At 41.0% G+C, this 144,179-nt stretch overlaps 1 protein-coding gene across 1 annotated transcript; it reads right to left on the reverse strand.

Moving 5' to 3' along the window:
* Positions 1-17,444: 17,444 nt before the first annotated feature.
* On the reverse strand, positions 17,445-118,395 carry WLS (Wnt ligand secretion mediator). The gene is made up of 12 exons (XM_039217397.1): positions 118,050-118,395; positions 76,679-76,951; positions 50,709-50,833; positions 45,861-46,022; positions 44,138-44,274; positions 41,121-41,289; positions 39,446-39,543; positions 39,026-39,089; positions 36,921-37,064; positions 35,618-35,701; positions 28,624-28,777; positions 17,445-18,339 (listed from the first exon to the last, which is right to left on the reverse strand). Exons 1-12 carry the CDS (start codon positions 118,153-118,155, stop codon positions 18,230-18,232), a joined length of 1,626 nt encoding a protein of 541 aa, XP_039073328.1. The 5' UTR covers positions 118,156-118,395; the 3' UTR covers positions 17,445-18,229.
* Positions 118,396-144,179: the final 25,784 nt, after the last annotated feature.

Below are 144,179 nucleotides of genomic sequence, written 5' to 3' on the forward strand. Positions count from 1 at the left end.
AAAAGCAAATGCAAATTCTTTGTAGAGGAAATCTTCCTCTCCTTGACTTCCTAGGATTTTCACTGATTAAGATGAAAAATATAAATATCAACTTTCAGGAAAATACAACCAAACACATGATAAACCAAACCACCATGAGAGAGAAGAGGAAGAAGAAACAAAGAACACCATATTTAGATCTGGAAAGACTTTAGGTAGTATAATAATCATATGTAAGTGCAAAATAACTATGTATTAAATCCTTAAAGAAATAGAATATGAAGTCCTAGACATAAGCATGCAATGCTATAAAAAATGAAATGGGAGATTTTAAAGAGAATTAAGTTTTATAAAGGAAAATTATTATCATTCAAAAAAACCTAGTGGGTGGGTTAAACAGAAGAAGAAAGACTTAGTGAAATGGAAGATAGAGTTGAAGAAATTAGACCAGATTCATCCAAGGGAGAAATAGATGATAAATAAGAAAGAATAAGTAATGATCATAGGTTGCAGATAAAGATAGCAGATTGAACACATACAATTCTAATTCCCCAAACCCATTAAAACTATTATAAAGGGGGGTGCCTGGGTGGCTCAGTTGGTTGAGTGCTGACTTTGGCTTGGGTCATGATCTCACAGTTGGTGGGTTCGAGCCCTGCGTCAGGCTCTGTGCTGACAGCCAGCTCAGGGCCTGGAGCCTGCCCTCTCTCTTCTGTGTCTCCCTCTCTCTCTCTCTGACCCTCCACTGCTCACACTGTCTCTCTTTCTCTCTCTCTCACAAATAAATAAAAAACATTAACAATTTTTTAAAAAACTATAATAAAGGGATTTTTCAAAATGATATAAACCCACAAGACTGAGCAGAATATGACAAAAGATAATGGAACTTTTAGAAAACTTTTAGAAAATGGAATGAACAAGTGATAGTAAACTTATTAGAACTAAGAAAGCCAAATCCTAAACGGGTAGTGAGGAAGTCTTGAATCAACCTAATTTTCTGGTAAAACAAACAAAAGGAAAGTAGAAGCAAGGATAGAATAGAGAAATTAGTATAATAGGAAACAAAAATACCATAAATAAAAACTACCAAAGCAAAAGTTCTTTGAGAAGATTATAAAAATGAGTTAATCTCTGGTAATATTGGGAAGAAAAGAGAGAAGGTATGAATATATATGAACTAAGAGGTATGTCTACAGATAAGCAAAAGTTTTTAAAAGGTGGTAATAGAATACTCTAATGTATTTATACCTATACTTTCAAAGAGATAAAATCAAATTCATGGGGGAAAATATTGTTTATAAAAGTAACTAAAGAAGAAATAGAAAATATGAATAGCCTTATCATTAGGAAATAAATTGAAGCAGTCGCCCAAAATCTCTCTGCAAAGAGAAGGTTCAGATGGCTTTACCAGCATATGATTGTATCATTAAATGGAAAAGCAAATATCCAAGAACAGCCAAGTTAATTTGAAGACAAGCAGGATGAAAGAACTTGCATGACTTTCCAGACTGCATGACTTCCTCAATAGCTAAAATAATTAAAACAGGATAGTCACTACAGGCAAATTGGTCTAAGGAATGGACCACAGAAATAGAATTATGTATATATGATAAGTTGCTAGATGAAGAAAGTGCTGTTGTAGATCATGAGTGGACTATTAAATAAATGGTGCAGAGGTCATTAGTTATCCAAATGGTTAACCTGATATCCAATGGTTACTCTGATATCCAAAAAGTAGACTAAAATCTTAAATATGGAAAGTGAAGCTTAAAACTCTTAGAACAAAATTTGAATATCTTTATAATAAACCTTGGGATTTATGAAAAGACACACAAAGTACCACACCCCTCAAAAATTAATAAATCAACTTCATTGATCCCACCACAGACACCAGAAATAACGTGAAAATATCAAATATCTTGGTGGAAAGTATTTGTAACAGATATAACATATATAACTGACAAGGAGTTAATATCCAGAATGTATTTCTTAAAGAAATTTTTTTTTAATGTTTCTTCATTTTCAGGAGACAGAGAGAGACAGAGCATTAGTGGGGGAGGGGCAGAGATAGAGGGAGATACAGAATCTGAAGCAGGCTCCAGGCTCTGAGCTGTCAGCACAGAGCCCGACATGGGGCTTGAACTCATGAACCATGAGATCATGACCTGAGCTGAAGTCGGACACCCAACCGACTAAGCCACCTAGGCGCCCCTGGAATGTATTTCTTAAAATTCTACAAATCAATTAGGACAGCTCAACAAAAATGGAAACAGAATACAAATAGGCATTTTACAGAAGAAACAACACAAATAGCAAATACACATATAAAAATGCTTAATCTCAGTAACTGGGAAAATGAAAACTATGACCAATGAGATGCTATTTTTACATATGAGATTACACAGTATTGGTAAAAGTTAATACAATAGCAAGTGTTTATGAGGATGTTGGTTAATGGGAACCTTTATACACAGCTAGTAGCAATGAAACTTGTACAATCACTTTTCAAAGTGATATCATATCATAAAGTTGAAAACCTGCATTTTCTATGACCCATCACTCCATTCCTAAACGTGTACCTAGAGGAACTCTTGCACACGTGTGCCTGGAGACACGTTCAAAAGTGTAAAATGCATAGAGTACAGCCATGTGACCACTCAAACACATCTCACATGGTTTTGAATTGTAGAAAAAAGTAGCTCATTTAGCATATTATCTTTCTCTAATGTTTAAAACAAGCAAGATGAAACATTCAAAGTATATATAAAAATAAAGCAAAAGAACAGTAAACAACCAAATTCAGAAAAGTGATGACCTGGAACAGGCCAGGGGGGTAGAGCACCGGTACCTAGACAGATACAAAACCAATGGTAATATGCTAATTCTCAAGTTGTTGGTGGGCTTTTATTATTTCATTTAATTGCTTACATAAACATTACATACAGATTTTGTATTATTAAGTATTACATACTAAAAAATGTGAAGATACTAGAGGAATACTGAAAGTTCTAATAAGAACATTTGCTGGCTATAATTTATTATTAGCTATTAATGTAAGAAGCGCAGGAATCTGCAAGGGGCCCCTTCTGAGTTCTGTTTCTAGAGTTCACGGTGCGTGAGTTTGAAGCCCATGACTGGCTGTGAGCCACTAGCCTCCCAGGGTCATGTGCTGGGTCCAGATAGAGATCTGGGGAGGAGGCATGCGGTCATAAGCTCCAGGGCTGGACAGTCATGCTGCCTGCCCATGGGGTCCTCTACCTCGCCTCCTCGAGGAGTGAGAATGAGTCTACCCTTCTCACTGTAAGCACAGCCACCAGGCAAGAAGAGGGGAAGGTTCCCCTAGTACTTATCAGCAGGGTGAACTAAGGGGTGAATTACTACCCAGCCTGAGAAGGTTGTATGGGAGACGTGGGTCCCGCCCGGGGGAAAGAGAGGGCACAGCAGGATCACATGTGACCTTGGTCGTCAGGGCCAGCCTGCAGCCCCACTCATCTGTGCTGATGGGTGCCCGCTTTTCAAAACAGATGGCTACGGACCAAAGTCAGGGACCTAACTGCTCTCTTTACCTTTTCTCTGTTTAGCTGTTGGGAGCATTTTGGAACCATGGGTGAACTTGGATCACTTGGCTCCACTATGATCCTTGGTCTCAATTCAGAAAACTATATAGAGACTGAGTAAAGCAGAGGTGGGGGGGGGGGGGGGGGGAGAGACAATCGTGGTGACAGGGAAGCTGGTGAACAGTGGTGCAGAGCAGGCGCCCTGCATGCTAACCCTGCTTTGCATCTTCTTGTCTGTGAGAGGCTGGACACCTTACCGTGCCCCAGGTTTCTCTTCTGTCAAGAGTGGGGATCAATTGTTCTCATTTGGAGGCGATTCAACCCTCGGGAGAGGCCCTTTGAAACACGTAGGGGAAATTTTTGGTTGTCAGAGTGACTGGGGAACCAAAATGCCAGTGGTACCCTTAATGGGAAGCACTAGGTCTTACAGACCTTCAAGCCATCTGCATTTCTCTGTGTCATCTGCATCTGTGATATTCACTGCTGCCAGTTAGGAAACTGTGGGACACTTTGTCAAGTGTGCACATCTCTGCCCAACCCTTTGGGACAGTTGGTTGCTGGTCCTAACTTCAGGACCCTGAGAGCTACAGATGCTTTGTTCTCACTTATTTCCTGCTTGGGAGCTAAATAATTCTTGAAGATTTGGCTGAATTCAGTCAAAGAGGACAATTACAGATACTGCAGACCACGCTGGCTTGTAGGGTCCGCCAGCAGGAAAAGAAAACTGGTTTGCTCCAGTTCAAACTGCATTCTCAGAGCACCTGTGCAAAGCTGAGCAGCGCCCTCCTTGGGACAACACTGGGAATGCACATGACTGGTTACTCTGAGAAAATGTCTTGCCATAAAGAGAAAACACCGTGTGGTTATGACTAGAGCCGATCAGACCACCGTCAGTCCATGCAGGGGCCTTGGTAAACACAAAGGAGCGAGAACTGGGTTTCAGTGCTCACTTGCTCTCTTGGCCAGGTGCTCTTACGCAGCGCATGAGCTATACAACTGTATTTAGTGGCCAGACCCTCTCATTCTCTCTCAATCTGGTGACCCACCTTGGCTTAACTCAGAAACCTGTCTCTCTGTGGTTGCCTTGTGTCTGCCTGAACCTAAGAGCACACACCTCCCAGACTCTAGTTCTAAAGCAATGCATCCAGGTGTCCAGCCCCTATGACCTGACATTCCAGGTTCCAATTTGCTTTTCTACCCACCACACCCATGACTTTTTTCTAAGCAGGGTAATTTAGTCCTTACCTCCCAAATAATTATGCTTATGAAATTTCACCTTCATACACTCTCACACTCATTCTTGTGTTCCCCTGTTATCCAACTATTTGAAAACTTGGCTCATTTTTACTTTTCCAGGAAGCCTTCTGGGCTTACAGCAAAGGAGTCACTGAAAAGCACTCACTCTATCTCCGGTTGGTCACTGGCTGTATAGCTCATACATTGGTAGCCTTGCTCCCCAAGAAGATTATAAGCTCCTGGAAGGTAAGAACTGATTTGAAAGAGATTTGACCCCCGTGTACACTTAAGAATATCAGTGAGAGGGGCACCTGGTAGCTCAGTCGGTTAAGCATCCGACTTGGGCTCAGGTCATGGTCTCGTGGTTCATGAGTTTGGGCCCCACATCAGACCCTCTGCTATCAGCTCAGAGCCCACTTCAGATCCTCTGTGCCCCTCTTTCTGTCTGCCCCTCCCCCCATCAAAAATAAATAAACATTAACAAAAAAGAATCTCAATGAGCTGTCACCATGGCAACAAAGAGCTTATCTTCCTGTTCTCTCTTATCAAAACAAACAGACAAATTGTTGAAGAGCAAGAAAATTGGCTCCCTGTCTGGACTGACAATGAGGGCATCAGGATAAGGATGAGGCCAAGTCTGAGAACCTAGTAAGTTGCCCATGAACTTGGCTTGTGATGCTTTGGTGCCATCTTAAAGAAAGTGCTTCCTTCTGGAGCTACCGCCCCGGCCTGTGATGCAGCCTGAATGCCAGCCCAGAAAGTACGCTCTCCAGGAGACTTGGAGACCACAAGGGCTGAGGCTCCCCTAACAAGAAAAACAGCCTTGTCTTCACAGTTAGAGGCCTCACCTAGTAGTTGGCTGAGTCAGATTTAAAGTTTAAGAAAGATGTGCTCTGGGTGGTTTTCATAATCTTTGGTGAGTTTGCAGCAGTCTGGGACCTTAAGGGCTCAATTTTATCACAGCTCAGCAGAGCAAATGTTTCAGAAAATGCTAGGAAAAGGGCACCTTTGCCGATTTCCCTGGCAATGCAATCATTGCACAGGTGTTTACTGACCATCTCTGTGATCCAGGCACAGTTCTAGGCTCTGGACACACTGCTGGAGACAAAATGGACAGAACTCCCTGCCCTCCCAAGCATCCACTCCAGCTCAGTGCCCAATCCACTATTCACATGATACAAGCACGGCAGCAGACATCTGGACTGTGACAGGGGTGTCACAGGAGCCCTGGGGAAGGGAACGAAGCAGACACCCCTCAGAAATTCTTCTCAAACGTCACTGTTCAAAGCGTGGTCTGCAGGCCAGCAGCATCAGCACCACCTGGGAGCACGATAGATGTGCAGAATCTCAGGCTCCTCGCAGGCCTTCTGAAGCAGAAACTGCCTTTCAGAAACTGTACTTCAATAAGTTCCCTGGTGAACCTCGTGCAGGGGAAGGTTTGGAAAGACTGCTATAGAATGCCAAGTCCCCCAACCTGCCCCACAAACATGAGAGAGCTGGACGGCCAAATAAGTTTGAGAAGGAGCATACCCTGGCTCTCCCTTGCAGACTCAGAAAGCTGGCATGTGAAGGATAGCGATGTCCTCAGGAAAGAAACTTGCTTAAAACACCACTGCTCCTCAAATTTATTTGGCAGCCCAACAATGACTCAACAAATGTAAACATTCAATGAACTAGTGTCTTATGAAATGCACCTGGGGAAAAACTGCATTGCCCCCTGGCATTCATAGGTTAAGTTTACTTGGTTTAAACAGTTGCAGGTAGAATGGGTCTATAGCATGATAACTGGCAGCTTTGCCAAGGCCCAAACTTGAATCAGGCCCACTGCCCCACTGAGACTCTGGGCAAAAAGGTCGCAGTTCTTGGGGGCAGGCTAGGGGGATGAATGGGACCCAGAGTCTGCTCCTTCATGTGTCTGGGTTGGTCTCTGCCATGACCGAGTGAATCTACGGCAATAGTTACGGGGTAATAATGACACTGAATCACCGTGAATACTGGCCACCCCATGAGAGATAAGCCTTCACTCTGATTTAAATTGCTGGCTAACTTATAGTGAGGCTATACAGAGGAAATACTGCATTCTAGAAGGAACATGCCATTTGGAGAAACTCAGGAGCCAATATAGCACTTCTTATTTGTCACTGAGGGAATTTGAGAAGGTCCAGAGACATATGTAGTCTACAGGTGTCAAGAATCCGTGATGATGATGATAGCTAACATTTACTGATAGTTCCTTACATCCCAAGCACTATCCTAACTCATGTTTTCCTCATAGCAACCCTATGAGAGCAGCACTGTATTCATTTTACATATGAGGAAACATCTAAGATCTTAGATTCTAAGATCTAAGTACCAAATGACTGGTGGAGACCAAACCGGCCAGATGATGAAGTAATTCCTGGTACCCCCATCTCCTCATCCAGCTCCCCAAGAGCTGAGAGCCTTGACCAGATGCCCAGCCCAAGGTGAGCATGGTTCAAATTTGTGCCCCAGCAGAACTTCCAGTCACCATACTATGGAATAGTGTAAACCAAAAAAGTTGAATCTCCTTTGAGAAAAAGTCTCTCATGTTCCAATTTAAGGGTGCCATTTCAGTGGGCAACTGTAACGTAGAGTGGCCTCAGCGGTGGGCCCAAGGCTGGGAAGAGATGCCGGGTTTGCTTGAGATTCTGCATTTCTATCATGCTGCTGGGCTATCCTGGAACAGGACATGGTGCTGGCTTGCAGGTAGGACTGACCTTGCACTTGTAAGGCCTGGGCTGTAGTCCCAGCTCTGGCCCCCAGTGCTACATGGCCTCTGGCAAGCCTCCTCCCCTGGGACACAGTCTCTTCTTTTCAATGCTTGGAAAAATGGTACTCCCCACCTCTACCCCTACATAAGTCCACTGAGAGACTCACCTACTATAGGGGACGGTCCTTGGCACTTGATGTTTCAACTCACTGCTTCTCAAGAGGTCCTTTCTGGGGCTCTCTTGGGCTTGTGCTGCTCCAGGCGGGAAGATCTGCATCACGTGAGAACAGACCTATCCACTCCTCTTTCAAGGACACACGGATCTGTTGCTTCCAAATCACACCAACGGGTCAGACAAAACCCAGGGATACGTTCTCTCTGCTTCTTGGGATGATACTTAAAGATTCCTGGGACCTAGAGGTGAGTCACTCAGTTTATATCACTTCCCTCATTTTGGGACATAGTATGAAGTATGGTAATGAAGTCATCCAGGCACAGCTTTGAGTGTTGGCTGTGTAACCCCAGGCAAATGACATAAACTCTCTGAACTTCGTGTAGTCACCTGTAAGTTTTGTGAATAACAGTACCAATGTCATGGGGCTGCTGTGAGATGCTGGCACATAATCTGTGCTTCTTAAAAAGTAGCTATCATTATTGCTGTTAATTGGACACTGGTTAAAGGAGAGGATTCTGGAGTATACCATAACAGAATACTCTTATAAATTGTCTTTTAAAAACATCAACAAAGGGGCGCCTGGGTGGCTTAGTCGGTTAAGCGTCTGACTTTCGCTTGGGTCATGATCTCGCGGTTCGTGGGTTCGAGCCCCGCATCGGGCTCTGTGCTGACTGCCAGCTCAGAGCCTGAAGCCTGTTTCAGAGTCTGTGAATCCCTCTCTCTCTGACCCTTCCCTGCTCATGCTGTCTCTCTCTCTCCTAGAAATAAATAAAACATTAAAAAAAATTTTAGAAAAAAAAAACATCAACAAAAATTTAATGTAATTAAAAAATATGTTCTTCTCTCCCTATAAAATTAATATATTGTATGAGGTTGAGCACACATGATTTAGAAAATAAGCAAATAAAAATCAAGGGCTTCTAAAAATTCTAGGGCTCCAGGAGCACCTGAGTGGTTCAGTCAGTTAAGCATCTGGCTCTTGATTTTGGCTCGGGCCATGATTTCATGGTTCATGAGTTCAAGCACCGCATCAGGCTCCATGCTCATAGCGTGGAGCCTGCTTGGGATTCTCATTCTCTCCCTTTCTCTCTCTCTCTCTCTCTCTCTCTCTTTCTTCCCCTTCCCTGCTCATGCTTTCTCCCTCTCAAAGTAAATGAATGAACTTTAAAAAAAAATTTAAAAGACAAAAAATTCTAGGACTCCTTCACTCTTACGGTGTTCTGCCCCATCCACCACTCCCTCCTGGCGGCAGCTGCTGGTGGTTTAGGGCAGCCCTCCCTGGAGACTGGTGGGCCTCCACCCCCCAGGTACAGGCAGCTCTCTCCGAGCAGACCTGAAGCCTTCTTGCTGTCTCTTTGCCCCAGAGATCTAGTCCAGGCAGGGAAGAACTTTTGGTTTTATCACTAACTTCCAAATTGCCTCCTGCACTTTATGCTTCACTGCAAAAGCAGGAATCACAGAGACCTCAGGACAAGCTCCTGGAGCAGCTGGTCAGAAATTCAGCACCCCTGTAGCTTCCTTGACCTCCCCTCCCGAGGGCTAGCCAGCGTCTGGGAGGGAGGAGAATGGGGAAAACACCTGATAGAGCCCTGCTGGGAGCAGGCACTTGCTATGCATTGATCTTCCTACAAGTGCCTGAGGTAAGGGACTGGCTTGAGTCTGTACAGAGGCAGAGACTGATGAGTGGCTGAGCCAGAGGAGCAGAGCAGGTGTTCACCATGTAATTATGCCTTTGTCTATACGATATTTGGGGCAGGAAGAAAAGCGTATGTACTAGGACATAACAGTAAAAGGGATGTATGGAGTGGTTAAGAACAGGTCCTGGAGCCAGAATGATTTAAATGAGGCTCGATTACTTCAGAGCTCTGTGACTTCGGGTGAATCAGTCAACTTCTCTCTCTGCAGCAATTTCCTCATTGGTAAAATGGGAAATAGTCATACCTAAATCATAGGACTGATTTGAGGGTTAAAATGAGTTGATAAATATCAAGCAATTAAAATACCTGGCACCAAGGGTGGCTGGGTGGCTCAGATGGTTAAGCGTCTGACTTCAGCTCAGGTCATGATCTCACAGTTCGTGGGTTTAAGCCCCCCATTGGGCTCTGTGCTGACAGCTCAGAGCCTGGAGCCTGTTTCAGATTCTGTGTCTCCATCTCTCTCTCTGACCGTCCCCTGCTCACACTCTCTCTCTCTCTCTCTCTGAAATAAAACATTAAAATATTTTTAAAAAAATACCTGGCACCTACATAGCGAGGACTCTAAACGTTAGATGTTACATCTGTTGTTGTTATTGAATTAAATACTATGAAAGTCGGAATCTTTGTCTATTTTGACTACTGGTCTAATTTTTTTTGTTTACTTATTTATTTTGAGAGAGATAGAAAGTATGCGTGTATGTGCCAGTGAACAGGGGAAGGGCAGAGAGAGATGGAGAGAGGATCCCAAGTAGGCTCCACATGGTCAGCACAGAGCCCAATCAGGACTGGAACTCAAAACCACGAGATCCTGACCTGAGCTGAAATCAAGAGTCAGACGCTTAACCGACTGAGCCACCCAGGTGTCCCGTGGTCTGTTTTAGAACAGTGTCTAGTATTTAATAGGAGCTCCGTAAACATTTGTTGGGTAAATGAATATTATCACAATCAGATAAATCATTTTTTTGTAATGCAGACATTATTTATTTTGGCCAGCAGAGGTCAGCAAATAGCTATGACTGACACTGATTCTGGGCAAAGGTGGTTTTCAATGTTCACTTTGAAGGTTAATAGGACTGTCCTTCCTGAGCTGGCTGGCAGGTTAATAGGTTGTCATTGCACCTATATGACCTGTATGGTCCCTACCCCTCCGACTCGCTCTGTGTCAGTTGAAATGACTGGCAGAAATTTCAACTCACAACAAATTTTGGTGTGATTTTTTTCTCACGGACCCCCCTTATTTTCAATTTCCTCCCCCCACCTTCTGTCTCTTCTTTCCCTTCTTTGTCCTCTAAGGCTCTGTTTCTCATACACACACTCTTCCTGCATCATGTAGTAAACTCTACACACTCCCAAATTTTATCAGTACAACTGCAGCCTTGTGCTCCAAACCATGAAATCTAGAGTCCATAACCTTATGCAGTAATTCTTCCCAACTAACGATGCTAAATGTGACATAATAAAAAGGAACGTCTGATTTGATCAAGCTTGACCCAGAGAGGTACTGTAACTTGGCCAAGGACACCCAATGAGTAGTTGCAGAGTGAGAGCACTAGCCAGGCAGAGCCTCCTGTTCTGCCCACCGCACCAGGTCACCACTTAACTTTTTTTACCCACAGAGGAGACTCAAGTGGTCCCTGAGTGCTGATCTAATCAATGTAGCCGTCAGCCTCTGGCCCCAGATACTGTTGCCCTGGACACCGGCACAGAGGAGCAGACTGCTTTCCAGCACAGCTCACTCAGAGGTCCAGGGACGGTGGGCAGGAGGCCATCACTGCCTACTCACCACTCAGCTACTCACTCAGACCCTGCCCACGGCTCCCACATTTCCGCTGTTGCTCAGGGCGAGTCCATCTTCCCCAGATGGTGTGTTTCTTCGGTCCTGACAGGGCCCACACTGCCAAAATCAAAGGTGCTTTTCTTGGGAGCCTCTGGGCAGCTCCTTGGAGAGAAGAAGACAGAATGCATGCCCCACCGGCAGCTTCCAACGCGGCCGGCAGCTGGAATGGTTCCCTGCATCAGCCTCACCGCAGCTCTAGAGTCTCAGCTCAGGGGTGGCCCAAAGCCATGGCCTCCCCAGTTAATGCTTAAGATCCTGTCTTTCCCAATATTATTTTAAAAAATTATGCAAGGATAGCTATTTGGAGAAAATATTTAATTGCTTTTCCTATGGAAAAACAAATTCTATATGAATTGATGAGTGGAAGAAAGAAAGAAAACTAAAAAGGAAAATTTTATACCTAGAAAAAAACAGGGGTAACTCACTCTATTACCTTGAGCAGCTAGTGCCACATTTCCATTGGGTCAGCACGTGAGGAAGGTCAGCCAAACGTCTGGTGGGAAGATCTCGTGTGGTGGCCACTTCTGTCTGTAGCTCAATCTCTCAGTGTCTCTGAACTGGAGACGGTCTGCTTAACTGGGAGTAAAGACCATCCCCACCTGGTAGATCCCCACCTGGTAGAAAGTTGCTGGAGACAGGAGCACCTGAGGGAGCTCAGAAGAACAGTGAGAGGTGTCTGTGGGGCTACATAGCCAATACTGATTGGGATTTATTTACGTTAGCACCTCCCAAATGGAGGTGCCCAGTGGATCTGGGTCAGACACCCTATATTACTACAGGACATCGTTGCATACAGCCTCCTTTATGATTCTTAGAATGATGGCTGGTAAGGACTTCAGAGATTACCTCGTTCAAGGGGTATGGGAGGTGCTCAGCTGCCCTGAGAATTCCAGATCGAAGTTGTATGCAGAGCCAGGACCAGAATTCACTAAAAAGCAATCATTAATCCTGGAGCAATTACAAATTTCCCAGATTCCAAGGTCTGCTTTTTGTCCTGAGGATTTGCCCAGTGGTAGCTGTCATTCTCCTTTTGGCCAGAAGAGGGCAGACACTTGCCATTGATGGAGGTAGAGAGCAGGCTGATACTTTTTTTAGGCTGGAATAACATCTCCCTAATAAGGTCATTCTGCTCTAATGAGAGTTGCAACTCAAAAGAAAATTCCTGATGCTTCTGCTACAAATATGCTACTCAAAAGACAGTGAGGTTCAGGGACTGAAAATCTCTTCTCAGTTCCAACTTAATCACTTTACCTCTCTGAGCCTCATTCTTTATTATCTACTATGTGACTATGAAGAGGTGATATTAGGAAGAAAATATGTAAATTATAAATTTCCTTATTACAAAACACACACGAATAAAGGGAGTTTAACAGCAATGGGATATGTGTGTATGTGTGTGTCTAAAGTAGAGCAAGAGCTGGACAAAGGAGAGCAGTCCAAGCTGTTGTGAGGGTTTTCCGGTCTTGGATGAATATATTTGTAAATTCTGTGGCACCTGAAACCAACCCGTGTTGCACTTGGAAAGGACTTTACTACTTGCACTTACATTTCAAACGGTGCTTACTTGAAAACTTAAAGATGTGCTTTACCTATTGAATCTTTATATGAAAAGTGAAATATCACAGGGATACATGTAAAGTCCTACAATTAAGTTGAAAAATGTTGCTGAATACAAAAAAAGGTATTGGTGATACTCGTTTTTAAAATTCTAAGTATTTGAGTGGTTGCATGGTCACAAGAAGCAAAAAAAGATGTAGATATTTTTAAAAACCCTAGTGCAATTTTCTTAGGATGTCGGACCCCAGCAGAAGTATTATTGTCACACTAATCTGTGCCAGCTGGAGCAATTCTGCAGTCTGAGTATCACATTTTGGAGTGGTGAGGAATTAGAATGCAGTTAACAGGCAAGTGGTCATAAGGGAAGGGCCTCGAAACCATGTCTGCAGGAGGAGCTTTGGAACTGAGACACGAACCTGGAGAAGAGCAGCCCAGTGTGGGAGAGGACCTGTGGGAAGGAATTCAGTAAGAATAGGAGGGTCAAAAAAGCCACAAAGGAAAGGCTGGTCTCAACACTTAAGGGCCTTCTCAACAAGGGAAGCTAAGTGCATTGCTACAGACAGGCAGCTCTGTACACTGGACAGTTCAAGGAGTGCCTAGAAGACCCTTCTGATGTCCAAAGAAAAGGCACTGCTGACATGGTCTTAGAAACCAAGTTATCTCTATACAGCCAAATCAGTCATGTATCAAAGTATGACGGGTGAGAGCAAGCTTGCAGAAATCAGAATGGTTCTTGTAGCCCAAGCAGGACAAAAGGACCTTGAAATACAGGGGACAGTGGTATGGTCCCATGAAAGTCAGGTTGCAGCAGCAAGTTCGGCCAAATCAGGAGCACTAACATATCCTGAAAGGAACAAAGTTGGCTTGAATCAAGAAAAGACAGGGCTCCTAAAGAATTCATGTTTCCACAGCAAACTGAGATTAGGATTAGCCAAGGTATGTTCACTCACTCACCAACCCTCCCCGATTGAATTCCCACATAATGCTAGGCACTTTGGAGGGAGCTGTGTGTATTTTCTTGGACGCTCAGGGATGATCCCTCAGGTTTCTTGTGGTTGACATGTTATCCCTTTCTTCTGTTTCCTCTTTTAGCCGTTATGGTTACTGGACAGAAAGTATGTATATGCTACATTGTAAAAGATTGAATGGGAATTGTAGTTTATTGAGATTCCCCAATATGACCAGTCAGCCTCTCAGAGCTTGATCAATTTGAAAGAGTTGATCAAACATCATTTCTAGAACTGCCAAGGTGTGAATGAGACCCAAGGCCAATATTCCCTCTGAATTTCCTTCAACCTTTTCAAATGTACCTGCAAGGGGTGTGACTTCAGGGGCTCCACCAGCTCTGGGAAATGCAGTGAGGGACTTGGACATCAGAACTGTTGCAGTGATTTATCTCCATTCCGAGAAAGGTTAAAAGTACCTGGAGGTCATGTAGGGAACCACTTATTTCATTAGTATGCACATTTTCTTCCCAGAAGGGGAAAATGTAGGAACACCTGGTAAAAACTCAGTGGGACTGAACCCATAAAGCTGATTGTTTTCTCTTTTAAACAGCAACTGTATTTTATTTGCTTGCTGAATATGTTGGTGAATTTTCTTATTTTTTAAAAGCAGATAATTGGGGAAGCTTATACTTCTTTTCTAGAATACACTTCAAAGCCACCTGCAAAATTCAGGACAACTTGTAAAACTGGTATCCATGACCAAGAAATAATTTTTTTCTCTAGGTTGCTGGTCCTTAATAAAGGCTTCTCACCACTTGAAGACTTTCTTGAATTTCCCACTGATGGAAAATAGTTGTGTTCAATCTGCATTAAAAAAATTTTTTTAATGTTTATTTTTGAGAGAAAGAGAGACAGGATGCAAGCAGGGGAGGGGCAGAGAAAGAGGTATACACAGAATCTGAAGCAGGCTCCTTCCAGGTTCTGAGCCTGACTGACATGGGGCTCGACACCTCGAACCGTGAGATCATGACCTGAGCCAAAATTGGACGCTTACGGACTGAGCTACCCAGGCGCCCCCAAACTGCATTCTCGAAACTGAGATCTTTAGCAGAACTCCATTTCTCATTTCATGTTTGCAGAGGAAACAGAACACCCAGAGGGACAGGCTGCAGCCTCTCTCCTTTGGACTTCCAAGTTTCTCCTCCAACACCCATCCGCTATTTCTCTCAGGATGAAAAGTAAACTTTCACTCTTTTGAGACTAACCCATGAACTTGTGTCCTTGATCCCAAATCTCTGCACTTCCTTGGGGCTTATGTTACCTCATCATCATCTTGACTTCATGGCTGGCTCTCACTCCTCAGGTTTACAAATTCAGTCCAGTTCTCTCCTCAGACTAAAAAAAGCAAGCCCTCCCTTTACTCTGGTTCCTCTTGGAGCAACAATCCTCCCTCTCTCCTTCCCCCAAATGACCACCCATTAATTCTGCTCCACCTCTAACCTCTGTCCTAACCACTCGAGAAGGTCACAGACATCCAAACCACCAAATCCAACAGGTGTCATTCCCTAAACGCTGTCACATGTCAGGATTTCTAACTTCTTCCCCCACGAATCTGGCTTTTTCTTTGGCTTCTTTGACAAGTTGCGTTTTTCTGGGTAATCTACTTCATTTTCTGTCTTTCCCATTTTAACGAGGCTGTGCCTGGTTCACCACTCTTGCCAGTTACTTTCCCTGATGCGTTGATGCCATGCTCCAGCTGTACTTTATTCTCAATGATGATGACCGCCAAGCCTCCTACCCCAAGTGGTCTGCTTTTTCTTTCATTCCCGATGGTTAGGTTGTCAATTCTTCTAGAAGATGGCTTTTAAAACATCCCAGGCAAATCCAAGCTCATCATCCTGCACATCGTGGCAGATCTTTTCTGAGTGTTTGTCCAGCTCAAAACGGATTCTCTGGAAACTGACCCCAATTCACAGGGTGAGCCACTAGCAGCCTGACTTGACTTCCTGAACACAGTTAATTGGGAAACAGATAGGCACCTGACTGGGGCTGACCACTCACGTACTCCCTCCCAGTTTTTCAGTGAGACTGAAATTTGGACTAGTTGTGAAGGTACAGCTCTAGGGGGAAGGTCCATGAATTCCTGATGCTCAGGCCTCTTAGAGTTGTCCCAGTTACTAATCTTTCTGGTGAATTCCACTCTTTCATGGATCCGTGAGATACTTTAGGAAAGTGCTAGTAAAATCCTTCTTTTAGCCAAGGTTGCTAGAGTTGTCTTCTACTACTTATAGACCTTTACATAATAGACACACAGACACATCGCTAGGAATCTCTAATTTTGTCAAGGGCCCTACCATTCCCTTCCACAACAAGAGCTTGAGATTTGACTCTGCTCTTGATTCTCATAAGGCTCACATTTAGAACACTCAAACCATGTCAATTTTATCTCCAAGTAACTCCATGTCCTCTACTATCACCCTGGTTCTGGCCCTTGTGATTCTCTTTGCTGGGCTCATCTCGGTTCTCAATGCTCTGGTGGTCATTCCGATCTTATCACTTTTCTGCCTAAAACACAGCGCTTACCATAGCACTAGAAACCCTTCCCATTGTGGCTCAAGGTGCATGGGGCTCATCTGCTATTTCCCCTCCTTCCATGGGCCAGCCAAGCCTGAGGACCAGCCTGATCCAAACATTCTCTGTTCTTTCTTCACATCCTCTATGATTTTGGTACTGTTGTTCCCGCTGCCCTTTGGCCTTGGTATAATCTTATTCCTTCCAGGCCTATTTCAGTCCTCTCCTATGTCCTTAGAAGAAACTCTCCCTCCATCCTTTGGGAGAGGAGACCACTAGTCATGTTTTAGGTTTATCTTCCCTTGCAGACCATTAGGCACAGGTTATGCTGAATTTCTGGCACCACAGTGGACGGTGAATGCATTGGATCATACACCATCACATGTTGACTAGGACAGGAAAAGGCCTGGGAGAAGAGCCAAAGCATTTCTTTCCACTGTGGCTTAACATGACTTTAGCCAAAATCAGGGAGAAGGAATGATGGGAGCTGCTGAGTGGGTACACTGCATGGACTGTGCCCCAGACCTGCAGGCGTGTGTGTCTGAAAAATACAAAATTGCTTGTAGATTTCAGGAAGAACACATTTCTATGGCTTCGAGTTTAAGAGACATTTCCATATACTTTAACTCATTTAATTGGCACTGCAAGTCCATGAAGCAGTTAAAGTTTATGAGTGGCAGCTTGTAGGTGAGGGGACAGCGAGGTCAGGTGGCTACAACAGGTCATATTGTTAATGAGAGACCTTTGACAGGAAACTGAGCCTTCTAACGTCAGACCCAGTATCCTTTCTCTCTGCTGTACCATGTTGTCTCTTCAAAGGCAGGGTTAAAATACAATGAAACAGGCTACTGGGGAAGTGGGAATAAGGTGGTGGGGGCAGCTGTGTGCTTGTACATCCTATAACTTCCCTTCCCCACCCCTGTGGCCACTCATTGTGGCTGGGGCGGGGGTGGTGGTTAACCACCCAGCACAGAAAATATTACCCTGTTTCCAGAAATAGATACCATCCCCAAGCACTCTGATTTGGTGGCAAAATATTTTAATTTTTCATAAGGCTGTTTCCCCACCCTCTCCCTACCCCACAGACTCAGCAAGGAAAAGAATCTGGGGGCGCGTGTGCTGGAAGGGCAGGACGGCGACGTGTGCATATACATATGTGCGTACACGTACAGGTTTATTGAAATGATCGGATCTACACTGTTGGAGGCTGTTGGAAGCATCTTATCAAAAGAAAACACATTTTAAGCAAGGGGTTAAAAAAGCTTTTCAGACCCAAAGGCCATTTAATACAGTAAATCCTACTTGGGTAGTTTAGCAAACATTTTTTTTTTAAACCCACATCCAACAGACTGGTTAGTATTGGATATACAGATTTGGTTTCAAAGCTGAAATGCCCCTGGCGTAACAGACCTTCTCATGAGATTCAGTTATTTTATATTATGCCATAAAAAATAGGGACACATATCTATCGACAACTTAAATATTAACTCAATAGGCTACTTGGTGATATAAATAGAAAAACAAAACACAAGTGGTCACAGACTAGGATTGAGAAGACTATGACGTCAGCCTATCCTGGGCTGCAAAAAATGTTAAAATCTATCCTAGAATCTAAAACAGGAAAAAGAGTCAAATAATTCCACTCCATATAGACCCCATCTGGCCCAAACCATCCCCCAAGGAGAACACCCCCAACACATGAGGTTTACTAACCACCTGCTACAGATGTTACTATGTCACTAATTAACAATGATCACAGAAAATGTGTCATATCAGAGGTTTTGTTATTATACACAACGCATTAGTGGCCGCAGGAGGAATCTTACTCCGAGAGCTACAGTCAGAAGGCAAACTGACAAATGTCCATGCCGCAGGTCCAAGAAACCCCAGCTACGAGCCTCGAGCATTCGAGCATTCCTTTGCACCCGGGTGCCGCAGCCTCTTACTCCTGGGCCTCCTTGCGGGTCAACTTGTAGATCTCGGTGGGTCCGTCCACGTGAGTGATGGTGGTGGTGAGCTGGAGTTCCTCCCCACTGTGGACACCCAAATCACCTGAAACAGGGTTTTGATGTTAGATTTGTTCAGGGAAGAAGAAAGCTGGGATTTGCCTCAGTACCAACTGCCCCAATCCCAGGCCCCTTTCACCTACTGAGCTTACAGAGACACCCAGGGCACACATGCGCAGGGCTAACTCCCAACCTTTTTACTCAGACTCTGCAGTACTTTCATAGCATTTCTGTCTCCCAGAGAAGAGGTATTAATGACAGATGAGTCAGCACAATGCTTGTATCATTTGTAGTAATTATTAACATTTAATGAGAGCTTACTTTGTACCTGACGCTATTCACAATGTTTTATATGTAATCATATTTAATTCTCACAAGAGCCACCCCAGGTGAGCACGCTGATCATGCATGGTAGCTTTACAGACGAGGAAACAGGGAGGGAAGTAAGGTAACTGCCCCAGGTAGAGGCGCAGACACATGACAGAGCCGGGAACTAGGCCAGGGAAGGAAAGTCTGACTCCAAGCCCTGTGCTGTGGCTAAGCCAGCACCACACGCCTCCCCAGCGATGGGGAGGGACGCACGTCCCCACTTGATGTGAGTAATTTCCAAAGCAGCTACGCCACATGAAGGGGAACAAGACCTGCCTATATTTACCAACAGATTGGGCAGGGGATTGCATGTAACACATTTAGAAACATTTTAAGAGTTTTCTTCTCCAGGAAAAAAAGTACAAGAAATGCGTTCTGAGTTTTGGGCTGCCCCCAGGATTCTGTACACAGCACCAGTGTTCTGGGGCCATCGTCAGTGACAGAGGTGTGTGCCTCTGCTAAAATGAATAATGTAGTCTTTTCTCCACTAGCAAGAAATAAATAAGCTTCTGTAAATTAAAGCGTTTTCCTACCTGCCATGACACAAAGTAAATGAATGCATAACTGGCAAAGGGAAAATGGAAAACATCAGGGCCCAACTGTTCTCAGACTTGTCTGTGTGGGGTGCACACGGATTTCTGTATTTGCAGAAAGGGGTGCTGGTTATGTTTGTGAGTTTTAAATTTATACCATGTACACATAATTTCATATTTTCTGGAACTAACATGTTTCCTAATTCAAAGTGCGGAATTTAGTAAGTGAGTGCTGTTTTCAATTGGGATTGAAACTTAGAAGCAGGCTTTGGCCCTATGCTTTCAACTGATCTCTTATCACTAGTCTAAGAATTGTAGGGCATCAAAGAATCTCACGGGCTCGGAACCCCAAGAGTCGCCCCACATACTGGTCCCACAGGCTGCTTGGCTGGTGCCCTTCACACGTGCCACGGCTATTATTGCAGACCCACTTCTCAGCAGCTGCGGGGCTAAGTCAGTCTCATTATGAAATGCTGGTCTGCAACTCTCTACCTAAGAGACTCCCTACTTTCAGCAGCAGTCCTATCTAAGCTGGCACAGAGGACAGCTAATGGTTATTGGGGGTTACTGAGGCAAGGGTCCAATCCACAGGACTAGGGGAAGAACAAGTAATAAAGGGGGTATCGGCCTGGCCTCCAGCAGGTCCAGCTTCATCGTCCTTTGGGCGAGGGCACAGACCAGCTGGGTCAAAGGCTGCAGACGCTTTACACAAGACCCCCTGGGGTCATGCTGAACCGTGCCTTGTACAACAAGTAAATTTTCCCAGGTCACTAGCTTGCATTCTCACTGCTGCAACTTAGCCCACTCCTCAGTCTAGCACAATGCTGAGGCCTCAAATTTCTTGTTCAAAACTAATTCTTGATTTGCATATCTGGGTGAGCCATCAAAACTTCAAAGCCACTGTCAGGATCTGCATGTGGGTGTGAGTCATCAAAATTTCAAAGAGAGTCCCGCCCACCCCAGTAAATCCATTAGCATCTCCAAGTGTTTACCTAAAGACTCTCTTTCACTGAAGACTTAAAAATAGACACTAGAATGTAATTCTACCCAGGTTTTGAACCCCAAAGGGTAATTCTTTAAGCTTAAAATGTGATTCTAATTAGCATGTTCTAAAAAATGTATATGATTCTACAGATCACTTGAGCCGAAATTACTTTGGCTTCTTTATTTTAATGAGTACCCATATTACAGTATTTATCATGTACCTGACACTATTCTAAACACTTTACAAATACTAATGTATTTAATTCTCATACCAGTCCTTTGACAGAAATACTACTGTCATCATTCTCATTCTACTGATGAAAAAACTGAGGCACAGAGAGGTTAAGTAACTTGCCCAAGGGCCAGGTTAGTTAATCATGTGGGATTCAAACCGGAGCAGTAAGGCTCTGGAATCCAGGCTCTCAACCTGTAGGCTATGTTGATTCTTCTGTAAATATTCTAGTGTCCAGCAGCTAATGAATCTGCCAGCAAAGCAGGAGTCCACATGCAATGCATTATGGTCATAAATATGTACATGCACTAATCTGGATGAATCGTTCAGCATATTAATTTTGCTTTTGCATTTGATGAACAAGAATTTATAGCACACAGTATCAGTGCACGGATAGTAGAGAGCGCTATTATTTATGAGTATTTATCCTATGCACGATTAGGGGCTCAGCATGACCTGTATTTTTTTCTAAGACAGGAAGACACTGAGGCTCAAACAGGCAATTCGAGAAATTATTCTCTCATGTGGCCCAGTTTGCTCCTGGTAGAGCTGGGATGGGGACCCAGCCATGGGTGTCTGGCTAGCAAACTCTATGATCCACGTGTGCTTTTATTGTACCCTTAGGGGGGAATGTGGGCACTAACATTGCAGGAGTGGGGATCCCTCCATCCCCTCCAAATTCCATCAACTCCTACTTCTGCCAAGGTCTTGCTCCATCTGTTACTCTCTTTCTTGGCTCCTGCTACTCAGTGCACAAACATGTGCAGAGTCTCTTCCCATCTAAGACCAAAAAAAAAAACAAAAACAAAAACAAAAAAACACCCTTTCTGAAAATGTAGAAGGTTTCTTACTTAGTGGGAAGGAGCAGAATAAAAGGGAACAAAATATATTGAGGAAGGTAAAGCAAAGAATTCTTCAGTTTGCCGTAGTCTCTTTCCCTGGTTTTGGTGTCAGCTCCTCTCAGCTAATTAACAAGGAGATGGAGGCTTGTTTCTGTCTAACAGTTGCAAAATGAGACCAATCTCTGGGATCGGATTTAATCCCCAAGGACTATCAATGGATCCATATTTATGATATCGCACCCAAAGGTGTGTAGCTGCCTGCTGCTGGATTCTAACTGGCTGGAATGCATCACAGGGCCACAGAACGCTATAGAAACTGCACTATAACCAGACGACAATAACCACAGCTCCCTAAGACTGGCAGCAACTTAATGCCCATCCCATGTGTATCTGTGGCTACTTTAGTATAAAAGGAAGAAAAAACTGCTATGATAATTCCAAGATTGTTTCACAGAATCTGGGGGACCATCAGTCTCAGAATATGAATGGGGCTACCTAATTCTGGCCTCACTACCACAACTAAGGCAAAAGAACACCCCATTACCCAGATCTAGAAGCCAGAAAGCTCCCATATCATGGGTTTATATTTCTTTATGTCGTACTCAACATATACTGGAGCCAGGATTCCAAACAACCTATGTCTACCTCCAAACCTTATGTTCTTTCTGTAACACTCTTGACTTCATTCTTTCTTGTGGAATTGTCTCTAGTTCCATACCTACCAACTTCCTATTCTTCAAAGCTAAGCTCAAACAATACTCTCTATAATAAAGTCCAGCCTGGTTCATAGCAGAAGGAGAAAAACAAGGAGAGGATAGTATTTGTAAAGCTAAATTATGTCCATGCAAAGGACTATTGTTTACTCTATGGTTATGTCCTTCCTACATTTTGGGTGTTAATAATAAAGTGGATGGTAGGTTTTTTTAAATCTTAAAACAAAAACAAAAACGTTTCAAAGAATGTAAATAACCAGTGCAGTATCTGATATGTAGTAGGTGCTCATTAAAATACCCAAAAAGACTCTCCTGGTATAGGCCAGTCCAGATGCTCCCTATGCCACTCTGTATGGCTGGGCTAGCCCAGCACCGCAGCACTCATGTTCCCCACTGGGGCTTAAGGGCAAACCCTGAACCGGAAAATAGGTGTGCCTTGGCATGGCTTGGCTTTAGTGACCCCTTCCAGGGGACAGGGCACGTTGGCCTTGATGGGCCAGGGTTCAAGAACCCTGGGACTCAGCCATCTCTCAATCGCTTTCAACCAGTGAGGTGGTTTATAGCAGTTTAGGATGACCCATTCCCCACCCACCTCCAAAGTACCTCCAGAAACTGCGTTCTGGGCAACTTCAAGAGGGGGGACACGATAAAACCTAGAAGTTATAAGTAAAATCTTAATGTTATGGGCTGAATTATAACCCCTGAAAATTTATGTGTTGAAGTCTGAATTCCCAGTACCTCAGAATGTGACTATATTGGGGCCTGGGGTCTTTAAAGAGGTAAATAAGTTAAAATGACCTTTTAAGAGGTCACTGGGGTGGGCTCTAATCCAATATGAACTACGTCCTTCTAAGAAAAGGAGATGAGGACACATATACACAAAGAGCAAAGACGACTATGTTAAGGCACAGAGAGAAGATGGCCATCTCCAAGACAAGGAAAGAAACTGCAGAAGAAGTCAATCCTGGGGACACCTTGCTCTTGGACTATCTAGCCTTCAGAACTGTAAAAAAATAAATAAATCTCTATTCTTTAAGCCTCCCAATCTGTAGTATTTGTAACAGCAGCCTTGCCAAACTGATACATTTAGGAAGCAGAAAGTTACTCCCAAAAAGGTGACTGAGGTATCTCCTATCATAGTGGGGTGATGGTCATTCTATGACCCGGAAAAAATGGTCTACTTTGCCTGGGAAAGGAGAGATCAGGTCAGTGGGAGGACAGCAGCCTTGGAAGAGGCAGGAGACAGAAAGTGCCCAACTACATATAACAGAGCAAGAGTTGCTAGGCTGGTGATGGTTTGTCACCTGCTTTCCATCTTCATTAGGAAATGGGAAAAGTATATTGAGAGCCGCTTCCGAGTCTGAGACCAGCCCTGGTGGGAAGACCAGCCACTTCCATCACTGCTCACAGACATTGAGAAGCCAGGCTAGCCATGGGTGGGTCATCTAATGTGCAACCAAGGGGAAGGCCTCAGTAAAAGGCAGCCACTGTCAAAGCCTCATGACTCAAACCAAACATTTACTGAGGCAACAAAAGCCAAAGCCACCTTTTCTGTGAAACAAGCAGCGGGAGACCTTAGAAGCCTCTGGCAGTAAAACTGACGCAGTGTGGTAGCGAGCTACCATGACATGGGACCCGGGGCTGCTGCCGTGGCTCCCAGCAGAATGAGTGTGTCACACAGAAGACATTTAGTGTGAATAGAAATAGAAAGGAACCAGCTGGCAATTAGAGTGTCTCCTGTTCCCTTCGTCATAGTCATCCAGTCAGGAATTCCGTTTCTCAGTTTTTTCTAAAACCTTCTGACAAGAATTCTATAGACAAAAGAACACAAAAATGAAAGCTATTATTAAGAATCACCTGACTTTATAAGCAGCTCCAACTTTTTTTCCCCCACATGAACTGGTGGCTGAGGGGATTTGGGCAGTGTGTCGTGTGTGCAGGACACCGATGTTGAACCCCTGAGAGATGCTGCCTTCGTTCTAGCCTAAGGTTAACTTCAGCCTGCTAAGATCCGTTCCCGCCTGGGAAGACATCCAGAATGATTCACAAGTTGCTTATGGAAACAGGTAAAAAGAACAACTTTAATGAAAAGGGAGCAGGAGCAGGACAGAAAATGTGAATGGTCCTTAAAAGAAAGAGTTCTAAAATATTTTTGCTAAATTAAAAAATATTATACACGTTTGTATATGTGTGTATACATATATGTACACATCCACATACAATGTTTATATAGAAACATATATACATAGACACAGAGTCACATATATAGGTACATATATAAAATTGGCCCATGTAAACATGTTGGCACGAGCAGCTATGGTAAATCAACCAACAAGACTGAACCCATAGCTCCACATCCTCACAGCACCCATCGGTGCTAAAAACATGAGGGCATTCTGGCCTGGAACCGCTCCGCCACACCCCGCGTTTCAGGAGGCAGTCAAGGAAGCCTGGTCTCTCAGATGAGGCTATTAGCTCCCTGAGAGCAGGGACTGTGTCTTAGTCACTCCTTTGGGCTTCATGTCACTCCATCTTATCAAACCAGCACAGTGTTAAGTACTAAAGCACTGAGTGGTTCATCTCTAAGGGTCGCTATCTGATGCACACAATAAAAGAGAAAAAATATATATATAAGGGAAAAAATGCTCTTTGGAAACTGACCTTTTCTAGATCCAGCCATCTGCTTTGTTTCTCCCAGTCCATTCCTTGACCAAAAGGGAGAAGCAAAGTCTATGCTCTCTGCTTTCATGTCCTCCCTACCCACTCCCTCCTGACACTTCTTGGCATCTCTCTCCACATCCAAACAAAACAACCCCTCTCAATGTTCTTTCTGTTTCCTTATCCCCTTTAGCTGCATCAGAAACTGCCTGACAAGTTTCTGGAAAGGAGCTTTTTCCAGAGGTCCATCCAGGATCCGTCTCACGAAGGCAAAAAGCACCGTAAACCTGGGATTCATTCTCCATAGCAAAAGATCTGAATTCTTGGCTCCAGACCTTAAATGCAAGGTGGTGGGGGTGTGGGGGAGCCCAAGCCAACTTAAAAATAAAAACTTTCCACGAGAAAGGAAGAGGAGCATGGGAAGGCTGGGGGAGGAGAAGGGATGTCATCCAGAGACCCAGAGAATTTTAAAATCCAGGAGTTCATTTTCTAGGTTTCTAAGTAATATTCCAAACTAGCTCTTTCCAAGGAGCTTCAAAATTTTGGCAAACGCTCCACAGTTCCTAGGAGACATTACGTGGTCTGGTGGCAGAAGACGAGATGAAAATGAAAGTGGGTAGAGAAGGAAAATGATCAGAGAACCCAACATGGAAGAGTCCCTTCCAAATGCACAAAGTCATGGTGCCACATGGGAAGGGAAGGGTACAACAAACTGTCAGGTGCTCATGGGCTGCTGTGAAGTCACAGCTGATCATGTCACCATCACAGAACTGCTCAATTGTGTGACATATGTTTATGATCAGAACAGGGTCCCAGAAGAGTCAGCCCACGTAACTGCTTGAAGAATGTCTTTCAACATGGGCCTATCGGCATTTTAGGCAGGGTAATTCTCTAGTACAAGGGACTGTTTTGCTCATCACAGGACACTTAGCATCCCTAGAATCTGGCCACTAAATGCTAGTGGTACATCCGAGCCATAGTGACAATCCAGAAAAAAAAATCTAAACAAAACCATGAATACTTCTGAAAACCAGTTGGCAAGGGTTTTGGGGGATCTGACCACCTGCTGAGAACTAGCTTTTGAGCTTTCTCTGAAATTACAGGTCAAGCTGCCTTCAAACAAAAAAAAAACTCTGATGGGGAACAGATCAAGTGCTATTCTCAACTGCAAGGTTTCAAACCTCAGGGGGTGGCTGTTGTGCAGAGTAAGAAGTCCTAACAGGAGCTGCCTGACATCTGGCTTGCACATCAAGCATCTGGTCCAATAACATGGTGGGCAGTCACCCCACCACTGCAGGCTGGGCCACCACTCCGGCCTCTCATGTGCCTCAAAGTGCTGCAATGGGAAAATTCTCACCAGCGTTTGGAAACCCCTAACCTATGACAGAATCACCCTCTGGGCTGCCATTTTAGGACAGAAGGTACTCTTCTGCCCATTCTCTGTGAACGGGAAGAAAAAACCACAGAATTTTATGATTCCAAAAGACTTAAAGAGATCACTTACAGTTGGAAGAAGCGGTTACACAGAGAGGTTAAGCAGCCTGCCACTGGTCACATAGCAAAAACAACCAGAATAGTTTACATAAAGTGGCCTAGCACACGATCAGTATTCAAAAACTACCACCCATTAGTTGTATCATTCCAACTTCTCAGGAAGTCTAGCGACTGTATATGTGGTATTTCCTTGGAAGATAGGAACTTCACCTTGTGGGTTCCTGCTTAATACTCTCAAGTCACAGACATGTACATGTGATTTCTGTCAAAGTCCAACAGGATGACCAGGAAATGAAATTAAGATTCTTATTCACAAGCCCAGAATCCCTTCCTGCTGATGTTATGAAGGTCTACTGTTTGAGAGGCTATGTGCCCCCACTTCCCACACTGAGTGTGACCAGCCGAGGAGTAGGGAGGCGTCAGGCCTGAAGGATGCTCTTGCACAGAAGTGGCAGGTATAGTACTGGAGGCAGATGGTGGTTGAGACTAGTCACTATCCCAACCCTCAACACAGATGCCCTTCACTTCCCACATCATCTGTCATGTCATCACCCCCTCCTTTTACCCCAACTCTCAAGATCATTGGCCCATCTGTGAAATATGAAAGCTAATCTAGAACTCTTATTTTTAAAGCATTAATTTAATCAGTACTTTCAAAGCATACCTTAAGAACCTGTCCTTGGCTCTTAAGGAGTTAACAAGCCAGCAGGAAAGGGAAGGCACAGGCAAACTCATCTACTACATTTATGCAGTGTCCTGTGAAATGTGTAATCATGTTCCCTCAGCCTGTTCCTCAGAACACTTGTTCCAAACAAATATAGTGCCTGGAAAAAAAGGGTCCAGGGCCAAATGGTTTAATAATTTGGAGGGGCATCTGGGTGGCTTAGTCTGTTAAGCACCCAACTCTTGATCTGGGCTCAGGTCATGATCTCGTGGTTTGTGAATTCAAGCTCCACACTGGGCTCTGACAGCGCAGAACCTGCTTGAGATTCTCTCTCTCCCTCTCTCTCTGCCCCTCACCCACTGGTTCTCTCATTTTCTCTCTATCAAAATAAACTTTATAAAAAATAATCTGGGGAAACACTATTATTACTGTACAGTAAAAATTACTGTACTAAAGGCATTAAGATGTGTTGAAGTAAAAACCTCATTAATGCTGATTAAAACCCCAATGATTCTCAAATTGCTTGACTACTACAACCTATCAATATCCTATGGCAACAATATTCTGTTGAACACAGTTTGCTCATCTGCAACTGGGGTGATAAGGAACAGGTTTCAAGAAAAAGGAACATTTAGAATGAGCCCAAAAGATGGGTAGGGTTTTATTAGGCCCAAATGGACATAGGATATGAATCCATTCATTCAGCACACACATGATACGCACTTCCTATGAGCAAGGTCCACCTGTGGTGCCACAGCAGACACGCAGACCTTCAAGCCCTGATCTCTGCTCCAAGACAGTGAAGGGCACTGACTCTGATTTGAGAAAGAACACCTTATGTTTGAGGAGTAGCAAGTAAATGGCTCGGGTAAAGCAGGTGTGAAAAAGAGAAGGAAGAATAAGGGTGGAGCCAAACAGCATAGGCCGAAGTATTCAAAGGAAAAGAAGCCATCAGATCTGTTGCTTAGTAGGTTACCTATTCCAAGTTAAGAGCACAGCCTAGGCAGGGACAGTCATTTCCCTATGGCTGGGAGAGAAACCCCAGGCAAGCCCTTCCTTTCTCTGGGCCTCAGTTTCATCACCTACAAAATAATCAGACGGGCTAAGTTCCCTAAGGTTCCTTGTAGCACCAACTGCTCTTAGGAAGAAGGCCTTGGGGACAGGACAGGTAAATAGCTATTGGTCTGGATGCAGGGCAAAAAACAGCCTTGTAGAATGAAGAGGAGAAAAAAATAAAGCCAGTTCAATCTTCAACTCTCAGCACCTAGTTCCATTCTACCTGATACCTTAAGATCCTTCCTCTCAAACCAAAAGAATAAATATAGCATAATCTCCAATAGTCAATTTTGCTCAAAAAATTGAGGAAAGCAAATTTAAGTTTTATACTAAAACTGGCACATATTTCAGGGTAGAATGCAATATTCTCGATGTTTAAAGATTAAAAAAGTAGAAGACAGGGCACCTGCGCGGCTCAGTCGTTTGAGCATCCTGTTTCAGCTCAGGTCATGATCTCGCGGTTCATGAGTTCATACCCATCACATCGGGCTCACTGCTGTCAGCACAGAACCTGCTTCAGATCCTCAGTCCCTATCTCTCTGCCCCTCCCTGCTTGTGCTCTCTCAAAAATAAATAAAACATTAAAAACAAAAAAAAAGATGACTTAAAGAAATATCCACTTATGCTGGCTTTTTGTCTTTTGGCTCCCCAGCCCCTAGGGTTGTGCTCAGTGACGTCTGGAGGGAAAGTCTGACTAGGGAACCCCAGTGCCTTTGCGACATGAGCCTTGAAGAGACTAAAGTCTATACCCTGAATACAACTGTTCTAACGAGACTGAAACTCACCATTGGACTGGTCTTCCCCGTAGTTCTTATGAGATGGTGCATATAGGAACATCAGAGCAAAGACATACAGGTTCCACATCCCATAGATGCCTGTGAAAAAGGCACTGTTCACTTGGACTGTGACACCGCCCCACTTCCAGTGGCCTTCAGTCACCTATGAAAAAAGGACAGTGACATTCAATTAGAACCAAGAAGAAACAGAACACCAACCAACACAAAACACAAAAAGACATTTGTCTTCTACATAGAGGAAAAGTAAAGGGCCATGTAAAACTCCGTTTTTAATCTAAATCATACCAGTATGAATTTAGGTTCACTGTGGGCCTACTGTGTATCAGGTACAAAGTCAGTGGTTCTCACATTGGCTGTACATCAGAATTACCCAGAGAGTATCTCTTCCTTAAACAGCAGTACATAGTTATCCTTAATTTAAAGAAACTGTGTTTGGGGCGCCTGGGTGGCTCAGTTGGTTAAGTGCCCGACTTCGGTCAGGTCATGATCTCGTGGTTCGTAGGTTCAAGCTCTGCGTCGGGCTCTGTGCTGACAGCGAGTTCAGAGCCTGGAGCCTGTTTCGGATTCTGTATCTCCCTCTCTCTCTGACCCTCCCCTGCTCATGCTGTCTCTCTCTCTTTCTCTCTCTCTCAGAAATAAATAAAACATTAAAAAAAAAAAAAAAGAAACTGTGTTTGAGTATCACACTTATCCCTAACTATAACTCCTTCTCTGCTGTCTGTCTTCCCAGCTAGAAATAACTCCCTATAGGCAGAGACCATTTCTGACTTGATTACTACCATACCCTTGGTGCCTGATGCATCCCAGTGGCTCAATGAAGACAAGCTGATCAAAGAAGCAAATGAGTAAGAGTGAGTAGCTTTCCATTGTGGGGCAGTGTGGGGAAGCAGAGAGACACAGCCTTGGAGTCAGAGATGGGATTCTATGCAGACTTCACCACTCACACTTCTGTTTAATATAAGAGAAGTAAAATTAAGATTCAACTGCAATTTCTTTAAGTGCAGTATAAAAACTTGCTGGGTTACTAAGGAGAATTAAGTAAACATTCCTAGAAATTTCTTGGCACACATGGGGTGCCTGGGTGGCTCAGTCGGTTGAGAGTCCGACTTTGGCTCAGGTCTGATCTCACTGTTCGTGGGTTTGAGTCCCATGTCAGGCTCTGTGCTGACAGCTCAGAGCCTGGAGCCTGCTTTGGATTCTGTGTCTCTTTCTATCTGTCCCTCCCCCACTCATGTTCTGTGTGTCTCTCTCTCAAAAATAAACAAAGATTAAAAAAAAAACTAAAAAAGAGAAATTTCTTGACATACAGTAAGCACTTAATAAATCTTAGGTCTTACACTGCCATTCTATGTAAGTGTCACTCATGAAGGTAATTATGAAGATTTCAGACGCTTTACAATTCTACAAGAATGTTTTGAGGCTGCTTTTGTCTATGTTAATGACTTGATCATTGTCTGGAGGGCTGTCTGATGACACATGGATTACACTAAAAACTGTCAACAGAACTGCTGACCCAAGTGACTAAAAATTGTGCCAGCTCTGAGATCAATGAAATGACTCTGACCACTTCTGCTTGCTATAGGACATCTTAAATGGGAGTAAAAGAATACTGGATAAACGTTCCTGTGAGAACTTAACGAGGCTGGGTTATGCAAACCATCTCTAGGAGCCCCTTCTTCTAGAAGCTAGAGTGTAAGATGGTAAGTTATACCTAAATGTTAATGACTTAAACAAGCAGGCAGATTTCACTTCCTGTTCATGAGGCAATAGGTCTGTATTCATTTGACACCGACTTTATAGCCCATGACCCCAGGGGCCCCAGGCATAATAAAGCTGTAAGTATAGGTGTTTCCTTTTGAAAGACCTGGCAGGTCAGTTAATTGGGTTAACTAATTGTAGACTTACCAGTTTTAGTTTGGCCTTGGTGATATATAATTTTTCATTTTTGTGATGCATAAACCACCATCACAAACTCTTGTTTATTTTAAAAAATAATTCACTTGATATGATGTGCTCAGAAATATTTTTGGGCAAAGAATTTCATAACCATTATTGATTTTAGACCAATGTAAGAACATTCAAGCTACTTAGGACTGACTTCTTAGCAATGTCTCCAAATGTCACTCTCCTTAACGAAGAATATCCTAACTTTATAAAAATGACTGTACTTAGGGCATACTAAAGATGACTTTAGTGCATATAATGAAAGAGGAGAGGAAGTCTTAAGATAGTTCCTGGAAATATATGCACCTGCTGTCATAACATAGGGAACCCTTCTGTATGTGATGAAGGGGGGAGGCTGGGCTGGGCACTATGGGTAAGAGGGAGTAAGGCAGCTCTGATTTTCTTGTACCCTGTTAAGGCGGTGGGCCCCTCAATAAAGGAAGGGCCTGCAAGAGACCCTACTTCCTATGACATAAGCTGGGAATACTGAATACTGAATTTTGCTGAAATTAACTCTTGTCAGGACTGGCATGACTGATCTCAAGGAAACAGCCACTTGTATTCCTGGTACACAGTGGTATTCTATAGACAGATGTTTGTTGAATGAATATAGGCAAAAAAGTACTGGCATGTACAGGAATGTTGGTACAAATCCATGGGAGTAGAAAGGGAGGACAGAGACAGTCACTCTAGGGAAATATCTGATTGCAAAATAAAGATAAAATATTGCATTCCATAGTAAATAATAAGAATTTTACTTAAAAGTAAGACATCAATAATGTCTTAATAAGTGTTATTTCACTGAAATATTGCTCTCTAACACAGATATTAGCAAAGCTAAGACTTTTTAAGATAATAACAAAGATAATGATAGTTGATATTTATTCAGTGCTAATATGTCAGACACTATAGTAAGAATCCTACATGGAAGATATCAATCTTAATGATAGTAAGCAGGTAATATTTCCACTCAACATATGGCAAACTGTGCCATAGGGAGGTACATTATCTCGCCCAAGATCGCTCAGCCTAAAAGTCATGGCTCTGACTCCAGAAGAAGGTATTCTTAACAGTAGGAATATTATTGTAAACAGGGGTAAGTGTGTTAAGTTAGCATATAGAGCCACTATTGTGGAAGACCAAATTTCCCTTGAAAATTCACTTAATTTATTATAATGCACATTATTATACACAGGTTTGTATACTCAAATCCATATAGTAATATATATGCACTATATGTCATAGACATAATAACGTGTATGTCCTAGACAGAGTAATCCATAGTAAACTGGATATATATGCAAAGTACAACTTTACAGTCGAACCACTGAAATTAGAATGCTCATACCATGGGGGCACACAGGCACTTGCGCGGCCTGAGGAGCCATAGCAGATCCGTGCCTACTATCTCATCTTTGCCATGAGACACATGCACCTTGTTTAGCATGGAGCTGCAGAATTACCCATACCCATAATCTGTCATCTCTAAATGTATTCTTTCCTGCTGAGGGCAAAGAGTTGAATTTGCATAAATGAGCTGTATACACAGTGTCACTCGACTGTGTGTGCATGCTCTTCTCCTCTCTCAGTTATATCCGCTTGAGACCTCCTGAGATCTGAAAACATTCCCACCAACAAGAACCACAGTAAGCGGCCTTAACAGATCAGGCCCTGTCAATCCAAAATCTTATTAACGCCAAGGCAGAGAGGTGACGCTGACCCTATTCTAACTTCCGGAGGAAAAAATCAGATAGCCCCCATTGAAAAAGAAGAAAGAAAAAAGAAAAAAAAAAAAGGAAAATCATCTTCCCTCTGCATAAGTCTTATTTCTTAAAGTCCCTGTTTTTCCTGATTTAACATTTGAACAATTTACTTTTGTGTGAAACCACCCAATTATACCCCTGGAGCCAAGTGAAGGTCAAATCCCTTTACACCCAGTAGTCTTGACAACCAACATTCCACTTAACAACAAGATTTCCAAATCCCAGACACAGGCTCTCTTACTGGAAACATTTCCTCTGTAAGTAACAGAATGAAGTGATCACACACACACAAAAGAGCTGGGGACAGGCTCTCTGGGAGTTTGCTGCATGTGGCTTGACCTGAATGTCAGGCACCTGGGGGTCCCCTTAGTGAAGGTTGGTAACCTTCTCCCCTGCATTGCACTTCTGTTCCCTACTGTCCACCACCTCTAAACGGAGCGCCTCTTTCTTTTCCAGAGGGAAAAGGCTAAAATACCAAACTGTGATGTACCATCTCTCGGTTGCTATGACTGAGGCCATTAAAATGGCAGGCATTAAAAGACTGCCCCTCAGGACCCAGCTACAAAGCCTCAAGGTCACTGCATTCCACAGCTTCCTGTTAGCCCTTCATTCCTGGCCTCAGAGCTTCAATATCCTGGCGAGATCCCCTCGCATTATATTTCATGGGGCTTAAATGCAAGCTCTCTCAGCAAGCCCGAGAGTATAATGGGAGTTTTAATACATTCCTTTTACCTAAGGCTGGGATCTATTTCAAAAAGTTACCCAATAGGTTTTCTTTCAGGTGAGCTCATTGCTGAGACATTCCAAAATGACATTAAAAAATAAATCCTCTGATGACTATATTAGTACAGTACCTGGGACATTGAGAGTTATGCCTGAAAACGTCTTAGATATCTATAAATAAACCTTAAAAAAATAACCCAGCAGGAGGAATGTGAGGAGCTAATGGAATCCAAAAGAACTCGCTGCTACCCCCTTGGAGTTGAAATCCACTCCGGGCTGACTGTCGCGGCAGATATAAAAAGCCAGCCACAGGCTGGAGCTGTGTTAGAAAATACTGGGGCAATGGAATATTAATCTTTTTCTCCAAAGAAAAGCCACAAACTCTGCTCCTTAGAAGAACTGGCCTACCTTGCTTTAAAAAGGTGCACTGCCTAACATATACAAGGCTAAATTTGGGCAACATGTAGCTGCCTCAAAGATCGGCCCGGCCCGTTGTCCCTTCTTGAATACACGTGGAAGGGACCCTCTGCAGAGCCAGGAGAGTTAAGTGGTATGGGGACTGTGGGAGTGTGGCTTCAGCTTTCTGAGGTGGCAGACACATGTGTTAGGACCCAGTGCCCTTTCCTTCTGCCTCCCTGAGAGCATATCTTGGGACTGCCTTTTACTCTTCAGTCCAGCTTAACTTGAGGTTCTGTTTCTCCAAGCCTGCCCTGCTCTCTCGGACTCCCCTAACCAGCTGTATTAAGTGTCATGGCACGTTACCGAGGCATTGGAGGACTGGACGCTTTGGTCACATGAGGGAACAGGCCAAAGAAGTCAGGCCTCAGACACCCTTGTTTGAGTCTCAGCTGGTGGAATAAAAAACTCATTCAGAATTTGGAGTGCGAGTGAAGTTTCCAAGGCTTTATAAACAAACAGTCTGATATAAACACAGTATTGGTGTAGGTCACAGCAGATGTGGTAAGCAGAGCTTACGAAGACAGATATGCATATTTGTTTTATTATTTTTCCACATTCATGTCAGCCTTCAACAGCAACACTAACACCGCCTGGTGGGCAGAGTCCACATAGCCCCAGGGGCTCCTAACTTGGGTCAGAGGCACCCTTGGATGTCCTTCCATAAAGTTCAAGGGGTCCATGAACTGGAATGAGGATAATTATATCTTTATTTTCACTCGTCTCTAACTGAAAGTTACAGTTTCTTTCATTTATGAATGTAGAAAACAAGTTCCTGTTACTATTAGCACCGCTGGTAATTCTGCCACCCACAGAAATAATATTTTCATATCAATCACAATTATAGATATAGATCTGTAATACCTGTAACATATATATCTGCAAATACCTATATATCTGATGCCCTTTGAAATCCAAAGTATTTTATTTGATTCACTTAAAAACATTCCAAGAAGAGGCCCACAGCCTCCACCAAGTTGCCCAAGGGTGTCTATGGCACAATAAAAGCACAGGAGCCCCTCTGAGGAAATTAGCTAGCAGAAAGAGACAAGTCTGGACCTAAGGCTCTATCTGTACTACTTACATTCTCAGTTTGGGCCAAATACAGGGATGACAGAATAGTTGGCAAAAAAAAAAAAAAAGTCAAAATGACTGGGTTCGGGTCCCTCACATACTAAATGTCCTTTGGCACAACATTTACCCTTTTTCTTACTCACAAGAGTACAGCTATTCCTGCCCACCATGTGCCAGGCACTCTGCAAATCACTTTGCAAACATTACTTCCCGTGATCCTTATAGCCACCTTTTGCAGCAGTACTGTTATGACATCCATTCTATGTATAAGAAACTTCAACCTTAGAACTGTGAAATAACCCATCCACAGTGCCACCTGGCTGGAAAACAGCACAAATGGGAAATGTCTTGAAGGCCGTTTGATTTCATATCCTAGCAACTGGGATAGCAAACCTTACCCTACTTCCCCGCCGGATTTTCATGAAGCTCCAGCAAATAACAGAAAAGTAACATGTCAGATTTAAACAGTATTTTCCACTTTCCGAATCCAGTTACCAGTATTTTAAAATTATTACCATTATTGAGGTCAAGAGAGCCAAAGTTTGAGTTTTAGAAATAACCAGCAGAAAGGTTAAGATTCTATCAAGGAGACCTGTGAATTATATTTCATGTTTAAGTGGCAATATAATTACTGCAAAGAATGGCTGATGGACTGTAAAAGGATCTATGTTAATACTAGATAAGGATCAAATCAAACTGATACTTGCTTCTCGGTGTTCTGCTATAGGGCTTGAAAGGTGCCTTCTCTTAAGTAAATGAAGTAAGTGTCCTTCAAACTGGCTGCAGGCTTTTAATTTATTCAGCAACTTCTTCCCGTGAGGCTGTACCGAAAGAGAAAATTCCATCCACCTATGGCCAGGTGGTATGTCCCTGATTGGAGCAGCCTTAAAAACATGGTTTGAAGAGCTGCCCAGCATTAGAGCCTCCCTGCTCCTTCCTCAGCAGCTCTCTAGAATTTTCTATGCAGAATAGAGTCACCTCTCCAGGCATATTCTCACCCTGACCATTCAGGATCCACTTACCTGACTAACGATGAAGAAAATGACAGTCATAGCAGCACAGGCCAAGGTGATCAGCATGAGGAACTTGAACCTGAAAATCAGCCCCTATTAGGAAGGAGAAAAAGAGTAGCTTAACACTCTCCCAGCTGGTACCAATCCTTTTCTCAATATATAAATCTATAAAAAAACTAATTTTAAAGAAATCTATAAAACCAAATCCCTAAAAGTGACTAGTAAAATAATTTCACATAGTAACATTTCTGCTGCAGAGGTGAATGTGGATGAAAATTTTACTGGGCCAAATATTTCTTATGTTCTTATCTCTCACGAAACAGTGATACCAGAGCCTGGGAAATTATATTCACAGCACGTTGTGAGGCTGCTAATTTCCCTGCTAAGCTGGTTATGCTTCTCTGCAAGGGTTCAAAGTCACCAAATCCAAGTTTTCTGTGGTTGTAATAAAATTCTGCTCCAGTGAACAAAAAGAAATGTGCATATTAATCAACATGAAGTGGATTGGGTTGAATTTTCTCATGTGTCACTCCAGCTCTAGAGACAGGCAAAGCTTCAGAAAGGGCCCAGGCTTTCCTGAGAGCAGGATTTAAGGGAACCTGTGTTTCAGGGAGAGACACCTCTTATTCAATTGCAGATCCACTGCATATATAAACCCTGGGGTTCTGCACTTTCTGTTTCTTTTCATGGAGGAATTAGTTCCATGTGTCTCCAAGGACAGCCACTTAGGCATGCGTCCAAGGGATCCTTGAAAAATTAAGAATGTGTTGCTTGCATTAGAGATTAGAGGATGTTGAGTGTTTTCCCTTGAATGAGACACATAATACATAAACCAAGATTACGGAATTCTATCTGATCAGCTGCTGGATATTTTAGGGGAAATGTAGCCTCTTGGGAATCTAACAGTCAGATCACCTGGGTTGAAGCCCAGGCTCAAGGCTGATTCTCAGCAAGGGAACCTTACCTAAAGCCTCACCCCAGCCAAAGCCTGACTCTACCCTAGTCAAATCTCCCATCTAGTATCACCCGCATTCCGTCCCAAAGCTGAAAAACCTGCTGAACAAGTTCACCCCTACTGAGGACAGAGAGGCACATATTCCACAGAAAACCCCAAGACCCACGCAGGCCAGCAGCATGTTTGTAGAGTCCGACGTAGCCTCTTATTTCACCCAGAGATCCTACATTACATGAGAACGTCTCAAAGCGTATTTGAAACAAAGGCTTCTAATCTCCAGGCATAGATGTATGGTGTGTGTTTACACATTAAGCAGGAGAGTTACCCGACCCTGTGTGAGTCAAGGGATTTGCTCACCTCATAGTGCAGCCGCCGGACTTTGCTCATGGCTGGCAGGCTGGACTGCTTCCCACTGATGTTCCGAAACACCTGAAACACCATGAAGCACAGAAACAGGAAGTAGAGGCAGAGGCAGATACCAGCCACAATGATGAAGGCCATCTGATGGTTTCCAGTAAAGGAAATGGCAGGCTAGCTGGGGACACAAGCACTTCGCAACTCTGTCGGCAAAAACACTGTCTCCAAATAGCTAGGCAATTTTCAGGGGGATAAAATATCAACACCTGGCATTCTAATAGTAGTGATCGAGATTTTTCTGACACTTAAGTACAACAGAATGGAATGAACCAAATTGCTTTCTAAGGCAAGGAAAAAGAACAACAGAGCCTTGCTTGTTAGAAATGCAGACTCCAGGGCCCGCCTTAGACCTACTAAGTAAGAATCTTCCTCTTAAGAAGATGCCCAGGAGGTATGTATGTACAATAAATTTGAAACGCACGGATACGGCTGCAAATTACTGATCAGATAGAACGCTACATTAAAATCACTCAGAGTTAAAATGCAGCCCAGATTTCACCGAAGATATACGACATTGGATTCTCCAAGAGCAGGGAAATCAAGTATGATCAAGTTTGAGAACTACTGGGCTAGTCAGTCCTTGGATTTATAAGGAGACGGAGACACCCTGGAATCAGGAGGTGATGAAGTGGGGGATGGGAGCAGCCACGGCAGCTGGAAGGGATGCTGGGCATGGGACAGAAGTCCTTGAAGTAAAACCAGGGAGGAAGTTCCGTTTGCAGTCTGTGTTATCACAGAGAAATCTTGTCAAATGGGACAGGGAGCAGAACAGACGGCCAAGTCGGGAGATGAGGGTAGGGGCAGTATATACTTTGAAACTATCAGGGCAACTCTGAGACCTATCTTTAAAGCTCAACTTGAGAACCACCAAGGCTTGGGGTACACTGAGCTGGCTTGGGAGGCAGGTGACCTGAATGCAAGTCCTTTCTGCTCCAACTCTACCTCCAAGTTGCATATTTTAAAACATTTTAATAAGTGTGAACTCAGCATGTATATTTCATTAAATAATACATTTAATGGAGTTTCTCTTTCTTCCCTAAAGCCAACAGAACCCTAGAATGAAGAAAATACAGTTTTTTTGCTACGGGACCTGACATTTTATTTACCTTCCTGGACCTCCATCATATCTGTACAGCAAAAGGCTTGAAGTAGACTTAATATTATGAGTATTTCCTGTGTTGTGCAGCTCACTTTTTGGGAAGCAATGATGGGAGTCGTGGGGAGCTCAACTCTCTCATCTTTAAGGTAATGATACGACTGATACGGTTTGCTCACAAAGTTCTTGTGCTATTCAGAAGCCCAGATAAACATCATGGCCAAACAAACCATTATTTACCAGCACATGACAAGATATTATCCATCAGGAAATAATACAACTCTAACCTTTCTCCCCACTACAGAGGAGACTCTTTTTCTCCCATAGCACTTGACATATTATTCAGGAAGATAAAATATTTAAATCCAGCATCCTAAAGGGGATAAGCTAAGACCATCGCTTCTGCTTCACGAAGATGACTCAGACAGAGTTTATGCCAACCAACCAGAAGCGTCGGCAACTCCTCTGGAACTAATCACCTTAGCCTTATCTCCATGTGGTCTCAGAAACGAATCGCAGCAGCACGGCAGGCCGGCACACCAAGTGTGGTCACTGTGAGAAGTCGCACACACAGATGACTTTGGAAACGGGCTCTCCCACAGGGCCCCAGATATGAACCTCCGTGGCTGCAGGGAAAAGCTAGGCATGCTGGAGTCTGCAGTAAACAAGCACATAGATCATTTAGACAGGCTGCGGTGAGACTAGCAACTCTGATCCGTCTGCACCGTGAGGACGCACTGCAACTTCCTCATTTTGCCTCCTCTCACCGGGCTTAAAAGCAAGCATTCATTCTTCTTATTTGCCTTAATTGTGCCGTTATCAGTGGTCTGAGGATCAAAGCTCTGACTGAGCACACACGGAGAGCATTAGCAGGACTCAAGAAAATCATGGTGGGGGACCAGGTGCGTATGGCAAGAAATGAAACACTGAACCCATCAAGGAAGGATACAGCCAACTCTGTTCCAACATCTGTAGTCCAGATACTGTAGAAGGGATTCGTGAGTTGTACCCCTCTACAAAGAAAAACAATATGGAAAGACACAATTAATACAGAGGCAGAGGGGAACTTTCGTTTTTACACATTCTTAGCTTCTCAGCCAGAGGGGTGGGGGCTGTCTTTAGACGAAGAAAAGTTCACAGACTTAAAGAGAAACAGAGTCTGATGGACAGGGCCCTCACGAATATCTTCCATCTATAAAGGGCTTTGTCTTTGATTTAATCCCAATCCTTATCTGAGGATGTGACCATGTCCAATGCTTTAACCCCATAGGCTCCTGGCCACCCTTCTTCTCTTTGAATACCTCTAAAGAAGCTGGAGTGGACATGGGGATACACATTTTAGCCCAGCCTCCCCCAGGCATGTACTCACCTCTCACACATGTCAAATATGAAGAGGCAGAAAGAGCCAACAGCAATTGGTCCAACTTGTTTCCAATACCCTGCTATGTGATTCCGCTCATGCTGATCCTAAGGAAAAGCAAATTGAGAAATGAGATAGGGGAAAGCAAAGCACTTCTACAGGTAAGTCAGTCATTCAAACACCTGTTGTGGATCAAGCATCATGCTAGACTCCAGACAGAGGAGAATGAGTAAGAGCAAAGTCTTTGTTCCAAAGCAGCTCATTGTTATCAGCCCATCCATAGGGGCCCTCAAAGCAATTGGAACAGGATGCTATGGGAACCCAGAGAAAGGTCTCGTACCCTCAGCAGTGAAAGATCTGTGGTGTGCAAAACAACTCATGCAGAGTTAAATTCCAATGTGACATAACACTTGGGTTGGATCAGGCAGGTGGTCCCCAGAGGACAAAATAAAGACTCTAAGGCATTAAAATATGTCAAGAGATATATCAACATCTCTCACTGTTAGGAGAACTGACATATATTCTCCCTATCTTCATTAAAATCAAGAGTGGTTCCTCTTGAGAGATACACAAAGATGCCAAGAGACAGAGAGTGAAGGAACGTAAAAGGAGAAAACAGGAAAGACAAATCATAGCAGCCAGGTTGGAGCCCAGGTGGGACACTGCACACAGCTCACTCTGGGCAGCCCACTGTGGCGGGCTGTGCTGCTCTACCTGAGTCTCCTGTACTGCTGTCCCTGCTGTGAGGGCTCATTCTCAGTACATCACTGCTGGAGGAGCCCTCACGCCTACCCCAGCGTAAGCTAACACCTCTCTCTCCTCTCACTGCTCTCCTAGAAGGGCAGCAAGCCTTCAGAAGCAATGATCAAACCACCATGGAATTTAAAAACAGTCTACTACTACGAAGCTGACGGTGCCTGACAGGAGGACCCAGCTCCAGCTGGCACATCACCTTAGCCACACCGCGATGACTACTCCATTCTTATTTTTATCCATGGTACCCTCAGTCCCTCCTGAAATATGATTTGATGTCTGTGCAAACCAAAATCAGGGAGGTGACAGGGGTTACTAGGCCACCTGGATAAGTTGCCAGTGGCAAAGAGCCAAGCCCACATTCACTGGGGGTTACCTTGGTCCTGGGGACAAGCAGAGCTAAAGCCCAAGAAGAAGAAGTAGTAAGAATTGTTGACATTTATGTGTTTACTTTCTGTAAAAAAATACATCATCTCATTTAAACCTCACAAAAACTCTATGCATTAGGCCTTTAAAATCCATCTTATAGGGGCGCCTGGGTGGCTCAGTCGGTTGAGCGGCCGACTTTGGCTCGGGTCATGATCTCATGGTTTGTGGGTTCGAGCCCCGCGTCGGGCTCTGTGCTGACAGCTAGCTCGGTGCCTGGAGCCTGGTTCAGATTCTGTGTCCCCCTCTCTCTCTGACCCTCCCCTGCTCATGATGTCTCTCTTTCTCTCTCAGAAATAAATAAAACATTAAAAAAAAAATCCATCTTATAGACAAGAAACCTGAAATCCTGAGCAATTAAATGACTTGCCTAAGGCCAAACAGCTAGTTAGCAAGTGCTGGAGTAGGAATTTAAACCAACGGTCTGACTCTGGAGTTTGCCCTGCAACCACTATAGTTTATTTGGCCTCATACACCATCCCTTCCTTCATCAGGAGGCTCCTACCATCATGTGCTCGCCACAGAAGATGATCCAGAAGGAGAGAAGCATCGCATAGAAAATGCCCTGTCGGATGTCACCAAACAGCAGCATCCACGTCCAGTCGAATCCAATGGAAAACCACTCCACTGGTATGTTGATAAATGTCATGGAAATCCCAAGGGCAAAGATGACTCTGATCACGACAGAATATCAAGAAAACCACTTTATTCATCTGGGAGGCAGATTTTCAAGAAAACAACCCAGTTTTGGGAAATGAGATGTTACATATTGGGACTGAAGCCACATGATCCATGTCTCAGCTCTCATGAATTTGTACACAGAGAGGCAAAATGCCTTATTTTGTTGGCACCACTGCAGAACGAAGGAGTGTTACATTAACTTTCCTATAAGATTGAACCTAACCTCCTTAATGCCCTGAACTTCATTCTGGAACCATACCAGATTAAGAGCTTCCTACAATGTTTTTCCCCTCCTTTGCCTTCTTAAGCAGACCTCATTGAACATAATTATCCTCGTTTACCTATTCAGGTAATCATTAAGAACACTCACTATCATTGTTATTATGATATCCTCAGCAACTATGACCAAGCATGGTTGTTTCAATAATAAATCACTCCAAACAACATGAAACGCAATTTCTTTTACCTGCTTGTTTAGTTTTTATTTTGCTCTTTCCCTATTGCACTATTAATTGCCACTGCTCTATCAAGTTCATTCATTTTGCCACTGATTTATTCATACTTTCACTCATACCTATTAATTAAGCACGGATCACATACCAGGCATTTTGTTATGGCTACAGATACCTAAGAGAGTAGCCCTCTTCTACTCAAGGAGATACATATAGTGGCTGAGCCAAATAAAGTGTGACAGGTGATATGACAGGAGTGTGCACAGGCTGCCACAGGGACTTCTAACTTTGACAGAGACAGAAACTGAGAGGGGCTGCGAGTCAAGACTGGGGAGGTGAAAGAACATTTCAAGCAAAGGGAAAAGCCTGGATGAAGGCACAGAAGCCTGGAACAGCCTGAAGCATTTGGAGATCTGCATGTAGCACATACCAAGAAATGACACCAAGTTAAGTAAAAGAAAAGACCGAGCTCAAGAAGAAACTTGTCTACCCCATCAGAGAACTTGAAATTTGTCTTGAAAGGACTGAGGATCCAATAAGAAGGTTAAACAGTGGAGGAATATCATTCATTCATCCAACACATTCAAATTTATTGAGTTCCTACTATGTGTCAGTCACTATTCTAGATATTGGGAATACAGTAAACAAAGAAGGCAAGGATCCTGCTCTAATGATGCTTGTGTTCAGCACGGATGAGAGGATGGGTCTGGGAGGAAAGATAACAAATAAATAGAAAATATAATAAAGAAAAACAAAGCAAGGTAGAAAATAAAGAGAGAAGGAGTACTACATTATATAAGGTGGGGAGGAAAAAGTCTCTAAGATAAGAGACATTATGGTAGGGGCTGAAGGAAATGAGGAATTGAGCCACACAGATATCAACAAAAGAGCATTTCAGATGAAGAGGACAGCAAGTGCAAAGGCCCTGGGGTGGGAGCATACCAGGCATGTCTGAGCATCACCAAGGGGGATGGTGAGTGTTAGAGAGGATCAGAGATGAAATCAGGGGATCCAGGTGCTTTACAGACCAGGGTAAAGGAAATGAAAAGCCAACAGAGAGCTTTGAGCTGAGGAGTGACAAGATCTGATTTACACTTGAAAGGGAACGTTGACTGCTGTGTGAATAGACTATAGGAAGGACAGGAGTGGAAGCAAGAAGAGCAGTTGAAAGAAAGGCTATTTCCAAACAACCAGGCGAGAAATGGGAAATGAGAGTGAGTTATTATGGTGGTAGCAATGGACGCAGTGAGATTTCTGGCTGGGTTGGAGGAGGGTGTGCAAAAAGACAGAAGTAAAAGAGAACTTCTACTTCTCTAACCTGAGCAGCTGAAAGAATGGAGCTACCATTTCCTTTGGTGGGGATGCCTAGGAGAGGGGCAAGTTTGAAGTAGGAGAAAATAAAATGTTCTTCTTTGCAGGTGTTACATTTTTGTGCAAGTGAAAATGTTAAATAACAGCTAGAATAGTTGGGTTGAGGGCTGGGAGAGGCTGAGGTTGAGGATATAAATTAAGAGTCATCAGAGTGTAGGTGATTTTTAAGGCAAAACTAGGCGACATCACTACCGGAATAAGCATAGCTAATAAAGAGAAGAGGCCTAATGACTGAGCACTGGCTCCAAAGTTTAAGAGGTTGAAAAGATGGTTAGAAACAGCACTGGAGACAGTGATGATCAGTAAAGGAGGAGAATAACCATGAGAAGGGCGAAGGAGGCTCTGTGAAGAAAAAGGAAGTGACCAGTTATGTCGAATGCTGGTGAGGAGTCAAGTGAGAACTGAGAAGTGAGCATTGGATTTGGAATGTGAAGGTCATTGGTGATCCTGTCAAGAGCAATTTTAATGAGGCGTGAAATGGGCTCAAGAAAGAACAGGTGAGAAAGATATATAGAAAAGATTTTTGAGGAGTTTTGATGCAAAGAGGAGTAGAAAGATGGCATCAGGGGGAAGTAGGAAAAGTAAGAGTTTTGTCTAAGAATGTGAAATGATAGAATGTGTTTGTATGTTAATGGGAATAATCCAGCAGAAAGGAAAAGTCAGTAATGTGGGACAGAAAGGGGGTATATCTATGAGCATATCGTCTTTATGGAGGTGAGAGAGTTGGGTTTAGGAGAAAGGCAGTTTGTTCACTATGACAGAGAGAAGTATCTGACTCAGACCATGGGAATGAAGAGCAAAGACAGAATAGAGAGCCAGAAACGTGAGGGAGGTTTATTTCTTAGGATTTCATAATAATATGCATGTGAAAGCAAAAGAGTCCAGGATGATTCCTGGTCTAATCACCAGCCCAAGTACCACATTGACCACTTGAACTAGACCCCAGCAAAACTGGGACCACGGCAGGCAGATCTGGGATGCCAGTGTTCCTTAAGAGTGCTCTGAAATCAGCTCTTACTTTTCTAGAAGCACTGGGGGTCGGGACATCATAGTGATCCTCCTCCAATACCACACCATAATGATGAAGATGCTGGGCGTAAGGAAGGTCTTCATGGCAAACCACACCTTGGTGAAGCCTCCATTTTGATGGATTCCCTAGACAAAGACCAATCATAATTTTGAAGGTGAATATATCTTAGTGTTATTTTCTACCAGCAAATGCATTTTGGGGAGAAGTGAAGAGATCTTTTCTGAACTTTTAAGATCAAGAGCTTTAACATTCACAGCATATACTCTCTTCACACTCCCCATGGCCCCTCCTCAGGCACTGTAAGAAATCTAAATAAAGAGGTTCCTGGGTGGCTCAGTCGATTAAGTGTCCATCTTCAGCTCAGGTCATGATCTCATAGTTGATGGGTTTGAGCTGGCTCAGTCGGTTAAGTGTCCGTCTTCAGCTCAGGTCATGATTTCATAGTTGATGGGTTTGAGCCCCACGTCATGCTCTGTGCTGACAGCTAGCTCAGAGCCTGGAGCCTGTTTAGGGTTCTGTGTTCCCTCTTTCTGGCCCTCTGTCCCCTGCTCATACTGTCTATCAGAAATAAATAAAACATTAAAAAAAATTTTTTTATTGTTAAAAAAAGAAATCTAAATAAAAGGCAAAAAAAATGGACCCACTCTATACAAAGGGAATCACTAAGGGCATGATTAAAGATTTTTCTGTGAGATTTTTATTGAAAAATTGGAGCTGTTTTAAGATAGCTCCCAAAATTTTGGGATGATAAAACATGTTAAGGTAAATCTGTTCAGTGGAATGCTAAGCAGTATTGCAAACTATGTTTATATTATATTCACAATATACTATTAAATGAAAAAAAACAAGGAACAAAAAAGTCCGTTGAGGATGATCTTTTTTTTGGAAAGAATGTATGTATGTATATATCTATCTGTATAGAAGAAGTCTGTAGGGAGATATATGAAAACCTAAACAGTAATTATTTCTCTAGATATTACAGGTAATTTTAAAGTTCTTTATTGTGTTTGCTTTTGCTTCCTAATTTTCTACTATGTACTTCTTATGTGACTTTTTTAGATAAAAAAGTCTCTTGCCCATGTTTTTTTTTTTTTTTTTTTTGCCTGTTAAACAAATAAAATGGAAAGAACCTAAAACACCACTGCTCCCTTTAATATTTGTGCTTGAAATAAACTTAAAAAAAAGAAAGAAAGAAAAGGAAGTGGGGGGTGCCTGGGTGGCTCAGTCAGTTAAGTGCCTGACTCTTAGTTTCAGCTGAGGTCATGATCTCATAGTTTCTAAGTTCAAGCTTCACATCTCGAACAGGCACAGAGCCTGCCTGAGATTTTCTTTCTCCATCTCTGCCCCTCCAATCCTTGCTCACTTGCTCTTTCTCTCTCAAAATAAATAAACTTAAAAAAATTTGTGCTTGCAAGGTGAGACATGTAAAAAAATTACTTTTATCTTGGTATTATTACACAATCATGACCATCATAATAAAATCTTAAATGGGTACAATAACTGCATTACTTTCCATTTCTATAATCTCTCATGTAAATTTAAGATCTCAGCCATCATAGGTATGTTATTTCTATTTCTCAGGTGAAGCAATGAACACATGGAGATGCCAAGAGTGAGATGGAGTTCCCTTCCAATCCACATGTTCACAAACCACTGCCCTTAGCTGGTGTTCTAATGTCACAGGCTGCCTGGACCCTGTAGCTTCACTTACCACCAACTGAATATCCTTTATTTCCCCAATTCCAACGTTGATTTTCTTCTTCTCATTCACAGGGAGCCGAATGTTCAGAAGATAGTACTTATGAGCTACAGACCCAATTTCCATGAAAGGAAGGACATCACATTCATAGTAACGACCCTCATATTCCGGGGTCTGGAAGAAGGGCAGAGAGTTTGAGACAGAATTGCTATTTCCAATAGACTATGTCTGAATTGTCTTACCTTTGCCTCATTATCACCAATGCTAAAATGCTAATGCTTAAACGAATACCTTAGAGTCACAGACAACAGGACACATTGCACGCATGGTATCCAATGGCTGCTCCCTACCCCCACCCCCCAAAAACCCAACCACATTTGAAGTGGAACCAGAAATCTCATCTCTTAACACCTTCTCAGTTCTTCAATCCTTATTAAGCTTCACATCAGAATAACCCAGTTTACCAGGCCTACAAGGGCTTTTCACTTGCAGCACATGTTGGGAGACCACTGCTTCTCCATGACTGTTGGCTGAACGGAACAGACAACTTTTGAAATGTTCAGGAGGAAGACCTTGCTGATGTTCATCACACTCATAGATGACAAGAGTAATTACTTTTATGGTTTTAGTCTCAAGAAGCTACAAGGTGAAAATATCTTCTTTTTATTGATTTGATAGAACACTTAGAATTTGGGGAAGATAGAGGGATAAAAGGTAATAATGGGCTTAGTTTGTCAGAGATGCTCACTTGCAATTTTCTGCCTCTGAAGCTTCCTAACTGCCTAATAGGTTAGATGGCAGAAGGGAGCAGAATTTTTAATTAAACTAAATTTAGCCCAATTTCTAGAAAAGCCTCTTGGACTTCCTGCCAATGATTGAGGAGTTACTGTTCAGTGTATGGTGGTGAGAGATTAAAGAGGAGGGGTACAGGTTGCTTTTGAAAACTAAATTCTGCTCTACCTCTCCAGGACTCCTGGCTATGTGTCCCTGCTGAGGGTTCAGGGTAAGGGAGTAAATATGGGCATGTAGAGGCATTGGCTAGCAGCCAGGGACTTTTTCCTAATAAAAGACGAGTGTCTGCCATTGATGTAGGGTTTATATGCCAGCTTCAGTATTTGTTTGGTGTACACCTCTTAACCAAGTGATAGGGAAGACCTAATTTGTGTTCCTAAGCTTATATTCTCAGGACCAACATAATTTTTTTTATATCTTCAGAGTAAAAAGTCCAGTGGAGAAATCAGAAGGAAGATAACAAGTAATCTGCAACCCAACTTGTGTATGAAGAGTCTCTCATCATCCTTTTGTGATCTTGGAGAGTTCTTTATTGGACAGTTAGAGCTTAGAGTGCAATGAACAGAATTTTGTATAGAGAGACAAAGACAAAGGAAGAGGTACAGCAGGCTAATATCTGGCTTTTACCCTTCCATTCTTCCCTCCTCACTCATATCAGATATTACTAATCAATCATGATAGGTTTTCATCCACTAAGACTTGAGGGGCTCTTTCACAATTATTAGTTGACTAGACTTGGATTATAAGATGTAAAAAATTCTTCTGTAGAAAGCTTTCTGCTTCTTTTCCAAACTTCAGCTGCAGGCTGGATGATTCTTCCTATGTAGATTCCTTCTCTCCCCTCTGCTCCTTTCCTTTACACTTATAAATTAGGGCAAGTTTTGGGGCTCTACAGGAACTACCCTGCTAGAATTTGGCCTCAGATTAAGCCACACTGAAGAAGTTGGTTACCCTCTATGGTAACTGCAAGAAAAAGATTTTCTGATACATTTTCCTTCAGAGTCTTGTTTCATTTCTAGAAATTGAGGCTTTGAGAAGGAAGGGAACAAAACTAATTAGTCTAATACCACTGACTTGATTGTATATCTCACCCAAGGCCCCAAGTAGTAGCAGTACTGGGTTGAGGGACATGGGTCTTCCAAGTCCAGCCTCTAACTCTGATGGAGAAGAGAACCCTCAAGTACAGCAGGGAGAAGAGTGATGTTGCCTCAGACATGCCTAATGGCAGGCACAGTGCTGTGATAAGGAAAGCACTGAATGCCGTGCCAGGAGACTTAGATTCTAGTCCTGATCTAGTCCCCTACTGGATACCTTGGGAAGGTCATCTGCCTTGTTCAGCCTCACTTTCCTCCTAAGTAAAACAAGATCTCCAGAGTTCCTTTCAATTCCCCATTCATGGTTTTCTCAGTCTCCTCCACTTCCTTGTCCTTATAGAGAGGGTAACACTACCACTCCATGAGACACATTTACCTAAGTTCAACAAATTAGACACATCAGATTCTGGGATCCTGGCCTGGCCTACCTGTCTTGAAGACAAATTCACCGTATCCTGTTGGGGACTCATCTTTATGCACCGAGGTTCTGCCTCTGCCAGTATTTAGGGCATTTAGGAAGAAAGACACTCCCCCAATCCTTTCCCCCATCCCCCTCAGTCCTCCCCCAACTCCAGCATGAGACTGGCTAATTAGGACAAATTACAGCAGGTGGCAACTTGACTTTTTTTTTTTCGACTTCACAATCCACCAGGGACTCAAAAGCTTTAAAGCAATTTCTCATTTAATCTTCAGACTCAAGACTAAATTTCACTGCAATCAAAAAGCAGAGATTTGATGATTCATTTCCTTCACACTTTTCAAGGTTTAATATCTTTCTTGAAAGGGATCAACACATCCTAAAGATAATTAAGCAGCCATCATTAAGAAGCAGTTGCAGGGCTTCTTAATGACCTCCCCCCTCACTCTACTTCTCAGCGCCCTCCATGTGTGTAAGTGAGGCAAAAAATGACTTTTCCCTTTTCTGAGGATGAAATTCCATATCCAAAGCTTCATATACTTTAGCTTAGACATCCAACCAGTCTCACCTCTGAAAGATGCAATCAACTTGCAGTGACAGAAAGGTTTTAATTAATTTCCCCCACTGCATATAGAGATCTGAAAATGTCAGTCCTCTCTCCTGCTACCCAGTTTCTCTCTACCATTCATTTTCACCTACAGATTACCCCCAAGTACCTACCCTAAACAATTCCAGATGATTTTTTAGGGGACGGTGCTATATTTGGCAGACAGCAGAAGGTCTAGGGCAGTGACCTTTAAACTTCATCGAATTGAAGGAGTTGAATCCTGTTAAAACACAGACTCCTTGGTCCTATACCCTGAGATTTTGACTCAGTAGATTCCCAGTCAGGAATGGGAATCTACATTTCCTAGAGGCTCTGAGGTCATACTGGTGTTGTTGGTTCTCAGATCACACTTTCTGTAGGTCTAGGGAAACTGGGGAAGGGAGAGTTCATAAATACCAGGTGCCCTAACAGGTGCTTATATATAGGGTGTATGGCTTGTCCACAAGAGTCCTGGTGGCCTGCCTGGTTAATAACCCCCTTCATTCCCAAACATATCCGAGAGTGGATATTAAATAATAAGGTCACCCTGCTTGCGTTCATTATCTCATTTAATCCTTATAAAGAACCCCAAAGCAAATATTATCCCATTTTGCAGATGAGAAAATTAAACTTGGATAGATTAAGTATACTTGTCTAAGGCCATACAATCAGGAAGTGATACAGCCTGGAATTGAAGCCAAGTATGTTTTGCTCCAAATCTACACTTTCACCTAATGTTAATATTGTGAACCTGCCCTTCTCTATCTTACTTCTCTTCAGTGCAGGGAGCTGGGGGGGGGGGGGGGGCATGAGACCCAGAAGCTTCAACCTACCACTCCTACCATTCCACAGGGCAACCCAGCCTGGCAGTGATAGTCAAAAGTGAGGTCAGGAAAGGCCAATGCTAGGACAGAAGAAGCACTAAATTGATCGATGCAGCAGGTACTACAAAGCTGCCCAAATCTTTTAAAAGCAACTGATCTGAAGATGACAAATGACATAATCAAGAATGTGTTTCAGTGCAGTTGTGTCTCTCATGTACTTCACACAGAGAAAATGAGACCATTTCTATACCAGAAGGGACATCAGAGGTCACCTAGCTGATGGTGGTCTATGTCAAGACACTTGACGAATGTAACCATGAGTAACAGTAGCCATGGCTCCATTTCATCTTCACAGAAACTTTCCAAACTAGGGAGTCAGTAGAGGTAAGGGAGTCAGAATCTCGAGAAGGCATGTGTTAAGGACAGCACTTGGCACTGACACGGGCCCCTGGCTAACTGAGACCTGGTCCTTAAGCATAAAATTATATTATACTTTGAGGGTCACTGAGTCAATCTTTGCATTTTCATTTATGAGGAATCATAAAATTAAAGGCCTTTGCACAAAAGAAAAAGACTCCCTATTTTCAATGCAAGAGAGTAACCTCCCTCCTGTGGGTAGTTGAAAGAGTCCTCCTGGATGAACCAGAGAAGGAAGAGCCTCAAAAATGGGTTAGAAGACCCAGGTCTCAAGTGAAATTAGATTTCCTCCCTCAGGGCCTCTTTTTGTATGTGGGATTCACTGGGATTTTGAGTCTCTGTACCTGCACATTAACTCTGGCAACAAAGAGAAGACACAGAGAAGCAGGCGCAAGCATTGATCCAATTTGAACAAATTCTCACACCTCAAAATAACTTAGCAACGTTCTTCAGACATTCTCAGTGCTTAAAAACCAAGAGTTTATTTGTATGGAGGGACTTCAGAGAAACAACCACCTCACTTCACACATTCTTTCTTCTGTTCTTTCTTCCTGGGCAGGGACATGCAATCTCCGCATTGCCCTTTTCTCTACTAAGACAAAGGATGACCACTAACCTTTGTGGGTCATGCATATGAAGGAACATATCTGTGAACTGTAAAGTAAATCTTCCCACATACCTGGAATCCAAATAAAAACCCCTATCAACCTAGACACCAAGGCATCCTACCTTGGGGGATGTGAAGGTACATTTGAGTTTCCGGGGCACTCTCTCATGGGCCATTTCAGTCCATTCAGCAAACATATCGTCGCGGTAAGCCAGGGAAACATCCATGGAAACTTCTGCATTTTCTCCTGCAAGAGAAAGGATCCACAATTCAGAAATGGCATCTAGGAAGGTATTTTGGAAACAGTCAAAAATTCTCATAGGCTCTGCCATGGAAACCAAGACAAAAGAAGTATATTAGTTACTCTCAAACTCCGGATCCAAGTCTCCAAATCAGAAACTTAAAAGTCATAACGTGAATGTCAAAGTCAGATGCTTGGTCCCTTCCATAACCTCTTTGCCAAAGAGTCAAAGAGCTTCCACGTAAAGTCCTTCAGAGGTGGGGGTCTCATGCTCTCTGAAGCTGCTCAAATGGTCAGATTGTGACTCATGATCAGCACTTATCTTCCTGAGACTTGCCACACAGGTCCTAGGTCTGCCCGGAGGAGTTACATGGAACGTGAGGTCCTTCTTCCACAGAAGTGCCTTAGGTGCCTGAAACTCATACTTCATCTGCTGGTGTTTTCTCTCCTAGCTGATAAAAATAACCACCGCTCAGAGACATGATTTAAGTACCCTTCGTGCTGCCTTTGTAACACACTCTAGTCTCAAGGCATTCTTCTTAAAATTACTCCCAAAGAAGTTCTCAAAAATGGGATCTTTTATTTCTCAAAAACCCAAAAAACCCCTTCTGCAAATTAAGGGGGAAGTTAATGTAAAAGATGAAGGATTTTTCCAAAAGTAAAGACTTATATACAAAGATAAGAATGTAATAAGCACATAATTGTGCAAATGAATATTCACAAGTACTTCCATATCAGTAAGAACCATAAATGGGTTTAACTCACCACAGAACTCATTAAGGAGATGAGATGAATAAAAATTGCATCTATCCATTTTGTCTTACACTGTGCTGAGCAAGTTCAAGAACAGAAGAGTCTTAATGGGGGGAAAAACATAGATCACATTTCCAAAATGATTGGAGAGCCAGCTCTCATTGGCGTTATGAGATGGGGTTCAATTCTAGGCTCTAAAAACAGGTGATAACTACTGTTTGGAAAATTAGGGGCTTTCTATCCTCTGACCTAGTATGACCTGAAGCCAATTTGACAACGTGAACCCCAAGTTCTCTGAAATCCAGAGAAAGAGAGAATGCAAGAGAGATTTGAGGCCATCTGGATATACATGAAACCCTCAGTGAACACCAGTGCCCTGTTACTTTATTAGTACTATTTAAATCTTCAAACGTGGTGAATTGGCCACTTCTATTTTCTTCCTTTCCCTCCTGAAACACCACAGAACAAACAGTAAAGGAATTCAAAGGATATTAAGTCACAGGGGAAAAGCATGGTAATGACATGAACAGATCAGGGACTGCAACAACTGTTTAAAAAATGAAAAACTGGGGTGCTTGGATGGCTCAGTTGGTTAAGCGTGTGACTTCGGCTCAGGTCATGATCTCACAGTCTGTGGGTTTGAGCCCTGTGTCGGGCTCTGTGCTGACAGCTCAGAGCCTGGAGCTTGCTTCAGAGTCTGTGTCTCCCTCTCTCTCTGCTCCTTCCCTGCTCGCTCTCTGTCTCTGTCTCTCAAAATAAAAGAGAGACATAAAAAAAATTTTTTTTTTAATGAAAAATTGAAGAAGGGCTTCCTGACAGCCACAGAGAGGAGCACAGCCTAAACTGCTACAGAAGGGCTATTATGGAAAAGTGAGCCATCATGTCCAGTAGACCCCCAAGGAATCAAAATTCAAAAACATCAGTATTGCAGACGACAGAGGTGAGGCATGGTGCTGACAACAGGGTAACTGGTTCAAAGTCTGTACACAAAATCATTGGATCTCCAGGTCTTCTTTATCTTCCAGTCTCTTCACAGTTTGAGGGGAGACTCTGGACTTGGAGACACCATGCAGTGCAGAGACTCGGAGCTGAAAACAGGGAAGTACAAGTCTATACACAAGAAACTGTAGGGCGCCCAGTTTGACAGAAGCAATGTGTATAGAGTTTGTATGTCCTCTTGGTTGGGGCTCAAGTTGGCCACTGCTGCTCCTTGCTTAATGGCCTCAGTGGTCAACAGAATCAACTGGCCAGAGCTCTCATATTAGACACCAAGCTATATGGTGTCTATATGGTGTCCTTTTCATTTCTTTTTTTCCCCTAAAGTTTATTTACTTTGAAAAAGAGCACAAGTGAGTGGAGGAGGGGCATAGAGAGGAGAGAGACAGAATGCCCAGAGCCTGATGTGGGGCTCAAACCCATGAACTGTGAGACCATGACCTGAGCTGAAACCAAGAGTCGGACGCTTAGCCAACTAGGCCACCCAGGCGCCCCTACATCCTTTTCATTTCTAAAACTGGCATTAGGAATTGGGACTTTCAGCTATGTTGAAAGAAAACTTCCAGAAACCACAAGACTCAAGAGTATAAATCTGAAAAGCTGTAAAAGAAGTTATCAGTCCACATATTGGGCTTCTAGGAGCCCCAGGGTTCAGAATGGCACTGGCCTTAGTTACTGGAAGGAAGGGCCCTTATTTTGGGATCCACATTTCAAAGGGCCTTGCTGTCTGGCACTTTTCTAACTGTTACTTTCTCACAGAAAGAGAAACCCTCAAGTGAAAGGGGCATGCCCACCCAGAGCCTAAAATCCTTACCCCTATTTTTAGAATATGCCCTAAGAACTCAGGACCCCAGAATACCCTACCCTGATAGCTCTGAGCCTATTTCCATGGCCTTAGTGGGGGGGGGGGGTCTTCCCTAGATCTGGTCCCCCAAAGGGAACTATACAACTACTTGTCCACCCCTGGGCTCAGGAGTGGTCAAAGGCTTCTCTTTGTAGGATACAGTCAGAGATTGAGCATGGAGGTTGGGGTGTCCACACACATAGAATTCAAAGCTCCTTTTTTGTAGGAGATGGAGCCAGGGGTGGAAAGAAAAGGTGTTTAGGGGTCCGCAACTCCTTGGTCAGTCTCATTTTGGCACAGAATTCCAAGAAGTTCAAGAATCCTAAATTCAAATCTGGCTTTCCAGTTCATTATGAAGGCAAATTTGTTACAATCAGATAATAGAACTTAACTTGGCTTAACAATTTCTTGGCCTGATTTATCACTTTTAAGTATTTAGATACATGACAGCTACACTTTCTTAGGCACTCTTGCCTTGAGCCCAAATGTTAGGGGTGAGCCTCATCAGAACAGGTGCCTCAGAGAGAGAGAAGGCCAGGCAGACTCGTCTCCTGGCCCTCTCCCAGCTTTTAGAGTTATTCCCATCTGTTGGGAATCCCTAAAGGAAAAACTGTTTTTAAAATATGCTGTTAAAGCAAACAAATTTTAAACACTGCTTTCATGTCTGATTACTCTGTATTTAGCCCCTATGACTTCCGTGCTTTCATTTAAATGACCTCATTTAAGGTTCCCAACAAACCCTATGAAGTGGGCACAGATATATCCTTTTGATTAGTGAGTTAGTTGAGGTCCTCAGGTATTAAGTAATTAATTTGCCTGAGGTCATACTGATGTTGGTAACAGAAGGGAGACAACCCTTTTCAAACTGCCTTAAAACACAATCATCTTTTTTAAATTGCTTAGAAAAGACTGACTACCTGGTGTTAAAAGCAGCCCATCAAACTAGTCACAAAAGATGAATATGTAGGTCTTCAATAAAAATGCAGGCTCTATGCAGACACCCTCTCCTTGATGCCTGGCATCCATCCTGTGCATAAGAGGTTAGAAACTTCCTAAGAATACATGGCTAGTAAATGGCAGAGTTGTGACGTAATAACCCTGGGTCTGGATCACCCAGAAACCCCACTACCCTCAACTACTTTTGTTGGTAGAAAACAGTAGATTTCAAAAGAAACCTAACAGGGGGCACCTGGCTGGCTTAGTTGGTAGTAGGTGCAACTCTTGATCTCAGGGTCTGGAATTCAAGCCCCAAGTTGAGCATAGAGCTTGCTTTAAAAACAAGCAAAATGAAACTTGACAGTTGAATCCAGCACACTGTGTAACAAGGGCCACTCAACTCTAACCAAACACCCTTTGCAGCTTCCTACAGGAGAGAAACATGTAGGCTCCTCAGAGGCCATGAGCATGGCTTCCAGTGTGTCTGGAATTCTCTTATCTGAGCTACACAGCGTCATTTCAGAAACCTGACTGGGGAAGTGTGATGTGACATGAGGATGTGATGTGATGTGACATGACATGATGGAGCTGGAGACCTGGGGCCAGCTGGGTTCATGTCATGGTCTTCCCCTAACCACATGGGAGATCAAGGACAGGCTAGGACTGGACAGGGCACTACTCCCTGTCTATTGGAAGTGGCCACTTGTAGCTCCAGACCGCAGCCATTATGAGGCAGTACAGGTCAGTCTCACCAGACCTGCGCTTTTCAAGACAAAGCAGAAATGCAGATTGTTATGAAACATCTCTCCATTTTTAAATGCCTGTAATTAATTCACCAAAAACAAAAACTAAGCTACAACAAAATGAGACAAACTCTCTATGCAATTCAGCTAATAAAATACCAGGCGACCCAGGTGATACTATAGAGGGGACACTTTTCGTACTGCCTCCACACCACCATTCTTTTCTTTCTGTTCCACAATCAAGTGGAGTTCTTTCTAAAGCTTTCTGTTACTGTTCATGAACTATATCACATGTTCTGCCTCATCCTCACCATCACTTACTTCCTGTGTTGTCTGGGATGGGTGTCATCTTTCCTGAGGTAGACAAGTCAAGACTCTGAAAGCCCCACCTCTAGAAACATCAGAAACAAGCTTCTAGAGCTCCATGAACTGCAGCCCTCTACCTTTTTGCTATCTTCGTAGTGTACTTAAAAAACAGAAACTTGGGCGCCTGGGTGGCTTAGTTGGTTAAGTGTCCAACTTCAGCTCAGGTCAAGATCTCGTGGTTCATGAGTTTGAGACCTGCGTCAGGCTCTGTGCTGAAGCTCAGAGCCTGAAGCCTGATTTGGATTCTGTATCTCCCTCTCTCTCTGCCTTTCCCTGCTCACACTCTGTCTCTGTGTCTCTCAAGAATAAATAAAACATTAAAAATAATTTTTTGACAAAAAAAAAAAAAAGAAACCACAGGGAGAGTGGTAGGTTCAAGTGACCCTCTGACCTTCCCTCACTGGACTTTGTGATATCACCCTCTAGCATACATGCTCAGGCTTCTAACTCTGATGGGATAGGACTTGTCTCCTAGGATTTTGTGACCATTAAGTTACTTACTACATGGGAAAAAAATGCTTAGAGCACTGCAGAAAGCATGAAGGATTAACTACAGTTTTTTATCATTTTATGAGGGAAATCTTATACCTACCTTTAATTCAAAATAATTCCCAGGTTTCAGGAACACTGAACTTCCCGCTATGAATCCCTATCCAAACCTGGAACACAGAACTCAGAAACAGGAAAGCATTGGGCAGAGGAACCCAGCAAAGCTGTGAAGTCAGCCACCTGAATCATTTTCTCTTCTGCCTCCAATGGACTCGGAAATAAAGTTCAGCTTTAATGACTACGTTGCATGTAATAAAACACTGGTTTCGTGACTCCTGGGATATTGTGTGGGCAATACTGCCCTCCCTCCCCCACCAACACCCCCAGAGATAATGAAGTGAAGAATCCAATTTGAACTCCCTGGGAGAATGGCAAGAAGGCCAAGGCTACCTCTGGCACCTGGAGAACACTCCCTATGAAACAAGGACACTGGTTATACCTGTTCTATGGGGAAAAGTGGTATCAATATATGGCATTTGTAGATTTGAAACCTATGGTTTTCCACACCTATACCAAACCAGCAGCTTTGCTATTCTGTGGGCTCTCCAAGCTTCACATTTCTCCAATAGCTTTGGAGACACATTTCAGTTGAGTGGAAAATTCATTTGGAATACTGGGAAAGGAGGTGTGGAAAGGCACTGTGGTTCTTCACATTTACTATTTTCATCCTGTTATGGGGGTAGTGCTCTGACATCAGGAAATCTGCACTCCACGGTTCTGTAGGTGCAGACTCTGACTGCAGAGTATTATTACAGGTAGAAATATCTATGTATTTCCATATTGGGAAGCACCAACCAATCAGAGCCTTAGGAATCATGTAACCTCTTCAGTTGAACTGCACTGCCTTGCAGAAGAAAATCATTTGCCAATCATTTTTCCAAAAACAAGTAGAAAGCCGGGGAGGGGAGCAAGCCCTTTTCATAAAGCAAGAAATGATTGGGCAGACAAACAGGAAGAATCTGAGCACCCCAAAATATCTAGGGCAGCTGCTTAATGTTAAGAATGGATCCCAGTGGGGTGAAGCAATGAAAGATGAAGCTTCACTGAGGAAGCTTCAGGATGCTTCTCATTTAGACTTCTTGAAATGGGGCATTTTCTAGCCAAGACGGTAGAGTCTGCAGGCCAAAGAGGTCTGTTTTGGAATTCTATCTTTACGTCTTTCTGAATGAATGACGTTGAATGAGTCTTAGTTTCCACATGCAAAACAGAAACCATGGGACCTACTTCCCTAGGCTGTTGACAGGACCATTTGGTACACAAGTACTTAAAAATACTAGTTTCCCTTTCATCCTCATTTGGGATGGTTGGGTTGACCAGTTACCTGGAAATAAAGGGGAGAGACGGGAGGGAAAGTTACATTAAGAGAAAATAAAGAATTATTTTTGGTTGTCAAAAGCTTTTGGGTTCCCTGAGAAACCTTGGTTTTCCTGGGCCTTTGCCCTGGGAAAACATTAAAGAAATTTCAAAATGCTCACATGCATTCCCACATTCCATACGGGAGCCGCCAGTCACCAAGGATTGTTTGGGTAACCTCAGAAGGAGGCCGCACAGACCAGCCTCCTCCCAGCCTCCAGCAGACATATAATCTGGGGTTATTTATGCCAGCGTTCCTTCCCCAATCAAAAACTCTCTGACCTGGCTTGTATTTTCTTGACGCTTTCAATTAAGGAAATAACAAAACCAACCCTGTCCTACATCCATGGTTAAGCCAGGCAAAAATGGACTCAGCTAATTATAAATTTGGCCCTGGCTGTTTTCTTAAGATGCCCTACAGGCCTGGGTGTGCACAGTTATAAAAATGAATGAGTGCAATTATTTCGCAAACCAGCCTAACAGTTTAGTTCACATTACCACATTACCTCTGTCATTTTTCTCCATCATGTCAAGCATTTGCATTCTGGAGAAATATTTTCCACGTGTAAGAAGACATTTTGCTAAGCATCGTCAAAATGATCCCTCGCTATAATGTGAAGCACCATCTCTTAGTTGAAGGAAGTGGTCTGAAATATGCAGTGGCGGAAACATTCTTTACATTGGTCCTTTTGCAAAGTGACAACTGAGAAAACATCCACTTATTGTTCCCTATTATACTGCTAAAAAGGCTGTACAACTGGAAAAGGAGCTGGGGATATAACTGTTTCATAAACAAGTGGATCTTAAGTACCAAAGATACTTCAATGGATAGTAAAACTACATCCATTGGCATTCACCAGGTTGTAGAGTGGCTGTCTCCTTTTGTCACTCATCCTCACTTGCCTGAGAGGTGTCGCCAGCCTCTCTCAAGTTCAGATTTCCCTCCTGAGTTTGAAATCTGCAGGCTCACTTCCCACTGGAGGTCTCTACTTCCATGGTTTAGAAAGCCAAACCACCAAAGCTGGTACACCCTCTGTTCATCAAGTCTTGCAGATATATTCCCCTCTCTCTCCTCACAGTCACTCCTCTTGCTCAAGGCCACCATACTCTCAGGCCTAAGTAACTCAACCTTATGCCCCATTTCTGTCTGTTCTCCACATTGAAGCCAGGGAAATGACTTCTGAAATACATTCAATGCCTCGACATGGTCCTCCTTAAAATGTTTAAAATTTGAACTTCTTAGGGCGCCTGGATGGCTCAGTCAGGGAAGTGTCTGACCTCAGTCAAGGTCATGATCTCGTGGTTCGTGAGTTTGAGCCCCACATCAGGCTCTGTGCTGAGAGGGCAGAGCCCGCCTTGGATCTTCTGTCTCCCTTTCTCTGTCCCTAACCCGCTTGTGCGTGCTCTCTCTCAAATAAACATTAACAAATAAAATAAAATATGAAACTCCTTATATGGCATAAAAGGCTAATTTCTGGCCTCTGGTTGGCATCCTAGGATCATTTGTTAGGAGTTCTCTATCCCTGCCATCCAGGTGGCAGGTGACCTTGAGTGTAGCCAGGTACTCCGCCTACAGCCTTGGAATATGAGTGAGAGCTCAGGCTGCGGAGACAGCCTGGAATTGTAGCCCACCTAGACCACTTGGTGCCTATGCCATGATGGGCAAGTCACCCAACTTTTCTATCTACATATGAGGACAACAGTAATGCCCATCTCCTATGGTTATGAGGATTAAATGAGATAATGAGCATGAATTGCTCAGTACAGCCCTGGCATAGAGTAAACAAGTAGGAAGTAAATGCTGGCTGCTATTCAAGGTCAACTACACTGGCTGTACTCAAGGTGTCTGCCAGCACTCCAAATTTTAAAAAGGTATCCCCTCTGAGAGGATGAATTACAAAGAAGGTTCCTTTTATTCTGGGCTGAGGACAGCACTCTGCATCCCCACTCATAGCAGACTCCTGTTCATCTTCTAAAATTCGATAGATTTAATCCTACCTTCCCTCACTCACTAAACCTTATGAAATAGCCCTTGCACTCTGCACATCCAGCACTGTAACACTAACCCTACTACAGTGCTACATGACTATTTCTCTCCCTACCCACCTCCCACTAAGATGGAGAGGTTCCCGAAAGCCAGAGACTGCCTCGGTCTCCTTCACAACTATTATCATCCATGTCCTTACAGAACAGATATTCATCAAGTATCTGCCAAATTAACATCATCCTTCTTTCTCCAAATACTTCTACAACCCCAAATTTCTTCTGTTATTCCATCACTTCTATACCCCACACATGTGGTTTATAGTTTGCTCTGTTTTGGTGGCATTCATTCTTTCCCCATTGCTTGCTGCCCTTTTCCTACTCCCACACATATGCATACATGTACACATACACACACACACACACACACACACCCCTCAGAAAGATGTTCCTCAAATTTGGCCCAATGGTCCCACTGAGGAACAATATACCTGTTCCCCAGGGCGAAAGGAGAGCTTTTAAGGGAAATGATCCTGAGGGGGGTACTGTCTCCTTTCCTCATCTCTGTCTAAATTATAATACAGGGTTGCACTAACATTCTGCTTGAGAGGGCTAGTGGGGGCAAAGAAGAAAACAACAGGTAACCTCATGGGCTAGAAACCAAAGAATTCTCTGAGTTTAAGGATTAAACAAAACCATAAAAGGGTTGCCTTTGAGGTCTATATTCCAAGCCTATAGGGATAAGAGGATAGATGGGATTACTTGCAAGAAATTCCAGAGAAGAAAAACTGTATAATATTCACTGAGGTATAACATGTCATGTCTTTTGTCTTTTGTAAACTACTCAAGCCTCCTATGCCAAGTTGGAAAGGAAGTTCATGAGGAACTGAGAACCGATAATATCTGGTGCTGCCTAGAGGGAATCAATATACCTCTGAAATCCTTAATGATAGGTGGACCATTCCATCCAATTCATTTTTTCTTCCACCAAATATTTTTAAGTAGCTACTAGTTTCCATGCACATTAGTGGGGGGATTAAAAAAAAGACATACAAAGTAAAGTTTGCTCTTACTTGTTCACAGCAGAGTAGGGAAGGCAGGCATAAACACCAATAAGTATATTCACATGTGGTTAGTACTACATTAGAGTATAATTATACAGTCAGTACAAAGATGTCAAGAGTGTTGGCTCGGGGGTCAAAGAATATAGCACAGAATACACAATCTTCTGGATCACCTCATACATAAGAGGTGATGTTTAAGTGTAACTTAAAGAATGAGTAAGAGTTCATTAGGTAATGAACAGAAAGAATTACAGGCAGAGGGAGCTACATGAATACAAAGCCATGGAAACATAAACAATATCGTGGAGTCAGAGAAATTGACAAATCAACTAATTCAATATGGCAGAGAGTGGGAGAAGGAGTGGAAAGAATGGGCAAGGCCGGCGAGCAGGGCAGGTCTGATGACAAAGGGATGAAGCTTGTTCTGAATGATGTAGCATTTTGTTTAGAAAGATAAGCAAAGAGGCCCGGCAGCTGTGTGAGAGGGTAGGGAAATTAGCATAGAGAGATCTAGAGAAAATTCCACTAGAATTTTCTTTCCACAAAAAGATCCACTGCATTGACACAGTTCTCAGCATACCTAAGATTAAGATTACCTAATCTTGTAGAAGCTATCACCAGAAGGACCTTCCCTGTTTTCCAAGTAATCTGAATTCAACAATGAACCGATCTTTGCCTAACAAAGCTTGAGAAATCAGAACCATTCAAGCTGGCAAGTGTTAAAACACTGGAAAGCAAACATGGCATAGCTCTTTCCCATTTGACCATAATCAACATAAATGCGGAGAGAAAACAAACTTGACAGCCAACGGAGCAAAACACACAGTGGGCTTCTTTGCTTTCTCCCCAGGACACTGTCAACGCACACAGCATTCAGAATAGCTGACTTGATGGTTACAGAAATCTACCTGCCTCTTCCTCTCACCCCCACCCCTTCTCTCTGAAAGCAATTAGAGAAGAGAGCTTCATTCACACTGAATCTAAAAATAGATGATGGCAGAGTTCACAGACTGACAGCTGCATTCTCCTACAGTAACCAGGAAAGGAAAGGGATGGCTAATTTAACTTAACAACTTCCAAAACAAACAGGGCAGAAGTAGTCCAGGATAAAGAGAAAACACAAAGGTCAGCTCTTCAAAGAGCTGGAAGAGGAATGGGGTCACTTGGTGGCAGTTTATTAGTCCTCCCCAAATCCTGATGAAATCAGCTAAGTATTTTGCCCAGATCTGCCCAGAGTCCTTCAGACAAGAGCTCTGGCAGAGGAAGCTGATAAAGGAATCCAAGCAAGATCAGGCAGAAGGGCCAGGATTTGCCCTCTTAACTTCTCCATGCATCACCTGGACACCCACAAGCTCAGTAAGTCGCTACATTTTCTGGATAAGATAAATGAGCACATTCCCCACCCCCACCACCACATCTAAATCACACTGCCTAGCCTGGGGCAGCCAAAAAAAAAGTTATCCAAGAAATAAACAAGGATCATTAAGAGGGAGAAACCAGGTGTCTAAAAGGAGTGACTATTTCTTTTCCTCTTCTGGGTCCTAAAATGTTTTAGTTTCTCCCCTCATTCTGGGCTCCCCAGGGAGGGGATTATGGTTGAGCTTCAAAGAAACAAGGGAATGCCTGTGGGCGGGAAGCAGATTCTCTGCAGCGCAGGCTCTCAGGGGCGCTGCCAGCCAGCTAAATGTCGCAGCACTGTACCCCAGCATTCCCATGCCACACTGCCTCCATCGCCCTGGTGACTAAGCTGTTTCAACAGCTGTGTTATTGCTGGATTCAGGCCAGTGTTCTTCACACAGAGGATTTGTGTGGGGAATTCAGGATTTGGGGCTCTATTTGCAGATGAGGTCCTACCCTTGATCAATCGGCAAGGGCCTTCCTCAGACCCGAGTTCCAAACAGCAATGAGACGATACTGGGCTACCACCCAGCCTTCCAGGAGATGGACTGAGTCCTAACAGCACAAGGAGGTGGGAGAAAGCAATATGTCTGTGAGAGGGAGAGAGAAAGAAGGAAGCAAAATCAAAAAGCACCCTTGGGTGAGCCCCGGAAGACCTCCAGGGCCCCTCCCTCAATATAAGGCACCTGTACTATCTCTTACCCTCCTGCCATCTCCTTCAGTCTCTCCTTCGAAATAACTTCCCTTGCCTTTCAGGTGTCGTTGTCACCCCCTTCGCCTCTACAAGCTTGCCCCTGAACACAAAGCCTGGCCTCCCAGGAGCCCCTGGCCTCCCTGCCTCTAGTCACATCACTTAAATTCCTATCACCTCTGAGGCAAGCAGGACCTGCTGACTTGTTCCTTCACTACCTCAGTCTCCAGGCTCTTTGCTCAGCACAGCAGGCACTCCTTTACTAACTGCTGAACAAAAAGTCCTTTGCGCTGAGGGGTGACCCTTATTTCCTGTGTGTGGGGGGGGGGCAATTTTCATTTCTAGTCCATTCCAGGATGCACCTAAAAGCCCTATTAACCTACTCTTTCTCCTAAGTTCTCCCCAAGAACAATTGGGCTATGTTTTCTGATATTGAAGAGATTGTAGAAATGGGAATTTTTGGATAAAGAAGGTATTGTATTTTTAAAAGAAATAAAACAATGATTTTCAAAAGCTACAATTTTTGAGTGCCTACTACATGCAGACATATTCAGATGTGTAAACATTTTCAGACACACACATGCCAGCCTGATACAGATGATCATCTGCCGTCTCAACACTAGGAAATCAAGGCCTACGATCACACTGCTAGCGTAGGAGAGAGGCACACTATGAACTCAGGTGTGCCTGACTCCATAGCTCAAGTTGTTTGCCATTATGTCACAGATCAGTTGAGTTCGGGGACCTCTTTTGGTCTAGGTAAAGCCACTTACTAGCTGTGCAATTTGAGTATTTTATGCATTGTATTCTTTCATTAATTACTGAAGTTGGATCAAACTAAGGTCCATCTAGTTCTAACATTTCGTGAATGTAGAAATCTAACACACCACCAGCTGCTGAACTGCATTCTGCACTTGCAGCACGGTGGCAAAAAACAAAGAACAATAAAACAATCCCTGCCCTCAGGCCACTTGTAATGGTGTTACAGTGACAAGGGATAAAAACTGATGAATGTAAGAGTTAAACAGTAGCAAATTCAAAAATACCAGCGTATATGGCAGCACTTGAGAAAAACACCATCATAGCTATTAAAGGACAATAGTACATTTCAACAATGTTTTTCTCCCCCACTCCCCCCAAAATATCTTTTTGCTGCCAGCAGGACAAGCCAGCTACCAGAAGGGATTCCGTCTGTTTCACGGGAAAGCTTTGTTTCTGACAAGTTTCGTAAAGGAAAAAGTAGGCTAGAACAAGCTTTTTATTTCCAACCCACCTTTTCTTCGTTCCCATGAATGAGGAGGGGATACAAATGAAGGCAGGCAGCCAGGGAGAGAAATAATATGGCTGGTGGTTCCTGACCTCTTGGATTCCTGCCGTCAGAGAAGCCCGAGAGGCAACATTTAATTGTGGAAAAACCAGCCTTGCTCTTCTCTTATCTTTTTCCTCTCTGACTTAAACCCACAATTACTGGCAACCCCTAGATTCCGAGTCACTCAGCTGGTGGTGCCAGCGATGGCTGTGTCTGTAGCTGAAAAGCAAAAGGGGAGTCAGATTTTACCTGCCTCCGAAGGCAGCCTCAAGCGAGCAGCCCTAACCCAGCTTTACGACTTCTCCCATTAAAAAGTTCACAGATGCCCTCCCGTCGGGAATACCACCGTGCGAGAAGTCCAAACGGAAAAAAAAAAAGAAAAAGAAATGCGATTTCCAGCTGCTGCATAATACAAAGAACAAGCTACGAATCTCAAATCCTGAATTCCACATTTTATTTCAGCACTAGATAACGTGATTTTCAATTCCTTAAGGCTCAAACTCCAAATTTCTTTGCCTGGCTATCAATGCAACTCACCAACTGCCCCTTCCGTCTTTTAAGAGCTTATCTTTTCTCTCCAATATGAAATTCTTCTGCAGCCTAACAAATGGGCTCTCTGTCCTTCACATACATGTTCTTTCACAGAATTTCAAGGTGGGAAAATAGAGATCTTGGTCCTGGCTTCCTCACCTGCAAACGAGGCAACCCTGGAAAAGTCACTTCACTTCCGTAGTTTCAGTCTGCAGAGCTCTGAGAGGTCGTGTCCCAGATACTTCTACTCTCATCTTAAATTATTATCCTATTCCAAAACATTTTAATTTATATGTTAACACACGTTTACAGTCAAATGTAATTAAACCATGCCTTGTGGTCATATTCTCCTAAGGATGCTGAAAATTCCCCACACCTTCTATTTTAGGGTGTTCTCCCAATTGCTTAAGTGCTGATCAACATGTAATTTGAAACTCATGGGGTCCACTGATATCATGAAGTTAGAGCTCTTACCTAGAGATTCATGGAAAACCTCTGGGGTTTCGGTTGAAACATGAATACAAAATGTCTGAATGGGACTTATGCACATTTTTCTCCGAAGGTCAAGGTCATTGATCCAAAGTTAAGATTCACTGTTCTGAAGTAATGAAAGGCCTATGGCCAGCAACCACCCAGGTCCTTGTGTTGCATATTCAGCCTTGCTGTCCTCCTTTCCGGACTTCTACGTTCTCTCCAGAACTCACACTCCTTTCTGCTCGAGTCCAAGAACAATAATAACTCACCTTTATTGAGCATTTACCATGTACTTAGTATGTAAAAGCTACGTACGTATTATTCTCCTTTCATCCTTAAAACAATCTTACAAGGGTGGCACTGCAATTACATACCTCTGTTTTATAGATGAAGAAAATGGAGTACAAGGAAGTTCATTAACTTATCAAAGGTATCACAAAATTTATAAGCGTCAGGTCAAGAATTTAGCCTAAACACTCTGGTTTCCCAGAACAAAATTTAGCTACTCTTGGACTGTTTCTCTGCCATGATACATTAGTCACAAATTTCAACATCTCCTTGAAGATTCCGCCCTTCAGGACTCGGTTAAAAAATTACCTTCTAAGTTAAGTTAATCATTTCCCCTTCTTTGTTTATGAAATACTCTAGGCACTTAGCACTGAACACATTGGTGTAATTTTTGTTTCTTTCTCTCTGGACTAGACTGTGAGCTCCTAATTAATTATTTTGAGTACATCTTGAGTATTTATACAGCCTGGGGCTATGCTAAGCATGGAGATAAAAAGATGAACAAGATACAGTCACCGCCCTCAAAATTCAGTCTTGCAGGATACAGAAAGGACAAAGAAGGGCCATGAGGTTTTCTGAAACACGTGTATCTTAAATCCTAAGTACAAAAAATGCCAGCACATAGTAGAAGCCCAATAAATGACCACTGAATGAATGAAGGAAGTCGGGAAGAGGGACTTAGAAGCTGGACTGTTGAATTAAAAGATCTACCTTCCCTTTATGAAAACTCTTTGAGGTTATTTATACACTGACTCACCTAAAAACTGCTTCCTGTGTTGGTGTCTATGATACATTTTTTAATGTCAGACTAAAAATACACTTCCAGTACACCAACCCTGTCTGCCTACCCAAGGACTAGAAATGAACACAAGGTAAACACATAACAAAATAAAATACTAGAAAACTCACTCATGTCAACACTAAGCTCACCAACTAACAAAGGGGCATCTTCAAAAATGGTTCATACTTGAGGGTCTGTGAAGTCACCAATTTACAAGGCTGAAGGGATACTCATAAGATTTTTATAAAGCCAAAGAATCTTAAGTGAGTCATGGACTTGCAGCAAAAGAGAGTTAGAGTAGATAGGACCTCAGGAGCCATCTGGTATAATTTCCTATTCAGAGCAGGGAGATGCTCCATAGCACTACAGACAGACTGGAGGCCACTCAAGGCACTGGACTCCAAAGAGCACTTTTGCTTATAACCCCTCTATTTCTCAGCCATAAGACTCTGAACAAGTCTTCAATTTCCTCACTCCGCCAGGGGGCCTGTTGATATGATCAGGTGAAATAAAAGTAATATTATTTCCTAATAAAGTAAATAAGGTCTTAAATAAAATAATGTAGTCTTAAAAGGATTTGGTTGCAGGTAGCAGGATTTCACCTGTACTAGGTAGAGAGAAATCAGCTGGAAAGAGCCTGGGTGGCTCAGTCAGTTGAGCATCTGATTTTGGCTCAGGTAATGATCTCACAGTTGGTGGGTTTGAGCACTGCATCGGGCTCTGTGCTGATAGCTCAGGGTGCAGAGCCTGCTTTGGAGTCTATGTTTCTCTCTCTCTGCTCCTCTCCAGCTCGCACACACTCTCTTCTCTCTCACTCTCTCTCTCTCAAAAATAAATAAACGTTAAAAAATTTTTTTAAAAAGAAAAAAATCAGCTGGAAGGAAACTAGGGTATCTCAAGAAATTTGAGGGCAGAAAGTACTACCAAACCTGTGGGACTAGAACCAAGGAGGAAAATCATCGCTTGTAGTCGTTTATAATTGTACCCCACAGACCTTCACCTCCACTTGTCTCTTTGCACTCGGCGAACCAGCTTTCTGTGCTTCTCCATGCATGTGGTGAGTGATGGCTACCCGGGGAGCCCTCAGGACTTCTCATTTAGATGCCAATGAACGTGGGCCTAGCAATGCTGAATCCCAATGCTGCACAAGAGAGAATCTGACTGCTCTCCTTAGGTCAAGGGCCCATCCTAATCTAATCAGCTGTGGCTGGGGAGTGGATCCTGTGGCCAGTGGCCCACTTAGCTGGTGTGGTGGAAGCCCACACTCTGAGGGAGAGGAAATACGCGAGTTCTGTAAGAAAATGGTATGAAGTCAAAGCAAATGGCTGGCCACAAAGACAAGCATCAGCACCACCCAGTGCAAACTATCGCTATGGTCACTGTCATGATTCTCTCCCCTCCAACCAGCTGTTGCTTGATTACTACCAGTGACAAGCTGCCCCATACTTGAAGAGACAACTTCAACGACGTGACAGCAACTTTTTTTTAAGATTCTGATTTTAAATATCTTGAATATTTAATACTTTAAATTTAAATATTTAAATTAAAATAAATTTATATTTTCAATCTTCCCCCAAATCTTACCTGTAAAGTAGATATAACCTTGCTTGTTAGGTTAGGCCTGAACTTCCCTTATCGCCATATGTATAACAAGTAAGGGAGGAAAGACTGATTCATTGGACAGTAATTTTAGGAAATAACCTTGGCCAGAAAAATTAAAAAACCAGAACCTCTTCTTGCCTTAAAGAATTATTACAACCTCTCCAGATAACACTATTAGCACTAATTCACTAAAGCAAAAAAGGAACTGGAACCATGTCTAGCATCAGTGTGGAGAAAATAGGTAGATATTAAGGGAATTTTTTTTTTCCAGAGTCCCTGGCATTTTTGCAAGTAGAATTCTGCTTTGTTGAATTGGGAGGATTTTCCTTCCCCCATCTAACTTATTTTTGTTTAGAAAAGCATAATCTAGAAAATCGTTTTTCTTCATATTTTCTCAGGGTAACCAAAACTGAGGTATGATTCTGGGGAAAATAACCTCACATTAGCTATGTGATGACTGACTGGCATTTAAATACTGACAAGAATATCCAAAGTCAGAAGAGGAGGTAAAAAAAAAAAAGAAAAAAGAAAAAAAGAACCCTGAAAACTCCTTATATATAGTGGGGGTGCTATCAAGAAGGAATCTGTTGCTGCTAGCTGCTTTGCTATTCACATTCTTCATTGATGTCACCAGGACTTATTTTAGTAACCAGGATATACTTGTTATGGATGCAAAGAGAATCTCCTCGTTTATATTCTAAACTCAGAGCAGGAAATCAGACACGTGGGTGATCTGCAGCTGTGGTACTATAAACAGATCTAGACTGGACTACATTTGCTGAACTACAGATTGGGAGATTTAAAAGAGAAAAACAGAAAATGCACCATGTGAGAAAGACCAGTGCAACTTCTGTCCACGAATATTTGGGTGCTATTTGGTAGAGGGCTCCCTAACCTGTGTATGTTGTATACTTGCTGCTATGTACCATCCACCTACCTACGTGGTTGATGTACAACTAAGAGATCCTGCTTCGTCCTCAGCCAGCTACGCTACAGTGGGCAAGCATCTCAGGGTATAAGGTTTCTTCATCCAGTAAATTAAGGGATTAGTCCTTTAACATTTTGGCGTCAAGTACCCAATTTGAAAACTTGACAAAAGCCACAAACCCTCTTACTTTAAAAATAGATATATAAAAAATATGACTGGAATTTTATGTAGAATACCAGGGGGCTTGCCTGGCCCTTGAAATCTACCCATAAGGCTTCTTGGTTGAAGAGTACTAGACTAACAGCATTTTATAGTTCCTTGCAGTGCTCAAAGTCTGCAGTCACACAGTTGATGTTTAATAACAATTATTGTCAATTATTCAAACCATAGATGAGTAAGATTTGTTATGACTAGAAACCGACCTGATACAATCTACTTTCCAATGTTAAATTGACCCATAAGCCAATGAAGGACTGGAAGGAAATAGGAGGGAGTGGATATACCAAACTATAAACATTAATTTAAAAATCATGGGAAGGTTTTAGAGAAGCCCAACTCTGTTTCTAGGCTATATTTCTTCTCTTGGATATACATAACACAAAACCCTTGAGCCAGACAATGGAGATCCGGAGAGTTTTATAGTGATGCTATCCAAGTAATGAGCTTACCAATAATCACACCCAAATAAAACAAAGTCAAAGTTTCCCATGTTCCTGCCAATATAAACTTGTTCACAATGGTTAATTCCAAAGTTGTGGCTGAAGAGTCCCTCAAAGGGAAAGATAATCCATAAATGAAGGCAAACAAACATGATGTTCTTAATCTCCACTGTCCTGGTTTATCAATGGAATAATGGTCTTGCCCCCCCATGATTTTAGGATTTTAGTTTCTTTCTATCCGAAGTCAGTAGGTAAGACAGATTTACACTAGAAAATTCTAGGTTCTTTCCTTGGGGGCACAGGACTCCATAAGAAGAAAGCCAATTGGCCACATAAGCTCATCTCAAATATTGACAACCTCCCTATCTTTTACCCATCTCCTCAAGCCTCACATTTAAGTCTCCTGGATCTTTTTGCTGGACCTTTTTGCTGTATTTTGGGCTTTTTCAGTTTATCTTTGTTGGGGAGGAGGGGGAAGAGGGCAGAGGGAAAATTTGAAGTCATTTTTGCTCACATTGACTCTGATGAAGGTAGGTAAAGAAATGTAAAAGGTAACTAAAAAATTACTGGTGACACCAGCCTGTAATAAAAACTATCCAATCGGAAATGTTTCTTAAAAACAGAGACTGTCACATGGTCATGACTCAAATAGGGTCTCTGTTTGAAAGGAATGGGAGGGTAGAATTAGATTTCTTCTCAGTAGTTGCTTCAACATATTTTGTTAAAAAAGACTATCTGATAAAGCATGGAACTCCAGCCACGTGACCATTTTACCAAAGGCCTGGTTCCATCATTAGCAGTTGTAGTTCTATGGCATATGGAATCCTCTCCCCCATTAAGCTCTCTTTGTGGAGTGTTCCCACAAGGCATCTGGAAACCCAGATTTAAGAACCAAGATGAAGAACATTAGATTCGTGCTAATGGCTAAGAATAAGTTCACAGACTTTCTTCCTTTTATAAATTCATCCCTACTCATTCTGGATAACATGACTGTTTTTTATAGTCAACAGATTGTTCTTTTGTTCTAATTGTCTTCGTGTGGTGTCTACCTAACATTCCATAATAGGTGTACAAATGGAAGAGCACAATCACTTCATAAAAAGTTAGGCAGGACTCTCACCTATCGAACTTGAAAACTGGGTAATATTATCATTCTAATTTTTTTTTACTAAAAATATGTTTTACAGAAATGTTTGCAGTTTGAGAGAAGAAAAATCACTTGTCAGTTACAGAAATAATTCCATCATTTCATGTAGTCATTTGCAGTAATGAAACAAGAAAATAAGACTTAACACTCGATCTCAGTGTACAGCACAGAGCTCAAGGCAAAACAATGACTTCATTACCTAAGAACAGCATAGACATGCTGGCTTTTCCTAACCCACAGCATTTACCATTATTTCTTCAGCATAAGGAATTTTCAAACTCCTTAAAATTCTAGATTTACTACTCAACACAGATCAATACATCTTGAGGCTCTCTGCCAATGAATCCTCAGTGCTTCTACTTCAACAGCCTGTAGATTTGAAAGTGGGGTAGAGACATGTCAAAAAAAAAAAAAGGTTTCTTTGATCTCCGCACCCAGGTTCCTCAAAAGAAGCCCCATGGGAGTCTGGGGTTACACTAAGTATGTGACTTGCAGTTGTAATCAGTAGAGTGAAATTCCTTTTTACAAGTGGGCACCATCTTAGCCAATCTAAACCTGTCTTTCACAAATACATACATAAATTGAGTGACTGATAATACACTTCAAAAAGAATGAGATACACCCAGTTTAGAGGATATTTTCAAATAATGGAATCTGGGTGTCACAGAAAAATCTAAGCCCATCACACAGATAAGCATTCATTTTTCACAATGATTAACCATATATTCAGATGCCAGATGTTTCAGCTCACTTTTCTCTGACACTCTTTTGGGTACTCACATTCCCTCCATTTCCTCTATGTAGTAAAAACTGGAAGTCCCCGTGTCCCATATAACTCTAGAGAAGCACCATGTTTGTGCCCAGACAAACAGGTTAATTCCAAGGCTTTGAAGTGCTCAGGTAAAATGTCAGCAACAACTCAATCACAGATTTTTGACAGATAGGTCTGCTAGGAATTTGTCATTGGTATTCACTGAAAGGTCAATTTCTCCTGTTTCCCAGAATTTATAGGTCTCTAGATTCCCTTCAATCGGCCTCCCCTCCCCAGCTCTTACAGCCTATTGTTTTAATACTATCACCACTTCAAAGCTGAACCAGCTACTACTTTTCATACATATCACTGTAGGGCAGTTGTAGGTTTTAAAATGTTTAGGTTTAAAAGGGGTTGTGTTTAGGGGCGCCTGGGTGGCTTAGTCGGTTGAGCATCTGACTTTCGCTTAGGTCATGATCTCCCGGTTGGTGGGTTCGAGCCCCGTGTCGGGCTCTGTGCTGACTGCCAGATCAGAGCCTAGAGCCTATTTCAGAGTCTGTGTCTCCCTCTCTCTCTGACCCTCCCCTGCTCACGCGATCTCTCTCTCTCTGCAAGAAATAAAAAATAAAATAAAATAAAATAAAATAAAATAAAAGGGCTTGTGTTTAAACAGAAAAGGGGTTCTGTTTAAAATTGCTTTTTCTGGGGACCCTGGGTGGCTTAGTCGGTTGAGCGTCCGACTTTCGCTTAGGTCATGATCTCGCGGTTCATGGGTTCGGGCCCCGCGTCGGGCTCTGTGCTGACTGCCAGCTCAGAGCCTGGAGCCTGTTTCAGAGTCTGTGACTCCCTCTCTCTCTGACCCTCCCCTGCTAACGCTGTCTCTCTGTCTCTCCTAGAAATAAATAAAAAACATTAAAATAAAAATAAATAAATAAATAAATAAAATTGCTTTTTCAAACATGGATTACCTTTTTTACATAACATACATGGACTATCTTCTTTGTCAATAATCAAATATAATATATACATTCTTTAACCACTTTTGTCACTATAATGATGACATTATAGGAATCAATCTGATGAAATCTTAGAACAGATTAAATAATGACAAGCTTTTAAAGGGTAAGTCAATATTTTCCAGTTTCTGAGGGATTGTCAAGATTTCAAATTTTAGCTAAAACCTGTATCACCTTAAACGGAAAAGTCTGAAAAGAATATACATTTAACACCAAATGACTGAAAGTCATTTAAAATATATAATTCTTGGGGCATCTGGGTGGCTCAGTTGGCTGAACATCTGACTCTTGATTTCAGCTCAGGTCATGATACCAGGGTCATGAGATGGAACCCCATGTCAGGCTCCATGCTGAGTGTAGAGCCTGCTTAAGATTTTCCTTCTCTCTCTCCTCTCTCCCTCTGCCCCTCTACACCCCTTGGTGTTCTCTCTCTCAAATTAAAATACAGTACAATACAATACACAATTCTTAGATTATTTTATCTACTCAAAGACTCTTCAAAGGTAGGTATATTATACATATATATATATATATATATACACACACACACACACATATATATATGTATATACACACATATATATAAAATAAAAATTTTACATATAAAATATATAAAATCTCTTCTTATTTGAAATCTGGAACTCATTTCACAGACTGTCTAAGAAAGCTTAAAGAAAAAAAACAGAATTGGTCCTGACTTTTCCTTACATTTGAGGTAATACTGTTACAGCTGAATCTTTGATAAATAGGAAGTTATCCACATTTAATAGGATCTTATTTACCACATCTCTGATCCCTTTTCTCTTGTCCTACTTCTTGCTGCCAGAAAGGCATCCAAACTAATGATAAAATATAAAAAGTAGACAGCAGTCTCATGGGTTAACATAAGATCAGAGAAAAACATAGACCTACAGTGTCTTATGAATATTATAAATAAAAATCTCTATATAAGCAGACAAACCACTGTCCATAAACAAAGGTATAGAGAATAAATGTAAGGAAAAAATATTCCCACAAACCTAACATGTAACCTTCTCCTATTAAAGTTAACAGCTCTCACCTATGGCTACTGCCCCAAAAAAGTATTTTTTGACCTGGTTTTCTTGCTGGCCCTATGGTGTCAGTTATTTTATACATTCATTGAAGGAACTATTAATTTCTGATCTTAATTTTTTAATGTGTCCCTATTAGGTATGGGCCCTCACATTACAAGAAATTTAACAGTTTTTTTAAAAGATAAGACTCTTCGGTACAATCTTTTTTCTGGATGAGGGTATAAACTATATTTTGGAGGCAGAATACATACTTGAGAGGGGGAAAAAACAGACATTCAAATTCATTTACATATAAAAATGTTTTAGTTAAAGCCTCACCACTGAAGGCATTTTTAATATTTAGAATTAATATTTGCTGGGAAGTAATTCATTTGTGAAGTTGTTAAAATATAGAATAGGTTCTGATCACCAAATAGGGTATGTGTGTGTGTGTGTGTGTGTGTGTGTGTGTGTGTGTGTGTGTGTTGGGAGGGGGTATCCCCATATCCAAAAATTCTCTGACACCAGCAAAGTATCTTACCACACAACACACAACTCAATTCTGACACTATCTAAATGGAGATGGCATCTAATACCACAGGGTAAGGGCTCAGTCCCACAGTGTCCTCTGCTTTATAGACACCAATCTTAAGCCCAGGGTGTTACCTGTACTTCTGACCAACTGGCTATAAAATTAGAGGTTCCCACAAGACCCTACTTGAGTTTAATTTGCTAGAGCAGGCCAAAGAATTCAGAAAACCCATTAACTCACTAGATTACCAATTTATTACAAAGGATATGAATCAACAGCCAGATCAGAGTTACATGGGGCAAGGTCCCTAGTGAAATTCCTTCTTGAGGGCACTTGGGTGTCTCAGTTGGTTGAGTGTCCTACTTTGGCTCAGGTCATGGTCTCGTGGTTCATGAGTTCAAGCCCTGGCACAGAGCTTGCTTCAGATTCTCTGCCTCTGTCTTTCTCTGCTACCTCCCCATCCCTCTCAAAAATAACCATGAAAGAAAGAAAGAGAGAGAGAAAGAGAGAGAGAGAGGAAGGAAGGGAGGGAGGATGGGAGGGAGGGAGGGAGGAAGGAAGGAAGGAAGGAAGGAACTCCTTCTTTCCTCACAAAGCTTGGGGCCCAGCAGGGTAGCATAGGAGGTGTTCTGGTTTTCCAACCTGGAAGCTCTCTGAAATCCCTTCCTTTGGGGTTTTTATGAAGGACTCATTATATAGACACAATTGATCAAATCTTTGGCTATTGGTGACTGAGTCGACCTCCAGCTCCTCTCCCCTCCCTGAAAATCAAGAGTGGCACTTTCAGCACCCCTCTGTTCATACTTGGTTCCCCTGGTAACCAGCCCCCACCTTTGGGGTGCTTTCCAAAGGTTGCCTCATTAATATAAGCCCAGTTGTGGTGGAAAGGGCTTGTTATGAACAAGACACCCATTTCACCCTTACGGATTGATGCACCAAATATTATTACAAAAGATGTTCCCGTTGTTCTTATCACTCAGGAAATTCCAACGGTTGTGGGAACTGTGAGCCAGGAACTGTGGGTAAAGACCAAATATATATATGAAGTATATTTTGGTGATATGAATGACCAAATATGTATTTCTTATAAATCACAGTGTCACAACATTGCATATTCCTCTCATTGTAGCACATATCTTTCTTTTTGGTAAGTCAAATGTCATTTCCCAAACACTGTCTTTCCCAACTCCTTAAAAGAACATGTTTTGTTCAGTCTTGTATCCTCAATACTAAGTGTTTAGCATATGGTTGGGACATAATAAAGTTTGAATGAGTGAATGAATAAATGTGTTACGCAACCAATGACGAAGACAACAGGCAAGAGAACATGGACATGTGATATACAAAATACACCACTGAATGCTAAAGTCTGTTGTGCAAATCTGGACCTTTATATCAGCCATTCCTTCTATCTTGAATGTTCTTTTATTTGTCCCCACCTTCACCCTCAACTCCTGATCTGGGTTTTCACTCTTTGACACTCACTTTAAATATCTATTTGCTCACTTCTACACACAAAAACACACACACACACACACACAAGCACGTGCATGCCAAGGAAGTCTTCCCTTTCCATGTTCTAAAGTCTTTTCTTTGTATTTCCACAGCCTCCTGTGCACACCTTGGTTGCAGCCCCTAGCACATCATACTGGAATGATTATTTGCTCATCATTGCCACTTGACTATAAACCCCTTAAAGTACAGTGTCTTCATCTGTATCCAGATGTCTAGCTATCAGCACAATCCCTAGTGGTAGTAGGCACTCAATGACAGTTTGAAATAAATGGGTAAGAGACTGAATGAATGGAAGACGCTCTCCATTCTGGAAAGACATCTTAGCATATCTTTTTGTTCCCAATAATTGGTCAATCAAGCACATATATTGGTAACTCCTATACAAAATGAAATTAATGATTATATATTGAGATTATTGCTTATACAGGAAAATTAGAATTGGAAATAGTGCTGCTTTAATCCATGGACATGCCTCAGCAGAGAGGATTCCAACACACCTTTTCTACTTTCCATCTCACCCTGGATGCTGTGTCAGTAAAAAATGTTTTCTTCCTAGAGGCTCTTGGGTAGTTCATTGTTTGAGCATCCGACTCTGGCTCATGTCATGATCTCATGGTTCGTGAGTTTGAGCCCCGCCTCAGATCCTCTGTTCCCTCCGTCTCTGTACCTCCCTCACTTGCTTCTTTCTCAAAAATAAATAAATAAATAAATAAATAAATAAAGCATTTTTTAAAAAGTGTTTTCTTCCTTCTCAACCTATGTTTCCCTATACTGTTTCTCAGATGCCACACATGGATTTGTCTTCCAGAAATCATCCAATAATCTCCTGCTCATGCAATGTTTATATGTCCCATGCCCACAAAATCCTTTAAAAAAATTTTTTTAATGTTTTTATTTATTTCTGAGAGAGAGAGAGAGAGGGAGAGAGAGAGCGTGAGCAGGGGAGGGTCAGAGAGAGAGGGAGATACAGAATCTGAAACAGGCTCCAGGCTCTGAGCTGGCTGTTCTTGGGTTCAAGCCCCATGAGATTATGACCTGAGCCAAAGTCGGATGCTTAACCGACTGAGCGACCCAGGTGCCCCCATGCCCTCAAAATCCTGAACTACAACTCAGTAAGCTAAAAACAAGCAAACAAACAACCCTGGTTTTGTGAGAAAATGGGTTAGTATTCCCATATTGACAGGGATCTTGACTAATATGATGGCTTTTCTCAACATGGGACCATTAAGAAATCCTCAAATCACTCTGCTGGGATGAGCTCCTTCTTAACACTAGAAAGGTGGGGAAGCTTAGTGTTTCGTGCAAGGCTTTGAAGACAGCCTGCATGGGTTTGACTCATAGCCCTTCAACTCTCTTACCTTCTGACCTTAAGCAATCTCACTGATGCCCAAGGTTTCTATCTGTAAAATGAAATAATAAGACCTCCTCACAAAACTGCTAGGAATATGAAATAGATTAGTAGGATATTCAAAAGAGTGCCTAGCAAGTAGTAAGCAGTTGGTAATTTTCTGCCATTAATATTTTCATTTTACTGTTATTAGAACTGGCTCTGAAAGAACCTGAAGAGAGAAATGTCCAAGGGACTAAAGGGTAAGAGAGGACACTTACGGATTTGGTTGTTCAGCTTGAATGCAATGTCCAGCTGCAGGATAAACAGCATGAATTGGAACCAAGGACTCATCTCCATGGAAGGAAGGGGAATGTGGACAGAAAACACAATGTCATTGGCTTCGATTTCCCTTGGGATTGCTTCCTCGATGTCTCGGATCTTGTCGCATTGGTTGGGTCCCCAAGGCATTAGCCATTTTGTCTTGTGATGGTTTTTACGGACATCCACACATTTCACTGACATGTAGGATACTGCCGTTGTGGGCCCTGGAGCTGAAAAGAAAATGTTTTTCTGTTTTAGAAAAATCATCCACTGAAGTACTCATCTTTTGGCCAACATTTGTACCCAGTTTTCATATTGCCTTCTATAATTGGGATCAGCAATATCTAGGGATCCCCCCAAAACCAGGTGAGGATCCTTTAGTGACCTCCACAGGTATCATAAAGTATTTCTGAGTCTTCCCATTATGTCCTCAATCACCATCATTTTTGCTGAAAGAGTATATTTGTAACAACTTTGGTTCCTTACTCCAAACAAATGTCACAAAAAGCAGCTGTGCTTCAGTTCCCACCAGCTTAGAGGCCTCTGGGACTTTTACAGAGCGCAGTGTTTGAAATCAGAAGACCTGTGTCTGAAGCCTGGTTGAACAATTTACTGTCAGTTTGTCTTGGGAAAATTGGTTAAATCTAGTGGTTTCAGGACACTCATCTGAGAAACGAAATCGTTAGTTTCTAAGATTGACCAAGACAGCTGGTTTCTAAGATTCTCGCCTTAGTTCTAACATTGCTTTTGACCGAAAGAACTCTGCTGACCTCAGGCTCTCACTTAGTATGGTACCTATCAGAGGTAGACACTGAAACACTAACTGCTACTTCAGAGATATACAAAAGCCATGCTTTTGATCTGTGCATTTCAAAAGAGATCATCACATTTGAACTGTGTAACATTAAAAAACAGTTTTGTGATTGTAAAATGGTTATATGATTATAAAAAAAATCTGCAAAATACAGAAATTTTAAAGTACAAAAACATTTACCCAAAATCCCACTAGAGGGAAGTAACCACTATTGGAAAAATATCAAAATATTGTCTTTTCTACGAGTGTAATTAGATGAAAAATTATAAATGAATTCTATAACTTTAAAATACATACATATTAACATATTTTTCTATAAAATAGGATCACATCATACATAGGTTTGTAGCTTTTTCTTTTTCTTCACTTAAAGAAGCAGAATAGTTCAGTGGTGAGTACCAGCAGCTCCAGGCCAACCTGCCTGGTGTCCCATACTGGTTCCCTAATTCCTACCTGTGTCACCACTAACTCACACTAAGAAAGTTTTGGGTGAATTACTAAAGCTATCTGTGTAGTAATTTTTTTATCTCTTAAATGGCAATAACAACAGTATTATGAGTCATTGTATACATTAAACAAGTTAACATGAAAAGTATGTATTGTGAACAGTGCCTGAGCACAAGAAAAGTACAAGAATTAGCTATTACATGTTTATAATTAAAATTTTTTAACTAATGTCTGCAAAATAATCAGTCACGATATACCTAAATTTAATCTCCTCAAAATCCCCCTGGCTTGTAAAGGTTGTCTATAAATAATTATTTACCTAATATTTTTTGCTAGTAATTTACCTTAACTTTTTTATTTGTTTATGGCATATTTAAATCTAGAGAAGTTCCAAATTTATGTAGAATGTCTCTTTTGCTTTATGTTTTCCCCACGCTTTTGTGCTTAGACTTTTTTTACATTCACATTCAATAAACAGTCACCTTTATTAATTTCTAGTTATCTTTTTACAATTTCTTTTTTTGAATATTTACACCACATGAAATTTGTTTGGTGTAAAAGATGAAGTGAGATTCTAAGTTTTATTTTTTCTATATATTTAAATTATTCTTTATTGAACAGACTCTCCTTTCTTACTGATTTAGGATATTACTTCTATCTTATGTATACCAATAGATGTTTTTGGACAATCTGCTCTATTTCATGTACTGGACTGTCACTTCATAGCTCAATACAACATTGTTTTGAATCCAATAAAATGATGGTTTGTATCAGTATCTGGTAGAGTAAATCCTCTCCCCAAATCCATTCAAGTTTATCCTTTTTATCCTTTTGCTGGAATTTGACTGAAATTACATTAAATCTACAAATGAATGTGAACAGAATTGGCATGCTTTCCCAACATTTAGTTTTCCTATCCAAAAACAATGATTGCTTTCCCATTTAAATGGACTCCAATTTTATATTTCTTTGAAAATTTTCATCATGTGGGTCCTGCTAGTTCAATATATTTTTAAAAAGTATTTATAAAACTTATAAGATGAGCAGGGAAAGGAAAACATTCTAAGTTAGGGAAGTTTAAATATGTTTAATTCTGTGCATATTATAATTGGCATACTGTGTTTTCAGACCTTTTAGGAACAGAAATCACTTCTTTGGTAATAGAGATCAGATAACAACTAGAGAAATATGTAAAGCAAGAAGAAAGTCATTTAGGAGGCAAAAGTGTACATTATTAATATTTGCCCTGCTTTTAATGCTCAAATACATATTTTTGTATCCCTAAATATCTGTTCTAATGGTAAATTCTGAGTAGTCAAATGTTATGTTTGCAGAGTTGGGGCAATGTCTACTAAAACATACCCAAAAACATAGTATGACTGAACTCTAGATGAAAGTCTTTCAGTACACTACAGAGTCCCCACTAATCCACGCAAGGGAAGGCTTTCTTTAAAACCCAAAGCTGTATCACAAAGACATTTTATACCTAATCCACCTAAAATCAGACATCTAGCTTATTAGAAATATGAATCAATCAAACTTTGGTTATCCTGACTCAGCCAAACAGCCCTCTGACATTAGAAAAACTAAATGGCACATTTAACTGAATGCTTTTTAATGTGGCTGGAGAAAGAAACAGGGAGACAAAAGTCATGAATTCTATTTTTGGCTAACATACTCAAACTGACTATTTGCTGCAGAAAATAGTTACTACATTTTAAAACTTCAATTCTTCTAAAATGAACCTAACCTTTTTTCATTTCTTTCCTCCCCCCACCTTTGAAAAACAAGTCTCTCCCTCCTTAGACCAAAATGAAAAATAACTAGCTGAGTTCCTCAGCTAAGCTCCAAAACCACATTCCAAACTTAATAACAGAGAAGCTGAACACTTTACGGGCACAAAGGCTGCATTTTTAATGGACACAGTGAGCGCCTGCCTTTGTAGCGGCCTGAATTATTTTCATTCTTTCATTAGTCTAGTGTATCTTGCATAAAGAAAAAAAATCCCAGGAATACTAATATTTTCATAAATCTCATGGCAATGAACTTGAGAAGCCTCAAGTGCATTTCAAGTTATACTATGGTAATCACAAATATTTTTTTACACTTGAATAAATAAATAAATTGCATAACTTAAACACCTAAAGATAATTCAACATTTTCAATTTTTCCAGTAATGCTCAAAAGGCAAAATATTTGTATTGTTTGAGAAAGTAAAAAAGACATTCTGATATTCAAACATGGACAGTTGATGTTCTCCCACTAAAATATTTCCAACTTAAGACAACTTCCTCCAACAGTTAAAAGTGAATTCCAGGTGTTTCTTTATGTAGAAAATCTATCAAAGTAAACTTAAAGCAAAGCTAATAGCTTGTAGAAAGTGTTTTTACTAGCTGTAGCCAAAATTGTGACTACATGATCATAAAAGTGTCTAAAATTTAAAAAGTTTAATTTCTATCTTTATATTTAAAAAAGTATGAAGGATATTACTGTGAGAGAAAAGAATAAAATAGAAAATGTTGACATTTTCTGCAACCTTTGAAGGAGCCACAATTAACTAACAAGTATATGTAATGAATGCCCTACTTAGTCACTAGCATGGTTCTAGGGATTAATAGAGTTTGTATATTTAAGAAGCGGCTGGATGGATTCACATCAACAAATTGAGTCATGTTTGCTCAGGTGAAAGCTAAAAATAACCACTTCTCAGTATTCTTAGGATAGTAATGCAAAATCACCCAGCTGCCTCAGCACACATTACAAATGTCCCCTCTACCCATCCATAACATTTACTCAAGAAAAAAAAAAAAAAGACCAAAAGCTATTTTAACATCAGTGCAATTTAGTAGTCAGAGCAATCCGGTCAAATATGAATTTACCTAGGCACTGTGAATTGGTTAACTGGTGGTAGCTAAAGAGAGCATTTAGATCACGCACAGAAGTCATAAAACCATGAGTTATTCACTGAAAAACTGACCCATTTTGAGTTCAGTTCCCTTTACTATGTCAAACATAGGCCATTTTTTCCTTCCTTATCTGTACTTCAACTGCCAGTATTTTTGGCCTCCACCTCTCCACTACGGTACAGGAATTGTGAAATGTGATACTATGTGACATTTAACTTTAAAGGGATATGAAATCAATAAGACTTCTAACTCAAGGTTTTGAAAAACTGCACAAACTCATCTTGAAGCTTCTTTGAAAATCCAGCAGCTCCTCAATTACATATATTACAAAGTTTCATACTACATTCACCAAATATTCTTAAGTACCTACTATGCGCTAGGTACTGTTCAATGCTATGGTGAACCCAACAGACATCAGCCTTCCAGCCATGTGGAATGTACAAATGATGGGGTTAACAGGCAATAAATAATTCACAGTAAAAAGTAATTATAATTTTGGATGCTACATTTACCCTGGCATTACCTGAGAAAGGGCAACAGAAAGATACTTGGGAGGTAAGAGAAATGAATTCACTAGAATGAGGTACAAATTCCAGTCATCATTACAACATAACCTTGAGTAAAAATGTAAGTGAACAATGACTAAACCTGTACTCCTTTTGGAACAATATTCATTGACTCCAGTCAGCTTCCTGTTATAGCATCTCAAATGGCTGTCCAGTTTACAAATTACCATCTAGCCAACCACTACCGCTATCATGCTCAAAGTTGAGTCAACATCAAATCATTAGCCCCTACTCCCTCCAGAACCCGTAATTAAAGAGTTGGACAGAGATACAAGACTTAGCTGCCTCCTAGAAAAGTTAAAATAAAATTAAAACAACATGCTAACATGACACATGGTCTCCGTTTAAGCCAACACAGACTATTTCTTTCTTTGCTTTATTACAAGTAAAGAAGGTTCCTTTAGCAATTATCTAGGAGTATCACTATTATGTGGGCATTGTGCTAACTAAAGACAGAGACAAATGACAGACAGTCCCAGACCCCGAGTTGTGGGTCACAGTCGAGTGTGGGAGGGTGAGAAGTTGGCAGAGAAGTACATCCTGATTGAAACTTGTTAGGACAGAGGTTTGCGCAGGATGCACCAGATGTAAAGAGAGGTGGAGGCAGGGGTACTGCTTCAGAAGGCCTGGACTTTGCCTTGAAAGAGAGCAGGTGTCAGTTGGCCAGAGGAAAAAGGGGGACAGCCAAGTGAGGAAGACACTGAAGAAGAGCATGTGCCAGATCACAGGATATCTAGCATATCACAGTAAGCTCTGCAGATGTCTGAGTTTAAGTATTAAAACTTATAAAGAGATCATTTGATAGTTGAAAATGTAGCATCAGCCTAACTTTGTGTGCTTTCTCTAATTAGCAGCATCATCCTACTAGGGTGCTTTGGCTTCAGCTCCCTACCATCTCTGTTCCACTCTGCAGAGCAACGTAAGGAAGAAAAATAAAAAGATCCACAGATAACAAAGCGTTTGTATTTAGAGGGCTCTTTCCTTCCAAGACATCATCTCTGTCCTGTAGGTAGCCATGAGGCCAGCCATGAACTCTCCTGGAAAGAGAAGGAGGAAGGTGACAGGGAGGGAACAGAAAAGGTCTGCCTTCTACCCTGGCAACTTGGCCTCCAAGGAGTCTTTGAAGTCTAGATCACCTAAACCAGAGGAAGAACATCTTCTTGCAACAAAGGTGCTATTCAAAGATTGATCTTCCCTGGGCTACAAGGGGAAGCAGTGTGCAAACAGACCAGTTAAAAGGGTAAGTCATGGGGCACCTGGGTTGCACAGTCAGTTAAGCACCTGACTCTTGATCTCAGCTCAGGTCATGCTCTCACAGTTCATGAGTTTGAGCCCTGCATTGGGCTCTGGGCTGATGGTGCAGAACCTGCTGGGATTCTGTCCCTCCTTCTCTCTGCCCCTTCTCCAGTTGTTTTCTCTCTTGCTCTCTCTCAAAATAAACAAACTTAAAAAAAAAAAAAAAAAAGAAAACTGCATGTAAAAAAATAAGGTAAGTCATGTTTACAAAGATTAATAATCAGAACCCCTCAGCTTGAAAAATGATTTTAGGTAAAAATGATCAAACATTTAAGAAATATTTCAGAGAATTTTACTTTCACCATAGCAATTAGCTAACAGAAATGAAAACAAAACTATACACCCCGATTTAAACAATGTACACATAATTGCTAACAGATACCATCTTCTGACTCAAGGAGAGTTGCTTTAACTCTTGAAATCTAATGACAGTCAAAAATCTGCTGTCATGATCTCCACACCTATAACAATACAAATGCTTGTTTATTTATCTGTTTTTTATAATGTCATTTATTTATTTTCTACCTCATTCCTAAAAGATTTTGGATAGATGTTAGAAAGTTGAAAGTAGATATTAGACTTCATTTTTAAAAATCTTTTTAAAATATTTATTTCTTTTCAAAAAAAATTAATACTTATTTATTTTTGATGGGGGGAGGTAGAGAGAGGGGGAAACAAAGAATCTGAAGCACGTTCCAGGCTCTGAGCTGTCAGCACTGAGCCTGATGTGGGCTCGAACTCATAAACACCACGAGATCATGACCTGAGCCAAAGTTGGACACTTAACGGACTGAGCCACCCAGGCGCCCCAATGTTTATTTATTTCAGAGGGAGTGAGAGAGACAGAGCATGAGTGGGAGAAAGGCAGAGAGAGAAAGAGAGAGACAGACAGACAGACACAGAATCTATAGCAGGCTCCAGGCTCTGAGCTGTCACCACAGAGCTGGAAGCAGGGCTCAAAACCATGAACTGTGAGATCATGACCTGAGAGCCAAAGTGGGACGTTTAACCAACTGTGCTACCCAGGTGCCCCAAAACTTTATGTTTGTTTTAATGTTTAACCGTGAGATCATGAACTGAGCTGAAGTCAAAAGTCAGATGTTTAACTGAGCCACCCAGCCACCCCTAGACTTTATTTTAAAAGAAGAATTAAGCTGATTTAAAAGGACAGGATTAATGTTGGGGGGGCACACTAAGAATTACTTGGCTGCAGTCCATATCTAGAAAAGTAGAGGACAAAAGCAGTCACTGGATAATGTAAGTCCCCACAATGTACATCTGGGCTACAGAGCTAAAGGTAGCTGAAAACTACTTTTCACTTTGTAATGTAGAGAAACTTCCACTGCTTCACAATGAAACAGATTTATAATTCATTAAAGATTATATACTTAAATTGGTTCTATGCTTTGCCTGTCTGAATACCTATGTTCGCCCTAATGAGAACTTATATGAAACGTATTGGGTATTCAGGCCCTGGGATAACTCCAGGGAGTGTTGAAGATTTTTTGATGTGCCTCAAGGAAGGGAGGAGAAAAGAAGAGGAAAAGGAACATAGGTGGCAGAAACCAAAGAGACCAGATAAATTTCTGTTATTTGAGCAAGTACAGTTTTTATTCAAAGGTCCCCCAAAGCACTTATTTAACCTAAAAGAAACTTCAGCTTAATTTAGAAATTAGCTTTTAAATGTGTTAAATTGAGTTCCCTCAGAGATTCTCCCTCCCTTTCTCAAGCTCAAAAACCTCCTGCTTTATTTCTAGTTAAAAGGAAACATGTGAGATATACTGTACAAATGAAGTAGCCAGATCATATTATCTGGTTGAGTTGGGACGTTTTTAGGCAACTAGCAATTCCTTGAGCCAATTCTGCTTATTGTTCCCTCCAGGTCAGTTCCTAAAGAGATTTCTTAGTTATCTGCTACAGCAGGTATACAAGTTGTAAAATGTCCCAGAATAATGACAGCTTCAAAAGTTCTAGCTAAAGAAAGTGTAAATACTTGTGTTAAACTGACTTAGTGCTTTGGAATTAACTGAGTCAGTCTGCTAATTCCTTTCCTGAAATTGCTCTGAAGTTACAATGGTCAGACATTCACTCCACTTCTGCTGCTGACTTTGAAAATGAAATTCTCCTATACTACAACCATATCAATTAAACCTCACTAGATTACTAAGTGAAATATTATTTCACAATTCAATCTCAATTACTGGGCAACTGAAAGTGGGTCTACAGGGCCAAGACGTGGAGAAGTGATTTTCTGAATTATCCTAGCTATGCCCTAGTGCATGTAATGGGGTATGCTAAGTGAAATGTAATTCGTTCTTGCCAGCAATTTTCAGTAAGTAGTTAATTATGCTAACATCTGTTCTAGGAAAGCTAAATTTTTAAACACAGCAGAACATTCCTCTACACTAAACTACTACCACCAAAATACACACACACACACACACACACACACACACACCACACAGCCGAGCTGAATGCAAAGTAATTTGTACCGTACACACAAAAGTCAAGCACTTACTTACAAGTAGTTTCCTACCTCATAAACTCGTGAATAAATGATACAGCCATTTTGACAGCAAACTTTCAGAAACTGCAGCAAATGCTCATATAATTCATTCTAATTTTAAAAATATTGAAAAATATTACGTTTTACATTTTAGGCTAATGAAGATTTTAAATGCTTGACCTGCAAACTCAATTGTTGCAGAACCAAAGATGTAACAGCTTTGAAGAAAAGAAGAATTACCCTATGTTTGTTAGAACCTATGCAGCAAGCAAGCCCTGCCACTTGGCTTCCATTATTTGCCTGGCGTGGATCCTGTGGAAATGAGGAATGTTGGAACTGAGAGGAAAAAAATTAGAGTGCTTTGGGACATAGAGCCAAACTCTTACATAGTATCTGAAATGCTGTGGTAAACATGAAATTACTTTAGGCTCAAGACTGGTGTAGTGTGGGGGTGGGGGTTAAAAACATTTATGAAAAAAAATGAAATGCACATAAACAACTTGGCGCAAAAGGACACATAAATCTACTGACCATTAGACACACTAATTGGGAGAGAAATCCCAAATCCTGAATTCAGATTAAAAACCTGACCCTCACCTTTAACATGTAGCAGCAAAGAGAGACTACATCAATTCAATGTAAGTACATCAAATGACTTATTCTAACCTCTGTCTGTGAAAAATGTCTGCAATTACTCTTTCTCCATCACTCCAGAAATACTCAAAACAGTAAAAAGTAAATGCACATGAAGTAAACACAAAAGACCTCCACAGAAAAACCAAAATGGCTCATCTGTTGACGTTAGTGCTCACTGCTTGGCTAACCAGTCATCTGGGGTGGATTTTTGAGTTTGTGCCAGGGCTTCAAAATCAGCCACCTTTTAGCCAAAAGGCTGTGGAATATAGCCAAGACCACCTATGGAAAGTGAATTATAGCATCTTATAATTTACTACCTTGGCTATGATCTCATAAACCCAGCATGGAGGGTGAACCAGCTCTTGTGTGGGAAATCTCTGAGCTCTGGGAGGGCCCCCCAAAGCTGCTCTGGCAGAGCTGCAGCCGTAGGGGTGACAAAAAGGTGGGCAACCAGCCCCACTTCATGAGGAAGCTTGCTACCGGCACATTTTCGCATTAAAATTTTAGGGTTAGGAAAGCCCCAAATTAAACATGGTAGGAGAAACAGCTGCTTTGTTCTGGAGTACCTGTTACACTCTATAAATTTCACACATTTGTTATTTATAATTGATTATTTATAAATCACAGATATTCTACTTTTGTCAATATTATCTGACACAAATGCTAACTAATATGTGGACTACATATTACACTGTATGAAGCACTTTCACATGCTTGGGTCATCGAATCCTCACAGTAAACAGGTAAGTCATTATAATGACCCCCACTGCGCAGGAGAAGATCGATGGGTTTTGTCCCACCAGCAAGCAGCAGAGCTCAGACTAAAATCACCAGTGCTCCTTCCAATACTTCACATTGCCTCTCCGTTGCTTGTTTATTATTAGCTCATACTATTAATTAGCTCTCTCAGATTACCTGAGAGGTAATGTGTAGAACAAAGAGATGGATGAGAAAGACTGACGGGGGCGATCGGGAACTTGCTGAAGCTCCACAGACAAGGCACGACCTAGCACTGGACTGGGCACCACACAAAGGGAACCATCAGGATGGCTTATCTGGGAGACTCAGCTGGTGACAAAGTACCTCCAGAGAGTTCCATAAAGGCATGGTGGAAAAAACTCCCCAAAATCCACAGACAGAAACTAATGGCTACTCTCCCATAATTACTGAGGTTCAGATTCTAGGCTGGAATGTCAGCCTAGAGAAACCCCAACTCAGGAGCACGTGACAGAGCTGCCACGGATGACTCTATAGCAGATCCTGTAGGCAGAATAAGGGCCAAGGATACAAGTTAGAGGTAGGCTAACTTCAGAGAAACCTAACGAAGAATTCGCTGACAATTTGGGTAAGCAAATAACGGCACAACTTGACTCAGGAAAAGGCAAGTTCTCCATCCATGGAGACATTCAGGAAGTGACTAAATAGATAAAAGTCTGAACTAAATAAAGGTTTTCTCAGTGACACCGAAATGATAAAGTCTCTCAATCGCACGTGTGAGATACTAGGGAATGAAGCTTCATGCAATTTATTAATTTCTTTTTCTGTCTATTCTGACCCATTTCAGAAAAACACAAAATAATTAAAGGAACCAAAGGGAGCATTCTGAAGGGTCAAAACTTCAGTGCTGAAGAGTACAAGCCGAGGCTAAGGTCAAGCAAGGCTTATTAATGGCTTTATCTGGAATTTCACAAATGCCAGGAATATTCATATCTCCTTCCCTGATTATTTGAAGAAAATGTAAGACCTTAGAACTTCTGAATTCCCTAGAATTGAAGGCAAAGAGGTAAATTTTAAGGGTAAATTGCAAGTTTAACAGTCATACTCTTAGGAATTGTGGGGATTTTCATAAACCCTCAAATAACAAAATTAAGTAAAATCACCACATAACTGTTAAATATTTTAATATTTTCATTAGTTCTAGGTCCTATCTAAAGTGCCACCTCCTTTGTTCAGCTTGTTAAATGCCTTAATGTGTCAGCATCTGAGGCCTGCGCCAATGCTCCTTCAGTAACAAGTGATCCTTACTTCCTCTGATACCAAGATCATCTGGCCTGTGTCCTTATTATAGCATCGCACTTTATTTGCAAACATATCTTCTGAACCCTACAGAATTACAAGCTCGTGAGAGGAGGGACCACATTTTATTCCTCCTTGTGACACTAATCATAGAGATTTGAACATGCGCATCCTCCAAACCTGAATTAAAGGGCCTTTATGTCATAATAGACACATTAACATTAAATTATGCTGATTTAGGGGCACCTGGCTGGCTCAGTAGGCAGAGCACATGACTCTTGATCTCAGAGTTGTAAGTTCGAGCCACACATTGGATATAGAGATAACTAAAAATAATTAACTTTAAAAACAAAAACCCAAACAAACAACAACAACAAGAAAATGAACTTTTCCTAAACTGAAATATTATCATCCCAGTCCACAGGAAATAAAGTAAATTTATACATAAAAGAATGTGTATAAGACAGACAATAGGCAAGCAAACACATGGTAATTTTTTTTTTTTTAATTTAAGCTTATTTTGGGGAGAGGGCAGAGAGGGGGAGAGATAGAGAGAGAGAGAGAGAGAGAGAGAGAGAATCCCAAGTAGGCTCCACATTGCCAGTGCAGACCCTGACGTGGGACTAGAACTCACAAAACCGTGAGATCATGACCTGAGTCAAAACCGAGAGTTAGACACTTAACCAACTGAGCCACCAAGGAACCCCCAAAAACATGGTAATTTCTGAAAAATTTCTCCCAAAGGGAGTGTAGCCAACATAAAAATTGTGGGAGCTTGTTTAGGCAACTACTCTCAAGCATATTTTCTGGAAACTGAGGTTCTCAAAGGTAGGACTTACAGTGATTTATCCTATTTGACTACTGCCCTAAGGAGATCAATACCTGCATGCTAGAAAGAAAACAGGAGACAAAATGAGATAAAATGTTCACACCTTTGCCTTAAATGTATAGAATTCATGGCTGCAATTTGAAGATTTAATAGCAAAATCTACATTCTTAAGAACACACACAGAGGGAAAATTCTGGCCATATCATTAATATCCTCCAAACAAGTCCTATCAGAGTGAAAGGCAAACACCCCCATCTAAAGGCATCAAATACTACTTTTGAGGTCAAATCTACAAAACAGGCTCAGACAGAAATTTAGGCAAAGGAACCCTCAGCTACATAAACAGTTTATTTACCTAGAAGCTCTAAGGATGTTTTTCTCTCAGGTCTTATGAATTATATATGAAAGTTCCCAAAGAACTAGCAAAGAAAAGCAATGGAAGACCTGGTGTGAAGGAACTGTGGAGCATGGGATGGGTACCAGAATTCTTGAGACAACACACAGGAATTCTGAATGGTGACAGGTAGATGTGATCATGACAGGAAGGAAACACTATTTAGGAGGAAGGATTTGCAGACCCTATTGATCCATGTGAGATGTGAGAGAGAAAGAGAAGTCAAGGATGTTCCCAAGTTTCTTGCATGGGTAGCAGATAGATAGTAATGCCATTTGCTAGGAAAGGAATCAAAGGAAAATAAATCCTATCACAGGTAGAATATGTAAAAGCTGACATCTTGTTACGGCAAAGAGCCCACTTTGGAGGGGGCCAGAAGGGAAGAGGTTACAGAGAAAAGGTCAAACACGTGAATGATTGAGATTTAGAAGAGAAATTAGATTTATTCTAGGCAGTCCCAAGGTTGCAACTTCTAAGGAAGGAAATCTGAGATGGGTAAAATCCGAGCATCCTAAGGTAACCAGTTGAAGACAATGAACTGCCCACACCTGTACACATACAGGTGCTCCTGCTGGTAACACTTGGTGAGTGCAAAGCGTGCAGAGGCCATTAGAGCACTAGGTGGGGAGGAAAAAACAGCCTGTAGGGCTTTCTGCAGCATTAACATTCTATGACACCCTCCCCCACCCCCCCACCCCCGCCTTCACACGTTTACAGTTCCAGTTCTGGGCCACAAATTGGTCTGCTATTCCTGAATTACTGCAGATTCGAGAAGAAACTTGGCCGAATGAATGATCCCACGAAGTAGGATTGCTGAGTTCGAGGGCTGGATACATGACTAAGCAGGCACATTATTTGGTCAACACTGGGTCCCAGTTCTCTCAACCATGCAAGGTAGTATTTTAACTGTTAGTCACTTCTGACTTAGAAATTCCATGACTCTTAAGGGAATTTATATACTCTGCATTATGGTAAAAGTCATTCATTTTAAGCTTAAAAAATATCCTTTTAAATTAGAGTCAATTTATATGCCATGAGAAGAGGCTGCGAAACCTTGTCCATTTAGGGCCCTTGACCCCTCATTTTCCTTGAATGTTCACATCTGTTAGAGGAAGAGACCTTACTCATCCTACTCTGTTTATTGCTGTTAGAGGTCAGAAGGGGTTGTGGGTATTTTCTATCTCCCAACTACTGGTGAGACCACTGAACTGCCCTAGAAAGCAAGGGCAAACAAGAGCCAACTGTAAAACTTCATATTTATGTATTCAGCATGATGAAATGTATCCCCATAATATAAACTATGGAAAGGTGGGTCCAATCCAATCATAATGAAATTGTTTACTGGATAAAAAAGCAAAACTCCACTGCAGCTTCCAGCCAGTGGCCTGTACACTCACAACACAAAGACATTCCAATACAATGAAATAATTTGGAGCATGTCCAACCTCTATTTTTCAGGATGATAGAAATAAGCTCACCAGAGCTGTGTCTATTATTCAGAAGAAATGGACGTTGTAGCACACATTGCCCTAAGCCAAAAGATCATTGACAAAATTGGCTAATGAGACATCAACTCCTAACATTCACTCAAACTTTTCATTTAAACTGTTGGATTCTTAATGTATTTCAAAATGTACCCAGATTACCCTTTACAAAAAATATTCCATAGGAGAAAAACAATGATCACAATGCAGCAAGGGAACTGCTTTTAAAGTAAGGTTCTTATGTTGCTGAAGAAACGTGAAAGATTCTACAAAACCAGAATAAGAGAAGTTAAAAGCAAAAGCTGTTGACACAAAAACAAAACCCAACAAACAAAAAAGCAAAACATGGATTCAAATCCTAGTTCTATTACACGAGCAGTTCAGTTGGAGAACTTACAGAGCTTTAGAGAATGCCAGTTTCCTCTTTGCAAAATTTTACTTAGAGTTCTACCCTATAGATTTCTTGTGAAGATAAAATAATTAATAGGAAGGGCCTATTTCAGCACCTTGCACGTAGTGAGGACTTAAATGTTAACTTGGTAATAACAATACTTCCAACAGATGGAGAAGAATAATCTGGTGGGAGATGGCGACACACTGCCCATTCTACAGCCTGTGGTCTTCCCCTGAGGGATGAACTGTTAACCAACATTTAGGGAACGAGAAGGTCTGGATCTTGGTCATTAAAAACAGAAGTTCTCCTTGTCACTCAGTGAATAGACCCAACAATCAGAGATGATTCCAGAAGAACTATTTTTAATGTTTATTTATTTATTTTGAGAGAGAGAGAGAGAGAGAATGAGAGAGAATGAGTGGGGGAGGAGTAGAGAGCAGGGGAGACACAGAATCCAAAATAGGCTCCAGGATCGTGGCTCTGAGCTGTCATCTGAGAGCCCAATGTGGGGCTCGAACTCATGAACTGTGAGATCATGACCTGATCCAAGGTTGGATGCCTAACCACCCAGGAGCCACCCAGGTGCCCCGATTCCATAAGAACTTTAACTTGCATGTTTCAGATATCATTCCCTGAGAAATACGCTAGAAGTATTGTTGTTTGGGGGAGCACAAAATTAGCCCTTAGTTTTCTCTGCAGTAAAATGGGACTACAACATCTTTTCTCCAGTTATTTTCACAAATTATTATAAAATAATTATTGCCAGAAATGTTAACATGTCTTCTATACTCCTCCCCCTCTTCCCTACCTTCCCTACAGATATAGAGAATATTTTTTGCTTGTTCTATTGCACGCCCTCACCTGTCCTCCCTCCCACCCTGACTCCAATGAGGGTTCAGCTGTTGCTAGGTGGACTCTCTGGGTTTTCATGATACACAATCAAGAGAAAGGGGCTAGAAGAAGAAGCGGGCTTAGGTTGGGTGAGCAATTTTATCAGAGGAGGTCTTTGAGAGATTTTAGAAGAGAGGCTAGAAGCATCAAAGTGCATGGGAAAGGAAATGGGTGATTTCACCACGTTTTGGTAGTACAAATAAAGAACTGAAGTTATTACGTTATATTAAATTTATTTTCTGTTGGTTGTCCATTTCTGTGACAGAATCACTACATCAAGACTAGACCAATTAGGTCATGCATGTCTTTAGTAGGGTCAACATAAAAAAATAAGATAACAAGCACAAAAACCTCATATAAACCTTTGGCAGGATTTATTTAGCTAGCACATGGCACTGGGAAGCTGGAAAGGATTGACACCTTAGAAAGGGATATTAGGATTGTGAGGCTAGACTATATGAGGTTAGAGGTACAGCTACACTAGTCGTCATCTTATTTCAATATTTTGTCTGAAGTCTGGGCTCCTCGCCATCAGACAGCTACACCTGTCAATTCCTTCTTAGTAGTCCTATATGTCTTGCTCTTGTCCTTCTACCCCAGGGTTTCTCGACCTAGACGCTACGGATATTTGGGGTTGGATAACTGTTTGGGGGCCATCTTGTACATTGCAGGATGCCGTGCACTATAGGATGCTGTGCATTGCAGGATGCTAGTTGTTCATACCACTAGTTGCTAGTAGCATTTTCCCTCCTCCCCCAGCAAGTCATTAAAATCAAAACTGTCTCCAGACATTGCCAAATATCCCCTTGTGGACAAAACTGCTCTTAGTTGAGAACCTCTGATTTATCCCAACCACCCAGGCTTAGAAGAAATATTTTTACCTCATGAGCCATTCTGTAACATTCCCTTTTCAGAATCTGCAACTACAGGAATTTCAAGTTCTCAGCAACCTATGACCATTACAGTTGCCTACCTGCTGGACTGCCCACAGCAGGCTGTCATCTACAAACTATAAATGATTACAACAGCTACTATTTGTTGGAAATTTCTTATGTACCAGGTATTGGGCTAGGGGATTTAACTTGATTTTCATTCTTATACAGAAGTGGCAGATATGATCTCCACTTAGAGGTGAGTAAAATGAGGCTCTGAAATGTAAACAACTCATCCAAGGTCACAGTCAGTAAGTGGTTTGAACTCAAATTCATCTGAGTCTACAGTCTCTCTTTGTCTCATGTCATACTATGTCTCTTAGTGAGAAAAACCAGTACAGAGAGATATTTGGGAAATGCGTTTGATCTAAGGTGTAGGAGTTAAAATGCTGAGGCCAGTGCACAGACTATTGCAAAACTCAAGGTTTTCTGCAATAACCTGGCCACCAGCAATATAAATGCTTTTGTTCTAAGGACATTAGTATGTTGACTTTTAAATTATGGATTTTCTACTGAAAACAGGAAAATGGTGGTTTCCTCTTAAGTAGAAACAACAAGCAGTAGCTGGTTGCTATAGTAGCTGAGATAAATCTAATCTTGACTGGGAATACAATCACCAAAGAGGGACAGCAAGTATGGTAAGGAGTCTACACCACATGAGGAGTATTTTCCACCTAGAAAATAGAAAGTCAACAGATAGAAATGATAATCATTTTCAGTGATTTCAAAGGCCACCGCCTAACAGAAGGCAAGCACATGTTCTAGATTATTTCAAAAGGAAAATCCAGGATTTGTGAGTGGAAATTACGATGTGGTAATGGAAACCAGCTTTCCACTAAATGATAAGAAAGAACATTTAACCATCATAGTGTTTCAACTGGATCAAAAAATTAAACACACTGTCTAAAGAACAGTTAATTCATCACTGGAATGGGAGGGTGAGGGAGGGAGGTCATCCCTGTTGGAAGACCCCAGTATGGGTGAGGCTGAACTAGACAAGTTCCCAGTCCCCTTACAAAATAAGAATCTGCTTCTCTGAAGAACTGTGAAATAGTCAATTCCTGTTGAAAACACTCAAACAGCAGGTAGGGGTGGTGGCGTCCCCACTGGGTAGAAAGCACCAGCAGCAGCTCATCACCATAACAGGAGAGATAAACTCCAATCATGCCTGTGAAGAAAATACTTCGGTGAGATCAGATCAGCCTTTGTGGGGGATTTTTTCCTTCTGCTCTAAACAGATAACCAAGGGATAGAGTAATAAAAGTAAAAAAGAAAAATAGACCAAGAACCAGGTAGCTCTTATTCTTCTTCCAATCCTAAAACACTGTGATTCCTCTTTCTTGGAAATTAGAGCCACTTCTTACTATTTTGGTTTCAAATTTCCATTAAAAGAAAACAGGCAAAGGGCTCCTGGGTGGTTCAGTCGGCTAAGTGTCCAACTCTTGATTTTGGCTCAGGTCATGATCTCATGGTTCATGAGATCGAACTCCCCATTGGGTGCTTCACTGGCAGTGCAGAGCCTGCCTGAAATTCTCTGTCTCTGTCCCTCTCTCAAAAATAAATAAATAAACTTTAAAAAAAGAAAAAAAGGCAAACATACAGTTAAGGGATAGCTAGAGTAATCGCTGATCAGCGCTCACGTAAAACACTAATATTGTCTTTGGTTTCACTACCCTTGATTCACCCTCAACCAACAATTCATTATAAAACATCTCACGATTAGAGTCAGGGAATGGAGAGAACAGGGCTAACCTCAAACTTTCCTCTTGGAAAATCAACCACGTTGTAAATTTGCAGGACCTGTCTTGGAAAATTAAATTGTTACAAAGTCAACCTCTGTTAAGGCACACAACTTCCTTATAAAAGGAAGGTGCTGAAAGCATAACAGGTTTAAAAAAACTATTCTGATTCATCTTTCCATATTAAATGTGAATAATACTTAAGAGAATGTTCCCTATCTCTTCATCTCCAGGGCATTCAAAGCATTTACAGTCTCATTATTTTACACAATGCAGGTTAAGTGGATACCAAAGATTACTATCCTTCTTTAATTTCTAAGAAAGCAACTATAGAAAGATTAAACAAGTTGTCCAAGGTTGCTCAGTAAGTTGAGATGCTTGAAGTTTTCCATTTAGTGCCTATTTTAGGGACTTAGTACTGAAATGTGATTGGATCTTGTAAACTGACCAAAACTCCCAAGTCTTACCCATCTCTTCCACATTCCTCACACACACATGAAATTTTCATCCTCTAAGCACAAAGCTGCCGCCATGTAGATCTTGGACAAGGGCATCCTACCAGACCAGTGCCATGACTAGAGGAAACTTGGCCCATACCTGATTTGGTTTTCCAATCAGAACTGATCCACTCCTTTATCAAGTGAAGTTGATTCTGCCAGGCTGTGTCTGGGAAATTTTTAACCCCTCGATTAGCTATTAACAATTGGTTTAACTCAGACGAGACAGAGGACAAAATAATAGTGGCTGAAAAAAATGCCTCTACCATTCTGATTACAAAGGAGGCATGATTAACGAAGTTTCTTTTGTGTCTAAGCTCCATTCTGAAAGCCAGAGAAAGAGCTTTCCACTCGCTTTGTTGACTGCTGAGTCTTTTCCTACTTGTCTCATCACCCACACAATCTGTTCATAGCCCAGAGAGACAATCCAGCCAGTCTGTGGAGAGTTCCTAAAACATTCATGTCGTGAAAGCAGACAGGATGAACAGGACCTCATCTCAACAAAGGACGATGGGACATTCAGCAAAAGAGTTCACAAAGGAAAATACCGACGGAAGGCCCTGTTGAATGGGTTTGCCCCCAATGTCTAACATAATGCCTGTCCTTATGGGTATTTGTAAACCTTCTGGTCAATTTACAACCACCTCCAGGTTTTGTCCCCCAAACTCCACTGCTTTTAAAATAAAGGTTTTGGGTTCTTTTCTGATACAATTAACAAGTTAAAGAAGTCCAAATCACTGCTTTATGGATCTTCCGGTCTCTAAGATCTTTAAACATAAAAACAAAAGTGAGACAAAGATTCTAGTTCCAACTCAACCACCTCAGCAGTTGAGATCACATGTATAAAACACATTGCATCTTGCTGGGCATATAGTAACTGTTTAATTAATATTACCTAATTTTTTGGTAATATGCTGTTCTGTTTCATTAATAATATTCTTATAAATATCCTGCCTATTTAATCAACTAAAACAGTGCTGCTTTGTTTTTGCTGCATTACAAAAGATAAGTGCCATCTTCATATTCTTATACATCATTGTCATGGACCCTACAGATCTATGGTAGGTTACCGATGGGATACTAAAAGCAAACCTAGTCTCACAGCTGGCAAGCAGTCAATTCCCAGATTCGTTCATTTCACATCCAGTGCTTTCTTTTCATAACACCATAGATGAACAGATTATCATGTTTTGTGCCTCTTTATATTCCTCAGAATTCAGCAAAGGACTAAAATAAACCTTAATCACCATCGAAACAAATTTTGAATCTGTAGGTAACCTAAAGATCCTGAGGAATTACTGAGGATTTTCTAATAAAAAGAAAAGAAATGGGTGGAAAGGCCAACATATCTGGCTTTGAGAAAAACATGCCTCTGTTTCTATTTGCCAAGAGAAAGCATTACCATGTCCAATTAGCAAATAATAAAGGTAAGAAGAAGCATGGGGATTGAATGTTAAGTCTAAGGAGGCAAATGTAGTCAGAGTCAGATCTCTTGATACTCTGTTCATAGCTTTTTGTATTAAGCTCATTTTTAATTCAATGTCTTAAATGAGGTGAGTCTTATGGATTATGCATATCAAGCTGTGTTTCAAATGACCACCCATACTTCAAAGGCTCAGGTTAAACTCTCTAGTACTTAAAAAAAAAAAAAACCTTTTTATCTGATTTTAAAAATGCTTAGAACACACTCTATTTCATCCAACTTTGACCTTAATGACAAACTGTCTAATGTTATTGATCCTGTGTCTCCAATCAAATTTATGTTGCTTGAAGGCAAGAGCCACGTGTGCACTTCTTTCTGTTAGTCCATCACTAACCCAGTTCAGGGACTGCAGTAATATGCTGGCTCATTCTCTGTTCTGCTTTGCAGACTCTTGGATGTCCCAAAGAAACCTCAAGCCATTGTAACATCTACTCAAGTTTCCCAACCATCCCCAGAAATACTGCTCTGCTTGGGCAGTCATTAAAGCTTTTCCTAGGCCTTCAAGAACCTCATTTTATCTGCTGGGACATCCTGTTGCCATCCATTTCACACAGACATCCAGCTCAGCAGGAGTACGTGTGCAATGAGCTTCACTTCAAAGCCAACGGCCTGGCCAGGTTCCAGGAAGTGTCACTAATGATCTTCACCAGCCACTTGATGCTCCAACAGTGGTACAATACACACACACACACACACACACACACACACACACACCATTTCATCTACCACTCTGGTTAGATGAGCTATGTCTCACAGAGGTTGGCTCCATACATGATTTTATTTTTTATTGTTACAGAAGACATATTCCACGAAACATGAACAAACTCTCCAAATACACTTCCTGCAATATAGTTAATTGTCTCCATTAACCTATCTTTAAACCAAGACACAGTAAGTGTCACTCTGGAGTCTTTTGGTTGTAAGAGAAATGGAAATCTTGCTCAAAGTTACTTTAGCAAAAATAAATTAATCAATCAATTAGCAAGGTGAAGCTGAAAATGTCCAGAGATAGAATAGTCTTTATAGACAGTTGTTATTTTGAGAAATCAGATTACGTGAACAGATCTCACTTCTCTACAGTCAGTGAATTCTATCTTATTAGCTTCATTCTCAGGCTTCATTAGAGGAACTCCCAAACAGTTCTAGGCTCATATTATCTGGGTTCAAGTTCAGTAAGAAAAAGAGAAGACATCTCTCTGGTGGCATTCAACAAGCCTCAGAATTCACTCTGAGTAGACTAACTTGAGCCACATGCTCACTGTGGCTTGGTTACCTGTCCATCCCTGGAGACACAGGTGAAGATCCTCTTCAACCACACAGATGCAGAGTGGAGAGGGAGACTGCAACAAGGAAACTCAAGGTTCTGCAATCAACAGAATTAGGCTGAACCATCCTCCCCAGTAAGTCTTCCTTCCTTCTCTTATCTCTAAGAAGTTATATTACAGGGATAGAAATAAAGGAAGGAAATAAGCAGGCAAGTCACAAAAGAATAGCCAGAAAGCATATGAAAATAGATTCATTTTTGCCAGTATTCAAAGACATGTATTAAAGACATTCTTGGCGCATTAGAATTTTTTTTAAAATAAATATAATGCCCAGTACTGGCCAAGATGCAGGGAGATGGACACTTCCAGATTTGACTAATGGGTTATATGGGGATTATCACTAATCTGTGAAAGGCAAGCTGGCAGTCTCAATCAAAATCTTTAAAAATAAGCATGCCTTTTGGGGCACCTGGGTGGCTCAGTTGGTTAAGTGTCTCACTTTGGCTCAGGTCATGGTCTCATGGTTCATGGGTTTGAGCCCCCATTGGGCTCTGCACTGACAGCTCAGAGCCTGGAGCCTGCTTTGGATCCTGTCTCTTTCTCTGCCCCTCCCCTACTTGTTCATTCTCTCTCTCTCTCTCAAATATAAATAAACATTAAAAAAATAAGCATGCTTTTTGACCTAAGACAAATTCACAGAAGTGAAGTTTCTAAGGAAATAATTAAGGTATGGATAGGAATATAACTACAAGGAAGGCTTCCCCAGTATTGCTAATACACAGTCCCCAAACTGGAAATACCATTTGTGTCCACCAATAAGAAATTGGGTAACTTAATTATGGTACATCCATTCCAATGGATATCAAAGCAACATCAAAAATGGCCTTTTGGTGATACTTACTATCATGACATAAATAAGGGAGGTAGGCACAGAGAAGTGTTAACACAGTGAATTCAGTTATCACAGCACCATTTATTAGCCAAACCTAGCAAATTAGTTTCACTCTCATCTAGGTGCTCCTACCTCCTTCTTAAGATTTACCACAGGGTTCTAAGGACCCAATTCTGCCAAGGGAAAGATCAAAACATCTGGATATCCTCAGTAGGCTGAAATTTGTTTTTCCTTCAAAGACATATTCCTTATGTATTTGTTTAACAGTTGTTTATGGGAGCATCTGAGTGTTACCACGTAAGGTGAAAAAGATAGACCACTGATGGCATTGATTTTTCTTGGAGGCAGCTCAAAAAGTAATGTTTGGCTAACATACAGTGACCTCTATGACAAATAATTCTCTGTACAAAAAAAAAAACCTAAGCTTTTTTTCACTATCTTCCTCATATCATCATATAGCAATTGAACTTCAAATCCCCAGAGTAATTCTACCACAAACAAATCTCACCAAGTCAAACTTTCTCCAATAAAACTCCACACAAAAACTCTCCCTCTGAGTTTCCATAACTTTAAAATGTGAATATCCCTGGTGAACCAGCAGCCTATCTCAGAGTACCACTGGTAAGGCCAAATGAGATGATGTCTATGTAAGTGCTTGAATAAGGATAAAAGCACTCTCCAAATGTGAGGTAGTAAGAGTACAAATTCAGCACCTACATTTGACATATATTCAACAAAGCACCTGAGAGTCCATGTCAAGCCTCTGGCTCTGCCACAGACTTTACGTTCTTTTCCCAAAGTCATTTGTGGAAACCAGATGTTGGCCTACGAGGTCTCCCTGCAACAGAAGGGCAGGGCCTTCTCTACCTTCAGATCACCCAGAGTGATCACAAAGTATGGTGTTTCTAACTGTTGAAACTGAAGTAATGAAAGAATGGAGGGAAATGCCAAAGATAATCCAAAAGGAAGACAGGCATGCCTGGTATAGACGGGAGCCTGAAAAGGAAAAGGGCAGGAGCATGAACAAGCACAGGGGTTAATGGTTTTCATACTATCTCATTCAGGCCAGAGCAATTAAAAATCCCAGAAGATGTAAACTTCTGAGAGTGAGAATTCTTTTAGAATTAGCACATACTACTACTACTAGCAATACTTTATAGTGCTCCTAATATCATCCCAAAGGAAATCACTGCTTTAAAAAAAAAATAAACTTGTTTCTTGGTAGCTCTGTGCCTCTATACTACAGACTTATATAGTTTTTCTTCTACAGTCTCTTTCCCATTTTTAAGAATGGTAAAAGTTTAAATAAAGCAGGGATGGGTCAATAATAACCGTACTCAAGTTCTTAAATGCCCTTCTTTTTAAACCTCTACCCCAATTACATCCCTCCCTTGAGGATATTTACAATCCTCTATGACACATGCTCTGTACCTTCTTGGTTCAAGGAAAACACACCTACAGCATTTCAAATTAACTACTGACCCTTACTCTCACACTATAAACAAACCCTTTTCAAAATCTCAATTGCATTGTGTCCACATTGATTAAAGCTTGAAGCCTGGTGACCTCATGTGGTGTTAACTTCTCCCATGCACCAACAGCATTCTGCCTTTCTACTCAATTACCCCCTTTGGTGCCAGAGGATCGCTACCCAATGAACATACACAATGGACTTCTGCTTCATTACACTAATCAACAGCAGGATAGAAATAAGCAGAAGAGGAATAAACAAGCTAATTTATCATGAGGACAGAGCAAGCTTTCACCAGTCTCGCCACAGAAAACTTCAGTGGTTAACGGGAATATCAATAGTCTGGGGGAGATGTTTATGATCTTACAGATTACAGACAGAGCCACAACAGAATTGCAGTGATTAAAGAATTTTGCAGATTAGCAGGTGTGAGCAACATGCACATGGAACCCATCCATGCCTTAAAACTCTGGGGTCCTACATAAAACCTACTTAATAATTATTTGGGGAAGTACAACCCAGGGCTTTGGATAACGTGGACTGACACCCTGGTAATTTGCCCCAAGTGTTCGACCTAACTGTGGGGCCTCTCTTATTCATCTTTGACGAAGTGGTCAGGAGGGACCCAACCTCTTTGTGAGAAGGATCTGGATGCCCCCCCTCCTTCATTAGGCATGGCAAGGGCGCGGCGGCTGATTGAATTAACAACTTCGGAGGGCTTCAGTCCCAGTTCCCAGACATTAGCACCATCATCCAGAACAAATTAAAAGTCTCACAGCAATTAAGCTGATTTTGAAAATGAATTTCCCATGGTTCAATGGTTCAACAAGCAATCTTGAGTTAAGTATCAGAGGAAAGTTTAGAAGGAGGAGAGGGGGAGCTGACTGCTGCATTTCCAAAGTAAACATACAATTGGTGGAGGCGTAAACAATAAACATTTTAGCCTCTGCTAACTAGGCTTTTATATTTTTTATATAAAATTGGCAATATTCAGTCATAGAAAGTAAAAGAATAAAAAATTAGCATGGAATTGTATTAATATGATGGATTTCAGTAGGGTTTTTTTTTCTTTGTTTTTAAAACCTTTAACATCATTGTATTCTGGTTCAAAAAAAAATTGGGAGGGAACAAAAGTGCATGTTCCTAATCACTAGGCTTTAAATGTATACAAGCAACATAAACCTGACTCTAGAAGCATCTACATCTGTCTGAACCAAGATGGCCAAGTTTGGAGCAGGCAGAAAACCTTCTATGCAGCCTCTCAAAGGACCATGGGGGACTCAACAACAGGAACTCCCTCCTGGGTTAAAAGAATAATATTGATAGTAAAATGGGACCTAGTATAAACAGTATCTAGCATATTGTAAATGTTTACCATTTGTCAGCCACTGTACACATTCTTATCTCATTTAATCTTTTCATTTATTGTGTCATTTAATTCTCAGAAACATCATGAGATGAGCTTTACTGCTCCCATTTTACTGATTTGAGAGACAAGGAAACTCAGGTTCTAAGAGACGGTAATTTGGTCAGGGCCACAGAGACAACACATGGAGCTGCAATATGTATCCAGTGTTCCAAACCCCACAGTCCTTGCTTATGTTTAGAATAGTAAACTCCCATTGCCAGTGGGGTTTTACCTGTTCTTTACAGTCCTGCATAGAGCCATAGCAAAAAAAAAAAAAAAAAAAAAAAAGTCATTATTTTGGAGTACAGGATAACATCATGACCAGCTGAGGAGGCACTCCTAGCCGCTTTTCTTTCAATCCCCTACACATTCTCCCAACACCACCACCTCCCTCTCCCCTTACTCTGTGCTGCTCTGTATCACCTCCCACCCCTGCCCAAGTACTCCCTCCTCTAACTAAGAGAAGTTCAAGTCCAGCTTCTGCGTGGCTTTCTCCCTGGCTTTTGCTTCCTTCTCTCTCAGTTGACATCTGCTCCCCAAATCTCTCTTCCCATCTTCACCTGCTCCACTAACAAGTCTGAAGGCCCAGTTCCTCTTTGCCCACAGGCACACATTCAGCACAGTGTGTCTTGGTATCCTTCAGGAACCTGGAGGATGGTGAGAAGGAATTCATTCCCACACACCAGTCCGCAGGCTGAACACAATGGCACATGGACGTGGTTTTTTGAATGTATTAAGCTTTCTTGTCAAGGGCAGTTAGTTATAAAAGCTGACATAATAAATATATTACCAATCTCTACGAAGAACCACAAGTAACATCTGCAAAATTATTAGGAGGGAAATTTTGAAAAACGAATTTCCCATCTTTAAAAATTTATAGATAATAAAACAAACTATATGGTATTCTTAAAGAAGCCCCTAAAAACCAGCCCTCATGGAGCAGAAGAAACACATTTACTTCTTAAAGACAATAAGATGCAAAACTGCCACTATCATTCAATATTCTCATTTGAATATTTGAAGTTTGGAAATACAGATACTAGTATGTGTTCCCTTCCTCCCAGAAAACTTTATCAACAATAGGGGCAAGCAGTCACAGTCAATTTTCTGCCCTTATGGCCAAGTGAGGACCAAATAGATAGATTAGACATAATGGTAATCAGTGTGACCACAGGCATGGGCAATTAAACACTAGTGCTCAGGACACTTCATTCAAATCTTACTGTGTCACTGTGACTTCTCTAGGCCTTAGTTTCCACAATGTAATAGCGAAGGTCCCTTTCCAAAACTCCAAAAATTATACATTTTTATATATGGAAGCATACAAACCATGAAGGTGGCACAATCTTTTAAGCTCAAGTGACTAATAAGAAACATCCCTCTCATTTAAATTATACGAGACTAGTTTGGAATATAATGTTAAAGTCTTAGGGCAAACCTTAAAGTTGAAGCATTTTAGCTATTTCTGCAGTAAGTCCAAATGCAAGGCATTTCTTTTTCTTTCTTTCTTCTAGAAGTTTTTCTGGTCACCTATACTGTACTACCCTGTTGTCACCAGTCAAGATAAAGGTAAGCAGGGGCGCCTGGTGGCTCAGTGGGTTAAGCGTCTAACTCTTGATATCAGCTCAGGTCATGATCTCACAGTTCATGAGATTGAGCCCCATGTCGGAATCTGGGATGATAGCATAGAGTCTGCTTAAGCTTCTCTCTCCCCTGCTTTCTCTGTCCCTGCCCTGAAGACTCTCTCTCTCTTCTCAAAATAAATGAACTTTGAAAAAAAAGATGAAGGTAAGCAAATTAGATATTCCTTGCTCTCATGTAGCTTACAGTCTTACAGAGGTTATATTTTCATCTTTACTTTTTGTTTATAATTTCTTACAATATAGCATTATAATTCTAGCTACTGTCTCAGAAGTAGTTAATATTTTATAAGAAAAAGAATCATTTTTTCCTTGAAGCTTGACTTTCAAAGGTCTTTGTCATTTACGTTGTATCTAGAAGCAAAATAAATTCCCAATGGATAACGACTTTAATTTTATAATTTAAAACAGAACTACTGGGATTCCCTTTGCAGCAAGCATGGATGGAATATATCTCTTCCATGTATTGAGTAATATCCATTTAAAAGTCTTGCTACCTGCGCTTATCCATGCTGTGAAGAGCCATGAAAACTTATCTAGCATTTTAAAAACAAAATTTAAGATTCAAATTAAACCTTGGTGAAAACTATCACTAACTGGATCAAAAAGTTAATCAGTCTAATTTGCCAAATGGGTAAATGACATTCTTCTTAAATTGCTGGCTAGCATGCATTGTGCCTAATAGAAGGCTATCGAACAGGGTTGCTGGGTTTTAATTTTCAATAATCCACTAAGAAGCAGAAATAATCTACTACAAGCCTAACCAGAGAAGAGAAGGAAAAAAAGAAAGAAAGAAAGAAAGAAAGAAAGAAAGAAAGAGGAAGGGAGGGAGGAAGAGAACCTTGAGAAGTTAATTAGCGACAACTTGTACATCGGGGAAATCGTTAACATATATGGATTGATCCAACACTTTACGTTTTCTCATTAAACCCTACAACCTCTCTATGAAAGGGAAATTTTTATTTACTTAATTTATTTTTTTAAGTATGTTCTACATCCAATGTGGGGCTTGAACACACTCTCCTGAGATCAAGAGTCACATACTCTACTGAGCTAGCCAGGTGCCCTTCAGATGAGGAAACTGAGGCTCACAGCACGTAAATGGTTTATCCAAGTTACAAAGCAAGTTTGATAATATCCCAGATCACACCCATTGATTAAACATAAAACCACAGGCCATCAGTTAGAAATCTGATCACTTTGAATGGAAGGATCAGTACATTTATCAAAAACAGAAACCTCATAAGGAAAACCATATGCCAGAAACTGGCACTATGTGTTTACAGAGTGTTCCCTAGGAATGCCACAAGAAGCCCAAGTCCTCAAAGGAAATTTTCAAAATTACTGCAGCAGTTCTGCTTCACCACGAGGCTTACTCTATAATGAGACAGAGGGCTTCCCTGGATGGAGCTGGTATCAGTACCTAACAAAGAAAGTCCTGACAAAGAAATACTATCATCTCAAATATATATTTAATGCTGATTTTGTTCAAATCCCAAACATACGGCTGATCCTTCTTCCAAACTATATTTTCTCTCTTTCCCTTTTTTAACAGGTGGGTGGGATAGAGAAGTGGGGAAGGGAGGGATTCTTCTGATACCTATAAAAAAAGAAACATGCTAATTGAAAGGTGACCTCAAGTGTCCTTTTTGTTTAAAAATCTTGTGTCTACAAATTATCTTATTTCTTCCTCTTTCATCAACTATTATCCAGAAATATCATGTTCTCATAGTGCAAAACTCTTTTCTGTTTGGGCACGTTGAAAGAATGGTGCCAGGGATTTAACACCAGCTCTCTCATGAACCTGCAAACTTTGTAAAATAAGGAGGAAGACTGACTCAAAGGATGTCTAAGGTCCCAGGGTTGCCAGTCACAGCCACTCACCACTCCACTCTCACCTCTAATTCTGAAGAAGCTGATCCCTTCTAAGCTTACAGAGGTGCGTTCTATAAATGACAGCCAGGCCCACGGTGCAGTCTTTTCACAGTCTAAGTAAAAATCTTATCTACAACTTCCCTTGGCCCAGGCACGCTGGGGCTAAAGTTGGAGCCCATTTTACACAAGCCACAACTAGCTCAACAGAAACAGAGAAAAGAAAGGAATGCGGGGACGTGTCTTTTCCACATGTAAGGCATTCCGTTCTTGGGCGAGTTACAACCTAAATGAGAGCAGATAAAATCTGTAAGAACCCAGAGTAAAAAAGAACAGGGCCTCAAAAAGACCTGATCTGCCTTGAGAAAGGGATGGATTTAATAAAATGTGGAATCCAACTTTTTGGTTGTGATCACCTAAAGGCAAGCATGTTAAAAAGAGTCTTACAAGTCAAGATTTGAAGCAAGCATATATAATGGGGAAAGGTTGGTCTCTTCAGCAAATGTGAAAACTGGACAGCCACGTGCAAAAGAATGAAATTAGATTACTATCCTACACCATGCACAAAAATAAACTAAGGATGGATTAAAGACTTGAATGTATGACCTGAAACCATAGAACTCTTAGAAGAAAATATAGCTGGTAAGCTCCTTGACATTGATCTTGGCAATGACTTTTTGGATCTGACTTCAAAGGCAAGGGCAACGAAAGCAAAAATAAACAAGCGAGGCTACATCAAACTAAAAAGCTTCTGTGCAGCAAAGGAAACCATCAACAAAATGAAAAGGAAATCTACTGAATAGAAAATATTTGGAAAACATATATCCAAAGAGAGGTTAATATCCAAAACACACAAAGAACTTGGGGCACCTGGCCGACTCAGTAGAGCATATGATTCTTGATCTCAAGAGTTGTGAGTTCAAGCCCCACACTGGGCTCCATGCTGGGAATGGAGCCTACTTAAAAAAATTTTTAATCCCAGAATTCATACAACTCAATAACAACAACATACACATGTACACACACACACACACACACACACAAGCAAACAAAGAATCTGATTTAAAAATGAGCAGACAATCTGAATAGGCACTTTTCCAAAGAAGACATACGGATGGCTAACAGACATATGAAAAGATGTTCAACATAACTAATCATCACAGAGGTGCAAATCAAAACCATAGTGAGATATCACTGCATACCTGTTAGAATGGCTAGTATCAAAAAGACAAGAAATAACAAGTGCTGGCAAAGATGTGGAATAAAGGGAACCCTTATGCACTGTTACAATGTAAGTTAGAGCAGCCACTCTGTAAAACAGTGGAAAACCTATGGAGGTTCCTCAAAATATTAAAAATTAAATGACCATACGATCCAGTAATTCTACCTCTGGTTATTTATCCAAAGAAAATGAAAACACTAATTCTAAAAATATATATATGCACCCCCTAGTCATTGCAGCATTATTTACAATAGTCAAGATATGGAAACATTCTAAGTGTCCACTGATAGATGAATGGATAAAGAAGGTGTGGTGTATATATACAATGGAATACTACTGACCCATAAAAAAGAATGGGGTCTTGCCATTTGAAACAACACAGATGAACCCTGAATGTATTATGCTAAGTAAAATAAGTCAGACAAAGACAATATCATATGATTTCACTTATGCATGGAATCTGAAAAAACAAAACAAATGAACAAACAAAACAAAACTAATAGACACAGGGAATAGATTGGTTGTTACCAGAAGGGGGTTAGGGGTTAGGTAAAATTGATGAAAAAGGTCAAGAGATACAAACTTCCAATTCTAAAATAAGCCATGGGGATGTAATTAGTGTACAGCATGGTCTATAGTCAATAATATTGTATTGCATATTTGAAAATTGCTAAAAGAGTACATCTTAAAGGTTCTCATGACCAGGGCAACTGGGTGGCTCAGTTGGTTAAGTGTCCAACTTTTGGTTTTAGCTCTGGTCCTGATCTCATGGTCCATGGGTCTGAGCCCTGCATCAGGCTGTGTGCTTACAGTGCAGAGTCTGCTTGGGATTCTTTCTCTCCCCCTCCTTCTGTGCCTCTCCCTTTACTCATACTAATGCTTGCGCGCTCTCTCTCTCTCTCTCTCTCTCTCTCTCAAAATAAATAAATAAATAAATAGATTCTCATCACAAGAAAAAACTGCTTTGCAAATTTGTATGGCAATTAGACTTATTGTGGTGATCATTTCACAGGGTATACAAATATCAAACCATTATGTTGTACACTGGAAACTAATACATTGTAGGTTAATTATACCTCAACAAAAAAGTCCATATTCCTTCCCACTAAATCAGAGGATGCAGAAAAAACATAGTGCTTTGTGACTCTGTTTACTTTCAACAAAAAGGCAGAGGAGTTAAGAATTTACAATATAACCCTTGTACCTCTTGAATCACAAAAATATGCGTGGCAGTCATAATGTCATGGGACTCTCAATGTTTTAAACCCTATTTTCACAATTTGAATTTTCTGCTTGCAACTACCTTCCAAGTAAAGAGGTGGCAGAGATGAAGAATGAACAAGTTTGTTGTCTCCTTTGTATGTAAAAGACCAAAAAAATATAGGGCATGTCGCTTCCCCAAACTCAGTACAACTTCAGAATTATGCCTGCCACAAACATTCCCTGAAAGCACAAAAGTCAGTCACAGAATTTAGACATGGGAGCCTCAGGCTGATTAAGTCTTAAAACTAAACAGAAGGACAGTACTTTGATTGGATTAGGAAGGGCCATAGTCTTGGAGTGTTGTCGTCTTTTGTTTTTTGTTTTAAAGTTTATTTATTTTAGGAGACAGAGAGTGAGAGCAGGGAGGGACAGAGAGAGAGAGGGAAAGAGAGAATCACAAGCAATCTTTTCAATGTCAGCACAGAGCCAGACATGGGGCTGGAACTAATGAACCATGAGATCATGACATGATCAAGAGCCAGACGCTTAACCCACTGAGCCACTCAGGGGCCCCTGTTTTGTTTTGTTTTTTAAATTTATGTTTCAAATGTACATTTTTCAAGCAAGAGTTAGGGCACGTACCATATTCAGCAAGCAAGGAAGGAATTTAGTTGTTGTTTTAAATTCTGTGGTGTTCTTTAAAATTCACACAGAACAGCATAGCATTGGGGCACCTGAGTGGCTCAGTCAGTAAAGCATCTGACTCTTGATTTTGGCTCAGGTTATTATCTCACAGTTCCTGACTTGGAGCCCCAAGCTGGCTCTACGCTAGCATGGAGCCTGCTTGGGATTCTCTCTCTCTCCCTCTCCCCCTGACCCTCTCCTGCCCATACCCTATAACTTTCTCTCTCAAAATAAAGAAAATAAACATTAATAAAAAATAAAAAACAAAAGAACGGCATAACACTATATGTAACTCTATTGCTAAGAATATTAAGTTTACAAATATTATATTAGAGGGAGAAGGCATTAAAGTTATTGCTATTTTATTTTCGAGTAACAGAAGAGTCAACAGAGTTGTAAAAACCACAAGTTGGGAATTTTCTGCACATTAAGTCTATGGCCTTTAGATGATCTTCATGCTGAAACTCAGAAGCACATATCTGCTTGCAGTGCTGATTAGCATTAGAATCTGAGTCCAAGCCATGGCTGTGCCTCTAATTATATAAACTGAGTCCTTTCCTTTTCCTGGGACTCTGATTCCTCCTCCAAGGAGGTAGGACAAGATGGCCTCCAAGGCCCTTTTTACAATTTAATAGCAAAAGCGCCACAACTTCCATTCAGGCCAAATACCATCAACACATACAGATAGAGTGGACCCAAAAAGCTACACTCATGGCAAGTAATAAGACCACACAGCTTTAGAGCAGAATCAAATACTATATCGGCCTATAAAGTAATGATGCCACCAAGGAGGGCTACTGAGGTATGAAATGACTCTCCCGTATCCCAGAGTCCCAGAATCCTGGACATTCCTCCTTTGTCCTGATATTACCTACTACACTCCTGCATCTTTCTGCTACCAGTGAATTTTGGTGACAAATCATGCCAACTGTCGTGGACTTAGAAAATGGCTTACTAAAGCTCTATTAAAATTGTGTATAAAGCAGGGGCACCTAGGGGCTCCTGGGTGGCTCAGTTGGTGAAGCATCTGACTTCTGGTTTTGGCTCAGGTTATGATCTCATTGTTTGTGAGTTCTGGCCCCACGTCAGGCTCTATGCTGGTGATGCAGAGCCTGCTAGCGATTCTCTTTCTCTCCCTCTCTCTCTGACTCTCCACTGCTCAGTATTGTTCGCTACCTCTCTCCCTCTCTTTCTCTCTCCTCTGTCTGTCTCTCTCCCTCCCTCAAAACAAATACATAAAGTTAAAAAAAATAGGGACACCTGGCTGGCTCAGTGGGTACACCACGCAACTCTAGAGCTTGGGGTTGTTTGTAGAAGACCCACATTCCCACATTGGGAGTAGAGATTATGTAAATATTTTTTTAAACTGTGTATAAAGCAAAAGTAATGAACAGACTTTGAGTAAAAGCATGAGGGATTCTCCTGGAATAAAATGTGCATGCCTTAGGACAATGTTTGATTTAGACTTGCATTCTTATTTACTAGTAATCTACAACATGTTAATATCTACCTTTTGGGGAAGGCTCATTATGAGACATGCCATGATAACATGAGAATTAATGTGAGAAAGCAGGATGATCTCTCTGTGCACTCTTAAATCCAAACCCAGGTCATATTTTGGGTCATTCCCATTCCTCCTGAATCTGGAGGTGTTAGAAAAATGACACAGTATAAACACTGTCGTAGTTAAGTTGCTCCAGATCTAGGAAGAGAGAGGAACAGAGAAAGAAAAGTAGGAAAGATGGATATGGGGTTAAGCAGATGGCGTCAGTGAAGAGTCCTCTGGGAATCACATCTTTGGTGGGCTTGGTTCAGTGAGACAACCCCAAGGGGTGCCATGTCCTGGATAGGGTGGCTCCTCACAGCCATCATCCATGATGTAGGAGGGATCTGTCCCACATCACAGTTGAGAAGGGATGCCAAGGGGCTTTTGTGACTCGAGATCATTGAGACCACAGGTGGGCTCTTGGCTCCAGTCAAGCTTCTCTCCACCATGTGATACGGTCTTGAGATCAGGAGCTCTCTCTGGGAGGGGCTCAGCCAGGGCTAAGGCAGCAGTTAACTGGCCCCCAACCAGCTCTCGTGAGCTTAGCCTTATTAATCTGGGGTTTGCAAAGAAACTGAGCCAGCCATTTACAGATCTATTACCTTCTTTCTAATGAAAAATCATAACACTTTGCCAAAACAAATGTAATAACTTGGCATCTTCTTTCAATTACCTCTGCTTTCTTGGAAATGTGTATTTGTGGATAAAGCCTCTGAGTTAAGCCTTCTGAATTAACCAGAAGTTTAAGAAGGCCCTATAATTCCTAGGGGCTAGTGAAGAAAGAACACTTCTTTACCTGGAAATGTTAACAGAATGGAGTAGGAAGGAAAAAGAGAGAGCAGAAAATTGCCCTTGGAGGCCTAGGATTTTAAAATCCTGTTTCTATCGCCCAGAGGAGATAGAAACTCTAGCACAGCGTGCAGGAAGTGGGTGGTATCGGAAATAGGTTTTGGAAATCCAAGTACAAGCTGTATCCCAAAGAGATGGCCTTGTATTCTATAAAGGCCTTACTTTTTCTTTCCTGAGTCCATATTCTACCCTCATTTTCCTTCCCCTCTCTTGTACTCAACAGCTATATTCAGGATCTATTCTGAATTCTACGTCCAGGCTGCATTCCGGGCATTCAGGAGGTTGGTTATTTTGACACAATTTCAATAACAATCTTCAGTTCCTCTTTACTGTGTGTAATAATTTCTTTTTGGAGGGAGCTGGGATATTATTTTTTCAGGTTTGCACCCATTCCTGCCACCAGAATGGCCTGCAAGCACTGGTCAACATTTACAGTGGCTGCTGTATTCAAAATTGGGATCATTTGTTTAGGAAGTAACTAGGACAATGATCAGTACCCGTGCAGTGGCGGGAGTATGTGGTTTTGGAAAGAGGTAGAAACAGAAAAAGGGGAAACTCAGCTTCCATCTTCTATTAAATCCGTGCAGAGTCAATTTTATCACACTCAACAACTTGTTTCCTATAGGAATTAAAGGAACAATAGGAGAGTGGCATTAGAGTATCGCTTAGGACTCAAAGATCATGCACTTGAGTGCCTGCCTTCTTTACTACCTCTGTCACCTCTGAAAAGTTCTTTAAACGAGCATCTGATCCATCTGAAAACTGGAGAAAGAATCTGCTTCTCTAGTTTGTTACGATCATTAAATGAATCAATACAAGTAAAATACTTTCCACTGCCACCTAATAAATCCTCAAAAAGCAACAAATCATAATAAACCAAATCCCTCACTACTGGTCTGATGACAATCTGATTATTGCTTTTGCTCCCCTATAAAATTTAATTAGAGGTAGAACATGTTAGAAGCAGGGGAGAAGAGGTGGCAGTAAAAGGTGAAAAGGTGAGCCTAAGTATTTTTGTATTCTAAAACATGAGTTGCTCTTTTCTGCTATTTAGAAATCCTTTTAGATCAGTCCTATTATGAAAATGGTAATTGCAAAACATTTCATCATCAAGTTTGAAACTGTCAACACCTCCAGTTCCTCTCCACCCCCATCTCTCTCCTTCTCCAGACATGTTCTCTCGGAAATGTCCACATCTGGCACATCCGTCTATTCTATTAAGCCACCATCACAACACTCCAGAGAAGACACAAGACATTAATGAAATAGATATGATCATTTCACGTCTTGATGTTCCCTGTCTCCTATCATCTCTTAGAGCCTCTATCAAAATTGAGAGCAGTAAATCTTTGAATAGACAAAGTCTATCAGCGTTTTTTCCAAAGAACAAAATGTACCTATTCATGGTGTCAGCATGGAAACCTCTAGTTTGAAATACTCTCATTATTATGCATGGGTGTGTACACAAACAGAAATTATCCTTTGGGGAACAGAATTTTCAACTCTAAGTAAAAGGCTCTTTTTTCAATTGCTCTACCATCACTGTCAATCCACACCCTCTAAAATCCTCTCCAACCACAGCTGATTTCCTTCTCTCTGCTTCCTTTGGAAGAGTCCAGACACATGCAACTACATAAATAAGTTAAAACCACTAACCTGAGAAAATAAAATCAAGTAATCTTCCTTAAAGTGGCAGAACTCAAATGCTTTTATGGATAATGAACTTGGTTGCTCAGCCAACTGGATGATTCATACAATTATAGAAACTAGTTGGAGCCTGTAAGAAAGTGGTCAGATGGGCATATACAGACTTCTCAAAAGGTGTCCTCCCATAGCCCTAGCCAGGCAGTTATGTAAAGCTGAACTCCATTTCACTCATCATCATATTTGATTTTTTTTCCATTTGCAACATTACCTAATGATTCAAATAAAAAAGCAGTTGCATTTATAATGTTACTCATCATCTTTCTGGCTTTAAACTACGTTTATTCAATCTTAAAAGTCAAGGCTTTGGGAGGTAGGGGCTGATGGTGGAGAATGTGGTTCTGATGTCAGACTGTTTGGAGCCCATTCAGAGCTTTGCCCCTGACTAGCTAGGTAATCTCAGTTTACTTACATGTAAAATTGGTACACCACCACCAATCTGGCAAGGCTTTGCATGGATTAAATTAGATAAGGTCTGGCACACAGTGCACATTAAACTAATATGTTATAACATTTGTTATATTCTTTTAGCAATAAACTTATTTCAAGATGAAATATTAACAAAACTATTTGCTAGTATAATTAAATTAACAGGGTTTCTCATTTCATGTATGCGTTCTCAGATTAAGAAGGGCTCTTTTCTACCTCTGGCTCTCCTAGGTTACTTAGGCTTACAAGTTCTCTCTTTCCTAACCCCCAATCAGCACTGCAGCCCTAACCTGGGCACACAGCAGGCTCTAATCAACATTTTATATGTTAGGTGTGAACTCTACGCTAAGAACTTTCATACAATCTCAAATTCTAAATCTCCATAGAAACACCTTTATGAGGAAGATAAGGTAAGGATCTTTCCTCAGTCTATATGGATTTAAAAAAAATTTTAATGCCAAATTATTGCAAAATGTCAACTAGCTAGGCAAGGCTTTGAGTCTAGATCTGAGATTTGAAAACCTTACAAAGCCATACAGTGCACAATTATCTCAAGGAAATGTTTCTCACTTGAAATAAGGAAAAGGGAAAGTACCAAAAGAAGGCCAGACAGGCTGTATGGAATGATTAGAGGAAAGCATGGTTTGGGATTGTTAGAACAAGCATGGTTTTGTTGCAATAACCAAGCAGTAGTTAAGTTTAAAAGTCAAGTAATGTAATATCAGCTATAAAAAATTTCCCACCTTTTACAAGAAGAATTTTTGAAACTGCACAGTACTCATACAAACCACATTAATTACTCCAGTAGTTTAACAAAGAAAACAAATGACACGGTTTAATCAGATATGAAATTTTACAAAATAAAAAGTAGAATCAAATACAGAAAGTAACGTGGGCTAACATCAATCAAAAGCCAAGTAATTATTTCTTTTTGAGATTTTCACCAGACACCCAACACTGCAGGATTACTAGTATTATATTATTAATATTTGATAAAATAATAAATACCATGAACTTAAAACCGAATGTACCGGGAGGCAAACCTTTACATACTCTGCTTAGCCTTTACATTAACACTGCATAATTTTAATTTCTTAAAATCCTGGAACTTCCAAATAAGAATAGCAGAAACAAAAATTCACACAAGTGGATCACAATCAAGATTATCAATAGTTCCCATTTAAATAATAGTAGCACAAAAATATGGGTTATATCAATGAAAAGCAGTAGGTAAGTCCATGTAAAAATTAAGTGATTATATATGCTTATATATACACATAGCATTCTCAGCATTAAAAAAAACAAAACAGAAAAGGCTACTGGTATGGTAAGCTTTTGAAAGAAATCAATTCTCCCTAAAGATACAATAATTGGCAATTTGTTGATACTTCTGTGGAGTTTAAGTTTGGAATATTCTCATTTATGCTATGCTTAAAACAATGAAATCATTTTTTATTCATTCAGTTCTGATCTTCATACTCTTAACAGTTTTAGAACAGGTGGGAACAGTGACCTGCTTTTTCAACCATTATATCCCCCAGACATGACTAATTTGAAGCTGAGCAAATTGCACATAATGGGCCAGGGATTCAAGTTCATGATTTTTAGTAGGCTGCACTCTTGTTTCAGGGCACATGGTTCTCCTTCCCCTCCCCAATTCCACCACCCCTGCAGCTGCCTCTCCATGAACTAAATTCACCAAACATGAAATCAAAGGGAAATTATTTTTTACATTTTCTGCAGGCTTATTTTTAAGGAGGATAAAGATTAGGCTACATCTTTAAAAATATTTTCTTTTCCTTTAGGGGTTAAGTTTGTAAATGCATTCTAAATTCTAAAGAAGCTAGCCACTTAATAAACCTTCTCAACACATAAGAAAACAATCAGATCCATCGTTTTATACTAGTTCAAAGTTTTTATAAAAGCATGGCATAATTCAGTGAATTTTTAAATACCCCAAATTCTACCTTATAAGATATTGCTTTCTAGAGCCTTTTTACAAAATACCATTAAAGGTTTGCAGTATATAGACATTGTCACAAGAAAAACTAACAAACAAAACAGAAACTTGGTTCTAAAAAGGCCATTCGGGTAGGGAAGTATGTAAGCTGGCTAAACCAACACCCAATCCCTCCTATTTGCTTTTGATCTAATGTTCAAATTTTCATCATCAATTCTAAAGGCTGCAACCAAATGCCAGTATAAATAGCATATAAAACTCTCCAAGTACTGAAACATTCGTACAATTTTCTAACTAGGGACTTTGAATTCATTGATCTACCAATGAAGAAAATGAAACTTGTTGGTTAACTCATTTGCCTGGTCACTTTGGGGTGCATGGTGTCATGACTGTCTGGTGTGTGTGGGGGGTGTTGGTTGTTTTTGCTTTGTATATATGTGTATGGAGTACTTCTAATCAGGACCTCTGCCTTTCAGAGCCTCCCCTTTCTAGGCTGCCATGTTTCCCTTCATGGGAGACAGCAGTGATCAAAAAAAAAGTAAATTATGTTTGTATCACTTTCTCAACTGACCTCTCCAGATGCATTAAAAAGAAGTGAAGACATCTCCCCTCCCCCCTCCTCTACCATGACACACACACCTGACTTCTACTTATCAGTGGAGTTCTCTTTTCACTGGGTAGAGTGGAGGAAGAGGTTTCTGAACTTCCACTTTACAGCCTACAAACTGCGTCTTCAACTACTGATTCCACTTGCCCACTCTGTTGAAGTTCCAGTCTTTGCTCGGTGTCACCTGCTTTTCATTTTAGGGAAGTCTGCTGGGAAAACACTGCACTTACCTTTTGTTGATATTTACTTCCCATTTTGGGGTCTTGTAGTGTACCCCAGTTCCTAGATTTGTTTAACAGCAAAAACAAGCAAAAATACTGTCTAAATAGTTGAGAAAAGGGCTAAGTCACTATTCAGTGTTTAAAGTGAACTGGTGCTGATCTTTGCAGTCCACCCACCAGAGAAGGGGACACAGCCCTGGCAAAGGACTAAGGAGGGAAGCTAAGCAGTAAACTTCCACAACTCTCCCCAGGAAGTGTCACACATAGATGTTTTTCTTTTCCAAGGAAACTGGAATTGCAACAGTTTATCTATTGAGAGGAATCCAGCTAGAGTTAGGACCTGTCACTAACCTTTGGAGATGGTTATCAAGAGACCCTTGTCACCACTTACTCTGACAAACCCCCTTTGAATATATAACTGTTCTGATCCTTTCTGATCCTACAGCAACTTTAATGTCCAGCAGCCACTCACCAGTGTCCTTGCACCTTTCTCCACAGTACTAAGATTCCAGAGATTATACTAGTTCAGGAAGTGCCCTAAGAAACCCACAACAGTGGATAATGGGTTCTTCAAAGCTAGGAGATCAGCTTCTTAGGAAAAGAAAAAGAAACACACACCAACAAACACCAGGGAACTATGTGTAATGGTTCGCTGCTTGTGCAAAAACCTCAAAGAGGATGAAGGTCAGACAGGGATAATAGGCCAATTTAATTCTGAAAGCACAAGGTGCAAGAAATTTTAATTATGGTCTGCCACTGAAATCACACAAGATCCAATGGCATCTAACTGCAACTGCTCATCAAGGGAGACAAGAGGTGTAATTGTAACCGCTGCATAATCACTGTGAGGGCACAGGGAAGGCTGCCTTCAGCTCCCAGCAGAGAATGTATTAAGAGCCTCGAAAAATCCAATACAGGGAAACATGGAGATTGTACGAGCTAAACAGGAGCTCCTAACAGGAAAGCCAAACCCCGTTGTGTGTGTGCGTGCGCCTGTGTGCATTTGAGAAGTGAGGGTTCCAGGAACAAAAAGATTAAGCTGTTTGGCCCATATTGAGAATATGAGCTTGTAAAACTCTGAACCCCTTTCTGCTTTGTGGATACATACACAGAGAGAAAGGCATGATTTCCTCCAGAAATTTCTGCCTCGGTGAAGCTTCATCCACTCTCCTTTGTTTAAAACAATTAGCCTGGATGTTACAGTGATTTGAAGAACCAGACTCCCTTTAATTCGTTCGCATCAAACCCAAGTGTGGAGTCAAAACGCCACACACAGGGCTCCAGGTGCCCAAGCCTGTGCGACTCTCAGCACCACGCCGACGAGGAGCCCGCGCCGCGCGGACTCTCGCCAGGGGACGGGCGGAGAAAGCCCCTCCGTGGCCTCTCCACTCCGCAAAGTTTCACGGATCCGCGAAGAAAGCAAAACCACCCCATCCGCGCCCGCTGCAAAGTTGGCTCTGAAGTTTCTGCCGGGATGTCCTAAATCTCAAGGGGGAGGGGGACGCGAGTGTACGGCAAGGCTGGAGGATGCATGACGATGGAGAGACAGCCAAGAGGGAGTTTTTCCGAGTGGAAGATCCGTGAGACCATCTTCTTCACCCGGAAGCCTGTTTGGCTCCCAGAGGTCGGGCCGCGCTCGCGGGGGGAGGCGCAGTCCCCGGGGCCGGAGAGCTGTCACCTGCGGGGAGCCGCGGCGGGGGCGGGAGGCGCTCTGCTGGGCGCCCGGGGAGGGCTGGGGGCTTCCGAATCCCCAGCTCCGCGGGCTCCGAGAAGTGGGGGAGGGGAGATTCGCGAGAGGGCAGGAGGCCAAGAGCAACACCTTACGGATACGCTTTTCCTCTCCGACCTCTCCAACTTCCCGCAGCGCCAGCCAGGACTTTCTCCCACCGCACCCCACGGCATCGCGCCTCCTGGCCTGCCTCGCTGACCCGCCCGTGGCCGCGGCTGGGGGTGGAGGGGGTGCTGCGAGGAAGCGGCGGACGCGAAGGTTGGGACCCAAAACGCAAACGCTCACCCCCTAGCTGAGACGACCAAATGGGTTTACACAGGCAACGATCACAGCCCCGTAGCAGGACTCCGGGTTAGCGCCGGGCGCAGTTCCCTGACTCTTCTGTTGTTCCCAATAAAGTCTATTACGTTGCCTCCGGCAGCCGATTGGGAGGGAACGGCGAGGAAAAAGGGGGAACGCGGGAAAAAGCGGGGGGAGCAGCAATCAACTTTGTAACCCAGCGCTTCCTCGCGCGATCCGTCGCCATGCTTAAGATTCCCACCCCCGTCACCCCCCTCCTTCCTTTCAAGTGGATACTGAAACTAGGCCAAAACTTTTTCCCCTCCTTTTCTCTTAGCCACTAGACTGGATTGTGCCCCACGGAGCCCCATGGAGCTCTGCTTTCTTAAGCACAATAGCCGGACTAATTAGATCATAGAAGCAAGGCAGTGATACTGTAACAAGTAGCCCGAGAGGCAAAGAGGGAAGGGGCCCGAAAAGAGAGAAAGGGGGAAAAGTTTGGAGCTCTCGCACTTACCAATCAAGCCTCCCACCAGAAAGGCGATGATTTGGAACACGAGCAGAATCCCACCAACAATGCACAGCTTCTTGGTGCTCATGTTTTCTATAATTGCCCCAGCCATTTTTGCGCCCCCCTTTTTCCTCTCCTCCTTGAAATAAATGTTTTAGGGTGTGCTTTTTGCCTGCTCTCCTCTCACGCTCCCTCCTCCCTTGCCTCCTTTCTGGGCGCTGCAAAACTTCAGGGGTGCGGGAGCGCGGCGAAGATGGGACCGGGACGCAAGGCGCCCGCACGGATTCCCCCGGCGCAGCCGGCTCGGGTTCCCCCAATGCCCGGAGCTGTGATTGTGGCCGCTCCGCCGCCTGTGGACGCTTAAAGGAGCAGGGAAGCGGATCACATGACGCTGCCTCCCTCCCTCCCTTTCTTCCTCCCTCCCTCTCGCGCTTCCTCCCTCCCTCTCCTCCCTCTCTCTTCCTCTCCCCGTTGCCCGCCGGTGCGGGGCTCCGAGCTCGGGAGGGTGCTGGCGTCCCGACCTCGGTTCTGTCTGGCAGCCTGTCCCGCCTGGGGCTGGTGTCGTTTGGGGGTTGATGTTGTTGTTAAGTGGGTTCCCCCTACCCCGCCTCTCACGTTTCCTTTTCTGGTGCGAGATTTAAATCACCCATGGACAGCTTTGCAGACCTTTAACTTACGCGTTGACTTTAGGAAATGGGCCCCACCCGCAATGCTAGAACTCTCTTTAGGAAAGAGAAAAAGAAATTTTTAAAGGGACCCAAAAAATGCTTAAGTCAAAGCACAGAGATGCAGAATAAAGTCTTCGCTTCCTTCGACCTGGTACCACCCTTAGTTACTGGGCTTATACACAACTAAATTTCCCCCACCGCACCCGTGGAGGAATCCTGTGCTGTAGCCAAATCAGACCACCTTTCATTATCCCCAATTCCAGAAGTTTCCAGAGCCTTGACCCTGGCTTTTAAATATATATATTCTACTCCATCGGAGTTTTAAACCTCATTTAAAAACCAGCTCGTTAGAAAAACCCAAGTTTCCAAATCACCTCCGTGTAGTATTTCCGTGAATTAAACCCCTACGACTCCTGTGTTTACATTCTTAGATCCTATTGTGAGGACTTGTGTGTACATGTTTGTCTCCACCACAGAGCTGTAAACTCCAGGCCGATAGGGACCGAGTTTTAGTCATCTTTGTACCCCAATCCCACCCCCCGTGGTGCCTAACAAAATTCTACCTCTTGTAGGTCCTCCATAAACTTTTGTGGAATGAATAAATGAATGTGAAAGCAAGCCCACGGTTTGCATTTCAAAAGCCTGAAAGAGACCTTATGTGATTTAGATAGTACACTTCTTTAGTTGCAATGTTTGTTGTCTCTTTGTGAGGATATATTTATATTTATACTTAACTTCTAGGGGAAAAGGACAGTGAGACTCTTTAAGAGATGTCCTGCTCTATCACGCCTAAATTCCTGGCTCTGGTTTTCACCACCCACTGCCCCTTGCACACCTGGTTTCTTGCCCCTTCCCTCTGTCCACAGCCTCTTCATGCCACGGGACTACCCCAAATCCTCTCTCCTCTACTCTGTTTCTGAACTTGCATTGCCCTTATGGAAGACGCCATGCAGATTACACTTAATGGAAGTATTCATTTCTAGTCTCCGGCTAGACTAGACACTCCTCAAGGACAGGCACCAAACTTTATGTATATGAAAACCCATCTCCTTGGAATCTAACATTTCTTAAGAGTTCTAGGGATATAGCTGCTATTTATTCATTCTTTCCTTCAACATTTTAACCAGCAGGGCTCACACATTGAGCTCTTAACCTGTTCCAGGCTTTCTGTTCTAAGCCCTTGAGGGTACCAATATATGAAGACACTTGTCCCTGTCCTGGGGGAGGCCAAGTCAAGCTGTTATTCACTGAATAGTGATTAACGACCTTTACTCTGGAGAATACCAGATTAGATGGGAAGAAACACACAGGATTGTTGTCAACAGTAGTGGTCAGAGTGTTTGGTACCCAAACACAGAGAGACCAGTGTGCGTTATTTTCTTTCCTTTTTTACCTTTTCAGAAGCTTGCATCACCTCCCTCCTCCCCCCCCCCGCCCCCACTGTAGTAGGTCCCAGGGCATCATAAAAAGAAGTAGGAATGCCCTTCTTACCTCTGCTGCTAGTTAACTCCACATTCTGTTTTCTCATCTCAGCAAGCTACCAACTTCCACATATTTGAATAATAATGATGCCTTTGGGTTAGAATTTCTTTTTAATACCAAGGAATTTTTTTTTAATTAAGGTTGATAGGATTCAATATAAAGATTTACTCTCCATTTGATATTAAGTTTCACTATTTAGAAAGAAATGGTATTCTATGCACTTCAAATATGAAGGGAGCCACGAGAATGTAGAACTGGTTTATGGTCGTCCCTCCTTATCCAGGGTTTAGTTTTCTGTGGTTTCAGTTACCTGCAGTCAACTGCAGTCTGATGGTCTGAAAACAGATGATCCTTCTGACCTATTTTCAGAAGGTCAATAAGTAGCCTAATGCTACAACACAATGCCTTTGTCATTCACCTCACTTCATGCACGTCATCACGTAGGCATTTTATCATCCCACGTCATCACAAGAAGAAGGCTGAATATCGTACAATAAGATATTTTGAGAGACTACATTCACATAGCTTTAATTATAGTATATTGTTATAATTGTCCTATTCTATTACTAGTTATTGTTGTTAATCTCTTACTGTACCCAACTTTATCATAGGTATATATATACAGGAAAAGACATAGTATATATAGGGTTTGGTTGTATCTGAGATTTCAGGCATCCACTGGAGGTCTTAGAATATACATCCCACAGATAAGAGAGAGTGCTCTATTTGTTTAACATTAGCAAGCTCTTAAGTCATTTTTCTCCTTTTAAAAAAAATAATGTTTATTTTTGAGAGAGAGAGAGTGAGCATGAGTGGGGTAGGGCAGAGAGAGGGAGACACAGAATCTGAAGCAGGCTCCTCAAGTCATTTTTTTTTTTAAATGTTTTATTTATTTCTAGGAGAGAGAGAGACAGCGTGAGCAGGGGAGGGTCAGAGAGAGAGGGAGTCACAGACTCTGAAACAGGCTCCAGGCTCTGAGCTGGCAGTCAGCACAGAGCCCGACGCGGGGCTCGAACCCACCAACCGGGAGATCATGACCTAAGCGAAAGTCGGTCGCTTAACCGACTAAGCCACCCAGGCGCCCCTCCTCAAGTCATTTTTATATTAACTGCTACAGCACATTCTACTCCCTCGGTTCCCAAATGCATCTCTTCAGAGTAACTGGCCTCACTTCTTTGGTTCCAGTTTCCTCATTGGAAAATGAGATTCTTGGAATAAAATACTGTTTCCCCACCAGGGTGGTCCCCTATTTTTAAAGGGCACTTATTAGACAACCATTTTACTTAAAAAGAAATATTTCTGGGGTGCCTGGGTGGCTCAGTGGGTTGATTGTCTGACTTCGGCTCAGGTCATGATCTCATGGCTTGTGAGTTTGAGTCCCACACGGGGCTCTGTGCTGACAGCTCAGAGCCTGGAGCCTGCTTTGGTTTCTGTGTCTTTCTCTCTCTCTCTCTGCCCCTCCCCTGCTCATGCTGTGTGTGTCTCTCTCTCTCAAAAATAGATAAATGTTAAAAAAATTTTTAAAGAAATATTTCTAATTGCTAATCAATGCTTCTGATTCTCGTGAGAAGACCAATATTGCCAAACTGAATGTGGAACATTTTCAGTATTTATCACTATGAGCTGCTTCAAGAAAAATTTAAAATTTCTATGTTATCTTTTTGAAAATGAAAAGTGGCTGTCAGATCCTTATTTCCCAAGGGAATAACACAGACAAGTAGAAAAGAGCATGAGTGTTTGAGTTGTCTGGGTTTGAAATGGAGCCCCCAGCTCTGCCCCTGGCTTGTTATGTGTGACTGTGGGCCACTATTGTTACCTAGCCCTCTGAAGGTTAACCTTCTCATCTCTAAAATGCAGATAGTGACAACTCTCATGCTATTCTTGCAAGACATGATGATGATGATTATACTGAAGAACCCTTAAGGGAAATCGATAAGCTTGCATTAAAAACTAGTAAAAATGATCATTAATTGGTTTTTCCTCGGCTCTAAAATGTTATCATGTTACCATTATTTTTAGAAGCATATTTTAGGAGCAGTCTGAGAGATTAACTCTGCTTGAGAAAGGCTTTAGTAAGGCCAACATCTAGTATGGAGCTCTGAACAGCACTCGGTCAACTTGAAACATAGAAACATTCTATTCTAAAAAATGCTTTCAGTCACCAATAAAGCACTTGTTGTGGGTCCTGAGATAGACTGCCCCAGACACTGGGTAATTCAAGAGTGCAATCCAACTTTTTCAAACAGCACTGGATCATTCTAACTCTATTTCACTAGATTTTAAGTTGGAGATCCTGATTTATCCATCGTTTTATTTGAAGGTTTGTCTTATGGAAGAATACATTGATATTCAATGCATATTTATTGAATGGATGAATGAATGAATGAACACATGAATAAATGAGTAAGTGAAGATATATTAACTGCAACCAGCCCTGGCCATCCCCACCCCCCAATTCCTTTATAGCATATACTGACTAAATTCTTATCTGGCATATATATCCTGGGCTGTAGTTTGCACATATACCTATATATGTGCCGTACTGCCACTCTGGTCTGCAAGCTGCTTAAAAACTAGGTAAGTGTGATCTGAGCCTTTGTCTCTTACAGCCCCAGCACTACACCTTGCACAGAGGAGGGCTCAGTTCCTGGTGCTGAGAAAGTCCACTTTGGAAGCCAAGGACAGCATTCCATTATTGTCATTGAAATAAATGTAACGCAGAGATCTAAAAGAATTGCATATACCTACTCAAACACCTAATTTACTTCCCAGAGGGACCTAACAAGAGTAATAATCCCACTCAGAGCCTTCTCATTCTCATAAACAGCTTTTACCTATAAACCGCATCCCCAGGGCTCTTCTGTTGTTGGTATTTTCTTGTAGTTAGTGCCTGTGAATGTGAGCAGGCACTTTGGGTTCTTACTTTATTATTCAGTGTCACTTTTCACTCAGTATACATACATGAATATATATATATATTCACAGCTTCTTTTAAAATCCTTTTCTTTCCCCAACCCCAACCATCCTTCCCTTCTTTCTCTATGAGCCCCATTGCCTTGTTTTGTATGTAAATACAAGAGCTTTTCTAGCGCCTCCTTTCACATACTAACCTTGGCTAGGAACTGTTCAGACCCCAGAGCTTGGAAGACCAGTGCATTAAGGTGATCTTTTTAGATGAAATTGTTTAACAAATGCCCACCACCCCCTCCCTTTTTATGCATCAGCACCCAGCTTTACATCTTTTCTTTGACATTCCACATACGTTTTAGACATTAGGTTTATTCAATCACAGCTTTAAATCTTACGAGTTGTGTAAATAAGAAAAATACTTACCTTTTTGAGGCTTATTTCTTAAAACAAGAGAAAATGCTAATACTAGCTTCATAGGTTGTGGTAAGCATTAAATATATGTTACAAATTGCCTAGCTCAGAGCCTGACACAGAGTGGGCACTCAACAAATATTTTGCATGTTATAAGGGAGAAGGTTTCTGTTTCCAAATAGAAAAAAAAAGAACTATAAAACCCCTAATTATTGTCTCTTATGAAATTGCTTTTTGAACCCAGGCAACTTGGAAGGGCAAGGATGAAAAACTTTATAGGTTTCCAGAGGCCTCTGGTGGGAGGCAGCTGACAACTTGAAGTAGTCAGCCAGGCCCCCGTTGTTTCCCAGGCTTGAAAGAGATTGCTGCAGAGGGCAGGGATGTGCTGGTGTTTAAACCTCCAAGATCACGTGTGCTCAGTTCCTGGAGCAGAGGTAGGGAAAAGTCTTTTTCTCTTTGCCAGTTTCCATAGTGTAAGCCTTATGGGGTCTATGCTGAACCCTTCTGTCCCCCCCACACACCCCACCCACCTTGCCCTCATGACCGTGCTCCCTCGCCATTTCACCATGTACTTAGTCATGCTCACGAGCACCTCTCCATCTGCTTCTTCCCACGGAGAGTGGCAGTGGGAGAAGAGTCTGGACAGGCCGAGACACACCTCCTCGGACAATGATCCGGTGCTGTGTAGACAACACTCAGCCCCATAGCACAAAGTTGGTACACAAGTTTTGTTAAATGAGTAAATGAGGAAGGAACACGTTATGGTCCTCAGCTATCTAAGGGTTCAGGAAGGCCCTCCACAGAGGGCCAATGGCAGGAAGACGGTCTGAGGCTTAATATCAGCCCAAGCACTTTGCTAAAAGTATATGTTATCTCCATTAATCTATACCACAATCTGTGAGGTATGTACTACTTTTATCATTTTAAAGAGAGGAAAGCTGGTTAAGAGAAGGTATGGAATATTCACTCAACTGGGAAGCTGAGATTCTAAGGTAGCTGCAACACAACATTCATTCATTCAGTCACCAAATATGTACTGACCTCCTTGAGTGTCAGAAACTGATCTAGAGGCTGAGGAAGAGCAGTGGGCCCCACAGAGGCCTTGCGCTCATGCAGCCTACATTAGAAAGCCCACTTCAGATCCCTAGTTCTTATTTCCTTTGTCAGCTATGCCCTTTGAACTCACCAAAAGAAAGAAACCTACAGACTTGTGGAAGCGAGGAGAAATGGGGCCCTTGGTGTGCACATGGGCCTCACCTCATGTTTCCCTCAGGAGACATTTATTCAGAAACCCTTTTTCCTGCCAGTTCAGAGACAGGCACTGTTTTAGTGGTTTTTGCTGCTCCTTTGTTCATACATCCAGCTCTGTTTTCTTCCTCAGCACCTCACTCCCACTCAGATCAAACTCCCTCCGATTAAGCCTTAATCTTTGCAATTCATTCTTTGGTAGTATTTGCCATTAAGGCTTTTCCAAGCTGAAGATCAATTTTCAAGTCGAATGACTCATGAAAGTAATTAAGTATAATTTCAATGTTTCGAGGACATTCTTCAAGAATACATGCTAGCAAATGACACTCAGGTTAGCAGAAGATTCAGTGTACAAAATTAGTTTTGGCTTTAGCTAACCTGCAAATTGATTCCTAACGTACTTCTGTTTGATTATTTATTTTGTTGTCAGCATGTGAGTTCCTAATAAAGACCCTCTTTGCCAAGGATTTGAAGTTGCTTGATCAATATTATTCATCTTAATGTAAAAATTTATGAGGGTAAAAATTCCCAATTTCTGATATATGTCTTACTTTTCTAAGAACTCTGGAGCCTGAATGACTTGATGATGCTTTCTTTCATTTCTTTCATAAATATTTATTACATGTTTACCATATGCCAGGTATCTGGCAAGTGCTGGGATACGAATACAAAAAAGACAGATATGCTCTTGCTCTCACAAAACATTTCCTGTCAGGTATATAAAGGCATGATGCAATAGCTGTATTAGCCAAGAGAGTCAGTCCTAAAGAATCACTGGTGTAAGAGGCATGGAAGAGACCTCAGGTGGAGAAAGAAAGGACAGCAGGTGCTCTCCTTGGCTTGGTGCACAAGATCCTCCACATTCTGGAATGAGCATAGGATGGCAGAGAGAAGTATGGGCTCTGGAGCCAGATATCCTGGCGTCTGAATCCTGGCTTTGCCGCTTACTACTTGTATGCCTAGACTAGCTAGGGTAATTTTTTTGGTCACTCTGTGCCAAGTGGGATTAATAATACTCTCCCCAGGGGTGTCTGGCTGGCTCAGTCAGTAGAGCAAGTGACTCTTGATCTCAGGGTGGTGAGTTCAAGCCCCACGTTGGGCATAGAGCTTACTTTAAAAAAATAAAAATAAATAAAAAAAAATTTAAAAATACTCTCTCCAGAGTGCCTGGGCAGTTTAGTGGTTGAGTGTTGGACTATTTACTTTTTAATGTTTATTTACTTTTGAGAGAGAAAAATAGAGAGAGCGAGCAGGGGAAGGGTAGAGAGAGGGAGACACAGAATCCAAAGCAGGCTCCAGGCTCTGAGCTGTCAGCACAGAGCCTGACATGTGGCTCCAAATCACGGAGTGCAAGATCATGACCTGAGTCGGATGCTCAACCAACTGGGCCACCCAGGTGCCCCTAAGCACCTGACTCTTGATTTTGGCTAGGGCTATGATCTCACAGTTCATGAGTTTAAGTTCTGTGTTGGGCTCTGTGCTGACAATGAGGAGCCTGCTTGGGATTCTCTCTTTCTCCCTCTCTCTCTGCCCCTCCCCTGCTCACTCCTTTCTCTCTCAAATTAAATAAATAAACATTTGGGGCCCCTAGGTGATTCAGTCAGTGAAGCATCTGACTTTGGCTCAGGTCATGATGTCAGGGTTCATGGGTTTGAGTCCTGAGTCGGGCTTTGTGCTTGACAGCTAGGAGCCTGGAGCCTGCTTTGGATTCTGTGTTTCCCTCTCTCTCTGCCTCCTCCCCACTCATGCTCTGTCTATCTCTCTCTCAAAATAATAAATAAGACATTTAAAAAAGATTTAAAAATAAATATTAAAAATTAAAACAAATACTCTCCCCATATGTGATTGTTATAAAGATTAAATGGGATAATTTGTGTCAAGTATTTAAAATAATGTCTTGAGGTGCCTGGTTGGCTCAGTCAGTTGAGCATTGACTATCGATCTCAGCTCAGGTCTTGATCTCAGAGTCATGAGTTCAAGCCCTGCATGGTGTTCCATGCTGTATGTGAAGCCTACTTAAAAAGATATATTTCCTCGTCTTCTGCCACTCCCACTACAGCCCTGAAGGTTTTGTTCACATTACACACCTTGATAAATCGCCCAAATTTATCCACATATGAGTAATTATTACTATTATTATTCATTAGTAGTTTATCGAGCATCTCCTGTGTGCTAGGTGTTGCTGCATAATTATTGGAGGCAGTGTGAGAAGCAAGGATAAGGATCAAACAGACCCGGGTGGAACTGTGGGACCTTGGTCACATAGCTTGGCCTCTTTGAGCCTCAGCTAAGCCACCTATAAATGTGGAGATGATGGCATCTTCACAAAAGCTGTGGTGAGGATTGAATACATTCAGTACATAAGGTGCTTAGCAAGGTGCCAGGTATTTGATAAGCCCTCAGTAATGAGGAACTAGAGGAGGAGGCAGAGGGCAATCTTACAGGTAGCTGCCATTATTTAGTAAGAAAACTGAGGTTCAAGGCCTTTGCTCTTTGTTCTCCCATTCTGCCCTGTTCAGGAGCTCTTTCTCCCACGATGGTGCGTTGTCCTCAACCCCACTTTCCTATAATCCTGTTGACAGCTCTCTCTCCTTGAACAACCCTGCTGTCACTTAGAAGGAATCAGATGGTAAGTCTCAGAACTGCCTGTTGAAATTCTATCTTTCTCACTTGTGGGGATGAGCACTGGGTGTTATATGGAAACCAACTTGACAATAAACTATTTATAAAAAAAAAGAAAGAAAAGAAATTCTATCTTTCAAGTACCACACATACTTTGAGATACTTTTTGATCCTTTCGCTTCTTAAGCAGATACAGTATCTACCTTGGGTAAACCCTCATATAACTAGGTCTGTTACACCCTTTACACATGCTACCTCGATACTGTAGTCATTTGGGGATTTGTCTTATCTATTCCAGTAGGTCACAAATTTTTTAAGATAAAAAGGCTGTTGTACTCAGAAGTGTTTTTATTTAATTCTAGTAGAATCTTTGGCTTTTTGCAATTCTCTCAGAGCTTTGCTACTTCCAGTTTTTTGCCTCTTCACTTCCTTCTCAAAACAGATGCTCTATTTTTCTGGGTAAGTCAGGAGAAGGAGCCATCAGTTATAAACACTCTCAGTCTCCAATCTGATTAATATTTTCCTATGCCTGATCTCCAAGGAGTCAATGAACCACCTTTTGGGCAAAGTATATACCTTTACTTAAGAACATCCACCTGTACTTATGCTCTTAGAGCTATTTTGGACAGCTTCCCAGCATAGCCTAACAGCTAAGGGCATTTGTCCTGTTTAGCCCCTGCTAGGGTAAGAATATGAGTAACTCATATTCCAGGGTCATATGAGTTAGCACCTGAAAAGTACTTACTAGATAAAGTACTTAGCACATGGTACACACTCAGTAAATGTTAGCTATTATTATTAATTATCTTCCATCACCTTCTATAACTTGCTTCTTTAATGATATCCTTTCTTATCTTTCCTCAATCTTACTTTCAAATATCCATCCTAAAAAATATCCTTCTCAACCCTGCATTCTCCTTAATCCATAATCTTTATGAGCTTCTTTCCTTTAATTGTAAATCGAATTTCTGAAAATAACACTTCACATTTGCTGGCTCTATAATCTCACTTCCCATTCTATTCCTGACCTCCTACAGACAATCTAAATTCCAGACCCAACAACTTGAGACTCATAGGGCCTATGCTTCCTAGACATCTCTGCCTAAAGAAATTATATTCACATCCAAATCAATCAGATGCCTTCCCTATCTCAGTTAATGGCCCAACTCTTCAACAAGTCACCCAAGGTGCATATCTCAAGGCCATCCTTGATCCATTACCCACACATCCAATCAGCTATCCAGACCAGATTCTACCTGCTTTATTACATGAACTAACCTCTCCTTTCCATCCTCCCCACCTCTTTGCAAGTCCGGACCCTCATCGTCTTTCCAACTTGAACTATTGAAGACCTTCCCTATTAAACCTCCAATCTCTAGTTTCTTACTATAGATAATCCAGTCTACATACAGTTTCCAAAGTGTGATCATTATAAAATACAGATCTGTTTTCCGCACTTTCTGAATATAGCTCTGCAATATCTTCCCATTCCCCGCAAATAAAGCCTACAGATAAAGTCCATATATGGTAAAATCTCACCAAATACTCTAACATCTAGCTACTTTAGATTCTATCTAATTCCTAGACTTACCAAGATATTTCTCTGTACATTATTGTATATAATTCAGTCTAGCTCATGTCTTTCTCCTTATAACATAATCCCTGGGATAGGCCAGTTGACCTAAGATAGTGTCACCAAACTATGATTCTGTGGTATTCCTCCCTATATAACCTATTCCAAAGTGATGGCTATCCTGAGACCCAAATGGAAACCTAGAAATCATCCTAGACTTCTCTTTTATAACCATGATCAACAGATTCTGAGAATATCATCTGCCCAGCCTCATAAATAATACATCATCATAATAATACCAAGCACTTATATTTACAGTGTAATGGGCACTGTTTGAAACAAGATGGATGGATGGATAGATAGACACATAGATACAGTGATACATAGATGCATAGATACATAGAATATATAACCATATAACACTTATAACTAAAATACAACAATAAAAGTATGTACCTTTGGGGCACCTGGGTGGCTCAGTTGAGTCGGTAAAGCATCCAACTTCAGCTCAGATCATGATCTCACGGTTCGTGGGCTCAAGCCCCATGTCGGGCTCTGTGCTGACAGCTAGCTCATAGCCTGGAGTCTGCTTCAGACTCGATATCTCCCTCTCTCTCTGACTCTTCCCTGCTCATGCTGTCTCTCTCTCTGTCTCAGAAATGAATAAAACATTTTTAAAAAGTATGTACCTCAAATGGTTATAGTAAGGATTCAATGTCTTTTTAAAATTTACTTATTAATTTTTGAGAGAGAGTGTGAAAGAGAGAATCCCAAGCAGTTTCCACATTGTCATTGCAGATCCTGATGTGGGGCTGGATCCCATGAACCCTGAGATCATGACCTGAGCCAAAATCAAGAGTCCTGTACTTAAGTGACTGATCCACTCAGGGGTCCAAAGATTCAGTGTCTTAAGTGAACTCTTGTATATATCACAGAGGACATTTTATCCTCACTGTAAACAGTTGAGATACATACTATTATTCTATTTTATGTATGTATGTATTAGTTTATTTATTTTTGAGAGAGAAAGAGAGCATGAGCAAGGGAGGGGCAGAGAGAGAGGGACACACAGAGTCTGAAGCAGGCTTCAGGCTCTGAGCTGTTAGCACAGAGGCCCACGTGGGGCCCAAACTCGTGAACCATGAGATCATGACCTAAGCTGAAGCTGGATGTTCAATGGACTGAGCCACCTAGGTGCTCCTCTATTATTCTATTTTAGACACTGAAGAATCTTTGGCTTAGAAAGGATTAGTAATGGGGTGCCTGAGTGGGTTAGTAGATTGAACATACAGCTCTTGGTTTCTGCTCGGGTCATTATCCCAGGGTCACAAGATCAAGCCCCATGACAGGCTTCTCGTGAGGCTCTGCATGGAGCATGGAGCTTGCTTAAGAGTCTCTTTCTCTCTCTCTCTCTCTCTCTCTCTCTCTCTCTTTCCTTTTGCCCGTCTCCCCTACTCACTCTTTTTCTCTAAAATAAATAAATTAAATTTGTTTTTCTAAAAAGCAAGGATTAATAATTTACCCAAGACCACACAGCTAATAAACACGAGTTGGGCTCTAAACCCTATCAATCTAGCAACAGGGTCCATGCACTTAACTGTTACTCTCTTACTATTACAGTAAGAGTAACATACCTTAGGTTTTCTGTGTATCAGGTGCTGAATACAGGTTATTACTTCATTCAGTCCTCATAATATCTTCTGTGAGGTAAATGCTATGTTTTTCTCCATGATTACCTATGCAAATAAACTTGGCTTAAGGAAAGTCAAATAAAAATTCAAATTGGAAACCTAGGAAAATGGAAGTGAAAAAAATATGCATTTTCCTCTTCTAAAAGAGTAAATTTCCTGAATTCCTTGGAATTTTAGATTTCTCAGATTATGAACAATAGGTACTTTTGTAGTATGAAAGTGAGCATCTCTTTGTTCATTCAACCTTCTACCCATTCAGCAAACATTTATTGAATACCTTCTGTATGCAAGACATTAAATACTTCAAATAATGTTTCTTCTCTCAAGAAAATAAAAATCTAGAAAATAGAAAGGACATTAAAGCTGAAAAATATAATGAAGTGTGACATGTAGGATTGCACAGAGGTTAAAAGAGCAAATTCAAGAGCCAGACAGACTTTGTTCAAAGCCTAGTTTTGCCACGTAACTTAGGAAATTCATTTAAACTATCTGTGTTTTATTCTTTTTCATAGTACCTATATTATATGATTGCTGTCAAGACTTTAAGTTTTAATGTACATAAAGAACTCTGATCAGTGCCTAGGACATAGTAACATCAAGGGCAGCTATAGCAAATAATAGTAGTTGTCATTGTCATGGTATTGACACATAAGGGTACACTGGCATCAGAAGGCTGGAAAAAGAGAGACTGATTTTTTTTATATTGGAGAAAAAGGAGTTCTGATAAGTCTTTAAAGAAAAAGTTAGAGTTAGAGAAAATCAACTCTAGATAAGTTTTAGAAGATGAGTAGATATTCTCCAGGTAGACAGAAAGGAAAATATAGATGGGCAAGGTTAAAATCAAGGAACAGTACTTCTGAAAAAGCTAGAACATCCAGCTGAAGAGATGGTATGTCAGAATGTCTTCAGTATGTTGCTTTGGAGACCTACGGCTATGGGAGATAGGAACATAACAAGGGTGGAGAAGTGATGGTCTATTATGATTATAGATATTTAAAAGCTATCATTTGAAACCATGTTTATTACTAGACAGAGAATAATAACACCTTCTCCTGTTTGTATAGCACCAATTCTGCACAATTTTAAGATAATATCTCAGTAATCTTCACAACCTTGGAGGTCTGTCCAATTATAATTATCCCCATTTTCATATGGGAAAGCAGAAGTATGAGGAGAGGAAAGCAGAAATCCAGGGTTACTCAGAAAGTTGTTGGTGGATTTCTATATCCAATAATTTGTTGTTCACCAACGCGTCCAAAATAACAAGATCATTCTAATTTCACACACACACACACACACACACACACTTCTCCTTGTTTTGGAAACATAGAGCAAAATGCTGTAGCTTGACAGGGGTAGGGTGGAGTTGAAAAACAATCAGAAATCATGATGAGCCATGTAGAAGATGTTGGATGAACTGTGAGACAGGTTTGTGATGACTAGTAGGTTGTGTTGGGGATAAGTTGGGTTGATTGCCAGAAGGAAACTTTATTTGTTTGTTTGTTTGTTTGTTTAGGCTGATGCATATGTAACTTATATACATTAAACAATATAAATCATACATGTGCACATTGATGAATTCCTACAAATGAATTTTATACTTATTTGCTACAGATGCCCTCATAAAATACCATAGAACAGACTGGGTGGCTTCAGCAACAAATTTATTTTCTCACAGTTCTGGAGGCTGGAAGTACAACATCAAGGTGCTGGCAGGGTTGCATTTCTCGGAGGCCTTTCTCTTGGCCTGCAGGTAGTCACTCTCAGTGCCTCTTCTGTGGTCTTTGCTTTTGTGCTTACACCCCTGGTGTCTCCTTCTCTTCATGTAAGGTCATCTATCATATTGGATTAGAGCCCCTACCTAATGTTCTCCTTTAACTTAATCAACTCTTTAAAGACTTTATCTACAAATACAGGATTGCATTAATCAATTGTGTAAGAATTGATATCTTCATATATTAAACTTTCCCATCAATAAACATAGGATTTCTTCTATTGATTTGAATCTTCTTCAGATTCTTTCAGTCATAGTTTGTAATTTTTAGTAAAAAGGTCTTGCACAACTTTTGTTAGATTTATTTCCAAATATTTGCTGTGAGCTCCTGAAAATCAGGAAACTGTTGTGATAGATCATATTCCAAGTATCTGGCATAACACCTGCCATACAATAGACACCAAGTAAATATTTGTTGAACAAAATGAATGACCAAATGAGTAAGTTGTACATAAGTAATGGTAATTTAAAAAATGTTTATTTTCTTGTTTTGTACTGATATATATAAATACAATTGATTATATATATATTTTTTCTAGATTGATCTTCTACCCAGTGACCTTGTAAAATTAATTTATTATAATTTATCTGTAGATTCTTTTCATTCTTTACATGAACAATCATGTCATATATCTATAATGATAATTTTACTTCTTGCTCTCCATACTTTATAGCTTTTATTTTGTTTTCTTGTCTTATTATAATGGATAATTCCAGTGCAATGCTGAATTGAAAAGTCACCGCCTGTTATTTGGTATTTGTTTTGGAAATGCTAGCCAATGCAACTGAATAAGAGAATAAAAATGAGGCAAGAAGGAAACAAACTTATAATCATTTGTAATTGATGTAATTGTAAACCTTAAAAATACAAATACTCCATGCTCAGCATGAAGCCTGTTTGAGATTCTTTCTCTCTCATCCTCTGCCCTTCTCCCCTGCTGACACTCTCTCTCTCTCAGAATAAATAAATAAATAAGTTCATTAAAATTAAAATTAAAAATATAAACAACCCAAAAATTATTTTAAGACATAAAAGAATTCATTAACATGGTAATCACAAATTTAATATAAAAGTCAAATCAATTACTTTACTTTCAAATAATGATTATCTCTCAGAAAATAGAATGGAAAGAAATGTTTCAGTCACAATTACTATGAAAAGGTGAGATTTCAGGAATGAATGTAATAAGAAAGCACAGAAATTTAAAATTCCTCTGAGGTACATAGATAAAAGTTAAATAAGTGTAAAAACATCCTTAATTTGGATAGAGGATTCAATATTTAGAATGATATCAATTATCTTTGAATCGATCAAAGATGTGAACAAGGCTTTTGGATTATTTTTTATTAAAAATTTTTGTAATGTTTATTTTTTAGAGAGAGAGAAAGAGACAAAGCACAAGTGGGGGAGGGACAAAAAGAGAGGGAGACACAGGCTCCAGACTCTGAGCTATCAGCACAGAGCCCAACATGGGGCTCAAGTCCATGAACTGTGAGATCATGATCTGAATTGGAGTTGGATGTTTTACAGACTGAGCCATCCAGGCACCCCAGGATTTCTTTTTTGAACTTAAACTAAATGATACTAAAATACATATAAAAATACATGTAAGAGGGGCGACTGGGTATCTCAGTTGGTTGAACACCTGACTTTGGCTTAGGTCATGGTCTCATCGTTCATGACTTTGAGCCTACATGGTCTGGCTTACTGCTGTCAGCTTGGAGCCTGCTTGGGATCCTCTCCCCCTCTCTCCAACCCTCCTGCACATGCTCTCTCTCTCTCAGAAATAAATATTTAAAAAAAATACACATAAGAAAAAATTCTAAAAGAGAAGAATCACGAGGGAAGTAATAGATAAAATATTTAAAATTATGTTTCCCTGATCTCAGCCTAGACAAACAATGAGACAAATCAATGAGACAAATGAGAGAATCCATAAATATCCTCATTATCAGAACTTAATAAATGATAAAAGTTGCACTTTAGTAAATGAGGCAATATGAACTGTTGAATAAACAATGTTGTTAATACTAGCTAAATACTTAAAGAACATAAAGCTGAATTTTCCTCTTTACCTTCTATACTAAAATGTAAAAACAACAACATAAAATATCTAGAAGAAAACATGGGATAATATTAGTTCATAAAGAATTTTGGCATGGGAAAGGCCTTTCTGAGTATTTTCAAAGATATCAAGCTATACAGGAAAAATTAATATGCAAAGTTACATCATAATATTTTTAATTTTTATCAATTTTATTTAGTTTTTAAAAATTTTTAAGTATTTATTTGTTTTTGAGAGAGAGAGAGACAGAGTGTGAGCAGGGGAGGGGCAGAGAGAGGGAGACACAGAATCTTAAGCAGGCTCCAGGCTCGGAGCTGTCAGCACAGTGCCTGACATGGGGCTTGAACTCATGAATGGTGAGATCATGACCTGAGCCAAAGTCAGACGCTTAACCAACTGAGCCACCTAGGTGCCCCATATCAATTTTAAAACTCTCTTCAGTAAAAAAGGTCAAAAGGAAAGACAAAACAAAAAATGTTTGCCATACATATGACAAACCATCTTTAATGTACAAAACATCCTTACAAGTAAGTAAACAAAAGATAAATGACTCAATAGAAAAAAAAATGGCAAGGGATTCATGGAAACAATATTTCAGACAATTAACAGAAGAAAAGATACTTAATCATATTAATGTTTTAAAATGTACAAATGTTTAACAAGAACAAATTGTCATCTTTTCTATACAATTAAAAAATTAAAAGATTAGGTAGGCTCAAGGCTGAGGGAAATAGGGATTTCTATGTATTGTTGATAGTATAAGTTATTATAAACCTTTTATAAAAATTAATGAATATCTTTCTAAGTTACTAATGAGCATATCCTTTGATGTCCATTTTGCAATTTATCCTTCTCATATACCTGCAAAAGTTTTCAGATATATGTACAGGAATTTTGCAGTTTTGTTGTTGTAGTATTGCTTTTAATAGTGTTATGGGCTGAACTGTCTCCCCAAAATTCATGTGTTGAAGCCCTGAACCCCAGAATGTGATTGCATTCGGAGATAGGATGTTTACAAAGATGGATAAATTGAAATGAGGTGGTTAAAGTGGCCTTAATCTAATCAGACTGATGTCCTGAAGAGATCAGAACACAGAGGAAAGACCACATGAAGACCAAGGGAGAGAACAGCGACCTGTGACCCAAGGAGAGACATCTTAGAAGAAAATGACCCTGTAAACGCTTTGGTCTCTGGCTTCTGATGCCCAGCACTGTGGGAAAATACATTTCTGTTGTTAAACCCACCTGGACTGTGGTATTGTGTTATGGTGGCCCTAGCAAAACTAATACAAATAGTAAAAGTGAAATATTTTCAATGGCTATAAAAGGAAGAGAGTGTTACCAGTGGTTATCTCCAGAAAGTAGGAATACAAAGTAGTAAGGCTAAAAGGCAGGGAAATTTTGCTTGATTTTGTACCTTTCTAATCTGTTAATTTTTAAAATATCACACCTGTATTATTATTGTAATAAAATGGTTAATTTTTTAAGGCAATGGAAAGTTTGTGTTAAGTGTGTGTGTGTGTGTGTGTGTGTGTGTGTGTCAGTTTTTAAAGTCCCAGAAAATCACTGAGAAATTTTTGTGAACATAAAAAGTTTCTCTTGTTTTACTTATTTTTGATTTACTATTTCTTCATGATCTAGCTTGAAAAATCAATGCAATTCATTTTGAATCTTGTCTGGCTCAGTTGCAAGTAATTCAGCAGTATTATTTTCTATTGTTTTTCTTTCATAAATCTCTGGATTTATTTAATCTTCTTCCAAAACTCGAGAAATCCTAATTTTGGCACACAAGACTTGCATTGGCGTATTTAGAAAAATGCCTCAGCTTAAAATTGAGTTCTTTATTTTTCAAGAGGACATCAACCAACTTACTGTAACATGAAACAATAACCATGAAGTTATAATAGCCCTCTCTTTTAATTACAATCTAGGCAAGAAGGGTTAGGGATAAGTATATAGTAGACAGCACTATTATTGGGCAATATTCCACTTTAAACATAAGTCCACAGCTCTACTTCATATCTCCTTAGAAATATGATCCTCAGATAACTAAGGAAATACAAAAAATGTTATAGTCACTAATATTACTTGGCCTTAGTACAACTTAATGCCAACATTGTTTTTTCTTTATTTGGGAGAATATTGTTGAAGTCTAAATAACTGTCTCACTCTGGTTAAAAACATGATAGCATGCATTAGTTAATTAATGGAGAATGTGAAGTTTAATTAACACACCTGAAATTGTTTAGATGTTCTTTAAGCAGAGAGATAACAGAGTAGGAGTGGATGAAATGTACTAACTGAATGGCAGGAATGTCCCTGGGGCTCAACTCCTTAAGCCTTTTCACAATTGGTTTGCATGGGCCCACAGGCTTCAGGGGTATTAAAATCCAATTGAGTTAAGTATTTTTCTTATGTGCCTCCTATGGGTCTGGAGCTTCTGGTAGGTCCTGTGGGGGGCACAAAAGAAGTAGATGAAATCTGAAACAGGCAGGCACTGTGGAGAACATTAGGAATCAGGTGTGCTGTAGCTTTTGCCTGCCTCAAGCACCGAGGAGGCCATCTTTATTGCAGCATCTAGTCTCAGGAGTAGAAATTGCAATGTAAACGGACAATAGAGGAAATACTACATGACTGGTCTGAAATTTTACAAACCACTATCTTAAAGCCTCATGTTTAGGACGCATTCGTTACTTATGTGTAGCTTACCCATTTGGTTCTTTCTTTTGTTCAACAAATATTTACTTGGTGCCTATTATATGCCAGGAATTATGCCAGATACTTGGAATATGATGTATCACATCGTTTTCCTGATTTTCAGGAGCTCCCAGATAAATGCCATTGATAAAAAGGAAAGTAGTGACTAGGTTTTCCAAATCTTGAAAGATAGCTGGAGAAGTCCTAGATTCATGTGCAAACAGCGACTTTTTTTTTTTTTAAATCCACGATGGGTTGTTGGAAGCTCAGAGAAACTGAGCTTCTCTGTCTTTACACAAATGTTTAGCATGAGGTTAATGGAAAGGAAAAGAGAGCGAGAGCCATCTGGATTTGAGTCTCAATTCTGCAGGTCCCTAGGTATGTGAATTTGGTTAAAGTTTTAGAGTGACTATGCTTGTTTCTTTATCTAAGGATACCAAACTGAGGATCGCAAAAGTGCCTGACTCACAGAGGATTAAATTAACTATAAATGTGAAGTATGACAGTGTCTGGTTCATAGTAAGCCCTATGTTATATTTACAGTTGTGTATTTCAGATTTAAAGAAATATTGCTGGCTTTCACATTCTAAAAGAAAACTGTAAAATGAATTAATTAAAATTAGGGGTGCCTGGCTAGATCAGGCCATAGATCATCTGACTCTTGATCTTAGGGTCATAAGTTTGAGCCCCATGTTGGGTGTAGAGATCACTTAAATAGATAAAACTCAAAAATAAAATAAAATAAAAATAAAAGAGGGACACTGAGTGGCTCACTGGGTTAAGTATCGACTTTTGATTTCAGCTCAGGTCATGATCTCACAGTCTGTGAGTTCAAACCCCGCATCAGACTTTGCACTAACAGTGTACTCACAGTGCAAGTATGCTTGGGATTTTCTCTCTCCCTCTCCCTCTGTCTCTCCCCCACTTACACGCATGCTCTTGCTCTCTCTCTCAAAATAAATAAACTTAAAAAAAGGAAAACAAAACACCCAATTCTTCCTTTCTCTCTTTCAAAATAAATAAATAAACACTAATTTTAAAATATTTAAAAGGGGGACCTGGGTGGCTCAGTTGATTAAGTATCTGACTCTTGATTTTGGCTCAGGTCATGATCTCGAGGTTCGTGAGATACAGGCCTATGTCAGGTTCTTCACTGACAGCCAGGAGCCTGGCTCCTCTCTTTCTTCCTCTCTTTCTGCAGCTGCCCCATTGCAATCTCTCTCATTCTCTCTCAAAATAAATAAATATTGATAAAATTAATAAATGTTTATGCATCAGTACAATCTAGACTAGGTCATTTAACCAGTTGCAATGCAATTTCATTCATATACTCAAGAGGAGATAGAGATACATTCTGTTTGGTGTGATATGGGGAAAAGCTTCCAATAGTTAAGTTTCCAGGTATCATAAAGATTATAAACTATACCTGAGCACAGGAAAAGACCATTATCAGGCCCTATACTAAATGCTTTCCCTGCATTACTGATCCACAATGTCTTATCTATGGATGTGAAATCCAAAAAGTTCTGAAAACCAATCATCAGGTTATTTATAGTCTGTGTTTATCCCACTTAATGTGAATATATTTATGTTTTACTGAAGACAAGGCAACGTGTATAATAGATTTGAGTATTTTACAGAAATAATTCACTTGCTTTCTCCTAAAAAATATTTCCCTAACTTTAGACTTAGCCATATGACTTGCTTTGAAAACATGACTGGAGGTGATGAGAGCAAGACAGGGGCTTTAAGTGTGCTTGTGAGATCTGAGTTTGGCTGGTCTCTGGCCTTCCTATGATTTGCCATGAGAAAGCCTGCCCCAGGAAACTGCTGATCCAAGAAGAGTGAGAAGAAATAGTGAGAACAGTGTGAGAATAGCCTCTCCAAACTGCAATCTGGAACACACACAGCCAGTCCTGGCTGATCCCAGACCTGCAGCCTGAGGCAGTCATCCCTGCTGACCCACAGACTTATAAGTAAAAAAAACACAAATGTTTTTGTAAGCCATTGAGTTTTGGAGTGTTTTGTTAATGTGGAAATATTAAGGCAAGAGCTGACTAACACAATGTACTTGACCTTGGAGTGCTACCCCAGACTCTGTTGGAGGTATTGCATAATGTACAGTATGTAAACCATATTTCCTTTTGTAAACATGGTCTCTAAATTTTGAAACATATTTCATCTTAGGGTTTTGAACAAGAAACTGTACTTTTGCATTTTATAGAATCATTATAACATGTCAATGAGATATTCCCATTTTACAGATGAGGAAACGGAGTCTCAGATAGGCTATATTAACTTGTTAAAGGTTTTACCACTAATAATTGGCAGAGCCAGGATTTGATTCCAGGATCCTGATACAGATCTACATTCTTAAACATTAGGCTATTCTACTTTACACAGATGGTATTAGTATCTAGTAAAAATATACAATACACACACAGAGATGATTTTTGTTGCAGTTACATCTATTATTTTTACTGCTAATAAATTTCTAATAACTTCTAGCCTTGATGCTTAGGGTAAAAGACATGAACATTTTGCATTTGTTGAGATAGTCAATGGAGGTTTTTTCCTTAAGAGGTTGAAACATAAGCATTGAAACATAAGTTTGAAATAACCATTTTAATGGTGGAGATTAATTAAGTCCCTGAAAGCCAGCACATTTTAAGTATTCCTTGTCTAATGCTGCTGTACTTGACTGCTGATATTCAAAGTTCATAACAAACTAGTCATTTCTACCATGAAGGCAAATTTTGACTTCAGTCTCATTGACTGATTTCATAAATTATACTGAAGAAGATTGTTGTTATATTTCCTTTTGGGGATTTTAATTAACTAGTAGAGTTCCTCTAACTAATGTCAGTCATTAGACAATCTTTTTTAGAAATTGTCTGGTTGCTAAATATTAAAAGTAACAAATTGCCTTAATGATTATATCACTATCAGAAATATGAACCTTCCTTGTTTAAGGAAAATGGACCTAAGTCCTTGCTTCATTTCCTGGTCAGAATCAGGTGCCCAAATCTTGAACTAAATGTTCATAAAATGATGGAGTGCCTGGGTGGCTCAGTTGGTTTAGTGTCTGTCTATTGATTCCAGCTCAGGTCATGATCCCAAGGTCATGGGATAGAGCCCTGCACTGAACTCTGCACTGAGCATAGAACCTGCTTAAGATTCTCTCTCTCTCTCTCTCTCTCTCTCTCTCTCCCCTCCTCTCTCTCTCTCTCTCTTTCTTTCTCTGCCCTTCCCCTGTTCTCACTTTCTCTCTCTAAAATAAAAATAAAATGAAGTTCATGAAATGAGTATAACACAAAATTAAACCAAATTATGAATTTTAGCTTCCACTAGAGTTGATTCAGTCTCTTTCTAGGTTGAATAATTTGGCTCTTGATACCTTCCTGAGACTGCATAAGACGAATATTCAATTTTATGAAAGTAGGCTGACTTCATAACTATGGTATCTTGCCAACACAGATAGATTTCATCAAAAAATTCTAAGATTAATTGAATTGAACAGTAGAGGACATGGCAAAATGAATAACTCCATTCTTACATTTCAGATTTCTTTGGAGCTTGGCAAAGCAGTGGAATCAACATTTTAGCATACATATTAGCATTCTCATGATAGAAGTGACTTTACAATATTTTATTTATTTTTCTCATTTAAAAATTCCAATTTTAGTAGTATATGTAAGTCAAAAAATTTTTTCAAGTAAAAACAAAGCAATTGATCTCACAATCTCACATCTAAAACATAACAAGTGAAGATTTCAGTGTATTGTAGAAAAGCCTCAATAGGAGAATAACTCATAGTTTAAAATAAGCTTGACCTTGCGGTGCCTGGCTGGCTCAGTCAGTTGGGTGTCTAATTCTTGATTTAGGCTTACGTCATACATCATGGTTTGTGGGATCAAACCCCAAGTTGAGCTCTGTACTGATAATGAGAAGCTTGCTTGGTATTCTGTCTCTCCCCTTCTCTGCTCCTCCCCTGCTCATGCTTGCTCTCTCTCTCTCAAAATAAATAAACTTTAAAAATAAAATAAAACAAGCTTGACCTTTATTCTTCATTTATTTGAGCTATGCTTAGACTTGGAGATATAGTGGCTTAAATAATTTATTGTTTGGATTCAGTCATGATAGAAATATGATAGAGTTCTCTGATTTTGTTTTCCTCATAATTTGGTTTCTACATGTCTATATATCTGGTTTCTATATATATAAATGACAGAAAAGGAGTTTTTAAATTAAATGATTCCCCGTGCTGTCTTTCCTTAGTGTCCTATAAATACAGGATAAATCATTAGAGGCCAGGAAATGGGAAGAGTTTCTAATGTTTGGTTAAAAAGTTGGGAAATCTGGGGCACCTGGGTGGCTCAGTCAGTTAAGCATCTGACTTCAGCCCAGGTCATGATCTCACAGTTCATTGGTTGGAGCCCCACATTGGGTTCTGGGCTGATAGCTTGGAGCCTGGAGCCTGCTTTGGATTCTGTGTTTTCCTCTCTATCTCTGCCCTTTCCCGACTTATGCTCTGTCTCCTCTCTCTCTGTCTCTCTCTCTGCGTCTCTCTCGCTCTCAAAAATAAATAAAAATTTAAAAAATTTTTTAAAGAAAAAGCTGGGAAATCTTAGTTTTATTAGACACTAGCTTAAAATGTTTCAAAAACAACAGTAACAACAAACCTCATAATAATTCACAGATCACTCTTTTCAAATACTTAGCAACCAATATATACATATCTCTGTTCAGAACTTTTCAAATCTAAACAGAAAATGTAGATTGAGGAATATCTCTGAGGGAATGAAAAAGATTAAATGTTTGTATTCTTTGGAAGACAAATATGTGACCTATGTCTGTGAGGAACCAGGGTTAGTACATTAATGACATCCACTGGTTTTGTTTGTTGGGTTTCTTTGCAGGGAGAGGAGCAGTGAAGGAGGGTGATTCATTTGTTTCTTTTATAAGGGACCCCAAACTATGACTATCAGAGCACCAAAACTCAAGGAAAATTCTATGCAGTTTAGTTAACTTGTAAATAACATGTGTTTGGGGAATTGAAAAACATATCTGCATTTGATTTAAAACTCTGAACCAAAAACAAAATGAAGACATTTTTGTTTTAAGTTTATCCTCTCTCCTCCAGAATGAGTTGGCTTTCAAATTGACATTTGCCTTTTCAATACAAAACACAATGTAGCACTGGTATAGGTGCTGACCAGTCAGAAAAGAGGTCAGCCTTAAACCATCACCTTTAGGCTGAATTAACGATAACTGCCTACTGTTAGCCCTACAGGCTTCCTCAATCCATTTCTCTTTTTGTCCAGAAAATCTTGATAAAACTTCAGAACTAAAAGTAAAAATAATAGAAGTCATAATAAAAACAACAACAAAAAGGACTAGAGTCTTTGAGATCAAGAATAATAATATAGAATTATTGTCTATTCATTAAGAAGACTCCTATTATTACTGCTGAAAATATCTAGGGCAATTCAAGTCTATAACCTGAGGCTTTCTAAATCCCTAAAGAATTAAGAATGTTAGGATTTGGTTTAATATTTTTTGTTCTTATGCCTTCATTTCTCAAAATCTTATTATAAAGCACATTAGTGTAGTCTGTTGACACTAATGTCAATGGTGTATGAGTTTGTTTATTCTTTTTGATACTAGGAATTACTTGAATCAAGAGAAAGTTAGTGTAGTCCATTGGTAGCAGAGCCTTGAAGCTTCTTTTCCACATAGGCTTATAAGACAGTAGTGCTCATATACAACATCTCATTAATTTTCTCAACCCTGTGAGAATGTCCCTAGTCACCATAAAGAAATTTAGGATCATGGGGTGCCTGGGTGTCTCAGTTGGTTAAATGTCCAACTTCTGGCTCAGGTCATGATCTCACAGTTTGTGGATTCTGGCCTTGCTTCAGGCTCTGTGCTGACAGCTCAGAGCCTTGAACTGCTTTGGATTCTGTGTGTGTCTCTCTTTCTCTCTGCCCCTCCCCTGTTCATTCTCTCTCTCTCTCTCTCTCTCTCTCTCAAAAATAAATAAACATTAAAAAATTAAAAAAAAGAAATTTAGGCTCAGAACTAAATGACTTGTTATAAGGCACACATATAGTAAATTGTGGTGTAAGACTGACCCTGCCTTTCAGTAGAGAGAGAGAGTGAACTGGGAATACAGAGAAACTCTTGGGGCTGTCATTCTGAATGGTTAGGAAATAACACAGAAAATTTATCCTCCTGCTGTCTCCACACCGCCATCTTTAATATTTTCTACCCACTGTGGAAGCCAGTCTTCTTGGGGGACATAAAGTGGTATCCTTAGGAATATACCAGCTTGGGTAGGGGAAGCTGGGTTGTGAAGGTGGAAGAAAGAATTGGTGCTAAGTAGCCAGTCCTAGTGTTGGAAAGATGACAAGTATAGATGTGCCCCACCTTGTAGCCAGTGCTGGAAGTTCTTCTCTGCTGCCTGGCCTCAGGTGCCCCCAAAGTTTCCCAGCCAAAGAACCATCTCAATTGGAGTGACAGAGAATGGTTCTGCTGATCTACTTGCCATTCCTTTCCCCCTGGTTCTACAAAAAAATACTGTTGGGAACAGTATCACTTTAGGAATAGACAAAATAATCTTTAAAATCTCTATAAGAAGATCTGCTTGTGAACAGTGCTTACTCCTGGGAAGAGGAAGATTTTCACTTTTAACAACTTGTATACTATTTAGATTTTTATGACAGCCTATCAGTTTGCATTAAAAGACACAACTAAATACTTTAAAATCTATATAAGCTCTATCAACTGTGCAATGAAAAAATCAGTATTTTACCTTTTGACATTTATTATAAAAACTCTCATTGATGTCTACACTATTACTTTCCTCCTCACAACTTTATGTAAGAAAGCACTTTGAAAGGCAGCATAAGAAATTAATAGTCTACCATCCAAAGTTGACTGGCACTAATTTGTGTCCTGGCTTCCTCTATAATTTGCTATGTGACCTTATGCA

This window comes from Hyaena hyaena, unplaced genomic scaffold (genome assembly GCF_003009895.1).
Source record: "Hyaena hyaena isolate Hyena2069 unplaced genomic scaffold, ASM300989v1 scaffold_685, whole genome shotgun sequence".
In the NCBI taxonomy this organism is placed as follows: domain Eukaryota; kingdom Metazoa; phylum Chordata; class Mammalia; order Carnivora; family Hyaenidae; genus Hyaena; species Hyaena hyaena.

Coding starts and splice junctions, on each gene's coding strand:
- WLS (XM_039217397.1), bottom strand. CDS start 118,155: ATGGCTGGGGCAATTATAGAAAACATGAGCACCAAGAAGCTGTGCATT. Junction 76,952..118,049: donor TCTGGTGGGAGGCTTGATTG/GTAAGTGCGAGA, acceptor TTTTCTTTTCAG/CTCCAGGGCCCACAACGGCA. Junction 39,090..39,445: donor ATATTTGACATGTGTGAGAG/GTGAGTACATGC, acceptor TTTTCTTTGTAG/AGGGGTACAACTCACGAATC.